At 46.6% G+C, this 127062-nt stretch overlaps 1 protein-coding gene across 10 annotated transcripts; it reads right to left on the reverse strand.

Moving 5' to 3' along the window:
* Window positions 1–4120: 4120 nt before the first annotated feature.
* ACTN1 (actinin alpha 1) lies at window positions 4121–93221 on the reverse strand (the record flags this gene model as incomplete). 10 transcript variants are annotated; one of them, XM_084263384.1, is made up of 22 exons in its annotated part: window positions 4121–4900; window positions 6678–6836; window positions 8291–8356; window positions 8893–8973; window positions 10870–11016; window positions 11891–12070; window positions 12851–12985; window positions 13686–13868; window positions 15814–15954; window positions 16411–16519; window positions 18522–18672; window positions 19270–19417; window positions 19954–20184; window positions 21250–21342; window positions 27820–27905; window positions 29562–29643; window positions 37698–37776; window positions 38410–38497; window positions 39605–39691; window positions 47597–47716; window positions 52825–52939; window positions 93117–93221. In XM_084263384.1, the coding sequence occupies 22 exons, from the start codon at window positions 93219–93221 to the stop codon at window positions 4742–4744; spliced, it is 2745 nt and encodes a 914-aa protein (XP_084119510.1). In that variant the 3' UTR covers window positions 4121–4741. The 10 variants fall into 10 exon arrangements, with proteins under 10 accessions (XP_084119510.1, XP_084119514.1, XP_084119511.1 ...); XM_084263388.1 differs by lacking the exon at window positions 13686–13868; XM_084263385.1 differs by lacking the exon at window positions 8291–8356.
* Window positions 93222–127062: the final 33841 nt, after the last annotated feature.

The raw sequence follows: 127062 nt of genomic DNA on the forward strand, positions 1-127062 counted from the left end.
GCTGGTCTTGCTGGTTTGTACTGCTCTTCGTACATGGGGTGAGGTTCGCAGGCCCCAGGGATGCCTGGTATTTGAGGGGAATGCTCAGGCCCTGATGGGGTGTGTCACAGGGGACCAGGTGTCCACTTGTTTCAGTGGCCTGTTACAAGCCTGCCCCGAAGCAGAAACGTAGGTGTGTTGAGAAGGCTTAGGTGCACCAGGGAAAAGTTGGCTGAGCAGTTCCTCCAGATTTGGGCAGCAGCTGTACAGAGACTGTTTGGATTACAACTGTGAATACAGGCTTCAGGCTTTTGCCTTCTAGTGAGATCTAGTCCTTTTTTCCTTGTGTGCCTTCTTCATCTGTGCAGTGGGAATAAGACCTGATGTTTCCCACTGCAGTAGTGACATCGTTTGTTTTTTCAGATAGCAGGAGGGTTGGGGTCACTGCAGTACTGCCATAGCTAGAGGTCCTCCTTGAGGCTTTGCTCAAATGCTTGCTAGGTCACTAGGGTGGGAGCTACTGACAAAGAGCAAAACCAGACTTGCTGAGAAGAGTAAGACAGGGATGGGATGCAGTGCAGTTTCTACCAGCTTATTTTCATGCCACCAAAGGAGGCAACAAAACTGAGAAACTATTTCCTGACCATTGTGTGGTATCCAAAGATGGGGCAGGAATCCTTTTTATCATTTTATTGGTGAGATGTAAGTCCTCAGAATATAGAAAAAATTGATGTCCTCCTTGCATTTTTCAGTGGGTTTAAATTGCTGAGATTTAAATCTACCTCAAATAGCCTTACAGAGTGTCCTTCCTTGTCTGAGAGCATCCTACTTTTATCCCTCACAGTGCCTGACTTTTCTCCTGACTGCAGCCCTCAACAACATGTTTCTCAGGGCACACTGGGCAACGTTCCAATTACCTGTTTCTCTCACAATATGTCCTATACTTGCTAATCTCGGTTTACTATGCTAAGACTCTCCCAGCAGCTTACAGCTAATGCAATGGATATTAAGGGTTTACACAGTAGCAACTCTCTCAGTGGCCAGAGTGACCACAGAAGTTTGATTAATTCAACAGGATTAAGCTTTCTTGGTACTTGGCTACTACAGGGGCAGGGCGGGGGGAGGAGGAGAGAGACCTATCCCAGCAACTGATGTTGTACAAAGACATGTCTTGAACTTTTTTTCATTGTGAGGGTGACAGAGCACTGGAACAGGCTGCCCAGAGAGGCTGTGGAGTCTCTTTCTCTGGAGACATTCAAAACCCGCCTGGACATGTTCTTGTGTGACCTATCCTAAGTGATCCTGCTCTGGTGGGTGGTTGGACTGGATGATCTTTCGAGGCCCCTTCCAACCTGTAACATTCTGTGAAATATTTTTCTTGTTATGGTCTGAAAATCACACCTGCGTTCTGGTTCTTTAATAAAGCAATTTTTGGTTTGAGCTGTTCCTTTCCCAACATCTGTTTCTAGCAAGGACACTCTCTTTATTCCTTGCTCTCTCCATTATTTCCCTGATAAAGCCATTCAGTCTGATTCGGCTGGACGGATCCTCAGAGGATGTACAAATACTTCTCTGAAACCAAGTTCATTCAAGGTTACAGACCAATTTCCTTTCATTGTTTTCTGATGTTCCTGGCTCTGCTCCTCTGCTCCAACCCCAGATGTTGGCAGCACTGAAGACATGCAACAGTCACAAGACAGACTGGAAAAGCCTTTGGAGGCGTAGTTGACGTTGTGGCAGGCAAGACCGCCCCATGTTGTCTGCTTTTGCCCACATACCATCAGTCATGCCAGAGGTATGGAGATCTCAGCAGCCAAAGACATCAACAGCCATGGAAAGAAAACAGTTAATTTCCTGGGAAAGCATTATTTCCATTTCTGTGCCTGAAAATTTTGAGTGTGGCAGACAGAGAAAAAAAGCAGTTCATCCCTGAACAGAGGATGTGAGCTTGAACCAATTGTCTGCTGCTGCTGTTCTTGGCAGGGGAAGGGGCAGTCACTGAGCTGCAAACAGCTGCTTAGAGAGGAATTTCATCGAGGCTGATGTCAGGACTTGGCTAAAGAACGTTAGCAGCAAAGCCATGGGCCTAATACAAAAGGTTGTTTTCAAATTTCAGCGTACCAACCACCAGAGACTGTTAGGGCACACGGCTGCAAGATACAGTGTGTGCTGCCTGTGAGAAAGGGGACCCTGGTACAGCATCCTAGTGCTCCTCCTTGGGCAGGGTGGGAATGGGGAGGCTGTTATTTACAGCCTAGAGGGAAAGCCCAGGTCACATAAACTGTAGCCCGCTCGTCAAAGGCCATGCCACCTAATCAGAAGAAATGCCAGTACATGTGCCTACAACTTCAGATACATCAACTATCAGTATTTTGAACTCTACTCAACTACTGAGAAGCAGAGGTGAGGCCTTTCTGGTGCTGTTAACACCTCAGCTTCATCAGAGGACGCAGTGCCATGGTGCCAGCAGACCAGCGTTCCCAAGGCTGGAGCCTGCACGCTTTGCATGTGTGGGTAGGGATGAACCACCTGTTTTCTTTCCATCTCATAAAACCACTACTTACACCCTAGGGGCTGGGGTTTTGTGTGAAACCTGGTCACAGAGTACAACCCTGCCACACTGCAGTAAGGGTTTTTTGAAGACTTCTGGAATCTCTGAGTATGGACTTGCAGGGGACTGCTACTGGAATGAGTCCAAGTAATGTGGCTGCATTCTCAGTGGCAGCAGACCTGGCGATGGCCCACGGTGACAGCCCAAGGTGCATCTCTGCTTTTTCCAGCTTTATTTCAAAACATGGATCTTTTCTCTAGCCAGTGGTCATTCCATTCCCCAACAGATACTCCTCCCACTCCTGTGTTACTGTTCAATTAAAAAAGCCCCAACCATCTAAGGTGTGTATCATTACATTTGCTTGGGACAGGCACAAGCCACAGAGAGCCTCAATTTACTTGACAGTGCAAATGTCCTCTTCCAGGTGCAGCAAACCAAGCTACTTGGAAGAGGAAAGAGGGTTATCGAAGCAAGGGCAATGGGGGCTCAGAGGCAAACTTTGGTAGAGATTATCTGCTTACACCTGAAGTCATCCTCTTCACTGCTTTATCTTCAAACAGGTAACCTACATCACGTGCCTTGAAACATGGTAATGGAATCTCTGTCTCTTTGAAGAGGACAGTCTGATTTGTAGCAACTTAGGAGTGATGTAGCTGAAAACGGGCCTATAGAGTAGCTGGATTAAATACTGCTGTGGCTGCAAGTCCTGTGTTACCGACAATTCCTATCTCTGCTCCTGCAGCTGCCACTTAAAGGTAAAAGCTGCCTTTGGGACTGGGGACTATGTGGTTATACCTAAAGAACACTCACACAAAACACATCATGAAGCACTAAGGAATATTTTTGCTTCTAACTAACTCTGTGCTTCCTAAAAAAGTTGGGGAAGAGCGGGAAATGCACCTGCAATTAGAGATGGCCAGGAAGGAATTAGCCGCTTCCCTGCGCTGATTTGTGTTTCCATGACCTTACGAATCATTAAAGGTTCCAAAGGAGTTGTCCTGCAGGCTGCTTTCTTCTGACTATCCAATACAAAGGTGATTTTGATGTCTCTGGAAGAACATGCGATGTCAAAAGATGTGGTATCAAAAGCAGTACGATACTTGATGCAGGGGAACAGTGGATGAACCTTTCATAGGTGGTTCAAAATACAGTGGTTGGGTGTTTGTTTGCACAGCTCTAGTGATTAGCATTGTGATGCTTTTTTAAGGAGTAAGAATCTTGCACCTAGAGATGTGGGTGTATCAGGGGTGGTTAAAAATTAGAGAAGTCATTACAGTGGTCAGAAAGCCATCAAAATTCCAACATGGTTCAACAAGAATGGAAAGGTTAAGGGGGAGGGAAGTTTACCTTTAAAGCACTGTAATTTCAATTAAAAAAGCCCTCTAATTTTGGATTCACTTTGTCGTGTTTGTTGTTGTAACTACACAGGATTAAAGCTTAACTATACAAATGAATAAAGTCTAGAGTTGTTATCACAAGAAATTTTTAATATGGTTTGTGACAAGCAATATCAAAGTTATCAACTCTCAAGCTTCATGTCCTGAAACCAAACAACTCTCAGCAACAAAAAAAGTTGTGCACTGATAAACATAGGAGGCATATTGTATTTTTAATTAAATATGAAAACAAGAGCTGTGTACATTATTTTTTTCCCTAGAAAACACAGCAATTTCAAAAGTTTATCATAAAATATTTTCATGAAATGAGTGAACCAGCAAACACATGCACTTGTGTGCCTTCCCCCCTCCCAAGATAAACGTGATAAAAGAGACATACGCAAATGTAAAAGTCAACAGAACAAGTGGCATTTTGTTGTTGTTTGGTTCTTTTTGGAAAGGATGGAATGTAACATTGTGCTCGACTTTCTATGTCACAACAAAAAATATTTGGTGCAATATTTTAACATTGTCTTCTTAAGTTTCAATCTGGTGGAGAAAAATACCTTTTTCTATAATAAAATATGTCTGTTCTTTTTAAAACGTAACTTTTTGCACAAAATAACTTTGTAAACTGTCATTTCAAGGGCAAGGCAGGCGGTGCCATGTCAATATCCTCCCCACCCCCACCCCCCCCACTTAAAAATGTGATCTGTTATCTGAAGCAAAACAGGGAAACACAAAAAAGAGCGGAGCAGAGGCTGCTTTGCAAAGAGAAAGAAGGGCGTGTGGGATGGGGGAGAGGGGAGGGAGCGTGTGGTGGGACAGAAAAAAGTTAAAGGTCACTTTCGCCATAGAGTGCCGTGGAGAAGGACATGTAGTCCAGGGCACCGGGGACAGCGTCGCGGCCGTTGTAGGGTGCCATCCGAGCAATGCAGTACTCGGCCTGATCAGGAGGCAGCTCCCGCCGTAGTTCGTCCACAGTGATGTAGTTCTGCAAGGAGGACAAACGATAAGGTGGTGTTACCTTCAGAAGACTGACTTTCCTCAGAGGGACAACCATCCCCTCCCCTCCCCGGGCAACAGACAACAGTCAGGGACAGGACCCCACAGCTAGATTAGGACTGTGCACCCACACAGAGCTCTCAGCACATACACCCTGGGAGGAAATGCAGTCGCTTTCCCTACCATTTGTCCAAGAAAATGTTTTTTTGTTTTAATACAGAGAGAAAGTTTGGTTTTGCAGGAGAGGTGCTGGCACACCTAAAGAAAAGGCCTGGAGGTAGGGCAGGCAAGTTCTCAGTGTAAGACTGTGCCTTCCTGTTGGCAGCAGAGGTCCTGCTGAAAGCAAATGGGAGGAAGAGGAAATTTCATTTGGATCCTGCCCCTCTCTGGCCTGTGCTGCCTGGGAGCTGCCGTTCCCTCTCTTCAGAGCAAGGACAGGAGCCATCCCATTAGCTCTGGTCGGTGGCACCCATGCAGACAGTAGACAAGCAAACATTCTGTGCTGCTTCCACACTTTGCCCAACAATCCTTGCCTTTTGCAGCAGACATTTTTAATAAGCAGGCAAAACTTCTTAAGCTGGCTTCCGGAGACTCACTGAGCTGAGGGGAGGTAGCTTGGCTTCCCTCCATGCGGTGGGTAACAGTAGCTGCCTGTTTGCTACCCAGTATGTTGCCTTTAGCTAACTGACTCATGGGCGGTTGCAGTTGTCTGAGTAAGGGTTCAGGTTTCACCACGCCATCTCTCTCTCTCCTGTGACTTTTTGTTTTCTGACTTCCAGTTTAACCATTGGAGTAAGAGGTATTTTTCTTCATAATGAAACACGGTCTGATTCACGTTACAGCCACCAGAGCATATTAAACACTGACAAGTAAATTTAATACACTGTACAGAATAAGCCAGTTAGTGAGTAATACTGTATCCAAAAGTCCCTATTTATTCAGTCATTAGCTTATCTGAATAACCTGGAATTTTCAGGCCTTGAAAGACAACAGGGCTGGCTTCAGACAGAAAGGTATCATGGGTCTCCTCATTCCAGGTCATGAAAAGAGTATTAGTGAAACATGGAAACCAGCGCTAGACTTATGGGTAACTCACTATCACCTGAGAAGTGGTATCCCACGTTTCAAGTAGGATGAATAAAATCATTAGCAAAGATGAATATGTTAATATTGCACATACGTATTATTTGTTCTGTTACCTAAAAGATTAGTGGGGATTGTTATATCAGAAAAATAAGATTACATAGATTTTTATCAGCTGATAATTTTTTCCACTGATGATGCAATTTTAGAAAATACTTCTAGTATCATCCTGTGCATTTTACTTTTGACCAAATTCCATGATTAAAGATGCTCCTCGTGCCAATACAGCACATCCGCAGTGAAAATCTACAATCGATTGTGTAACAACTGTGTATCTGAGAAAGATTATCTCAAGTTTACAGCTGTCAGTAATTAATGGTTTTTCAAGGCTAATCAAGAACCATCTGTTGAATTTGTCTGTACATTCTAAAATAAGGAGTCACATACACGCTCTTAATGAAATTTCAAAGCGCGAGTGGGCAGCGTAGTTCTGCCTGACAGCTGAACAGGACTCCCAAGCCCCTTGGCAGGCTGCTCGTTAACCCACGCTTTAGCCTCGCACTCCTCCAGCACGGCACAATGTTCCTGTGAAAACACCTCCCTGCCTCAGAGCGCTCCCCTCCACACTTCAGCTCGGAGGCAAGAGAGATGCAGATGCGGGAAAGGAGGGTGTGGAGCCTGACCTTATCTCCAGCCAGGATCTTGAAGGAAGCCATAACCTGGTCAGCAGTATCCGTGTCTGCTGTCTCCCGGGACATGAAGTCGATGAAGGCCTGGAACGTCACTACGCCCATACGGTTAGGGTCGACGATGCTCATGATGCGGGCAAACTCTGCCTCTCCCTAGAGAACAAGAGAGCCACGTAAGCCTGGACATTGGCACAGCAGTGTTATGGAAGTAGGAAGAAACTGTTCAGCTGCACATCTCACAGCTAGAAAAACAAAGACAAATTCCATGTCTGTTTTTTTACCAGTATATTCTTTTTTAGCTTGCTGTTCTGTAGTTACGTGCAAGTGCTTCCCACTCATCTGTCCTTTGGAATAACATCCTCTCACTATGCCCTAGGATAACATCCAGCCCTAAGAAAATGCCCCTATCAGTGAACAATATCACACAGACTTCATGGGAAGATGCAAATTTCTCTGTAATACATGTTGTGCTAGATGTCTCCAGCAATATTTGAAGAGCCACATTCCTCACATGCTTTTTCTTTCATTTACTAAACAAGATCTTTTACAGTGCTCTTCAGCTGCCATAACAAAGACCACCAGAAGAAACGTCTCTGGGGTCTTAAGTAGTATCTGGTTCATCTTAACTAGACAGCCTCTGGAAAGAAGGACTTACAACTCTGGAGTTGCCCAAGGAAAAGGCCCTACAGAGAAGTGTGCTACAGAAGCCAAAACCTTGTAGTGCAGTTTTCTGCCTTTTTTTTTTTTTTTGGCATATAAATAAAAGATAATCTATTCTCATCTCTGGGACTCCCTTCTCCCCAGGTAAGGAGGAGGGGAGAGCAGAGCTGAGCCTTCTCCTGGGAACAGGCTCTTCTAACACACCTAGAAGAGTATACCTTCCGGAGTGATTAAGGCACGCTCCACTAAAGAGTCTGTACACCAGGATGATGAGTAAGATGAATATAGACTGCTGTCCTGACATCAGGAGCAAAGATACTGAGAACACAACTGAGTGTTTTTGCACTGCACTCTTTCCCTGCTCTTTGATGAGCATCAGTCTTTGCAAAGCTCTTCCCATTAGTTACGGTGCCTCTCGAGGTGCCACGTGTTACTGTTCTGGATAAGCAGGCACTCTGGTGAGGAAAAAGCTATGAACTGACCTCATGTACTTTGAGCTGACTTCATGTACAGGAAGAGTGATGTGAAATGAAAGGCAGGAACGAGAGGAACAGTGTTTGAGTGCATTCAGAAAACAGGTTGTACATACTTCCAGATGAGTTCAACTGATACTGAGGGCTGGGGAGGCTGGGTGTCCTGCGCAGAGTGCAGGTCCTGATATAAGGAAGTTTACTTTTTTCCTTCCACTTGTAGCTACACAGTTTGATAAATACAATTCGTATTTGAAATACACAGGAATTAGATGATTTCAGGGTCTTTTACCTTCAGCTACTGCTGCGAGACAGGACTTCTACATGTACAACTAATGCCACATTTAACATCCACTACTGATAATACTGGGAAGTAAGGCTGTATATTTACCTTGATTTACTACACACTCTCCCTGTATTTTTGCAGGTGCCTACAAGACTCACTTTGATCAGGAGTGACAGAGGGCTCTACATTACCATATTGTAACCCATGGAGATAAGGCAGGCTCGGAAATCTTCACAATCCATCATACCAGTCTTCTTCTACAGGGAGTGATGCAAAGATGGAAAAAGCCAAGAGAGAAAAGGGAGACCAGTCCAGGTAGAAATGAACCCACAGGAGACGTGGAATGAGTTTCATGGGGGAGGAGACGGAAGGAAGAGTTTTCAGAACAATGAAAAACAATAGAGGAAAGGTAGTTTGTGAAACCATGGAGAAGCATGGTTTTGGACAGGGAATAGTTCACACACAAGGAACATATTGATGATGAAAGAAAGGAATGAAGATACCAAGCCAGACAGATTGAGGGAAGGTCAAGAAAAGCAGTGTTAAATGACACCGAAGTAAAAAGAATAGTTTGAAGACATAGAAGGAATTATCCCAAACAAACAATTAGAGAATTAAGAAGAAATAAATAGCAAAGTACATTGAGAGAGGAAGGAGTGCAGAAAAGTGATGTATTTATAGTCACACATGAGAAACAGCAATGACGGATTAAGACAAACAAGAAAAGAAGGGAAAAAAATGTTATTTCTTCACAGTTTAACATCTGGCTTTGTTCACCACTAGCATCCAGTACCTGTGCATCGTTTCCAATATCGTAACCCAAGCTGATGAGACAGGCTTTGAATTCCTCAGGGCCAAGTGTGCCGGAGTGGTCCTGGTTATGCGGTGTGCCAGGCAGCAGGACATGCAGTGCCAGTGGGGTGACGGTGTGGGGCAGAAGGACGGGAGACACAATGGAGATCAAAGGGAGGTGGAAGGACAATGAACAGGTGCACCATGCAGTGGGTGAGGAGAGAGGGAGAGGAAGAATGACATGCAGATAGAAAGACAGAGAAGAAAAATAAAAAGTGCACAACATTAGATACAACAATGACATTTCAGGATGTGCTAAAAATGCTCTTGGAACAGTTCCTTCTCAGAGAGCTCATCACATCTTGGGAGCATTTGCATGATAAAAACAGTTGATGCTCAGAAGCCTCAAGATCTCCACCTCCCAAGTGAATTACTTGCATCACTCCTTGTTATCCACAGTGCCAGAAGCCCTGTGTTTCACTAGTAATCCGGGGTGCAGGTAAGCAGGCAGAGGCAGTGGGAAGCATTGCCTTAATCTTCTAGTCAAAAGTCCCACACTAAAGGAGTAGGTGAGGGCAGGTAACGTTTGGCAACACACCCAAGGAAGCTTAGCTGTCAGGGCATCCCAGGAACAGACAAGGAAAACCAGCTGAAGCTCAGGGGAGCAGTGTTATGGGTGCATATTTACGAGACCTGGTGGAGCTTTGACTGGTAAAGCTATTTCAAGTGCTCAGCTCTGCAAACAGCACTGCTGTACAGCGCAGCACAACATGGCTTGGCAGCTGCACTTCCCTCTGCTCATTCCCCGCTCCCCCAGTGCTTGGATGTACCCATCAGACTATACACAAGCGACCACAGGAACCGAGAATCCCCATCCACCCCACAGAATTTTAGGACAGCCCCCAAGCACTCAAGAGCCCCTGCCTGCCACCACCGCCCCTGGCCAGATCAAGGAACCTTACAGACAGGATGGTGGGGCCAATTCCAAGCAACTTTCCTCAGAAAATCAGCTTTTAAAGTCAGTGTTAAGCCTTCATAACTCAAATACGCAGCTGAAGATCCCTTGCTCTCTCTGAATTATCACTCACACTATTGTGGGCAGGTCAAAAAAATAAAACCCACAGGGCTCTATGAGTCCCCTCTGCTAGGAAAAGAAGCCATGGCTTTTGTTTGTCTTAGGCAGCCAGAGAAGGGGTGAAACAGCCAGTCTGGTACAGGCTGCAGTCCTGTTCTCCACAGACCTTTCAATCAGTCTGGCTTGCCACAACAAGGCGTGGGGAGCAACCTCTATTTGCACCACTGACTTGGTATCTCTGCAGGCTGCTCTCAATTTCCAGACAACATTGAAGGGGTTGATAATGGAGCTGGTTTCAGGCTGGGGCTGCTGTCTCTGCTTCCCTGCATGACACCTTTGTGATTTGGGTTGTGGAAGGAAGAGCTGCAGACAGGCTGGCAAACTGAGGGGAGGAGAATTTCCTTCAACAAATTCTTTTCTGATTGCAGCCATTAATGCCTTGGCGTGGATGTTCCCAGCAAGGCAAGGCAGATTTTTCACCAGGGTTTATCTATGTCAGGCAATGCCCTGATGGGTACAGATCCTCCCTTTTGCTCCATACAAAAGCAATATGGGTTTCTTCAGTACAGGTTTACATGATGGTATGTCAGAGCGGAGGACAGCTGCTCTGAAGAACTTAATAAATTGAGATAATAACCTGCTCTCTGTAAGAAATGGAGTGAAAGTCTAATTTCCTAAATAAACCTTAAAACTTCTCCATACTTCAGCTTTGTCAGGAAACATAGTGGTTTCCTGAAAATATACTTTTCCCAGCCTAAAGATCACTTAGGAACGACTGCTCCACAGGAGTGGCATTTTGAAGACATCTACTGATCTAGTTCTACCGCAGTGACTGTTTTTTTACTACACTGTGCAGTCTACACAAGCTTGTAGCTTACCAAGCTGCAGTCAGCACTGACTTACCCTGTCGAAATGGTTGAAAGAAGCCCGGAATTCGTTCATTTGTTCCTGGCTGATTCCTTTGGCATCACGGGTCAGAATCTGGTTTTCCACTTCGTTGATGGTTCTGGCAATTGTTGTTAGTAACTGCTCCCAGCCTACTCGGATATGCTGGAAGAAGAGGACAGGACAATTTTAAAATGCAAAAGTAGCTCTTCTGCCTCTGAGGCCTGTGGGCTGAATGTGTTACTTGCTGCCAATTAAACGATCCTGGGGGCCACGGTGGGAAAAGTTTCCTTCTCATCTGCAGTGTGACCCAACCAGATGTTTCAGATCTGAATTTTGACTGAAAGAAAAATATTGAAGAGGCCAATTCCTGATCTTAAGAGAGTCTTAGTCCTATTGCAAAGTTTCTTTGCTTTGTCAGAGAAATGTATCAGGAGCCTTTAACACAAATGAGAATCAAACCCAGTGCTTCTAAGACTTAGTTGTGCAGAAAACTCTCCTTACCAAGAAAATAAATAAACCACAGTCCCTGGAAGACAGTGATGCTCTACTGCCTCTGCCTAATGGAGAGCTGGCCAGAAATCAGAAGAGAAGTTTCAAAACCTGTCTGTGTTCTTCCAGACTCACGTTGAATTCAGATTGCTTCCAAGAAACCTCACACTGTCAACAGAATAGCTTCTGATTTTAAAAAGCTTTTGTTGGACTTTTTTCTTCTGCCAGGCTGTGGCACTCCCCTGGTCTTTCTAATCCCAGCTAATAGGCAGCCACAATCAGGTGGCAGGAGAAACGAGACCAGCTTATTTTTCAAGCAATACTCTTGATCTCATTCAGGTTATTTCTATTGTCTATATTTAGAAGTACATTGGAATGGGTTGGCATCAGGTACAGCAAGGCAAAACAAATAAAACCAGTGACATGTTGTTGCACCCTTCACCACACTGTCAAGCTCTCCATTCTCCCGCGAACTGCACCACGTTACCAGAGCTAGATGTCACTGATGCTAAGAGGCTGCAGCAGAAGAGGCTGTCAAAACTTTTACCTCCATAGTGTAGTTGGTGTGCTTGTTGTCAAAGATAAGCGCTTCCTGGATCTGTTGGTGGTCTCCTTCCAACTGGTCAATCTTTGGTTTGTAATTGACAATGCTCTTCTCATACTGCCGCAGGTGGTTGAGCTGGTCCTCCAGGGTCCCATGCATCTCTATTGAAATGCGGCCAATCTCCTGCATTAGCAAAGCCCAGGAGTTAGAGCCCAATGAGAGGGCAAGCCTCAACATGCTCCCCATTGAACTCCCGCTCCTCCACCTCACACAGGATGATGATTCAAAAAAGAAAAAAATTCTCATGGAGAAGTTACTTTAAATAAGCTGAGACAGTGTCAGCAAAAATTTTAGCAGAGCCCTGAACATTTTCCAAGGGGTGAATCACACGAGACATGTCTAATACAAGGCTAAAAAAAAGACACTGCAGTCTGTAGGCTGGTAACATACCGAGCCAGATCCTTTTCTGATGTACTACCTGCCAGTTAGTCCCTTCATACAGACCTGTATCTGTACTTGTGCTCTTCTTTACAGCTCCTGCCAGCAACAACAGCTTTGTGTTTTCCCATTTCGTCCATCTGAAGTCCTTTAACTCAAATCTTAACTAAGGAGAGATCTCCCCTTATAAATGTCTCCTTTGCTGATGTCGAACATAATTATTTTGTCATGTATATCAAAGACCACTGCTGTGAAAGTGGTTATACAAAATATGCTTCTGCTGCAGTCTCTAACTTACAGCATATAAACACAAATCTGTTAGAATACCAGCGTTCCCCATTTTAAGTCATGTTTCTTCTCTCTGTACTAAAGTCCAAGAACTTCAGTAACCAATATAAATTTTCCTATTTTCTATGGAACCTGAAGGAAGAATGACTCTGAACATGGTCAAGAAAGACCAAGGATAAGAATATCAGTGAAGGTCACAGGAGAAAACAGACCGTTTCAAAATGAGCAAAGCACTACCTCCATCTTGGTCTGGATCCAGGGTCCAATGACATTGGCCTGTGCACCAAACTGTTTACGAAGTCGTTCGTTTTGCTGCTGTCGAGCATGTTCCTCCATCAGGGCTTGATCCCTTCTGGGAACCAGCTGCCGCACCTACAAGAGTAACAACGTGTGCAGTTCACCCCTGTACACTAAGGGTAGCAACTACCGCAGGGAAGGGAGGAGTGGGTGTCTGCACTGAAAACCACCAGTCACACAGTTTAGGACATGGTGGGAAGGCTCACAGAACGGGCATCCTGTCTTCTGTAGGACGCATGCTGCAAACTTATCTCAAGCCATGGAAGCCCAGAAGCAGCTTCCATTCACTGCCTGGGGTTTCTGGCAGCTCACGTGAACTGAACTGCAGATCTCACTTTGGGAGAAAGAGCCATCTGCACAGCTGGTGTGGAAAGCAGCTGCTCTTCTAGGATTACAGCACGAGAATGCTACATGGTTGTGGAGATAAAACATCTGAAGGGCTGAGCAGTGAAAAAGGGTACTGATTCACATGTCCACATGCCATACTTGCTTATCAGGTCAACTGAGGACTGAAAACCTCAAAGCTTTTGATTTACTATCTTTCATTGTAAGAACAGCTACTAAAAGGGATCGGACACCCCTCGGGCATTTGTATGAAAGATCTCTTCCACTTTCTAAGCACATGACAATTGAGCCAAAAAAAAAAGACAATAAACCTCAGTTCAGCAGTAAGCATAAAAGAGTAACTGAAAAGTAAATAATCCACTTCCTGGGGTCCCAGTGACTGAGCAGTGGCATCCTCCCACACAAACTTGCAAGGCTGGAAAGAACTCACGTGTTCCCATTTGCCATTGATCTCATGTGGGGTGATTGTAGTGTAAGGATTCGTTCCTGCCATGTTGACATGGTATGTCTGGACAATCTTTGAGACTTCATTGTGGATTCCCAGGATGGCCTGTCTCTCCTTGTCAGCATCTGGCAAGGTGGCTTTGAACTGTTCGTGGGCTGTGGTCAATCCCTGCAAAAGGAAGGCAGCAGCAAAGGGAGGATACGAGCATTAGTCACTCAACATCCTCTTCAGCAAATGTATCCCTGCAGAAGTGACTGCAAAAGCTTACACCATCTCAGGATACAAAGCAGGCTACTCTAATACACTTTGAGGTTCTCTCAGCATTACTAGACAGGCTGTTTTAAGTAGTTAAATGATGTGAAGTCTTGCTTTCCCTCTGTTTCTGTCCCATGTTGACCAGTGAGAGAAATCACATTCCAAGAGTAATTCTAACTCGTAATTTAGGGGAAACTACTTCTCCAGCACTGCTCAGTGACTGCCTGTCAGCCCCTTTGGGAAGATGATCTGACTACAAGCATTACTTTAAAGCAGTCGCTCTCACTAGTGTAAAACATGCCATGTTTTTCTTCTCCCACTAGGTATGCACTAGCTCTACACCTCAGATAACACCAGATGAATAATGATGAGTTAGATTCAGCCTGTTCAGTCAGTTGGAACTAGGGGAAGGTCTTCCAGCCAACAGCAAACTTGCACAGGCAACATATGCTCCTGCTGCTGAAAAACAGCTCCTTCTCCCTGAACACAACAGGCCCTTTCTGTTCCCCGTCTTGCCGTGGTGCCCAGACTGTGCTCCAAGGGCTGATGGCAGGGGTACACTTGCTGGTGGTTTGTGGACAGCTGACAAGCCAGTTGGTCCTGGCTCATCTCCCACTGCTTCTACAGGCCTTTAAGGTTCTTCATCCCAGAAGCCTGGAAGATCAAGAGTGGGGAGGAAAACACACTGAGGGAAAGAGGCCGCAGAACGACAGAGAGGTACGTGCAGGGACAGTCAAGGGAACAGTGTGGACAGAAGAGGGAATGAAAGTAAACCGTGTGACTGACCACTCTACCACACAGGCACTGTAACTACACTCTGTAAAACTGCTTCCTTACACTGTGACTCATTACTTTGCAGCTGCTGCAGTGGCCAGGGAGATGTAATGCAAGTGTGGGAAAGACACTGGAAGCCTCACAAAGAGATGATGGAAGCGTTTAAAGGCCATTCAAAATTGTTCTGCATTGTGAAAGACTTAATGAACCCCTTTGTTTGGGAAGGAAGGGTGGAAGAAACTACTCACAGCTCAGTTACAGAGCTCACACTAGGCTAGAGCTATTTCTCTACCCCTCCATCCCTCTGGTTGCGTAGTGTCCCATTTGCTGCGTCACTGATGGCCACGTTGCTGTCAACCATTTCAGCAAAGAGCTGACTTGTATTCTTTTCAGGAGCCCATCAAGCAGGACAAACATAAGTCCCCTCTGCAACCCAGGAAGGAGTAATCCCTGCTCTCAAAAGTCTGAAAATTATCTGTAGATACCTCAAGTTGCTTTCCTAACACTCTGTCAGAAAGGGGAAAACTGAGACACTGTCCTGTTAACAGTCTCACAGGAGGAAAAAAGACTTTTGCTTCAAATGGTAATACACCACCCAGACAGCTTTGATTTTTCTGGTGCTCAGCACCAAAACTCCACTGTCAGCTCAGAAACTGCCCTTATGGCATATCCTATCACATAGGACCAAATGACATGGACATGACATGACAGGGGACAACTGACCTGCAGAACCTGTGAGCAGCACTAATCTTTGCTCATGTGGGATAAATAAACTCCACAAGATCCCAAAAGATTCTCTCAACTTTCAGACTCATTAATAAGACTCTGGAGTTACACTGAGAAATCCAATTTCAACTCTTTTGTGTCCAGCTAGGATGATGTGAGCATGTTTCGTATTCATTCAGACCCAGATTTTTAGAGGAAATCAAGGAAAAACACATTCCTTTTTGCTTCTCTTACTAAAGCTCACTCACAGCAGCAGAAGCACCAAAACACAATCTACAAATCTGGCACCACTAGGAATCCAGGAGACCCCCAACTTCTCCCTGTTCCAGCCTGACTGGTGCAAACAACTGCTCTGTACCTGGATCTCCTCGATGGTGTGAACAATGAATGTGTCCTGCAGGTCCTCCATGGCCCCTTCCATCCAGTTATTGAAAGGGGCAGCTCGTTTGGCATATTCCAGGTACAACTGGTCAATTGTTTCCAACAGCTTCTCTGTCCTCTGAAGAAAGAAAATCAGGCAAGGTAATTAGAGAAGAATAATCACAGATATGTAGGTTGTCTGAGCCACTCCTTCCAGGATGGCACTACAGTAAAAGTCTCTGCTGTTAAGTGATTACACACAGGATGGATTTCCTTTCCTCTGAGGCAAAATCTGAGGTCCTTTGAAACAGAACAAAACAAGGAGAGTCTTTTCAAGCAGAACAAAATTACAAACCACAGGAAAGTGGAAATCAATCAATAGCCTGAGCAAATGAATGGCACAGCAATAGGGCTGGAAGGGGAAAAGCAAGCTAAATATAACAAAATATAACAAAATGTAGCCATTCTATACAGCCCAGCATGTTCTAGGAGTGCATAAAAGAGCTGAAATTGATTGCTGATGCCCGCTGCAGCCTGCTTCCCACAAATGACTTATCCATGTTCTCCCAAAGGTTCAACTTGTAACATGTCTCACCTCCAAGGCTTCTCTACGTTTCTGGGTTAAGGCACCCAGATTATCCCACTGATCACAGATCTTCTGGCACCTGGCATTGACACTGGGAGAGTCGTAATAGTCCAGCTCACTGTAAGGTGTGAGGGAAAAAAGGACAAGAAGTCAAATAAAGACCTTTAAGGGAAGAAAGAGAAACCCATTAGAAATCTTTTATCAGCCTCAAAGACAGATTCAGACAAAGAGCTCACAGTTTCTGCAAGTAAAGGGAGCCAGGGAGACAGCAGTATCTTGTTTTGGGGACACTGTAAGCTACAGATTAAAAAGCCACCACCACCCAAGGCCTCAGCAAACACTCATGCTGGCTGTGTGATGGGAATAACTTGGCACTGGGGGAAGGGAGTATAGACTTTTGCTCAAACTTGGAATAAGCAGATTATGAGCACAGCAATATGCACCTTCTACATCAGAATGGGCAGCAAAAGTTATTTTATGAATGTAGAAACTGCTCAAGACTGTTCCAAGAGCTGCACAGTATGGGTAGCAAGGACTAGCTAAATTACACAATCCATTCACTTTGGCCAATCCCAGCATTACAGTATAGGCTTTTCTCCTGTGTGCCCCACAGGGAGTGCTTTGCTGAGAAGTCTATAGGCTGGCACTCATGGAAGATGAGCTGTTAAAGAGTATGGTTGGGGAAAGGAGAGCTAGCCTGAAGCTTGTGTTCCTGTATTGTGTTGTGCTCTTGGTTCTACAGGTGGTCAAGGGAGGGGAGAAACCTGCAGGGAGAGGGAGACCAGCCAAGCTGGGAAGTGTAAGCCTCCAAGGAGAGAGCAGAATAACTCACTGGGCTACTGAGTGACCCTGGGCCATCTGACGAGCATTTCTACTCGGTGGTAACGCAGGTTTAGTTTCCTCTTGCCTCCCCTATCCTTGTTCCTTCCCTGCACTGTACTGCTGTCCTGAGGTATGTGGGCACAACTGATGGTGGAGTTGAAGTAAACTAGTCAGGAAACTGATTTGGGCTAAAATAACTTCTTTGCTGGGTTTTTAATCCAGATCAGTTCCTTGATCTACTTTGCTACAGAGCCAGCATTGCAGATGAAAACTGCTTCTGAAAGCCTGGCTTGTCTGCCACTTTTGCTGGACCACTGCTTTTTGGGAGCAGAACGTGCCTGCCCCCAGAAGTGTCTGGCATGGACAGCTGCCGTGGCTTCCCACAGACCCTTCTCCATCTCCCTGGCAGTGTACCTCTTGGGGAGAAAAGAGCTCAGCCATGTTTTTTCAGGGCATGGCCTCTTCGCTAAGATGGAATCTGGCTTTTGGAATGATGGCAGGGCCCGCTGTTCTGACACTTTGGAAGAAGTCACCTCTCCCTCAGCTTAGGGCCCAGCTTTCCCTGTTGCTCTGAGAGCTGCAGCTGCTTTGGCTGGCATGTAGCATGTGTTTTCTAAGTTGCAGGTCAGCTAGTGCTTGCTGACTAGTCAGCCGCAGTCTTAATCTTACTGACATGGAGGATTGCCTTGAACCCTCCTCTTGTTCCAAGGTCAATCCCCCAGTGGACAAGGGAGCAATTATTTAAATCTGTGTTGTTAAAGAAGATAACGATCTTGATCCAATAATCCTGATTTTTTAGAGAAAAACAGTCCTTCAGCCCAAGAATACTGATCTGAGCCCAGACACTAACTTGGGAGAGGCCAGTGGGATATGTAAATATTTCTGAAATAGGAAACAAGGTTAAAGCCCAGTTGTTCAGACTTTTTTTTGGATAAAAGAGAACAAACCAACAGCCTGCTATCCTCTGCCATTTCCTTCTGTTCCTAGAAAAGTATGATGGTGTTACAACTCTGAAACCCCACAGGTGCCACTGGCAGGTCAGACTGTTTAGGAAATGGTTCACAGCAACATAATGAACTGGAAGAGGATGGAAACTTGGTTTGGGAATATTACTCTGCCGCCCTCTCAGCACCCACAACTCATCCGTTTTCTGGCCTGCTCCTCTGGTGCATTCAGATACTGGAAAGCAGTATCCTGGATACTGTTTGGAAACACTGGGACTTCCCGACATTTTTGTATGGGCAGAGCTGATTAAGCCCCTCTGGCCCCAGGGATGGGACATGTGCTGGGTGCCGTACTTCAGCTCTTGTGCAATAGCAGCAATCTGTTCCACGCGGTCCTGGTGTGCAGCCAGGTCGCTCTCAAAGGCCTCGTGTTTCTTCAGCAGGGCCTTTATCTCGGAGAGGGTAGCAGTTTCGTAATCCTTCTGCTGCAGCATTGCTTCCTTACCTGGGGAGGGAGCCAGAGGACAGGAGAATGAAGGACAGACCCCCAATGCCCCTAAAACCAGCTCTCACACATCGAGGCAGCCCCAGGCACCTTCAAAAAGGACATCTGCCCCAGTTCAGGCACCCTGCCCGAGGCTTGTCCTCATGCGTGCTGGCCTAGAGATGCAGAATTCTCACTCTCAAACCATGGAGTGTGAGTTTGCCATTGGCAACAGAGAAGGGCACACTGTGCAGCTCAAGCCAGTGTCGTCACAGTTTACGCTGGACTCATCTCAGTACGTGCAGCAAACTGGGCCACACTGGTCTTGTAAATGTCAACTGTAGCATTTACTGCACAGTAACTTTTCCTCTGTTCTCTGTAGCTCTTTTCCAGCCAAAATTCTCACTGTGTGACAGTTAAGAATACCAATGAGGCTGCAGGATGTAGCAGAACAGAGATCAAGCTGATTGTCAAGCATTATTTTCTAATAAAAAAAGAAATAAACCTAGCATTCTTGAGAGAAAACTCTCATGGAAAGACCTATGCCTGATCCATCTCTTCATCCCTACGTAACAGACAGCTATGTCAGGCAAAAGGAAGCAGGGAGGTTGGCATTACCATCTGTCCAGGACTCATGAATGGATGCCTTCTGCCGGAACTTCTCTGCCAGGTGATCCAGCCTCTCTAGCCTCCGGATCTCATTCAACAACCACTCCTCATAGCCCTTCTCAGCCTGTTCTAGACCACCCCAGGCATTGTTTATATCCTAGAGACAGGAGCACGAGAAGAAAAGGCAGGTTAGAAGATGGGGGATGAGGTGACTAAGATCCATGTCAGCATTAGTCTCCATGAGCTACATTGCTCCAATTGGTTGGAGAGAGTAGATGTGGGCTTTTAATCTCACAGGGTTGTGCAGACAGGTCAGGGAGACAAAGTGCCACACTTAAGCAGATAAGCAGTGTCAGGATATACCTGCCTGCACAAGAATCCCTCTCAAAATACTTCCCTACCTGCAACTTCAACAAAACCCAACCATTTTTCAGTTAGAAAAAACGAGAGGCACCCAGACATCTCATAAAGACACGCAACTTGTGAAGAGCAGAGTCTGGTTTAGATACAAGGGAAGCAGTGATTACCCAATTCTCTTTTCTTATGGCATCACTGAACTATATATTCCCTGGGGCTGCTCCCACAGAGCAGCTCACTCTGAAGGCAGGCATGCTCTGCTCACCCATGGTCAGAAAAGGAGTCCCATTTTTTAGGCTCAGTTGGAGTACAGACAAGCAGTTACCCCCCACTCACCGAGACCATTTTCCCTTCTGAAGGCATGAAGGCTGGCCTGTTGCTGAGCCGCAGCTTGGTCTGCAAGGTGTTGAAATTGATCTCAAGTTGGCACTTCTCTTGGACCTTGGGAGGCTTGTGCAAGCGGCGGTAGTCTCGGAAGTCCTCCAGTTTCTGCTGCATGGCTTGCATGGTGTTCTCTGGGGCCCGGTTCTCCAGCCACGGGATGGTGCGGCGGATCCACTCCAGCAGCTGGAAAGATCAATGACAAGAAAACTCTGTTAAAACTACAGCTGTTGCTCTAATCTCATGAGAGACCATTTGCTGTCAGAAAGATTCTGCCACCAGCAGGGCTTGCAAAGAAAAGGTTGCTAGCCCACTCCCTACCACACTAAGCAGCAGTACCACTTAACTGGAGCTCTGCCAAGGCAACACACTTAAGGCACAGCTTTTACACAGTCAGAACCAAACTACATCCTCAGATTATGCTAAAGCCTTGAGAGTTTGCTGGACTGTTGCATAACTAAAGGATGCTCCAAGTCTTTCTCTGAAGGGTCTGACAGGAGTAATCAAGTTCTTGCCTCCAGCTACACTTTTCCTGCTCTAGCTTCCTTGGTGTCAGTGTTGCTCTCTGAATAGCTCTCCTGAGCAAACTTACTCAGAGGGCTGGCAAAATGCTAATGCAATGGCCGGTCGACAGTGAGTGGAGCTTTTCAGACCAGGCTGAAACCAGGCTCATGGGCTGTTTGCCCTTCCGTTCTCCATCTTCCCTACTTATCTTCCACAAACATATTTCAGTCCACATTTGGTAACTTGTGTAGTTTCACAGCTGTCAGTCTGTCAGCCTTCTCAGTTAACCAGAGCAGCCTTCAGCTGGTATCTTACACAGATTCTTTCCAACTACCAGCAAATACATACTTCTTTCCTCAATTATCTTCAACTTCCAGTCTCTGATCCAGCTCTCAACTTCTGCAGTATTATCCACGCACAATTTGTATGAAAGATGTTAAAAAGTTGTATAATTCAAAGGAACACACGTTAAACCAGCCTGATTTTCCCCTTAATGTTAACATTTTTGTGGCTGCTCTTAATAAGTTGAGAAACTCAAAGCTAGTCTGTGGAGGCTTTCTGTTTTAAAGTGGATTGCTCTTGCCTTTAAGGTAAGCTTGATCTTTAATTTTTCTTAAGCTAGAAGGAAAGAAGAATTTTCCTGGGAAATGTGGGCCAATAGTATTCCCCAAGATTAGCTACCAGCGTTACATTCAATTCCTTTCCACATACCACCACCCAGAAACCAACAGCACCATGGACACCTACATCACTGGCCAGTTTTTCATAGTCTTCCATGAGCTGTTCGTTTTCTTGGTTGACTGCCAGCACCTTGCAGATACGATTTGCTGCTGTCTCCGCCTGACGAAGAGAAGAAAAACAGAAGGGAAACAGTGTGAAAAAATCCATATAAACCAAAGCTTGCAGCTTAGCTTCCTGCTACATACCTGTGGGTAAAGTCTCCTACCCTTGCTTCTAGCAAAATGTCTGTGCTTTGAAACGTCTGTCCTGACCTCTCTGCTTTCCATCTGACATTCTATAATAATTTATTTTTCCCTTCTCAGATAAATACATTCCTTCAGAGATTCTCAGCTCTACTGAACCCACCCTTATGAGCTGTGACACAATCACATTTCTATGCCTTTTCTGAAACTACTCCTACAAGGGGGCCCTGTTGCTCGCTTCCTAACAGAAGGACCCTGGGTTCTGCCACCACCTCTATTCCCCTCACCATCACTCAGAGCTGTGCATAATGTGAAGCTGATGAAACTCTACATGCTTTTACCCCAAGAAAGAACAATCTAAACAGAGTTAACCCATAGAGCGAACTTTGTTTAGAAGACAAAGTGGTAGATACTGCTCTTAACCCTAAATTCTGTCCAGAAGAACTGTCTTCCAGCTTTCCCTGTATTTCTGGCACTCATTACAGGGCTACCGCCTCCAGCGTCTTGCCACATGACACCTACCATGTATTCAGGGTCTTATGATCCAGCTGAAAAATGGGTAATCTTTCTGTTTACTCTCCAAAACAAGTTTCACTACAAAAAAACGTGCCTGCTGTTACTATTTAGTTCTGGGGTTTTTTCCCCCATCGTAGGACCAAAACCAACCAGTGGTTGTGTCTCTGCAGGGAGCTGAACACGTTAAAACATGAATTTGGAACAAAGTGAGGATCAAAAAAATCACAGCTATGAACTCAGGAGTAGTCAGTCTGGCCTGCAGTGCCAGGCATGTGTTTGGCATGGACAACATACAGCAGGCTGATCCTTGCTCAGCACGTATCTCTGGATACCAGCTCCCTTTGCCATTATCATGGTGGGTGCCACGCCACAAAGCCTTGGAGGATGTGCCCATGTGATGGGCGTCCTCCCTACAGAGGCTATGTGGAGATGAAGAGCACAGGGCACGTGCCAACACTACAACAGACCAACTGGGAATGCTAAGTCCTGCCTTAAAACTGTGTGGGACTGACACAAGGTTTTGCTGAGCTTATAGAAAAAGGTTGAAACTTGCCAGCTATTTTTAAAAGGCCTTTTATTATCTGTTTATTCAATCTCCAAGGCCATTTGAGAAAAATCCTCTAATTTTTGCTGCTGATGTGAGGCAGCAAGAATAGCAGTAAGGTCACAGGCTATACAGTGATGTATGGATTGTTAAGGTCCCAGGGGATCTGGGAATCTTAGTCATTTGTAAGAAGACGTACAAACATATATTCAATCATCTGTCCCTTCATTAAAGTGGACCAGCTAGCAGATACACAGATACTAATTTAAACAGATATCAAAGGGACCTGTACAGGAGAAAGAGCAATTTCACTAAAAATAAAAAAAAAATCCTGTAAAAAGTGCAAACATTGGTTACATTTAAGAAAGCTTGTACTTTAATCTGTTTTTAACTGAAGTCTGTATTTTAATGGAGTGCTTTTTGAGATCCAGAGGAAACTGGCAATGTCAAAAAGACATTGCCAGAGCCCCACCATGATGTGCCTAGTGACTGCAGGGAACTGATGGTGCAAATGTTTATCTCAATCATCCCAGGAAAGGAGCACCCTGCACCAGCAGCCAGCTGTGCAGGAGGGACCCCATTTTACATAGGCATATTTACATATATCTGATGATAGATTTCCCCCAGCTGCCCAAGTCTTTAAATATATGTATGTGTGCGTGTATATGTGTGTTGAACATCTGTCCAAACAGAAAAGCCCTCTGAAGGTCAGCAATTACAGAATTGTTTATATTATCCTAACAGCTGAAGTGTAGAGGCTTTCCCTCCCCAGGCAGTATTGGCTTCCCTGTGGCCCTTGTCCACTCCAGACGTGCTCTGTGCAACAGCGTGCTGCCGGAGCGGTAGGGAAAGCTGCGCGGCCGCTCTCGCTATCGGCGTAAGGAGCAATGCACTGTACTGCCTGGCTCTGAGCAGGGTAGGACTAGAGGATCCCAGCGCTTTCAGGTAACCTCCATAAAGAGCTCCCATGCTGCTGCTAATGAGCTAATCTGTGGTGTGATGGCAAACTCAGTGAAACATTTTCAGGCAAGAGTGGCACACTAAGATGTTTACATGAGGACAAGGCAGCTCCCCCTGAAAATTCATTAGTGGGGTGGGAAAAGACATTTTAGCTTCCCACACTGCCAAAAGCAATGATGCATTTAGGATGCTCTTGCTGGCTCCAAACAAGCCAGGATGTTTACAGTGCATGGAGCAGAACTAAGAAGCTGCACCATCCTGGAGTCTGTGTTCTCAGACCCTGTGTGAGCTGTTCAGCTTCAGCGCAGCATCAGGCTGACAGATTATATACTACTTGCACTAGGAAACTCCGGGGAGGGCTTGATACTGCGCTGCTGTGTGATATGCATGTGCTGTTTGGTGGACTCCAAATGGAAATATGAATAGCCAAAGCAGCAGTAACTTCTCTCCCTTCTGTCTATTCTGTACTTCTCAATGCTGACTTGATCTGACTAGGATGGAAGAGACGTTATCTCTCTAGCTCATGGATCCAGGTCTCTTTGCTGAGAAGGATCATAAATGAAGGCATTCCTGCATTGCAATACATAGGGAAGATGCCTGCCTGTTGCTGTCCTCTGACTTCAGAGGACCACTCCAGAATACATACACCAAACACAATCTATTAATAAAATGGTAAAATGTTAGTTAGAAATTTTCACCCCAGAAATCAAATTTACAAAATATTAAGCCAACCAATAGTTGCATGCATTTAGTGTGAAAGTCAGAAGCAGTTAGAAAACAAGCAAACCAACAAAAGCAAGTATACCTACAAATATATATATATATATAAAATGGCATAAAGAAAAAGCAGCCATCTACACACACATGTCAGGCTGGGGACCCTGTACCTTCAAAGGCTCAGTATAAGAGAGTGAAAGAAGCAGAAAGCGGCTCATGAGACTTCCCCTTCAGGACTGGTGGCAGTAATGAAAAATCTGAATGAAAAATGGAGCGATATCACAGTAAGTCACCTAACTGTACATGAGGTGGCAACACATCACAGTCTGGGGCTTGTATTCAGTAATCCCTTTGCATTTCCCTGGGGGTTTGAATCTGTGTCACTCAGCAGATGGCTACTGTATAGCTTGGGCAGCTCCAAAAAGGAGTCGTGCCCCCCCTGTCTCGGCGCAGTTGAGTTACTGGCCCATCAGGACTGCTAAAATATTAATAACTTACTCAATCTTTAACATGGCCTACAAGCCAATTTCACTACATGGGACTGAAGCTTTAAACTACGAAGTTCCACCTCTGGTTCTTGCCCCAGCTACTTGTTTTAGGTCCTGAGGCAGTAAAAGGTTGTCGTCAGTTATCCCAGCAGACCTAGCATCCACCTAAATTACTGATGAGAGCATGGGACCTGCTGAGCAGGTTTCCAAATCCTGGGATGGGCACAGAGAGAAGAAGAAGGGATTAGCAAGGGGCATGGCTGATCCTGTAGCAGGCTATGACCCCCCTTATACTGTGGCTTGCTATTTCCTCAATCATGGAGCAGTCCCTCAGGGAGACCTGGCAAACAGCGGGCCTTATCATCAGGCTGGCATGAGTTCTGAGACTACAGGCTTGCTGGGCAAGCAACAGCTGGCCAGAGCTTGCAGCTGGTTTTACAGGTTTCTAACTATTCACAAAGCAGGATCCTAGTGGAAACGACTACACAGATTATGCCAGATGGGCAAGTCTACTACACTGCTGTGGGATATATTCCCAGTTCCTTGGAAACAAGATGGTATCATGCCATTTATATGAAACAGGGCAGAGAACAAAAAGCTTAAAGAGCTGCTCCTTGGAACCTACATTGGCCCTTTGAAAGCCAGCATCAGCACAGTATCTGCATCAACACTACTTTGTACAAAGGAGATGTACTCTTCCTGGGTAAAGTCAGCCCTCAAGCTGGGCAGTTCATGGACTGTCACATAGAAAAGGCCTAGGGAGAGAAAGAAGTTGTGGCTGAGGGAGACATGGAGATCTTACATCTGTTTGTAATATGAAGAATGCAGCCTTGAACTTTGCATTTTATTGTTCCAAAGCATACAATCTGAAATTAGCAGTGATTTTGTGGAGGGGCTGCAGCCCAGTCAGGCTCTGGCATGGTAGGAAAGGATGGACCTTTTTCTTCTATTCAAAGGACCGCAGGGAAATTGCTGTTTTGGAGGAAGTTTGCCCAAAGGCAAACTGACTATTTGGTTCCTCTGAGGACAAACGTCCTGATGCCAGGCAAAGAGACTTTGGAGCAAAGAGGAAGCAGAGAAAGAAGGACTGAAGTTATGGAAATGGGCAGAGGAAAGAGAAATAAAACATATAGGTGGTTTGGGAAACAGAGGAGAATGACTAGGGAGAAGCGAGGAATGGAGAAGCATGTGAGTCTGGGAAATCTAAAGGCCTGGTAGGAATGGACTTCATGGCTGGAGCACAAAAGTGCTATGTAACCAGCTCACAGATAATTCATCTTAGGAAAAGACCACTGACCTAGCGGGGGCTGAGTGTGGAAGGCAGGATGGCAGCTCAAGGGGGACAGGCTGTCATTTCCTGGAGGAGGTTGATTTGACTGTGGTACTTCTGGACGCGCACTGCCGGGCCAGGATGATTCCCGCTAGTCACTGAAAGGGTACCGACTGTGTCAGAACAGACATTCTTTCATCTTTTGATGCCAGCTTTACCAAATGCTTTCTCCACCACTGGGGTGTGAAACTGGAGGGAAGGAGCAGCTCATGTCTGTTTCAAAGGACATTTACATCACTTCTTCAGCAAGGCTGCAGATGGCACGTCCAAGTGCATTGCTGGATGCACTGGGCTTCCCTGCAAATGCCCTGGGGTGGACAAAGGCCTGGGGCAGACAGGGTCTGGCTCATTCCTCGGTGGAGAGGAGCGGTGGGCCAGGGCGGGGAGTGGGGAGGGGGTTGTTAGTGGTAAAGTCTCACCTTCTGCGCCCCTGAGAAGGCGTGGTAGTAACATGAGACATAGGTCATTATGGCCTTCTCATCCGGCCTTAGCGTGCCTATAATATCTGTGCAGAGAAGGAAAAGAGGTTGAAAGGATAAAGTAAGAAGCAGCACATAGAATAAAACAAAACAGTCATGGGTGGCGTGAGAGAGGGGGAGAAAACTTCCCATCATGCATTGCAGGACAGGCCAAACAGATTTCCATGCGGAGAGCTGGGAATTCGGATCAGAAGGTGGCTAGCAGCGTTGGCTTGTGGCTCAAAGAGGCACCCCTCCCACCCCCCCAATCCAGGGGAACCCCAAGCTGAGGATCCGGGCTCTGCACCTTCACAGCTGCGGTCCAGGGGCCTGGCCCAAGGATGAAAAGGGGCTGTTGGGAGGGTTTCTGCACACCGAGGAGCTGGAGATCAGAGCCTTCCTACACAGAGAGCTTCCTACACAGTATCTGCTCTGCTGCAACATGCACTGCCTGTTCCTATGGCACTGAAGTACAGGCAGCTGCTTGGTTTGGCCGAGAGATGTTTAGAATGTTTCACCCACAAAATGGTTTCCCTGAAGTGACTCTATTACCAACAGGAAAACAACTGAGCCAGACACAGCAAGGACTCAACTGCCTCGTTACCAGCATGGCTGGTGAGAAAATAGGAAAAGGAAACAAATGAACAAAACCAGGCATCTCAGTCATGATAAGCAATGCTCTGTTTGCAAAATCACCATGGGCATATTCGTTAGACATGCTTTGTAAGCCCCAGAGGAACTGGGACTGAATTTGTGGCACAATTCAAGAAAGCAGCAGGTTCAGACCTTGAAGCAAGGGTGCAAGCAACCTGCAGCACATCTAAGGTAAAAGAGAAAGCTTTGGGTATCCATTGAACCCTCCTTAAAACTACTAAAGTCAGATCTGTCCCTCCACCTTTGAAAAAGAAAAATAAGTGAACAGCTATCAGAATCATCTCCAGTGGGGACAGGGGCTGCAGTGTCCTACTAAGCAGAGCATCTTTGCAGTGCTCTCCACCTCTGTGAGATCGAGCAGCTCTGCTCTGCTCAGATCTCCCTGGAAGAGAGGGTGCAGGTCCTTGACTGCCAGGGTAACAGTTTGGAAGGCAAACAGAGAAGGCAGAGCAGAGCTCCCCACTCCCTTGGATCCATGTGGTTCCAAGGTGCTGGCATACACAAGTGCCACTGGAAGTACTACTGACCACAGGGAAACAGGACTCCTGGCTCCCTTGTCCCAAGTATTATGTCTGGGGCACCACTTTGAACCAACAGCCAACTCTACCAAGAACATAATAATAAAGATGCCCGTAGCTAGAGAGGAAAGAGAGAAAGAAAAAAAGGTTTGGACATTAGCAACGGCACCAGGTGTGCTCTGTGGAGGGAGCTTGGGATCCTGTGATACCTTCTGGGCTCCTGAGAAGGCGTGGTAGAAGCTAGAAACATAGGTCATGATGGCTTTCTCGTCAGGACGGGCAGTTCCAACAATGTCTGTCAAAAAAAACCTCACGTTAAGAGCATAATCAATTGATGAGAGGAAAGCAAAGGAGAAGGAAAACCACAACTGTCCAGGAGGTGTGCTGGGCTATATGCTTGTCATAGCAACTTGACAGGGCTTCCCAGCATTCCCTGGAAGATGTGTGTCTCAGAAACCAGGATCACCCTCCTGGTTCCCCTCCCTCATGATAAATTTGCTTCCAGGGTCTGGACAGGATAATGCAGCCGTATGTCAGCATCTCGTGTCACAGGATTTCCCCGTCCTGCGAACATTACTATAAATGGGAGGGTGGAGTCAATCCAAACTGGCAGCAAGTTGACAGGGCTTTTAAAGATGTATTATACTGCAATTCCTCCACTCAGTTCTTCAGGAAAGATCCTTTCTCCCCTTCCTTTCCATGCCCCCATCCTCCATTTCAACACAACGATGGCTTGAATTTCAAAAAGCCCTTTCATTAGTTTCAGGGAAACTCAACACCTCCAGAGATCAGAATTAATGGTGTGGAGGAATGCACATTAGCTCCACTCCATGAGGGAGGAGAGTGATCAGCAAAGAGCAATGGAAACTCCTGCAAAAGGGGCCCTCCTCCATCACTGCTAGCTTTGCTGAGATCTGAAGCTAGATCCACTTATTTTGCTGCTGGCTTTATTTCCTACAGAATGTCAGGAAGCACTTGAATCTACTCCAGAAACCTCATGATCTGTTTTGACCTCAGCATGATGAATGCAGGGAAAGCAACACTCATCCCTGGGGATGGGAAATACTGCCTAAGAATACGAACGTCGTAGTTACCCAAATACAGGTTCAGTGGCTTCAGCTGCCCTATCCCCACATTTTCCCTCCTTGTTCCTCTCACTCCTTTATTTAGCAAAAGCCTTTAACTGCTTCTTCTGTCCAAACCAAGCCTGAAATACAGCTTCTACCATTGAAACCAGCTGGCTTCAGGCACACAGCCAACAAACAGTGAACTATTTCAGGCTGTTGTTTGCACTCCAGAGTTACAGTCTTCAAAGTCTATTGCCAAGCTGGTCTTGACAAGGCTTTGAAAAGAAACCCTTGCTGTCTCAGTGGCCTCAGGGAAGCAGTCACAGTCAGTAGCAAAAGCACCTCCGAACAACACAGATCTCTGTCTTGGTCTCCAGACCTGGTCAGTGAGGGATCTTCAGGCCCAACACTTCTAAGTAGTCAAGAAGCAGCAGTATATCACACTGTCCTGGTTCTGGCCAGATCATGCCCCACAAGGAAGATCACCAGCAATGTCAGAAAGAGCTCAGAAAAAAAAATATAATTCTGGAGCAAAAGGAACACAGTCCTGCACCATACATTAACTCAGTATTAATCCTGATTATTGAAAGGGAACACTTCAGTCTGCAGTGGACATAACCAGGTTCCTTGTCTCTGTCTTGTGTGTCAACCCGAGGTTAAGATCTCCACATCATACTCAGAAGACCAAGGGGCATGGGAGGAAAAGGAAGCAGAACATGTGATTCATTATTCCACTGTAACTGTTTCCCTGTATGTTTAGTATGTGGTGACAGAGGGAGCATTCAGAGGTTACTGAATTCTTGCACAATGCAAGTCCACCTAGAAGTGCCAAATTTCTTGAGAAAAAAAGGAAGTTAAAAGTTACTGAGTTCTTTCTACTTTACCTTCTGCATCCAGCATCTTGGGAATATCCAGGTATTTCTCAGCCACATCAAAAGCTGTATTTAGATTAGTGAGAGGATCATCCTGAGAAAGAAACAGAACCAGAGCATAAGCATTGACTTGTAGCAAGGTACACAGCATATCTCTCAAAACAGAGCCATTGTGCTTGGCTTGACTCAGGTAATTGTGCTGTCCAGACAAAATTATGTCTGAATCCTCACATAGCAGGATGACATAATTAGCTTCCTTTCAAAAGCAGAGCCTGGAGACTCATGATATGTTAATTAACATATAATCTATGCACTTGCAACAAGAAAGAATAATACATTTTGCCTTGAACCTAGTTTAAAATAAAATTAGCTTCACATCACACTAGCAGTAAGCAGCCAAATCTCACATTTACGTCTCATGCTTATATTAGGTTTGCAACTTCCATTTTAAAGAGCTGCAGAGCAGTGTTATCTGTTAGAACATCTAAGTGACACTAAAATAGTAACAACATCTGCAACAGGTGCTGTCCTTAGCTAGTGTAGTTTGTTAAACATCAGTTGAGTGGGAGGAAGAGAAATGTTTTAACAAATCTCTACAAAATATATATATATATTTTTTAAATGTACCCATTTTTTCTGAGTATTGCTTTTCCTTCTAAGCACACAGGACTCATTTCCTTAGCACATTTCTATTCCTCTCTATATAAACTTTCTGCTGTGGCAGGATGCACTTCAGATACAGACATCAATACACAGTAATCAAATCCTAAACAAAGTTAAATGTGACTTATTGCATCATGAGTCATATAACAAAGATAACCAGATTTTAAAGGGCCACACAAGAGACTATGAAACACAGATGTCACTGGAAATGAAAGATCTCTGCAAATTGTTTCCAGTATTAAAATATAATGATCAGCAACAAGATACCTACCAACCTGTGTGAGACCCTCACAGAAGCCCGATTCATATATTCCTGTATATCCATGATACTTGTTCTGAAAGGTCAATCCACTTAGTGGATGACAAATGACATTTGCACTATCAGTTCCTACTGCCAGGACAGGTGGCTTCTGCTGGAGGAAAGATGGTGCAGAAACTGCTAGTGTTTAGTTACCATGTTTGCTATGTGTCTTTTGGAGAGAGGTAGGATGGGGGGGTACTCTTGATCCTTTTTGTCATTTGTGCCACTCACACCAAGGCCCCACCTTAAACGTTAGGAAATAGGGAGTATAATTACCTCACCTTCTTTTTAGAGTGGCATCCACGTTATGTTCCTTTTCTAGTTGAGATACTGCATCTTTGCTTACTGTTTTGACTTGGAAGATTAAGCTGCTACTAAACTCTAACCAAGAGGCAGTTTTCTTTGAACCCATCCAGCACCGAATGAAGTTACACAGGTTGGGGCAGACAGAGCACAGGTATGCAGAGAAGTTCTTTTGTGGCACTGGTCATTATGTAGCCCTCAGGTTACAGAAGTTTGCTGCATTTCCCTAGGAACTATGTGTATTAGGTTGGCATCCCGTATCAGTATCATCTTCCTTTGGGTGAACATCTCCAGTTTCCCAAAGTAAATCACACAGAGAGGCCATCAAAATAGACATGGACCAGTGATCTGTATTTAGCCCACTGGGACTGGTCACTATTAAGCAAGGAAAACACTGCATGAGCATACTGTGATGAAAGCAGCAGCTGTCACACATGGTAACAGGCCTCCAGCTCCGTGTCCAATAGCATTTTATCCCTACATAATACACTTTCAATGGTGACTACATCATCCTGTGCCATGGAATTAGAAGCTGGTACTGTTTCAACTTCATCCTACTTGTCTCTTGTGCCTGTTGTGGAGAAATTTGAATGAACCTGATGTGTAACCAAAAACCTTATCTGAGCTGGGGAGAATAGCTTGTAGATAACACACCTTACTCATTATGTGTAGACAGGGCCCTAGCTCCAGTTAGGAAGGAAAAGCAATGCCCTTTCACTCAAGGACAGGAGCATCCAGAAATACCAAGTGGCAGCTCCCTTGTCACATTTCCCCTAGTCCACATGCCATCTTCTTCTTCTGTAGAAATGCCATTGCTATGAACCAAGTGTCATCCTATGCTGACCACGACCACCACGACGTTACTAACACCCTGACAAGTGTGTTTAGCATTAAGACTGACCCTTCCTTAGCACTGACCACCTGGATGAGCTGTCTGAAGATCTGTCAGCCTCTCCCAGAGGAAAGAGAGTTAAGCAAACTCCCTGCAGATAGCTTCCCTATCAGTTTGAAAGTAACAAAACCAGGAGTAATGTTCCCAAAGGTTAAAAAGAAATTTTAATCTGGAAGTTGGGAGAGGTTTCCTGATAGGAAAACTTACTGGGCTTGGGCACTCCCAAAGGAAGAGCTGGAAGTCTTAACATGCAGGAAACTGGAAACTCAGCTAGATGAAGCCAATAGACTTCTACTTCATATGTATGAAGATGTGTGATCACATAAGTCTCTTGGGGAATGAAACTGAAGACAGTACTAGGGAAAGCAAGCTACTTATATCTAAGACTGGCTCAAAGATGATCAGAGAGCTAAATCTAAACAAGACCCTGTTCCCTGGAGGAAAATCTTCACCCCTCATGGACAGTGGAGCATGACAAAGGTGATGCTTCTCTGTGTAAGAGACAGGGTTTCCCTGGGGACTTGTCCAGGACTAAAGCATGGCCCTATGAAAGTCCTCTAACTCCACTGCCTTCAGTTCCACCCCACTGTACACCAGCTAATTTTTATTTCAAATCACCTATTTCAGTCAACCCCCACAAAAAGTAGTAAAGACTGGCTCTGGCAGGTCCAAGCCTTGGAGTGCAGTACAATAGCTGCAGGCACACTTCAGGGACCCAAAGGCATCAAAGCAAGTAAAAGCCAAATCACCTGTCCCCTGATTCCTTCCACAACTGAAACACACATTCAGAAGAACACTGACCCTGGTGAGACGCAGAGATGCATCAATTCCTACTCTGCTTATGTGAACATAGAAATGGCAGAAAAATGAAGAGCAGTAACTTGCTGGGCCAACCATGAGGAAAACTATAGTTTTATCCCAGAGGAATTATGTTGTTAAAACAGTGGCAGATACCAAACCTGTCCTAAACAAATGCCCACCTGGCACATTCTTTGCTTTTGCTGATTAAAGACTATCGTGGCTCCTCCTTTTTCACCACCACCCTAGTTCACACAGGGAATCTTTTCTCCTCTTCCAGCTACTTCCACATCCTTGGAGCACACAAGGTTGCCATGGCAATTATTGCAGTGTGACATTAAAAAAGTAATCTTCTATTAATTAGTGATCAGGAAAGGAGATGGAGGGGGAGGAAAATTGAGAGAGAGCAAGCGCTGTAGTAATGTAGTAATATCTGCCAGTGTTGAAGACACCAGGAAAGAAATCCAATTGGTACAACTCATGTTTTCAGAAACATCTGTAATAAATGCACCCAACACAGCAGCACAGGGAACACGCTTCTAAATGGACTGCAGTATATGATGGGGTGTCTGAGCCATCAATTATTGCACTTGATAAAAAGATCTTGGATGTGGCTCAGAGTTGAGCTAGAGTCAGGGATAAAAAGAAGACAAGAAACCCTATCTTCTGCATATCCATCATATGTAGACCATGAGCTGAATGTGAGCTGAACAAGCACAGACAGACCTAAACTGAATAGAAACCATCTAACCAAATGAGTAGCTGTGGTGTCAAGGAATCACCAACACAAAGCTGGGTGGACTTGCACGTTTTATTCTGGGGCCTGGACTATATAAGCAACTTCAGCTAGGCAATGCATATAGACAGAAAAGAATTGTGCTTGCTCCACTAGTATAGTTAAGACTTGGAAAAATAGCTAAGAACATAAACTCAGTACAGAACTGCTGACAGAAGAACTTGCTAACTTTTGGAAATGTGACATGCAGCTTTTTTTGCTAGCACACACTGCCAACACAGGATCTGTAGCACAGACAGAGCCTCTGTGAAGGAGCAGAAAGCACTAAACCTGTACAAGAATGCTGCCCAAGCAGGAGGCACAAGGGACACCTCTTGGCAGCTGGGCCTGATGTTTACCTCTCTCTCTTACACGTGCATGTGTACCCAGTAACACACACAACACCGCCAAAGGCGCACACAGCTGAGACACCAAGAATCACTCCCTAGTGTTAGAAGAGACCTGGGGATGGACCTCTCATCTACTGTTTACTGTGATGGCTACTTCTAAGCTGCCTTTCTTGTGTAATTCTCTGCAAGGTAAGTCTTGTGCAGAGCCAGGGATGATTCAAAGAGTTGGAGTTGGTTGGTTTATTTACTTGGTTGTTTTTGAGGGAAGGAGAGAGAGGAAGGTAGCACTCAAGGAGAAGGGCAACCATCAGCTGAACTGAGCCAAGGGGAAGAGAAAGAAGCCGTAAAGGAGGAAGCAAGTGACAGAAATAGTCCATGCAAATACTGATTAGGAAGGTGCCATATTTAGACATTCTACAAATGGGTTTCAAAGATCTAGCATAAAAAAAGACTACTTCTCTTCAGCACACATGAACTGCCAGAGCTGCAGGCTAGGCTCTGAGCTAAGTTCTTTCCATCTATTTGCTTAAGATTTTGGCCATCGATTTTTTTTGTTGTGGTAGAGTTCTCAAACATGCACTTAATCTCATACCTTCAGAGTAAGTGAGGCAGAACAATAATAAAAATGATACAGAAAGAGTCAGAAGACTGCAGAGGGAACCTGATGAAGGATGGGAACAAAGAAGAGGGGAGAACAAAGCATGCTGGTTCCCTTTAACCTTACTCCAAGGAGAACAATCCCTTCCAATCTACACTGATTTTTGGCTTGGAACTCCATCCTCTCCTTCACCATAGAAAGCCTGCAGGCAACATGACCAAAGAACTTTCCCCTACTGTTGTTGGATTTGGCTTTGGGTTTTGTTGGTAACAGAGAATGTTGTAGTATTTGCTGTGTTTGTCAGACACACTATGTAGCTCTGATAATTCTTGGTTTTTATTGCTGCTGTTTACATAAACAGGTACAGTCTCTCCCCACTGTTTATTCATCATGTGCTGACTCCAGACACTAAAACTGATCAGGTGATACAACTTACTGCTCTGCAAAACAGTAAAGATCTAAAAGGTAACTGAAGAGCAGATCAGGGATTGTGCAATTCATTGCCTCAAGGATGCAGCTAATTTATCTCATTTACATACTGTCTATCTGCACAGTGATCCAAGAGCCCAGGTCTATCAGTGATGGTCTTCTATGTTTATTTCCCTAGCTAATTTTGAGCATGGACACAGTTTATAAACACAGTTTATAAACACACAGCCTAAGAGTTCAGATGGTCAAACCTTTTGTGTATTAGCTCCAGTAACAACACATGAATTATGCTCTTGGTGACATTTCACTCCACATGGGCAGAGATACAGTGAAACCAGATCTCAGCAGACTGCAGGAAAGCTAGTAGGATGAGAACTGGCTTTGGTCTTCCATCACCCTGCTGGGTCAACACACCACAGGCAGCACAGAACACTGAATGCTTATTCTCATCATCCACTCAGCAGTCTCATCCCCAAGACACACAGGAAGCAAACTTAGGAGCAGCTAAATATCGTGTTACCAGTGTCAATTTATAAAGTAAGATTGAGAGTTTATAGCAAATGCTTTTCTGGCACCTGATACCTACATGCCAGGATGTAGGCTCTAGTGGACACGAGTGCCCAGTTTACCCCACTGCCATGAAGGCTGGAACACATCTGTATTTCTGGAGTGATGGGGGATCTTAACAGGTGACTGTACTGGAGGCTGAAGTGAGCCTACCTGGTACTGACTGGGAAAAACACCCCATTGTCACTGGCCTAGAGGCTCCATGCCTGGCTGGAGAAGCTGGTTGTTAAAGTACCTGGTTAAAGTACATCATGTAGATGCCCACATACCCAAGAGTCGAGCCACTAAAGAATATCAGAACAACTAGCAGGTGGATCAGGCTGCTAAGGTTGAAGTGGCACAAATAGATCTGGATTGGCAATGTAAGAGGGAATTATTTATAACTTGCTGGGCCCATGACACCTCAGGCCATCAAAGAAGAGATGCAACGAACAGATGGGCTTGTGATTGAGGGGTGGACTTGACCATGAATGTTATCTCAGAGGTCATCCATGAACGTGAAACGTGCTGCAATCAAGCAAGCCAAGTGGTTAAAGCCTCTGTGGTAGAGAGGATGATGGCTGAAATAGAAATATGGGGAGGCCTGGCAGATCAATGACATAACTCTCCCACAAACCTGCTGAGGCAAGCACCATGTGCTTACAATGGTGGAAGCAACCATGGGATGGCTGGAAACATATCCCATGTCTCATGCCACTGCCTGGAACAGGACCCTAGGCCTTGAAAAGCAGGTCCTCTGGTGATAGGCACCCCAGAAAGAATTAAGTCAGATAATGGAACTCATTTCTGAAACACCCTCATAGACACCTGAGCCAAAGAGCATAGCATTGAGTGGGTGCATCACATCCCTGTCATGCACCAGCCTCTGGGAAAACTGAATGGTACAATGAGTTGCTAAAGACTACACTGAGACCAACGGCTGATGGGACCTTCAAACACTGAGATACACATTTAGCAAAGGCCACCTAGTTAGTTAACTCCAAGGGATCTACCAGTTGAGCTGGCCCTCCTCAATCAAGACTTCCACTGTAGAAAGAAATAGAGTCCCCATAGTGTGCACAAAGAATACGCTGGGGAAGACAGCTTGGGTTATCCCTGCTTCATGCAAAGGCAAGCCCATTTGCAGAATAGTTTTTGCTCAAGGACCTGGGTGTACTTGGTGAGTGATGCAGAAGGATGGGGAAGTCCAATGTGTACCCCAAGGGGACCTGATTTTGGGTGAGACTAGTCAATATAGCAAATAAATTAGAAACTCTGTGATGTTACTTGCTAAATAACCCTGCCATTGTATATTACCCTAGCTACAATTGCTGTATGCTGTATCAATGGTATCACAGTAAGGATGAATGAAGGATGAGTGCCATGATGATGGAATTGTAACTGGCCTCAGCAACAAGAGCCCAGCAACAACTTTGTGGAAAATGGTGATGCTTAGTGGAACTGCTGGATCTGGGCATGACATAGATGGTATTGAATAAGGGGTGCATTATATCTTGGGTTAATTTTCATTGTAGCAGCTGGTGTGATGCTATGTTTGGGAGTTAGGATGAGAGCAATGTTGATAACATACTGATGTTTTAGTTGTTGCCAAGCAGTGAAGAACTTTTCAGCTTTACATGCTGCCCTGCTAACAAGAAGGAAAGGGGCACCCAGGAAGCTGTGAGGGGACACAGCCAGGACAGGTGGCACTAATTAATCAAAGAGGGTATTCTGTACCAATGACATCATGCTCAGCATAAAGGGAGGGTGGTGGAGGAGGAGTGCCTGGCTCCAGAATGTGTGGCTTGGGGACGGTCCAGCCTCGGAACTACTCTGAGCTGTATGGTCCGAGTTGTGTGGCTCAGTGAGAAACCGCATTTGTGTATCGTGAGTTTTGTATATTTTGCCATAAAGTCCTGTTACTGTTATTTCTCCCTTCCTATCCTTTTAACCCAACCCACGAGGTTTCCCTTTGCCTTCCCATTCCCCCTGTGTGGTACTTAGCTCCCAGCTGGGGCTAAATCACAACACAGGAGAAGGCTGGTACTGCAGATGGCTCAGTACTAAGCTGGAAGCATGTGGCAAGTGTCCAGTGAGGGTACACAGATCCCTCAATGACCACCAGGCAATCCGTTTCTATCCAACTCTCCACAGAAATGTTAAGTCTGATGTGACTCACTAGACTGTGACATTAGCACAGAACTACTCTCACATTTGGTGCTAATGAATTTGCCAGCTTTTGCTCATCAGCTGAGACAGGGGCATGTGTGTCTCATGTACCGCAGCCTGAAAGCAGGGAAAGTCAAGTAGGAAGCTCATTAAGTTCACACTTCAGTAAGAAGCCTGAATGTACTGATTCATCCCTCCCTCCAGTCCTGCAACTGCCTGCCAGCTTGCGCTGAAGTTCTCCAATTATGTCTATCAAGCTAATTCTTCTCCCTCTTTACTTCCAAGGAACCAAGCATCTGCTTTGATGAACAAATTGAGCTGTACCTTTCGTAGCTTCCCATAGTCGATGAGCTCTGGACGGTGCCTGTGAATTAACGCGCAGAAACCAAGGCCGTCCTTCCAACTGCAAGAGAGAGAGAAGAGAGCTCAGTCAGGGAGACAGACACAGTCACAGGCATGAGCACAGGGGAAGGAACCAAGACAGCAGGATTACTAATTCTGGTTTGGTTTCTAGCTAACAATGCTTCTGTAAGCGCTGGGAAGGAAGCGTCTTGTACCTGCATGAAACTGCAAGAAAGATCTCTTAAAACCCCTACAAAAGCCCACTGTGGTTAGGACTTGACCTCTGCATCACCAACTCCTTTCTGCCAGTCCTCTATGCTGAACTCTGTACCTGTCCTGTGGAGCATGCAAGGACAGGTGTAGAGCTCAGAGTTGAGAAGAGGTGTGTAGATAGAAGCCCTGAAGGAGAAATAAGTGCACTCCTCAGGGAAAAGGCAGATGCCCATAGCTAGCTCCATGGTTGGCATGGATAGCACTTAAGCTCTCAAAGTGCTTTACATACAGCTCTCCACAACATGCTGGAAAAAGCACTATCATGAAGAATCTTCACTGGAAGATCTGATAGTTTGGTAACAGTAAGAGCAGAGCTAGAAAACCTCTCACCCCTTCCCAACTCAGCCATACTACGAAGTTTCTGGTGTTATTTCATGGATCCTATACATATTGTAAAGCTAACTTCTTGCCTGTAACTCACCTGATATGGAAGTTCTGGATGTTTACATTTTTGTAGGGGGCTGTCTTCCTCTGACACCATAACAAAAGACCTTCTTTAGCAGATGTCTCTAGAGAAAGAAAGCACACCAGTTAACTCATTTTCTTCAAAAGCAGGAGTCTCTGGAGCATATGCTGGAAAAACATGATGCAGTCCTCTTGTAAATTCCTTGTTTGGAAGAGTCTACTGGGATAGATTTGCTGTTATTATTTTCTTAATTAGGTTCTGTAATATGCTTTTCTGGATTAGAGAATAGAGTTGGCTTAGCCATCCTTTTGAGCTGCTTGTAAATTCTTTTACAAGAAGAAGATATTTGAAAGCAGCCCTGAGGAGAAGAACTTGGGGGTGTTTGTTGATGAAAAGCTCACCATGAAGCTATCTATCTTTGAGGTCCCTTCCAACTCAACCTGTTCTATGATGTGTGAAACTCTTCTTGATATATCTGAACCTGGACAGAAACGTCAGTGAGATGGCAGGGCAGCTTGGGAAGGATAGCTCCCTAGGATCTTCCAGTGACTCGCTCTAAGAGCACATTCTGGGTCTTTTAAGCGGCAATGCCATTTAGTTACCTCAGCTGTTCATTGTTGAACAGTGGCTGGAACAAATTTAAGATTTTGTCATGGTTCAATCCAGCAGACAGCTCAAGCTACCACACAAACATTTGCTTGCTCCCTCTTTCCCCAGTTGGATGGGGGAGAGAATCAAAACGGTAAAAAAAAAAGGTAAAATTTGTGGGTTGAGATAAAGACAGTTTAATAGGACAGAAAAAGATCATGAAAATTACAATGACAATGATAACATCAATGAATATACAAGAAAAGCTAACAAAGTGATGCCCAACACAACTTCTCATCACCTGAAGCTGATACCCAACTAGTTCTTGAGTGGGACTGCCTCCTGCCCCCTCCTTCCCCCACTCAAACCCCCAGTTATATATGAATCATGGTATCATATGGTATGGAATATCCCTTTGGCCTGTTTGGATCAGCTATGCTGTGTCCCCTCCCAGCTTCTTGGGCACCAGCCCCTTTCTCGTTGTCAGTCCAGTGTGAGAAGCTGAAAAGCCCTTCACTGCTTGGTAACTAAAATAAGCAGCACGTTATCAACATTAAACTCATTCTCAGTTCAAAACACAGCACTACACCAGCTGCTAGGAAGAAAACCAGGACAGGTTTACCTTCAACTGAGATATCCTGAATGGCAAAACGAAGGATGATGGTCCAGATCATTCCAAGAGTCATTTTAACATTGCCATCCACGATTTCTAGGGAAAAAAGAAAAGGTAGAAAGATAAGATATAGAAAGTATCGAGTGGCAAGTGCAAATAGTGGTAAAACAGGAGCATTAGAGAGCATTCCCTTTTGCAGAAGGGAGAATTGGAATTCCAGCTGAATACTGTTCTTTCCCACCTCCTCAGATGCTCTGCTGGTACAGAAAAGTCTTACCCAGTAGTACTCAATAATTAGACTGGTTCTCTTGCAGTATAATACTGAGTGTAAAGCAGACAGCCGTGATCCAATGAAAAAGGGCCTATTTAGATTAGTGTAATTCCCCACAGGGGCCTAAACATACCTCGTTCCTGTTTAATTTCTATCAATTAGTTGCCATATAAACCAAACTGGGGAAAAGAAAAGCCTTCCTCTCTCACTCTGATATGTCTGCTCCAAGTCACTAACATAACTGCCATAGTGTAATTATACCAGAACCACCAGTCTGACTTCCCAGTGCAGATGAGCTCAGACAGCTGGTTTTGTCATGTGGACAAAATAACCCAAGAAAACAAATATCAGCATTTTAATTTCAAACATGCCTAAACACTTGTTTCAAACAAGCCTGAATACACCAGACTGCCTGCACAGAACTTTTCAGTCATGTAATCGCCAAAAGACACAATACAGCATTCCTCAAAGTACATGCATCCGGCTTGAAGAGGCACCAAAGACTCATGCTGACCAGCCTGAGCACACTGTAAGATAAACTAAAATGTTATGCATGTGCTTTACTGCTCACTGGATTCCACAAAATAAATCAGCAAGGGTCAACAACTCAGGTTTTAGGAAGTGACTGCTTGCGTGTATGAAGTATGATCTGTTTAGGATGGGGGATCAAGCTTCTGGGGGGGATGCTGGCCCAGAAAAGGGACTTCTGCCATGTATAAATTAGTACTAAACAGTCCAAATGGTGAGCAGCTGGGTCTCAAGAGCTGATCCTCAGCAGCTACAAAAATTCTCCACAGACTATATATACATGCTATAAAATTTACAGCATTCACTTTTTTGGATGGTGAAACTCGCTGAGCTGCTTTCTCCTACTCATTCTCTGGCAGGATCTTGCACGGCAGAAGGATCTTTCACAAACAAATGACAAGTTACAAGCATGTTTTCAGTAAGAAAAATGTTAAAATTAACCTACTGTTTGGAGGTAAAATAATTCAAGTCTTAACAAGGCTGCAGGAAACCGTTTTTGTACTAGTGCAGCCACCTTTGTGTCACTGCTTCCATAAAGCTGCCCAGCAGGAACACGTGCTCTGGGGCAAGGAGAAATTTGGAGTTTGGGCAAGTACCACCTGTCTGGATCCTGTCACAAAAGTAACAATATTCGAAATTTTCCTTTTAAGCTGTTAATACAAAAAGTTTTACTTCTTACCAAAAGTTTTCCAAAAATAAACCTCGGTGTATTCCAAACCAATAGACAAGTAACACACACACCCCAAACACATTGTTCCAGAAACCATGCCCATCTGGTCAAAAATCCTGAAAGCTTGAGATTTAGCAATACATGTGGTGCAACTTCCAGAGTAAATCAGAAGGATAATCTCCACCGTGCTTTGACATGCATCTGCGTTAGGGATTTACAGATTTAAAAGACAGAAAACAAGGCACGCCACCTTGCTCTGCTGCAGTGAAGCCCCGTGTCTGCTGCTCACTCCTTTCTGCATTATGTTTGCCTGCTGACATTTTTCTCAAAAATGAATATTTTACAGGTGTTTTGGGGTCAGGGGGTTACTCTGCTAGGCTGGTGTAAGGAAACATTATGTGATGGCAAGTATATTCAATTCTGCATTTTTTGTATTCTCCACTCCTCCAATAAAGCACCCCGATCAACTTAAGGAAAAATCCTTACTAGTGCCACAAATACCTGAGGTACTACAGCTAAAATATAAAAGGCAGCATCCACGTTTTCAGCTTGTTTTGTTCATGTGATGTATCTGCGGGGATTTTCAAAAAGCAAAAACCTCCAATGTTTACGAAACCCACATCAGTTGGCAGGAGGACCCCAGGGTATATTTAAGATCTGAAACAAATTGAGCTCTTTATTCTAATGGACTAGATTAAAATCTGATGGCAACACTTGAATGTTGAAAATGCTTTTTGAACACTAATAAATCAATCAGTGAGCTGAAACAGGTAATTAATATTACTGTTCCATGGATTTTAATTGGAAATAAAGGTCAAGATACATAAAACCAGATGGTGTTAAGTTGCTAACGTGGCATTAGAACTCAGTGCTGTGCTCTGGTCATGTTCTCAAGTTCCAGTTTTATAAAGTTTGCTGGTGGAGTTAAGGTGGAAAGCATCTCTTCCTCCCACCCTTCTTTACCACATTACTCATTTAAAAAGGAAGATGTGTGCTTCCTGCTCCCATGTCTGATTCTTCCTTAGCAGTGCCCCAAAACAAAGCTGCTCCGGAAGAAGTCCAGAATATTTCCACCACTTCATCCCTACAGATCATTTTACTTTTTCTTGACATAGAGAAAACCCACCACCCATCAGACAGCTACTGATGCCTAAGATTAGTGAGTGATCTATCCCAGGATTCAGATTTACCACCTGCACTACACCCAGTTCTTTTCTTCCTTTCTTAATTGTGAATGAAGTTGACAAAAGCAGACAAGCATTTTCCATTTCTACAGCTAATGAAAGAGCTGGTTACAAAGTCAGTCAGCCTGATCAGAGAGGCCATACGCTCTTTGGCCCTCACACTGTTTTCCACTCCTGCATCCCTCTTTTTCCTTTAGGATCCCTTCAGCTCCTGCCAGGTCTCTTTCAAATATAATGGAACATGGCCAAGACACAAAAGTGAAAAACGTGGCTGCAAAACAGGTTTGCATGAAGCCTTCTGTGTCCTGCTGATGAAGAGAAAGAAACTCCACAGGAATTGTTAAGAATTTCAGCGTAAGACTACAAAGACAGAACATTCTAATACTTAATTACAGGTACTGTGTTTGCTCCCCACTGATATAAGTAAGGCTCAGCAAAGTGAGAGCAGTTCACATAGGCTAAACACCAGACAGTATCTTTCGCCTGACTGTGCTTTCCAAGTGCTCCTTCTAGGCAGGACCTCTGCAAGCACTGTCTGCACTTCCAACACCACCACCACAGGCAGCTGTTACCTGAACAGCAGCAGCAAGTACATGCTATTAATGTGATTTACATTCAGCTTGTGGGCAGATCAGTTGCTGGCTAACGCTGATGAGGCATCTGCATCCACTGGAAGGCAATTTTTTGCACCAATGAATACACTTCCACTCATCTCCCATTATTATACCAGATACCATGAACAAAATATGCAAAAAGTACAGTACTCACATCCATTTGTTTGACAGCCAATTAAGGGCCTGACAAATATTCAGTCCTTAGGAGCAAGACTAGCTGGCTACACAGATGTGGCCTTTAAAATGCCACTGCCATTTTTAAATGCATGAACTCATTTTGAAAAATGCAGAAATGTTTAAGCTTACTTTTCTACCCTGGCCTGGGTGGTCAGAAGCAGAATCAATGCTACAGGAACTGTTATACGCCTTCTATCCACTTTACAAGTTGCTCATGAGGGCACAGCCTCTGGTCACCCCAGGGAGAGGAGTTGCAGGGGACAAGCAACTGGCAGGGTAGCTTTGTGATCTTGGGAAGTGAAGACATACAGTAACAATGGTGACATAAAAAAAAGGCTATTCTGCATTTTCTTTATCCTAACAAAAGCCAAATAAAGCAGGACAAACATTCACACCAATGTCTTCAGAGAGCATGTTTTTCATGACGGTCCAGCCATGGATGTACATGGGTACAACAATGGGTTGTACATCTCAGCTCCCTAATTGTGAGCAGGCAGGAGACAGGAGCAAATATAATGCTCTGTTTCACTCACTGACATGAAGAAACCTTATTTTCGCCTCTCTTCCACCTTCAAATGTACGCTTGCTCTGCCCGATGCTTCAGGAAGTGTTTTGCTCACACATCAGTGACTCCTACAATTGTTCAAATCTCTAAGCTTTATTTCTAAAATCTCTAAGCTTTATTATATCTTTATTTTTTATTAATGTGAGAATAAGGATCAGTTCAGCCAAAGCTGTCTTTATGCTGAACTGAGCCACATATGTCTAAGAAAGTAGAAGCTTTCTATGCAGATTAGAGGTGCAAATAAAACAGTCTTAGGGTCATATACTTGACCTATTCAATCTGTGGGAGCTAGTAGTAATAGGTGAATGGTTGGACTGGATGATCTTTTAGGTCTTTTCCAACCTTGATAATTCTGTGATTCTGTGATTCTGTCACATCCCAGGAACATTTGACACTAGTATGGAATCTATTACAGCAAAGTAAGGCTCCTGAGGTAACAGATATTTAAAAGCACATGAAAAACCATTTGGAAGCTGTACCAGGCTAGAGCAATACTTGTTTGAGATTTACACAGATTTGCTGTATGCCACAACTGCTTTGATCCTATGGACTTGAGCTAAACAAAAATGTTTAGAAGCATCTTGAATTGTTAACAAAGACGGTTGTAAAAAGCATCTCTTAATCCTCACTGCTTATTCTGTTTGCTTAGTTCACCCTCCACTTAACATGGACATGGAATATGTCCTGCACTCAAGCTGTGTGTAGAAGTCCTCTTCAACTCTGTTTCTCATTCACTGGGACACAGCTGCAGAGCTGCCTTGCAAACAGCAGAGAGGGATCTTTATGAGATGCACTGTGAGATAAATGTCATGAAAACATTGTTTGCTGGCTTTATACTCTGATCAATCACAAGGTTTCACGAGGCTGACCTAAGTCCCTCCTTGGGATTCCTTCTGAAGCTTATTTTTTAACCACCAACTAAAAATTAATAAATTAAGCCAGTACACTGATGTCCAGTAAATTAAACTGTTTGTTTAACCCATACAGAGAACTGCAGGTGAACAGAAGACCCTTCACACAGGACCCCATTGCCCTGCAGACACCCAGAGATGGAGCAGGCTGCCTTGAGGTGAGGAGTGCGCTGCCCTAGCCAGTACCACCACACTGCTGCTGGATGGTGGTTTTCTCCTCTGGGAGAAAAACCACCAGGAAAACTTCCTAGATTGGTCCAACCTAAGGCATTTACAGCTCACTTCTTGGTGCAGTGTCATGGCTACCTTATTGGCTTTTATCTTCTACTTTGCTGCTGCATGACGACTTCTTAAAATCTGAAAGTAACCCCCTAAAATTTATGTTCCAGGAAAGTTTATAATCCCTTCTGTGGACAGAGTTATAACTGTGCTGTTCAAAGAAAAGGTCTGCTTTTATGCCTGATGTGTAATTTACTGTACACCAAGCACCTGGATTGACTGAGCAGAAGCCCCTGCAGCAGCTTACCCTTCCTGGGAAAACCAGAGTCACCTGGATTTGGTTTGGGGGCACAGGCAGTTGCTGGGGTGGTGGAGCTCATCCTGTGATTGCACTTGCATGGCTTGAGCTGGCATCACAGCAAAGGCCCAAGTGCTGTGTATAAAAATCAAAGCTAAGCTTCAGTGCCATGCTACGTTTGGCAGTGTAAGGAAACCCATATGGATAAACAATGTAGCTGCATGGGCACCAGGACAAAGGAAAGCCTGGAACACTTGGCAGGGAAGATCAGGATCACTGTTCAGACAGATAAAAATCATGGCTTCTGTCACAAAATGGCACCTCACACCTCATTCCTGTTGTGCATCCATACTGAATAACTGGGCCCTGGAGATCTTTGGTCATAGACCACTTTACTTGCAAATGATTTCTAAGGGCATGAAATGACCTTAGATGTGCATCTGTGCTGCATAAACAGTACTTGGGGCCAGCAACTCCCTCAGGTTGCTCCTGGGGGGAAAGCTAAGAAAACTGAAGAAAAGTTTTGCATGCAAAACATCAGTATCATTGAGCCTTTCACCTCTTGTGTTTTGCTCTTAAATTCCAAACGCAGTAAACAAGTGTCTGTGATGTCCCTGGACACTGGTTCCAAACTGTTTGAAGTCTCCATAAAGCAGTATATAGAGATCAAGGTCCTGGTAAGGCAAACATAAGCACCTGCAGTGTCTGAGGTATTCTGCCTAGTCTGATGCAGAACAAGTGGCTGGGGGTTCAACACAGGATGGGGACATGTCTTAGAGCTAAGAACTGGCAGGGTGCAGCCCCACAGCTCTCCTGGGGGAGGAATGTTCATCCAGAACTGTATGACAGGCTCATTTCCTGCCTCTTTTGCGAGGTTCCCTGGAGAAACCACGTATTTCCATCTGTAAGATGGAGATAACAAACCTCCCTTCATTTTCTGTGGTCACTGTAAAGACAAACCTAGAAATACCACAGAAGCAGAGTGTCTCCAGAGCAACAGTGACAACATGAGTCTATAGGCAGGACTCACATGGGTCCGGAGCAGAGGAAAATAAGTGTCATTATAAAACACAACCCGGGTAAGATGACAAGTTGTTAAAGGTTTATAAACCAGCAAAAACTCTCTTAGTAACTTGCAAGCTCTTCTGGTTCTCAGGTAACACCCACCCTCTTTGCCCAAAAGACAAAAATCCTACGCAACTCCCTGCATGATCTGCAAGATCATCTTGAGGTGATGCCAATGATGGCCTCTCCATGATACACAGGGTTCTAGCCAGAGCACCCAGCTTTCTGGTGTGCACAACAAGAAGCCTGGAAGGCCTGAAAATTGAGGCCTCTGGGGTCCTTGACCTGTGCTGGGAACTGCACTTGGCCTTTTCCCATGGAATGTCCTACAGCAACAGACCTTTCCCAGCAGCTTTGCAACAAGCTAAATACAAGCAGCTGTGATTGCTTCAATTGACACTTCTCTTAATTTCAGAAAAAAACATCCCAATTAATTTGTTTCTGCTCAATATTTTCCCTAACTCATGAAAAGCAGGAGGGGACCTTCACAGGCTTGAGAAATGGGTCCATGTGAACCACATGAAGTTCATTCAACAAGGCCACATGCAAGGTCCTGCATGTGGGTTGGCACAATCCCAAGCACAACTAGAGGCTGGGCAGAGAATGGATTGATAAGAGTCCCCAGGAGAAAGACTTGGGGGTGTTGATGGATGAAAAGCTCAACATGAGACAGCAATACACGCTTGCATCCTAGAAATCCAACCATGGCCTGGGCTACAGCAAAGCAGCGTAACCAGCAGGTCATGGGAGGTGATTCTGCCCCTCTACTCCACTAGCATGAGACACTATTTGGAGTACTACATCCAGTTCTGGGGTCCTCAGCAGAGGAGAGACATGGAGCTGTTGGAGAGAGTCCAGAGGTGGGCCACGAAGATGACCGGAGGGCTGGAGCACCTCTCCTATGCAGACAGGCTGACAGAGTTGAGCTTGTTCAGCCTGGAGAAGAGAAGGCTTTGAGGAGACCTTACAGCAGCCTTCCAGTACCTTAGAAGGGCCTAACAGGAAAGCTGGGGAGGGGATGTTTAAAAGGGAGTGTAGTGACAGGACATGGGTTAACGACTTTAAGAGAAGGGAGATTTGGATTAGATATTAGGAAGAAGTTCTTCACGGTGAGGGTGGTGAGGCCCTGGCACAGGTTGTCCACTGAATCTGTGGCTGCCCTCTCCCTGGCCATGTTCAAGGCCAGGCTGGATGGGGCTTTGGGCAACCTGGGCTAGTGGAGAGTGTTCCTACTCGTGGCAGGGGATTGGAACAAGATGGTCTGTGAGGTCCCTTCCAACCCAAACCAGTCTGTGATTCTATGAATTAGTTTTGGCCACCTGGTGTGAAGGTGGGATTTCAAACCAGAGCAAAGGCATAATATACCCCTTTTTCCTCCATGGTTATTTTACAAGGACATAGCAGGGCAAGAGAGGCACAAAGGCAGATGATATGCAGCTATGACAGAAAGGAAACAGCTAAGCACAGCTTAGCCCAGACAAAGCAGCTGAGTTCTTTACCTTCTGCTCCAATAGATACTAGTTTGACTCCTTTGCTGGCAATGAAATCCAAGGCCTTGTTCACGTTGGATATTTTGTGCACTCGCATTTTGCCTCTTTCAGGCTTGGCCAAACGTTCGCCTAGTAAGAGGAAAAAAAAGGTATTAGAAAACAATTTTGAACCTATTCTTCCCTGGTGGGTGTTTCCTTATGCTGGTGGCTCCCACTGCTCAGGCAGGCAGAGGGTAGACCTCCCTGCATCCTTTCTCCACAGTGAATGCAGGACAGCCACTCACTGTTAAGCACGCCCAGAGAGAAAAGTAGCTTTTTGTTGCACCCCAGATAATTTAGTGACAGAGGAACTGTCAGCACTGCATCCTTTCCACAGCATATTTGTACCAGAGGTGCAAAGGTCCTTTAAAACTGCACTGAGCCAGGCAGTACCAGTAACTATAGACAATAGAAAATGGAAATGGCACGAGCTTCCCTCCCCCACAGACAGGTGAGGAGTTTTCCCCTGGCATTTGCAACACTGGATTTACAAAGCAAATCTCTCCTTCTTGAAACTCTCTAGAGTCATATAGGAGGGTGATCATTTGGCTGGCATTTCTCTTCCCCAGCCAGGATACAAACATCTTACCTCTCCAGTCCTACCACTCTATCAGTACATAAAATCCCTTCTTTGGCAAGTGGGTTTATCAGTAAAGACTGTCATCCCAACCCCTTCCCATTACATGCTTAATTTAATGTAACTCCGTGCAATAGTCTTACACAGTGGTATGTATATCACATGTTTATAGGGAGGCAGAAAGAGGAAAGCAGCCAAGCTCCAAGGTAAGAGCAGGTAAACCTTTGAGAGAAAGCAGTCTTCAGGTAAACACCAGCTCCTGACTGGAACAAAGCTGGAAGATTAGGAACAGCACTTTCCTGACCTTACTTATTTGAGAGAGGTGCATTAAGTGCAGTCCTGCCCTTCCTGATAGGCTGCCTGTAACTAGGTGTTCAGCCTACTTTTACTAACAGTAAACCAACACACAGACTAAGCAAATTCGAGCTTAGACAGACAAGCGGACTTTTCAAAGCAACCCATACTAGAAATATAATTAGATGGGACATCAGGAACCACCTGTGACACACCACAAAAACATAAGCCCAACAGCTGCTTTCAGATCACAGGCTGCAGAATACAAAAAAAGATTTAAACAAAACGTAAGCAGGTTTTGCACTTTGGGAAAAAAACACTAACCCAAGTTATGGGATGATTAAAAAGAGATCAAATGGGCAAGCCTAGGCAAGTAATCACTCACTTGACGTAACCAGTTCCAAGTCTCCTACTGTATCCTGAACCTGAATATTTAAGTCAATGTGAGCTGACTTAAAGCCTTTATTTAAGGCTTAAGGGTGAGAAAGAAACGTACTTTTAAAAGAACTTTTCATAGTAAAACTGGAATGTTTGTTTTCTAACAAAGGACTGGAAAAAAGCTGAGGGAGAAAAACACATCATTTCTATAGCCATGCCCTACCAAAAAGAAAAAAGAAAAGTCTGGAAATGAAAATCCTTTAAAAGTGTTTCAGTGATTACTGTAGGCTGGTGTCATTAGCTCTCAAGCATAAGGACAAAACCAGCTTTGCTTTTGAAATGAAACACTGGTGTGTGACAATTTAAGTAAAAAGATGGATTTATGGTACTACAGCTCCATGCTAGGATTCAAAAAAATCTTTGATTTGATAGAGCCTCAAGTACACATCATGGTATGTTGCTGTCTTTTTCCATCTGAATAATGCTAGCCATTCTAAATAAAAGTGGAAGCATTTTTTGTGACAATTTCACAATGACATTTTTATACATAGTTTCACAATAGACTTACGCTGCCAAATGACAACAAATGGGTTGAGCCAGCTAAAAACCAACCATTTTTTCAGCTAATGTGACTGTAAACTAGTCTTGCACAAAGAAAAATAAAGACAAGAGATTAGGTTTTAGCTGGAACTGCAAGCCAATCCAATTCACCTTGTGGCTGTGTGATGTGAGGGAGAAGGGGCTGGAGGGAGGAAGGAGGATTGCTTCCTGACAGCAACGCGATCCTTGAGCAGTTGAAGGTGGTTGCAAAGCTGCAGTCTCCCTCTCTCAAACAGGATATTTGTCTTAGAGTAGTTTTTTTGAAGGGAACTTAAGTCCCAAAACCTAATGGCTATTTCCTTCAGACTTGGACTTTATTACAAATTTAGATTTCCTGAGAAAAGCTTCATCTGGTTCCATGCCATACATTATTAATGATGCAGACTGGTAAAAGGGAAGCCTGCTAGAAATATATTCCACTTTCAGCTATCTGCATCATTGCTTTATTTCTCAGTGCTTCTCCCAGCTAGGACAATGACAATAGCCTACTTGCTTCCATTCTCTCATTCTCATGTACTAGCCCAAGGCTGTACTTTAAAAGCCAAACAATGCAAGGAAGTGTTGGCATAGAAATTGTTTACAGCAAATTTGTTTAGGAAAAATTTCACTTAGTCATTTCTTCGGGGGGGGGGGGGGGGGGGGAGGGGGGAGAAGAGAGGAGTGTGGGGGTGAGCAGAAAGCCTTCTAACTTTATTTGAAAGTACTAAACATGAGTTTAGCCTTTTTCAATCTTGTAGCACTATTTTTAAAACAGTTTTGTCAGGGGAAGGAAATGTGGTGAAAAATGAAAGTGTATCTCTTGAAGAAATTTCATGGGGGGGCCCAACTGTTACTTCCCACCATGGAGGCCGGTGGAAGAGGAGTCACAGTGAAGTCCCAGGACTGCCTGTGGAGCTTTCCCTACAGCACAGTGGCTGGTGCACTTAGGGGCTCTGCCTGGGCTGGAAGGGGACTCCATCAGCAGCACAGCTTAACAGCAGAAGGTACCAGGCTGAATAAAACTGAGGTGCTCTTCTTGCACATCATCACTGTTTCCGTATTTGGGCAAGTCACATTGGATGGGAAATCTGCTTCCAACCTGCCAGAAAGCAATGTGTCCCCAAGGACACACAGAGTCTACCCTGAAGCAGGTCTCCCACAGACCCAGCAGCACAGTCTCTCTCCCACCCTATAGTTTCCAGCAGCTTCCCTGATGCAAACTCCATCCTTCCTCCCACAGGAGCACAGTGGCAGCCACCACTGCAGCAAGGGTGGAGGGAGACAGCACTCCCTCCCACATATCCCAGCCAGGGGGGGGAGGCTCTTGGTTCTGATGGTTCTTATGGCCATCAGCCTCTGGATTAGAGGAAAAGATCAGCTTGCCACAGAGCAACCCTGCCCACGCCAAATTCCCGTCAGCAGCTCTGCAGTCCCCCAGAATACAGGAAGAGGAAGGTGTGGAGTGAGCCAAGAGCTGAAAGGGAAGGCCAGAAGCTGCAACTGGAGGGCTAAGAGCCATCCGGTGACACCCTTTTGGCAGGTGATCAGTGGGAACCACGGCAGGACAGGAACGTATAGGCAAGCCCTTGCCAACCAGCAGGAGACTCCTTACCCCCACACTGCTGGCTGGGCTGCTTCCACAACCATGGGCCAGCAGCTGGAAGGAAGCTCCATCAGAGCACCAGGGCTCACAAGTGGAAATGGAGCTGCCAGTGACAGAAATGAAATGGGAAAGAACTCTGCTAAATCTCTCCTTTGCTGCTGCACCTAAGAGAACTGTGCTTCTCACTTCTGCGGGCTGTAAGGAAAGGATGCTTGGTTCTTAGAGTGTGAAGGACCATGGTGTGTGGTGGGATGCAGCCCATAGCTGTTCCCCATACCTTTGCCTGCTGGGCATCTATTTTCAGGCTGCATGCACAGACATGCTCTGCAGTGGCTGGGGAAACACTGTGCCCACACCACCAGAGCACTTGCACGCTGTTAGCTTCTCCCCCAAACTAAAGGGGTCTGACAGGCCCTGCTGGTGAGCTCCCAAAGGGCCAGCGGGTGGGACAAGGAAGTTAGGCAGTGTGAAACATGAGACCCCTTACTTTAGCACCAAGCCTCACCCGACCTCCCCTGTTCACGCTTTTCTCCCCTACCTTCCAGTTCAGCAATTAGAAAATAAGCCATCAAGGCCCAGCTACCCCAGCTTCCAGGCCAAAGCCTCTCCTCTGCAAGGCAACATAAACACAGAATCTAAACAGGACTCTGCTGCCTCCTTTCTGATAGGCACTGCAGAGGCAGCGTGCACGCTACAGGGTTCTCAGAGTATTTTAAGCTCTGACCCCTCCAAACCACCAACATGGGCAAAACCCCTGGGATTTCATCCTATATTCTAAATATCTGAAAAGCAGATATACTGAGAGCATCAAGGTGGCAAATGGGAAGGGAAGGAAGGGAAAAGAGGGGCAGAGAGAAGGCAGTCTGAGTGCTTCTATCATAGAAATTTTATTTTTAAATTCTATCAAGGTCAGGAGTGCAAGTCACTAGGTTGCTCTCACTGGCTCAAAAGCCATCAAAAGAAAGTGTGTGAGTATGTAACTCCAGTATCCCACATAGAGTCTTATCCCCCCTTCATGCCTCCCACAACACTTTACTAAGGTATTTATTTAATCAGCACATCAATAGGGATTACTGTTTATATGAAATAATCCCTGCGAGATATCTGTCAGGTAGTGGGACAGTTGTGATAGGGAGTGAAAACAAGTCTGACCTAACTTGTCCATGCCACTGTTTTCATTTCAGACTGGGTTTTTTGGGGGTTTTTTTGCTTTTCTTTGGGATTTTCTTTCCCCTGAAGGCTTGAACACTGAGATCAGATTTAAAATAGAATGGGAAAAATTTCAGCCACAGCTGAAACTGAACAACATAAGATTTACTGGTTTGACTTCTCTCTTCCAATAACTTCTATCCTATTCCTGCTGTCATGTGGCTTTGGTATGATTTGCCAGTGCAGCATTCCAACACTCTTCCCAGAGCTGCTTCATCAGCCCTGCCAAGCAGCAAGGGCCATTGCCTGAGTCTTCGCAGTAGGCTGTGCATTCCTGCCGGGAGAGGAAAACAGAGAGGCAGGACAGGAATGCAATGGGCAGCCTGTGCAGGTCATGAAGCTTGGAGTACATTCCAAAAGCATGTTAATGGTCACTGCTGGAGACAAGATACTTGTTAGGAAGAAATTTGTTCTGAATCAGAAAGCAGCTGTTCTGATATTCCAGCAAAATCTGCACATTACAGCCCTTGCCGCCCCTATTACATGAGAAAGAGGAAAGAAAGATTTCAGAACAGAGATGCTCAGGACACTGAGAGCACCACACAAAACCTCTCTCACCTGAAATGACTTCCAGAAGTAACATGAGTTTAAGACCATCCCTGAAATCTTCCTCTATGTTCTCAATCTGTGTCCCAGCCTTGCGGAGGTGAGAATTACACCATGCTGTGAATGTCTAAAACACAGGAAAGAAAAAAAAAAGCCGTCAGTAATCTTCCCAGAAGCCAAACAACAGTTCAGAACCAAAGCAGTGCTGCTAAATACAGTGACACAGGTTAAAATGCTGGTTAGGTTATCATGTTTCAATTTGCTGTCCTTTAGGAGCACAAGTGTTAGTACCCAAATATCCAAAGAAGTTACATGGTGACTTCCTGTGACAGGGAGCCTAAGAGAGACAGTCACTTCTAAAGCTCCAGCATCTCTGATTTTCTGGAGCTGACCCTACGTTTTTGTTTGGTTTAGAACAACTGGAAACTGATTTCAAGGCATCCAAAGTGCTCAGATTGCTAGGGAGTCACACAGTGTTAGATGATACACCTTATCACAATATGAAGGAGAACAAAAGACAGCATTCCAGATTTTCTTGTCTCTAGACAGATGCTTGAGAAAAAAGGGCTGTTCTTCACTGGCCAACTGTCTCTGGTCTACTCAATCCTCAGCAAACGATGCAGCCCGTAGACACTGAGGGAGGGCATTCAGAGCTCCTAAGCCACATAAACCACATCACAGTAGTGTTGGTCCTTGCTGCTAAGCAGACCTACCTTCCCTGTGTGACTGTCTCACCTTCCCTCCACCACCGTGTGGAGGAATAAATGCTTTTTGAATAAAGACACTATCACCTGTATCAGTAGAAGTGCAGCTCCTGGAAAGGATAAAAGCATTACTTAGCAACATTGCACAGGCCAAAACTCCCACTATTTGAGAGCCTCTGCCAGAAGCATCATTGCAGCCACCTCAATGACAGAAATCACAGCCATCTGCAATTAGTGATATTATGCACTGCCACTGGAGTAGTAATACAACTTTGGGTCTCAGTTCTTCCAAACTTGAAAGTACAACACAGCTAGTGGCATTCAGGCTAAACAAAACTTTTTGGAAATGTCTTCTGACCTCAAGTACTTTGGATAAGAGGATCTCTCACATGAGAGAAATGAATTTCACCACAACTGATGACAAGACACATTTTCTGTGGTCACAAGCTCATGTTCTGAACAATGGGCATGCGGGGCACTGACGTGGAAGAGACCATCTCATCCAAGGGGTGTGATTGTAGGGATTATCTAAAGAGCACCACGTGAACGGGTCTGAAAGGGAAAAGTAAGCGCCACTATACAACGGTCAAAACACAAGAAGCAAATATAAAACACCTCAGACACCTCAGTGTGCCATGGTGTTAAACAGGTGGGTCAAACAGCCCACCCTGGAGGTACAGAAACTGCTTGACATGAAAAGTAGTGTTTGGAGAGTAAATGGCAACAACTAGTTCTTAAGGGGGACGAGTTTGTCCAAGCTCTAATGAATATGTTTCAGTGTTTGAACAGGACACCAAGTAAACTTTCCTTTGTGCAAACTGATAGCCCCATAACCACTCTTTAAATAGAAGTGTGAGTTTACTCAAAAAATGAGTGGGTCTAGAAGCTCAGTGCTCAAGGAAAGTAGGTCTTTCTTCCCTCTCTCTTCCAGATGTGCTTCCAGAGCCAACTCAGCTCACTGGCCCAGCAAAGAACTGTTTACTTTCTCTGGTAAGGCCACTCTTCTGCTCAGCCAGTGCACGGAGGCAGTTCAAGCAGAGTCTCACATGCCTCTGCAAGAGAAAATTTGGCACACATTGGTCAAGCAGGAGGTTGGAGTGGACCCACAGCAGTCATACCATCTTAGGCTGTTGGGGACACAAACCAGGAAAGACTTGTCCGATACTGAGGCATGACATAGCAGAAGTTTGGTCACCACCACTTCTACCATGCACAGGATTTCCAAAGAAAGATTACACCTAACAGCAAAGAGCATCAGGGCTTGTTCTCACGTATCTGGAAGCTGGGCTTCCTCTACTAACCTGCTCACATTCGTGCTTACACGACTACAAATAGCGCAGCAGAATCTTTTCTTGGAAAAAGCATTGCTCAACAGCTGCCGAGCTTCCTGCCACTGTGCTCTGGCCTTGCTCTCTGCCGAGGCTGAGGGACAGAGCAGGACAACAGTTCAGCTGCAAATACTTTCATGGTAATAGCCCTTTGGACAGATGCATGTATTGTGAAAGTCTGGGATCTCTTTTTTTCCCCAAGATGGCCTGATTTCCTTCCAGCTTTGGAAGCTTTAAAGAGAAAGTCATTAAGCACATTTTATTACTTCTTATTGTTATTCCCCTGAGAAATAAAAGTGCTTTGGCGGTTTTTGTGGGGGTTTTGGTGTTTGTTGTTTGGGTTTTTTCTTCAAATAAGACTGTTTTTATCTGAAATGGGCCCTGCATTCTGAAGTACATCCTTTGGGCACTATGTGCTGCATTCCACTGCCTGGGCTATTATTATGTGAGAAGAGGTTTATTTATTTGGCTTCCTTTTGCAGCCAGGCTCCTTCCACTCCTCTAGAACAGCAAATAAGAGCAGAGATACTTTGAAATGCTACATGACCATTGCATATGAAACTAGGAGAGCAAGTTACATCAGGAAGGCTGTGGATGCCCACAAACCTCCTCATATTTGGAAAGCAAACAAAGCAAGATATGTAGACGTACTAAACAGCCCTGGGTCACATTACAAAATCTGTCTTAATTGAGGAGGATGCCTGAGATCTAACTCACAGTCCACTAGGCTGAACTTTTACTTCTTGTGTGACTTCTCTGAAGCTGTTTCAGTTTACCCAGAGTAGATCAGAAAGATCTATTCTCATTTATAGATAACCCTGGTATAGTTCAACTGGGCATCTCTTTGCATGTTTTAAGGATGGAAGAGGGCAACTGGGTCTACATTTCTAAGAAACACAAATTAAAAGCAAACCACAAATCTTCTAAACTCTACATTATTATAGAGCCTGGCAGGAGAGCCAGATCAGTGAAAGTATTTGTATTGCTGCAAGTCACCTAGGTTTGGTGGAGAAGTAAGTCCCATGGCCACCATCCAACTTCTCTGCTGGAGCCACCTCCACCACATCACAGCCTCAGACATGCTGAAGTGAGACAACCCTGCAAAAGGTTGCCATTAGCCATCAGTGGCAAATCTTGACTCCTCAGCTCCTCAGGGACACAGACTGCAAAGGTTTAATAGAGCCCACACAGCTCCCACTAGACAGCTCTCAGATGTGCAGACACTTTCTCTAGGTACCCTTCAGGTCCTCCAATAAGCATAATTCCATAAGCAGCTCAACAGGAAACAGCAACAATGAACAGCCCAGTGTGGATGATGGGGTTATTTTACAAGAAAGCAGGTTTATGAATGCTTTTAATAATTGCAGTGGGATTCACAAACTATGTTCTTCGCAGACCAACCCAGAGCAACATCCATCAAAGCATAATAATCAGAAAATGGTTTTATGATGCATTTGCTGCATATTCTGCACAGGAGTAAAAGAGAACTTCTTGTTCAGGTATTAAGGGAGCCGATGAGGAAAGGTGCCCTCCTAGATCTGTTGCTCGTGAATAGAGAAGGGCTTGTGGGGGAAGTGGTGGTAGGTGGCCATCTTGGCCATAGTGACCATGAAGTAAAAGAATTTAAAATCTTTGGTGAGAGGAGGAAAACTGCCTCCAAAACTGTGACACTAGATATGGGGAGAGCAGATTTTGGGCTGCTCAGGGAACTACTTAGTAAGGTCCCCTGGGAAATGGCTTTAAAGGCATCGGGGTCCACCAATATTGATCACTTTTTATGAGCCACCTTCTAAAAGCACAGCAACAGGAAACTCCAAAACTGTTGTAAGTCAAGCAGGTGGGGCAGAAGGATGGTCTGGCTGAACTCTGTAAGAGTTTAGGTGGAAAAAGAAAGTGTACAGCTGCTGGAAGCAAGGTCAGGCAATGTGGGAGGATTACTGTTTGCCTTTGTACGGAGAAAACGTGTGCAGCCAAAGCTCAAAGTTGAGGCTGACCATTACTGTAGCAGACAAAAAGGTTTTTTTTAAAATACATTAACAAGAGGAGAACCAGAGAGAACTTGATGATAACTGTCACCTTACTAACAGGGACATAGACAAAGCAGAGGCATTTAATACTTCTTTGCCTCTGTCTTCAACACAGTTGATGGGCTCTGGGAGCTGAAGTTTTTGCTGACCGCTGGGTCTTGCAATCCTGGCAGTCTTGTTTGGAGCCATTTTACTGACTTGGCTTCACAGACCTGCACAGAAACCTTTTTGTTATTTTAGGAGGCCTACTGAAACCATGTGCTTGCCCCATCTACCTTCTGGGTAATGCAGCTTCTCTTCCCTGTGCCCTAAATCACAGGTAGCAGTGGCAATTGGCTTGGCGTTGCCCCTAAGCCCTGCTCTACTGCTTTCCAACAGCAAACAAGCTGGGTGCAAGCAGGAAGTACCATCTCCTCAGTCATGAGCTCAAGCCATTGCTCTGAGGCAGCAGATGTCATTTCTCACTGCCTGCAGACACAGAAGTCTAGAAATTATTCTCCCGCTTACCCCTAACTTCCTATCCCAAGGATGAGGGAACAAATACTCTGTTAATCTTGAGACTTAGAGAAATTTCACAGAGCTGGAAAACTACTTACTGTTAAGTAAGAGCACAAAACCATACCATCAACTGGATTTTCTTCATACAAATCTCACACCACAGATTTTCCATGGTAACTGCACAGGAGGTGCAAACAGAGCTGTGTATCTTGGCCCACGGATCTTTCCATGTATTGTACTCTTAATTTCATTCTTAGGCACAACAGATCACCAGGATCTCCCTGTAGGTCTGTCTTGTTCAGCATCCACAGTGGAGGATGCCCAGTGAAGGAGGACGTGTGTACGCTTACATGTATGTGCTCAAGTGCATGGATTTCTCATCACTGCTCTCTGCCCTCCCCAGCTTCCACATAGCTATGGTCTACACTCGGAGTTATTTTGGTTGGTTGTTGTCGTTTTTTTCTTAAACACACCCCAGCTTCATCAGCTGTACCCCTGAGACTGGGATCACGTCTCGCTATTTGAGACACAGAAATGGACAACGGCACCGTCGTATTCTACCACAGTATAACCTGTCACACAATAAAAAAAAATAACAAATGTCACTAAAAGGAAGGAAATTATCTGTAGCCTCATCTTAGGAGGCAGGTTTACCAATGGGGTGACCTCTACAAGTATTCTCTAGTACTCTGCACTCCCCAAATTTTTGCCTTTGTTTCTGCAAGCCAATAAGCGACCTTTCTTTTTCACACTGTCCCTTCCAAATTCAGTATCTTTCTCATACCAAAGTGGCTCAGGCAGCATTCCTGAAACCTGGGGAAGCAGAACAGTGAAGGTCAACATTTTTAAGTTCATGCAATGCTTCTGCTTGGAAAGCAATAGTGTTGTGACACCACTGAGAGCAGATCTAGAGAGTTCTTTGCTACAAGGACACAGCCATAAGGCACTTCAGCCACTGAGCAATTTTAGCAACGTAAGTGTCAAAGCTACCACAACCACACAAATGACATATTAAAGAAATGGTCAGTTTTATCTCTCTGTGGCTGTGACAGTGACATTCCAGCTTTATCTGACCTTTCCAGATGCTCTTTACTTCTTTCCTTGTTAAATCACTCTTCCATACAGCCCTGCTTTCCATGGGTGAGCACAAACTCTGACACACCCAAGAGATTGCCATCTTTGTGTAATAGCCCTGGACAAGCTGTAATTGAGCCAGAGCAGTGCTGCTTGCCTCCCCCTCTGACAGGAGAAAGGTCTGGCTTAAGCAACCAAAGAAAGCATTCTCTGGAGCACAGCCTCGCCAGACCACCACCGTGCTCAAAGAGAGGCAGTGTTCATGGCCACCAAGGCACCCTCCTTCCTTGTGTTTATACTGGGGGATGAATTTTAAGCAAGTATTTCAACACAGCTCTGCTGTTGAGATGTGCCCTCAAAGGTTTGGCTCCTGTTAAGAAGGGGGTGGAGCTGCTAGCACACAGATCTCAGCCTAGTAGCACAGTTTAATGCTGCGAGCACATGGACTCCGCAAGGTTAGGTCCTGACCAGGTTGAAAGCTATGGGTGCTAGCCCAGGCTTTCTTCTAGCGTTGTAGGGGAAATGACAGGAAAACTCCCTTTCCAGCCACCAGAAAAGAAAGCAGGATATTCAAACAATACATCATGCACAGCTGGAAAACAAAAACCAATTTACCCAGCTGCAAGTGGTGCTCTTCTGCTAGCCCTGTGTTCGGAGGACTGCACCTGGCCTTCCGACTGCACAGCCCACAGCCAGGCCGCACTCCCTGCCTGGCCTGAAAGCAGACGTTCTGCAGTGCCTGCTTAGTGCAACCCCATCCACACAGGGCTGCTGAGACATCTGCTAATTCTTGTAGCAAATACTGCAGTCAAGTCCATGCTGCAAGGATTTTTATTTAAATAAAATTATCTGGAACACACTCAGTTAATAATGACTAATAGTTTATTAAGAGCAAACCGAAAACTGCTGCACACACAGCTTTTTTAAGCAACAGAATTATTAATAAAGCAGTTCCAGCTGCCCCAAAGTGGGATCCTTTCCACCTTAGTAGTCTGGGAGCTGAATATACTGAATCAAGTAAGGAGGATGCTAACCCACAGTCACCACAAATCTCTCGTTCTCTCTTGCTCCTTGACCAGACAGCCTAGGCCATCATTAGCTTATTAGTTTCTGGACTAAAAGACTGGGCAGGCCATGAAACAGCAAATCTCAACCTCCCAGTCCAAGTTTCCCTGCACTCAGCATTAGTCCATTAGCAGCATTAACCCCCAGGATCTCATATGATTTTCCCCTTCCTGGCGCTATTGCTCTCCAACAGTTGCTGTGGCACTCCCTTTTCCAACTCCTCCTTTCACACCTTAAAGCAATTAGAAAAATTGTGGGACCTCATGGGTGGCTGCTTGTCACCCTCCCCAAACTTAACACAGGCTCAGAAGACAGGCTTGGCTGCAGCTTCTTTTCCTGCTCAATGCTGTAGTATAAGCTGTCAAGAAGGTGCTCAGTTAGTTAGGAAGCGATTACAAAGTAATCCTGGATCCTGTTGACATCTCAGCATAAGAAAGGCTATGGCTAGACAAGATAGATCACACCAACAAATCTAGTGAAGAAAGCTTGGAGTTGAAAGGGCCCTCTGTGAAGTACAACTGTGACCAGATAAGGCAAAACACAGTCTCCTGGCCCATCAGTTTCATGCCAGTGACAGACAGCAGCTTTATATACCTATCTACTGCTGGTTTTCAGCTGCAGTGAATGAAGAGCAGCCCTACAGCCCCAGTCTCTCTGGTGCATCTCCTGGTTTACTCTGTGGTGTACTTGGATTCTGCTAGCATGCCCCCAAATATTAACAAACGGCTATCCTCTCCCCACAGAGGAGCTCTAGGGATTGGAGATCCTCTATGCAAATCTCATTGTCAAGTCCAGGGAGGCACCAAAAAGCACCTTTTGTCTGAATTTGAATGAAGAGATTAGCCACCATTCCCCATACCCTCCAATTTAATCTTCTAACCTCAACCACCTCCACTGTGTGCTGCTTTGCATTTAAGCCACCTAACAATTTTAAAAAGAAGAAAGGCATCTGATAAACCCTTTCAGCATTTACTCTCCAAGCTGATTTTCCAGGATGCAGAGGTGGTTCAAAGAGCATGGTTTGCATTCAAGAGTTACATTATCAGCAGCTGACCTCCAAAGAATTACAGGTATGATGGTCAGCGAGACCAATGCTGCACAAGGAAGAGCTTTGCCTTCCAACAGTCAGCCAATTCTCTTAGGCCAAAGGAGTTAAGTGGATATTCAGAAGGGATCATTACAGACAATCACAGCACTATTTCACCACCTCCACAAAAGGAGCTTAGTACCACTGGCATCAGTGGCAATGTCCTGTTCTGGTTTAATTGCAGCTGCTGAGTTCCAAGCATGGCTGAAAGACAAAATATAGCCCATGCTTCTTCTGAAGTACCATGTCCTGAAAACAGGAGGTATCATTACACTGTTCTGTGGGTTACCAGCCTCCACCTAAAGAGCCATTTGGTGGCTGCGTAAGGAATGTTAGGGTGAAAAAAAATTTTCTAAGTTTACTTGCACTTCCCAACTCCGGAGCACAGTCCCTGCAAGTTGGAACCACAGAGGTCTGTCACTGCTTCTTAGGCACTTCCCAAATCCCATCTCTGCAGCTCAGGATGAGAACAACGCTACACCAGTAGCTAACTGTAATGGTGTAAGCCAAGCTGGATCCCAGTGAGAATGTGAAGTCCATCACCAAAGCCTCTCCTTGTCCAGAGGAGCTAGGAACCATTGCATAGGGAAAATAAACCCTCCTTACAAACAATTCATCCTTTTAGATGATGGCAATGAATCAGCACATCACTTACAGGCAGCGCAAGTAAATTCAGTGTAGGAGTTTTCATTTTTTGCTCAGTGGAATACAGTTTTTAGTGTCTTGCACAATTTTTAATTCTCCGCTCTTGAAAGACAGGACCAAAAAAAGCAAACCAGGAGGAGTACCTTCCACACCCGTTTTCCACTAGCACAGTATCAACTGCTTTGCAGCCAGAACAATCACTTATTAGCTAACAACAGGCTAAAGCAGCAAGGGCAGAAATCTCCATCCTGTGTGCTTCCTGTCCAACACAAGGTAAATATTTGCTCTGCTCTGTATTTGCGCCTCTGGAGCCCTTAACTCCGTTTCTGCTGCACCATTTCAGGAGAAGTCTGCTTCTGGCATTTGAAAGCTAATGACCATTAAATCAATGAGTCAGCTGGCATTTAACATTGGTAAAGTCCAAGCTCTCTTTATCCCAGAATTGCTAGGCAGCACTAATAGCTAGGAACTTAGAAGTAGTCTTTCAACATGCAAAAAACATGAAAAAAAACCCCTGTACAAGGAGATCAGCTGGCTAGTACAGTCTTCTAGAGTTTATTGTGAAGCTCAGACTAGCAAAACTCTTCATTACGCTCTTCTCTCCCCTATGAAATCAGCTCATAAATGTCAACTTGCTTCAGGCTCTCTCATAACAAAAATTAAACAGAGCATGTCTCTGCACTTTATATGCTGAGCTTTCCAAATGCTTTATAGCATTTGAAGATATACTGGAAGACATAATTTCACTGAACACTATTTATGGACTGAAAAGCAGCAACGAACTACTGAAAGCACAAGGCTGTTTGATTCATGAAGGCTGAAATCCAACTGTCCGGCACGGGATTGGGCCAGAACACCAGGACAAAAAGCTTCACAAGCAGCCTTATGTCCCTGATGGTACAGCTGTACTTTACATCTCACCACCCAAACTCTCTCTGAGGGTTTGTTCTGACCCAGTACTGATTTTACAGTGAAGTATCACCCACTCAGCCCCAGAGAAACCCTGGGAGGGCCAGACAGAGAAAACCTGGCACTGCAACACAAATCAGGACATGCAGATCCACTCCAGCCATGGAACATCTGAAAGCATGGGACAAGGGAATGGGACTAGTTTTAACAGGAAGAATGGGAAATTGCCCTCTTGGTGGGTTCATGTTGCTCCATAGGCAGATGTAAATGCAATTGCTCTGCTAAAAATCTGTCTTGTGCTTCTGCTCTCATGGGGCAAGGTAGGCTCTCTATTTATGCTAAGCCCACAAAGCCAGCAGTGCAGGAGCTGATGTGCCTGAAAGCCCTCACACAGTGTAGGTTCAAATACACTCGGGACTCCCCAGAGCGCTTGTGTCAATCTCCCATGCTGCTGTCCTAAGGGGCTGCTGTTCCCTTCAGCTTCCTGGGAGGATTTACAGGTGTTGCTTTTTTTTTTTGTGGCTCTTCAGCTGTTTACTTTGCCAATGAAGCAGAAGGGAGGAAGAGGAAGTTACAGCTTCATTTACCCTAGGCTTTCTAAATACAGACCTAAGCAAACAGGTTGAATAATTGAAAAAACTTAATGTATTTGCCCACTGCTCTGTATGGATGCTGCAAATTAGCACAAAGCATTGCTACTGGAGGGGTGCTACTGGATTGCATCAGAGGTCAGAAAAAAAAAAGGATGTTGCAGTTACTCAGACAGATAATTGAGAGCCTATGTAGGAGCTGTATAGGAGATCCATCCGTCATTCCAGATGGAAATGAGATATCCAGTCAGTATAGGGAATGTCACATATATTGTAGGATGAAATCACAGAATGACTAGGTTGGAAAAGACCTTTAAGATAATCATGTCCAACCGTTCCTGTCCTCTACTAAACCATATTTTTAAGTACCTCATCTACACATCTTTTAAACACATCCAGGGATGGTGACTCAACCACCTCCCTGGGCAGCCTGTTCCACATCCTGACGACTCTTTCAGTGAAGAATTTTTTCCTAACATCTAATCTGAACCTGCCTTGGCACAGCTTAAAATGATTTAACTGCTCTGGGTGTAGGCAAGATATTGAATGTTTACACAAAGGCACTGTGAAAGACGTCCCACCACTAACTCCCATGAGCAGTAAATGTCTTCTAAAAGGCAAAATACAGAACTGACCCTCAGGAACTATGAACATGGACCACCCCAGCAACCACTCTCCTGCTGTAACCTCTGTGAAGCCAGCACAGCTATTTGGGATGGTGCCAACACCTGCACCTTCTCCTGCATGAAGAGATAGCCCTTACTGTGGCACAAGCTTGCTGATGTGTCCAGTGAGTGTGCCATTGAACATGTAGGCCTTTCAACAGCACACAGACAAGCAGCATCAGAAATCACCAAATCCTTGGTGAATTACAGGGAGTCAACCACAGGCATCTCTCCTCCCATCCTCCTAGGTGGATGCACATATTTGCACAGCTGTAGTTTCTACAGTGTCTTCACTTAGTTTTAAATACCCAGCACATAAACCAGCTAGGAAGAAACCAAATTCCTCTCTGTCAGTGTCTGTGTGTCCTGTGGTTGTGGGGAAGGGTATTTATTAATATATTTAAAATTGAATTACATCGTGACTTGTTTTTAATTGGATACTGAAAGTGCTAAAGCTACTGTGGGTGGTGAGATTATGAAGATGGTCTGTTCTGGGATCTTAAGACACATTCCTTGCTGAGGCATGAATGTGTCATTTAAGAGCTAGGATAAAACACAATTTTAAGTGTCTACACTAGAGCTGAGTAGCAAGCTATTTCTCAGTGTGCATCACAGACCAAGGAGTGGTCTAATTAGTGAGCATCCTCATGGGCCCTAGGGCATCTGCATGCTGCTGCAAGTTTCTAACACTACCTTACCACCACATGCACTGAAAGTGATGGGATCTCCTATCTTCACATACAGCCCTGACTGGTATGGAGGTGTGCTTTGAGAGATGTGCCAAGTCTGTGGGCACACCTGGACAGCACAGTAGAAACCAGTGTAGAGGTGTCTGAGGCAAGGTACCAGAATTAGCAGCGGCAGGAGGACACAGCTTGGCAAGGGCTACCCAGTGTAGAAGCTGTACTGGGGTGCAGGGCATAGCCCCTCAGCACGGTACTTGGCAAGTACAGGAACCAAAGCCCAGTACTGCAGTGGAGCAGAGAAGCAGAGGTCTGGTCTGGTCTTCCCAGAAAGTGTGTTCAGACCAGGATGGAGATCTTACAGCAAAACAAGAGAGAGACAGTGGAAGATTAAAAATTATGATAGATAATTACAGCAGGAGCTTTGTTTTAGACTACTGTGGTTCAATGTTTCAGCCACTTCAAGAAAGCAACTGCATTAAGAGATGGAGATAATGCTGGATCATCCAAGCTGAGAACAGCACAGCCCTTCTCTGCTTCTCCTGATTTGCTGTCTTTGCTCCAAATTGCCCTCCCAATGGCTACTGAGAGACTCCAGACTGGGGATCTAAGCAGAATATGACTTAACTTTAAGGCAATGTACTCTTTAAAGTCTTTCTCGATCTCATGACCAAAAGCTCCTATTTATCTATTTTGACCTTAATTATTTTGTATTGAACTATTTATGCAGTTCAAAGCAAGAAACTTTCTCTAAAAATCAGATGTGGGACTGATATCAAGGACTCAAAGGGAAGGAAAAACATTCAAGAATTTCTTCTTTGATGTTTTATTCAAGCTGAACTATTAGCAAAAGCAGTTTCACTTTAGGTATCACAGTAGCTCTGAGCTAGTATCTATTGGTATTTTTTATTCTTTAAAAAGCTTGTGCTATGTTTCTATAGCCTAATTTTCCAAAGCTTTTATGAAAGAGAAAAGAAGGAAGTGAGGCTTAAAGATAGATACACACACCAGGGATCTGTTTCCTTTGGGAGGGTGTTGAGACTGTTCGAATAGCCATCCTAGGTAAAGCTTGGGAAACATGATGAAACTGCCTAGACTTGAGCTGAAGGCTACCAAGGAGGGTGTTTCCACTGACTGCAGGGGTTGGGATCAGGCCTTGCTCTGCAAGGGACCGTGGCAGAACGACAAAGAACCTGGCAACTCCAAGTCCAAATGAGCTGTAGGAGCTGCTGCTGCATTATTTAGAAGCAGTCATGAAAGCATTCTGCCAGAGACCAGCAGGAAAAATTTTATGTCTCTTTAAACCTAGCAACAAGATTTTCACCATCCTGATGACAGGAAAACCTATGGGAACACAGGGGGGAAATGCACTGCAGAAAGAACAGGGAAGAGAACACTGCTACCAGCCAGATAAACCCAACAGAAAACATTTGCTGTTTCTGCTTTTCCACCCCAAAGAGCTAGAGGCTTCACACACTGTTCTCTGAGCAACTGAGCACAAGGGCACTGCAGGGAGGAGAGTGCCAGCTTTGATACCCTGGGTGGACAGACATCCCTGTTGTCTGGTGAGGTCCTGGGGTGTCCTCAGCCCAGGACCATTCTGCAGAATTCATGTTCTGCTCCATAGCTGCCCTTGGAAAGACACAAGCAGCTCAAACAGAACAGATTAGTGACATGGCATTACTGGATCTGGCTGGGGAATTTAACTTGCCACAAAGGAGTCAGGAAAGTGTATGAATAGTCTGAAGGCAGGAGCTGGAGCTCTAGCAACTCCAATGGCCGAGGACAGAGTGTGATTTAAATCTTAGCCACAGACACATTGACATTCTTGCATTTGCTCATTTCTAGGAGATGAGGTCAAAGTGCTCACCACAAGAGAGGACAGATGATGTAAACTGGAGGCTGAGAGCCAGCACTAGCTTTCTTTTCACTGTACTCTGCACATACCCAGAGATTTCCATTTATAGGAAAGGCCATTGGCATAAAAGGTACATTCTTCAGTGGGCCAGAGGAGAAGGCATCATACTGGGTATAAAAATGTTAGCACCGTTTCTAAAACTCAGCACTAATTTTCTTCAAGGTGAAAAATTAGGTATTTTCATCAAGGAAAATTAATAAGCCTCAGAGTTAATGGTTCCTTAGTTCTTTCCAATAAAAAGAGCTAGTTATCTTTTTTTTTTGGACCAGCTTCAGGCTAGAAGATAGATGACTGGGACAATTCTTACCTGCCATGCCAAATGTCCCAAGATGCTGTGCATTAATGCAAATGCTACCTTGGGAAAGAGGATGGGAAGAATAAAAATCACCAGAAACAAAGGGTTGGTTTTAGGCTTTTGGTTTTTTGTTTGGTTTTTTAGTATTTCTATATTAAATCTCTCATATTTTCCATTCCTTCCTGTACCTCTATTTCAACACTAACCATATTCCTGGCTCTATTCTTATTAAATAATGAGTACTCCCCATCAACAACTGCAATTTCGCCCTTTTTAGAAAAGTGAATGAGTTTCAGTGAGATAACTGGCTAGAGTGAATCAAGAGACATCGTTTTCCTGCTCTACAGAAAAGGACCTGGTTTCAGCAAGGATGCATACATGAAATATGTCACAAACCACAGGACTTTTCTCTGGCAGCGGAGTTGTAATGTCTCTCAGGAGCTGCAGTTCACATGCCTCATGCTCCTGTTTTCTTCCACTGTGCAGGAACTCCTTTAAAGGCATCTTCTACAATAAGCTAGAAGCCAAGTAGGATGGTACTTTACAGGAGTCGGATGGGTGCAAATCACCTTTGGAAAACACTCCACCCATACAACTGAACTATTAGCTGCATATCCAAATTTATTTTGCAGAAGGGAAAAGAAACTGGCCAAAATCTTAAGATCTCTAATATGTGGGGCTTTTTGTGCCCCCCCCCCCAGCCAACAAAACCCAAAACCACCCAAAAATTGCTTCCCCCCCCATTGGAAAACTCACACCTTCCACTAAAAAAAAACCCCAACAACCTGTAATACTACAGTTAAGATACACATTTTTGGTCAAAGAACATTTCTAACCGTTTGAGATGGACAGAGTCTTTGCAGACAAGGGTGGTGTTGAAGGGAACTGATTTGAATGGGGTCAGGCAATGATTATTTTTCTTTGCTGCTGTATAAAGAGAAGGAATGATGAAAACTGCAAGATGAGAACTGCTTCTGTCTCATCCTGGGATGAGAGGAAAAAGGAGAGGTGGGAGTTGGTTTTGTGCTTTCTTGGATGAGGGAAGTTGCAAAAATAGCTGAGGGAAGAGTTTGTGTTACAAGCTTTAATCTCACTTTGGCAGTAATGGCAACAGGCTTTCATCCAGCAGCAGCTGGAGAGAATGACCATATGAAAAGTCTGTATTATCCATGAACATAAATCCAGAATTTTCCATTCTTCCTCCTTCTGCCTGGAAGCATATGACATCTATTCCCCAAAGTTTCAAACAGCAGACACTGAAATGATCACTAGCATTGTGGGCTAGGAATTATTTCTTCACAGTTCTAGGTTTAAAAAATTTGTATTTTATCCTTGAACATGATGAAAGTTTGCAACACAATTAAGTGCCTGGGCTCTGGAAAATTTTTAGCCTCCCTGCCAGCTACACAAGAGTGCAAGAGCTCACTACTGAGAACTGTACTTTAACAGTATACATGACTGGAGGGTCAGTCAGCCCTCAGGGAGATACATGACAGGATGCACAAGGTACTGGTGGAAGGGAGCATTTGCATGGGTTGCTACAGACCTGTGCAAAGCTTTACTACTTTCTGGTGAGTAGCTTGCTCCAATAATGCTACTATGTTCAAGTTTCCTTTTGGCACTTTGCTCTGCTGAAACTGCTCTGAGACCACAAACCACACTTTAATAAAGAAAACACACACAGAGAAGAGAAATTCCACCATAACTAAAACCCAGCCATCCTTCTGCTCTTTCCACCTCCCATGCCGAGCTTTAACCTCACATTTAGAGCAAGTCAGAAGTGTCTGCTTTAATGCTTTGAATAGAGCATCAGCAGACACTGATGCATCAGCAGTTCTGTTGTCTTTGTAGGTAGCCCTCAGACATACAGTCACTTAATCAGGGGACTATTTTTATCCATTTCTAGGCTGAGTAAAATAGGAAGGACGTGGGGCAGTGAGTGTTTTTGGAGAGCCCTGGAAGATGGAGTGCTGTGCTCAGACACCCTTGGATACCCAGCGTGGCACCACTCTGCTCATTGACCAAAATGGGATTAGTTAAGGAGGCCAAAGGGAAGACACAGGGACAGCTGCAAGGCATACCCTGAGCTCAGAGTCCCCTAGAAATAAGCAGCTTGAGCAGTCCCTTTGCTACACACTGGAGAACTTCACTGTAAACACACCCTCTACTGAAGCAGAGAGCAGTAATATAAACCAGATGCTGTAGGGAATTTTTTTCCCCTCTTTGTCTGCACTAAATTTAAATACTGAGCTCTTCTTTTGCCAATTCATTCTTAAAGGGCCTGCGTGCCACTCCATCTCTATCCCACTCGTCTGATCTTAAAAGAGACCTCACCAGCCCTCAACACGCTGCAGCCACCCCAGGAAGCACGTGCTCTTCATGAAGTCTTGAAGGCTGAGACCTGGCTTTCCAGCTACTGCACCAGGAGTCCTTAACAGTTCCTATGCCCATTCCTTTGGGAACAAATAGAATCTCACAGGTGAAACCATGGCACAAAAGCAGTATTTGTTGCTGTGGCCTCCTACATGCTAATGGATTAGTGCAGTGCCATCCCTTCGCTGTGGCTCTTCCAAGCTAAAGAGGAAGGAAGGGAGATGTGCCATGCGAGATACACTTCAGAAGTTTGGCATCACAGTATAGCACACGCTGCCTACTTAATCAACAGGACACACCACCACATTTCAGCATTGTGCTGCAGCTACATCTAAATTTAGGCAAGGATTTCTGGGCTCGAGACTTACAAAGCTGTAAGAGCAAGAGTTAAAGCCAGCCTCACATGCAATGGGCTGTGAAACATTGCAGTGTGCAGGGCTAATCGCACACCATCCAGGCAGCAGAAGCACACAAGCAGCAGTGTAACTGCACACTGGGTAGCAATGTTTCCCAAAAGCTGTTTTTCCAGCTTTAAGGAGAGCATAGACTCAAAAATCCACCTCAGCCATAGTTACCAGCAAAACTCTACCTTGCCCTACTGTTGAACATTGCTATTTCACTAAAAGGTGCAGCAAGAAAGAGTGTGTGCTTGAACTGCAGCTGCTCCACCTTGAGGTCCAAAGTCTTCCTCACCACCAGGGCAGAGCAATGGAAATCCATTACTGGATGACACACGTATCTGATTGCAAATAGCAGCAAAGGAGGACACTCTACCAGTGCTGCCCTGCCAGACAACGAGCTCCACCTGCATTACCACCATCACACTCAGGTGGGTCGGCTACCATAGTGCAGCTGAACTGACTGCACCTGCCACAGGCATTAAGTCAACACCATCTTCATAGTCACAGCTTTAAGTGCTCATCTGCCCCTCATCATGGCTAACCATTAACACAGCATTAGATTTAAACATCCTTGAGGGCCTTGTCCTCATCTTCCCTCCCTATTTTTGAACAAACAAAACTCATAACTGCTTCTGTTATCAGTAGGGCTTTTTCCCCCCCAAGAAGGTGCCTTAGCCTCCTAGTACCACAGAGCATCAGCTGTCCCGGGTAACTCAAATAGCCAACAACGTAACATGCAAGGTGCGGGCCCCCAAATACAAAATCCTGCTAGTGCACCCTTTCCTGTGTACTACTGCATTAAATTCCTAATTGGTTTTGGCTCTTCTTGAAAATTAATGCCTCACCCCTGAAGCCAAATAGTAACCTATTTATTCTTCGATAATAAGCCATTCAGTAATCAGCGGAACTAACGAAGTCTGGCTTCCTACACTGCCTCAGTGTGTTTGCTGGTATGGAAGGAACAAATGTATGTGACTTGTCCCATCCAGCCACAGCTCCAGAAACAAGCATGCCATTTGCACTTTTCTTCTTTGTTGCCCAAATTCTGACTTATTTTCATTAAGTCTGCTGTTATAACATCACTGACCCTTCAAAGACAGAGTCACAGGGCAAGAGATAACTTATCTCCTGGACTATAAACTAGCTAACAGAAAACGAAAGCATAGAGCTGCCGGTCTCTGTCATGGAGAGAACTAAGTGGGGAGTTACACAGTGTTTCATGTGAGCCCAAATACCTGATGCAGTTATAAGTGATAAGGAAAAATAAGGCAATCAGTAAGGTGAAGACATTTTGGTTTATAAAGCCAAGCTATGAAGAACGAGATTTAATCAAAGGCAGGTAAGTAACATAATGACAAATAGAAGTCACTGGTGATAAATCCTCAAGTGTTCACCACTTGTATTGGCACTACCCAAACACCTTACTGGATCTTAAATTAATTCAAAGTAAACTGGAGAAAAAACCCAACAGGGAAGAGTCCTAACAGCTCACCAACTCATCTGCTTAATGCACAGCAATACCCTAGAATTGAGACCGCAAGTGTTAAAAGGGATGGGATGAACAATTATGGACATTACAGTAACAGCATGCCACTCCCTGCTGCGCCTGCATGCAAAGCACAGTGGGGTGCTCAACCTGCACAGGAGAATAGGAACAAAACATTTCTGTAAGCACACTCCTTAAATCACCAGAGATGTTCAATTTACTTCTGCTTTACAGTGCAGTAGAAGAGAGCAGAATATAATTACGCAGCAATTGTTCCATACATCCATGGCAGATTTAATGTAGTTTGACTTGGGTGAAGGTCAGATCAATACCTCACAGCTTACAGATGATTTGTTTAGCTTTTTTAAGGCTCAATTCCTTAATAATTCTCCCTTTTCCTGCCCCTCCCTTGCCACTCTCGAAAAAGACTTTATCAAGGTACAGAAATAATTGTTGAAATCTAGACTTTCTGTGGACATTGTGGCTGTACATTAACTACCAGTGAGAGCTGGCACTGACAAGAGCTCTGAAGGTAGCCTGGGGAGTTGCCCTTCTCATATGCAGAAGCAAAACCATTCAAAGGATGGAGTACTTTTTACCTGTGTACTCCAAGTTTGCAAAGTGTTCTTACAAATTTACAGTCATTTCAGCTGGGTAACAGAACCAGCACCCTCTATGTAACAGGACATTAAAAACACTGTGAACCATCACAATGTGTTATTTGCCTATACTGGGTATTCATGCAATCCTATTCCTAACCCATATCCTTATTTAGGTTTCTTTTCCCTTTCTAGTAAGCTCTGATCTCATCTAAAATGCATGTTATTTTAGTTACGAGGTTCTCAACTTGCATGCCTTGTTCTTGAAACTCTCAGATGTGGCTCCTGACCACAGGAAATGATCTGAGGTCTAGCCTGTCAGTAAGAACACAGTACAAGGATGCCCACTACACTTCATACTTGCATGCAGATAGCAGGAACCGCTAATTTTACCTAGAAACTCACCCGAACACAGCCTCATCCTGTTTTCTGTGATGCATGAAACACTGCTCACAAATTATCACCCACCAAACCTGTGCATTTAATGGTTTTCAAAATAGGAAACACCCATTAAAGAGTGCAGAGGTGCTCTACAGCAGTGGTCCCAAGCTACCACAGAATTTTGTCACCCTCAGGCCCTGGCACAGCACAACAGGTTGTTCCCCCCCTCCCCGGACAAGAAAAGCCTCTAATCCCATATGAATCTTCAATGGCATTTGAAAACAGAAATTAAAAAATTTGATTCTTTGGAGCATGGCATGGGATTTATTCAATGCAGAAGCATAATGAAAATCCAGTTTGGAACTTTCTATTGCAGTTTTGGAAAAGCCTATGAACCTAAGCAACTTGCTAGCAGGAGACTGAAGATGAACTCATTGAGATGCCCTCCATGAGCACCCATCAGAAAGGAATTCCCACAGGACATGCTGGGTTTCATCACATCCTTTTGAAGTCCTTTACCAGTGCCTTGATTTAGGCTATATGGCTTTTTTTTTTTTCTTAGATCTCAGAAAATGACTTTGGAAACCCATAGTGTAATTTGGTGGTGTGGTATGGTGTGCAAGCACCATGAAACTGTGCTTCCCACACCCATACTCTTGGCCACTGTCTCTGAGCAGACTTTCAGCTGTGCCCATTCAGTATGCCACTGAAGCATGTATAGATGGATTCCTGCTCAGCAGCCTTGGTCTCAGCTCCTAGCCCTGCTTCCTGACACAAATCAGCTACTGCCTTGCAGTAGCAGATACACCTGTCAAGTTCCCTACTTGGTGAAGGGAGACAAAGCTACGCTGAGGAAGCACAGAAGCTCTCACAGGGGGCAGGCACAGCTGGCTTGCTCACAGGGCTCTTGCTGATGGGGAAGGCAGCAGAGCGGCAATCCCCTTGGCATCTGGGCAGACCAGCACCACCCCACCACAGAGGAAGGACCAAGAGGGACAGATAACAGATGCCACCCTAAAGAGGCTGGCAGGGATGAACCACTGCTGTGGTTGGACATGGGGAGCAGCAGAGCCACCAGTACAGAGGGGGAAACCCTCATTTAGGGACAGGTCACTAAACCATGCATGGTAAAAGGGGTACCCTGCACTGGGGTGATTGGCTGCTCTGCTCAGCACACTGGCCAGAGCTGGAAGATAGGACATTGCTGCTGAAGAGGCACAAGCCACAGGGAGAAGCCAGCACAGCACCACTGGTATCCAGTGGACAGAGATATCCCAGGTCTCACACACTGTGAAGGCCCTGGCAGCCATGCAGCACTGGGCATGGGTCTGGCAGCAGGCCTGTGACATTCTCCCATCTACTTCATGGGACACCATTTACTTTCCACCAACTGAACACCATTTGAAATAAAGTGCTCCTTGGATGCACCTGTGTTAAAATAAAAGGGTTCTTTATTAAATGCAAGGAAGAGCAAGTCAGTAACAACAGCACAGGTTTGCCCAGTATCGGCTGGTAGCACCCACCTCCTCCAGCAGCCATGGAGGATCCCTGGGGCCCATTTCATACTTTGCTTAAGAGTATGGCCATGGAGACGCAGCTTGAATTCACCAGCTACAGCACTACATCTGTAACAGAGCAACACATGCTCTTTGCCACCATATCTGAAACCTCAGAGATTCAATGGGGAAATGACACTGGAGAAACTCCCACTCCTGATGTGAAGGAGCACAGGGAAAGGCAAATGATTTACTTACAACTTTTCACTTAAAGGTAGGATGAGGTAGTCAGGACCCTACCTTTATTTGAGAGCTACTTGTGGCTTGCAACAAAGAGGATTCCTGCTAAAAGAGGACAAAAAACCCATACAGGACAGCCAGATTAACAGAACTGTAAGTTCAAAGTATAACAAGTGGCACCAATGCTCATACTAGAGCTGCTACAACCCATCACAGCAAGGGATACCCTCTCCAGCACCTTTCCGCTGCAAGGGACAGGACTTGCAGAAATCTCAGTGTCAGGTGGGAAGAGAATCTCAAAAAAGTTTAAGACTTCACTGAAGATACTTTCCTGCCAGGCCCTTCTGGTTCCAGCTTTCATCCTGGGGAGCTTCCATGAGCTATGTTGTCACCCTAGCAAAACAGTGATTCCCTCATTACATGACATACATTTGGGACAGGAAAGGAAGAAAAGGGCAGGTACTTTGGAGATGGTGCCCTGATTCCACCTGAGCCCTGGCCTGGAAGGGCAGCAAAAGCACTTTAAAGCCTCACTGCAATGCCAAGTACTGGGGAAAAAACAAAGCCTTCAAGACTGTGCAAGTAGCCTGCACAGGCCACTACTAAGCTGTACTCTGACCCTTACATAACTTTTCAATCTATATTTGCTCACAATTTAACAACTAAAACAGAGTCCATAAGACATCTGTCAAGCACTGTCTCACAGATAACCCAGTAAGAAAGTCTCCTGCACACTGAGGCACATCTCACATGCCTGCTCTAGGTAGGCTTCTTTTGCCTTTAATCACTTCTGCCATGAATAAGTAACACCTAATGAAAGTGCTTTACCTGACAGCATTTGTAGCCTGATACCCACCTGCTACTCACACGCCTAAGACAGGCCCTTGTTAAGATTACAGTCGCAAGGGCAGGAGGCATGGGGAAGCACACACTGCTTTGCCTAAATGCTTAAGGCAGTCATTTAGCTTAGTATCAGTTTCTTATTTCAGACTTTAGGCCCCACTCACACAGCCTTTTAGTGTTCTCTAACATGTGCATACTTAATACATGACAAAATTAAAGCCTTCTTCACTGTAGAATCATCCTCCATTCAGGCAGCTCCACAGCTGATACTGCTTGAGCAAGCACTCCCACAAACAGCATATGGTGTGTCACTCACCGCTGCTGAAGGACTGGCTGTAGAATCTGCCACCACAAAGCTCTTCAACTCTGCTGCCTTGGTGGGGAAGCTGCCTAGAGTATCTACTACACACAGAAAGGCAGCAAGAGCATTTATGAAGCTAGGGGATTTGATTGAACTTGCTTTGATGCATATTCATAAATGCTCATATACTTACATGTTTGTGTAAGAAAATGCCAAATCAGTTAGTCACAGATAATAGAGTACAGCTCATCTCTTTAGTGCCTTCTGTACTCACCATTCCCAATTTTGCTGTTGCCTGACAATTTTCCTTTGCAACAGTTGCTAAGCAAAACATTTGCCATTCAGCTTGCTATCACAACTGATACTTAGCAATTGTTCCTAATGGTTACAAGATAAAATGCACAGCTGTTGAATCGTGTTCCATTTTTGATCCACCTTGGGTTTTTCAGATCTGTGACACTCAAGATATTTTATTCTTCACCTAGGGAATTCCTAAACTCTGCAATATATGCACGCACAACATATAACCCATACAATATACGCATACTTGTTATCTGTCTTCTCAACTACGTAATCACCTGAGCAAGGCAAGGTGCATGCAGATGGCAGATACCATGAAAGTCAGATCACCCCAGAACAAACAGCTGAGGAACACTTATTGTCATTTGTTTCAGAAGATAACCTCATTACAGCAATATCCATAGATGGTCTGTCAGTATCTACTGAAAACAGGTATCTTGCTAGCACCCTAAAGCATCTACCGTAACTCTTCTAGAGAGAGGAATTTGGGATTACTTCTGGAAGTTCCAAGTAGCTTTGTTTCTCCTACAGTAAACCAGTTCGGTGTAAGACCAATACAGAAGAATTAATTCAAGACAGACTCAAGCTCCTATATTTAATATTTGTGGCTAAGACACTATGCCATAGGTTAGCAGCCACACCTAGCACTCAACAGAAGAGGAAGCTGGAACTCATCTCCTTTCCTGCTCAAGTACAGAAAAGCAAACAAAAGCCAACTTCATAATAACATCAGAAGGAACCGCCTTTCTTTACCCTCAACAGACACATGGACAGGTTTATTTCAATCCCCTCCTACGACTGGAAAACCTTTCCTATTCACCTTCAGCCCATGAGCTTCCTAAGCCAGTAGGCCCCAATAACAAACAGGATAGTAAAGTTACTTTGCCATTAGCCTTAGCATCACCACAGAGGAAAAAGCACACCCAACAATCCTTCCTCTTCCACGTCTAATTCATATAAACTTCATCCATGGATGATCAGACTTTCCAGACAGGACAGGTGGTGATGGAAAAAGACCTCTGGACACATGGGGTAAAGCAAACTTTTGCAATTCCTAAGGGATAACAGGAGTCTTCAGAAACAACTTTGGAAAGTAACAGCAGTACATGTTGTCCCATGCACTGAAGCTCCAAGGAGGACAAAGCAGGTGTTCACAAGTGAACAGTACTACATGGGAGGAGGAAAAAGCCCCATACTGTGTGTATGTACAGGTAGAGATGAGTTTGTTAGGAGAGAAAGAAACAGAGGGATCTGCCTTCTGCAGGAAGAACAGAAGGAAGGTAAACCACACCCTGCCTAGGGCCCCATTGAAGTTTGCTACAGTTATGCCCCTGCTGATAGCACAGGTAAGCTATAGACTGTGCTGCAAAATTACACCTTCCTTCTTGTCCAAAACCACACCTCAGTAACTGATTTGAATTTTACTCTTTTTTTTCCACCACCACAACTGCTTGTATTCAGTAGTGGCCAAGTCACTCAGTGACTCCCATCCAACCCTTTATGCCAAGGGGCACAGTCCGATTTCCCAGACTGACGAGCCTGGATAGCTTCATGTATTAACCTCAGACCAAGGGCCCGGCCGAACCCCCTTTGGTAGAGATCAAGTTATTATGGAACAAGTTAATTCCTGGAAAATCTCCTCAGCTTCAAGCTTACATCGATGATAAATGCAGTTCAGTCCAATCCAATCTTTGTTCCTGAAACCATCTGTTTTCTTCTCTCCCCATAGCTCCCAGGGCTGCAGGGATGAGCAGGCCTCTCTGCATGAGAGCTAATGGCAGACTACATAGCCTCACAGGAATACCAACATAAAACACATTGTTTCAGGGTCTCTGGTTAAGCACTAATCTTCTTCCGGATTTGGATGCCAGCCCCGATTATGAGAAGTATGCAGTAAACAGAACTGTGCCATGTGATATGTGCACTTAACCCTCTTCTTGCTGGCAGCTGCACTTCAGCACAACATTGCAGGAGGAACAGCAAAACAGCATCTCCAGAGGCTGATTGGCCTTTTGTCCTCTGCTTGGTGCTTGCTGCTGACTCCTGTGGAAAACCACATCCGCACAATGGAAGGTTGCAGAAGGATGAACTCTATTTCCACCATAACCAGTCCCCTGGAAATCTACTTTCATTGATCTGACCCAACTGCATGGCTAGGAACCAGCCACAGCCACATCCAACAAAACTGGTCTACGTGCAGCTTCACAGGGAAAAGGATATGGGTAATTAAGATCCTGAAGTGGGAGGCTCAGGCTGATCTTGTGGGCCAGGAAGAAATAATCCCAGTACAAACACAGTTAATAACCAGTGGGTGGCCTTGAAGAGCAAGAGCACAGTTGTCCCAACCCTTTCCTCAGCAAGCAATCACACAATTGTTACTCACCACAGTAGGTACTGGCTGTTGCCCAGGGGCACCAGGGCTGCTGCACAAGCATCCAGTGCAGCGCATCGCACACTGTGCACCCACTCCAACTGCTGCCACACATTGTGCAGTTACGGCCAACACAATCCTACACCAGCACCCACCACAGTTTGGGAAGAGAAAGTGGCCTGAACCAGCAGTCTGGAGACAGGTTAGGTAATGAATTTTAGCTGCCCCCCAGCCCCTCTTCCCTCACACAGGATTACATATCCTAACATCAAGGCACATAGGATCTAACCTTTGCAGCACTCTTCCTCTTATGTAGTCAAATGGCTACAAAGCATTGTGCCTGTAAGAGAAACATTTTCTTCCTGTACAGATCAGGCAATCCAACTCAAAGTTGAGCTTTCACAGCTTTAAGCTTGTGAGCCTAGCTACACTTAGTAGTAGGCCCAGGACCTCCTCACATCCTACCTCCTACAGGCTGCACTGACATCTGCCAGAGGAAATTAGTCATTTCCATATCAGACTGTCTCCCATGCCATGAGCCAGCCAGCCCATTTCTGCATACAGGTAAGGTATTGTTAAGCAAAACAGAATTTATTTCTTCCCTTCTCAGCTGCCAAAACAGCTAAGCCTCTTTTGCATTGCTTAGCAGGCCACTTTCTAACAGGCTTTTTTCCCCTGACTTCCTGACGCTTAAGAACCCAATCCTGGTAATTTAGAGCCTGTCTCCAGCTCTGTGGTTTCTCTGTATTTAGGACTGCTGTAGGCTGCGCTCTACCCAGGAAGACTCAGCACAGAGCCCTGACAAGCTCACGCTGCAGGCTCTGAACTACATTCAAAGCCAGAGTTGGCTGAGCAAAAGCAGATCAGACCAGAGCACTATGCATTTGCTAAGGAATCAAGAACCAGGCACCCATCAGCAGAAACAGGGCAGCAGCACATCTCCCTACTGACAGGGAAATCAAGCTCAGCTCATAGCAGCAGCCAGCTGCATTACCCCAACAAGAAAGCACCAGCTTCTAGGTATGATGAGCCAACCCACAACACAGCCCTTGCTCCCCAAACTCTCTACAGCAGCCTGGTCACTCTTTGAAGTTGGTGATCAGACTACCAGTACCTGTTCATGGATGAAGCCTGGTATTCTGCAAAGCAGCATGGCAAAGTCTTCAGGTTTAGAGCTTTCAGACTTGGAAGACTACAGACTGCACTTGCTGAGCAGCTTTGTTTCCTCAAAGCTTCAGCAAATGGGTTCGTGGGAACTGCTCTGAGCTCTGGCAATCTCTGCAGGGCCTAAGAGGAGGCGACTAATGCTCGTGCATAGGCAACAGAAGCAGCTTCTTTCCCAGTTCAGCAGCTGCTGCACAGCAGTTCTTTGACCAGCTATTAAGCATTCACTTCCAGAAGGCAGGAGAGACTGCATTGGACTCAAAAAATGAGACAGATGCCAAATCCCAGTACAGGGCCAGTGCTTGGGGAACTAAGGCAATGTGATGTTCAGAACACAGACAGACCATCCTTATACTCCCCCCAGATCTTTCCCATCCTCCTTCTGCTCCCTCTCTATCTAGGTTTAAGTCTTCTCCCTCTTACTGCTTTGGCTAAATTAATTTTAGCACCAATTAAGTTCTTTCATCTGGCTCACAGTTCAGATCCACAAACAGTTATGTTAGATCAATGCAGAGGCGGTGCCTTGCAAAGAAGGGAAGTTGTCTGCCTTGCTGACAACACTCATTTCTCAAGCAGCCCCTTTACTCCATCAAGTTTATGCTTCCAACATTACTTGGTGAGGAAGATTTCCATTCCCCCCTTCTTAAACCCCTCCCTCAATCTCAGATATCTTTCATGGCTAGAGGTGTTTTTTTAAACTGCATTCCTACCTATGGAGAGCTGGCAGACACTATTCTTTTCACATGCAGACTAGAATTATCACCTGGTCCAAGCTGCAAAAATTCAAGGAATTTGGGCAGGGCTTAAAGAAAGAGAAAGCTGTTCCTTTGCTTTCCAAACTAGTAAAAGGTATTCAGAAGCCTGGAACAGAGCACAAACCTCAAGCTCCTGTGGCTCTTGGAGCCAGGTCCCCTCTAAGTTTGCTGCAGCTCCAAATACCATAATGCTGAAGGACAAAGTTTCATGTCTGGCCTTGACTACTTTATTGACAAGCTGCCATTAAAACGGGTAGTCCAGCTCTGTACTCACCCTTTACTTCCCCCACCCCATCACCTCCTCCTTCTCTTAACCTTAGGCTCAGCAGGATCAAACTTACCTGTTTGAAAACTCACTTTTCCACAGCATGCACGGGTACTGATCATGGGTGCATCCAGCTGAGAACCAGCGATAAATAAGCAGTCAGACTGGACTGAAAATTGTGAAACCGCATCTGGAGGAGTCTTGCCCCAAGTAAATGGATTAAAAGAGAACACTAAACATTTGCATATGCAAAAGGTAAATAAACTAGGCGCAAAAAAGAAGATGTTGGCAGGTTTTTAATCAACAGGGACTAGCAATTTGAGTATACCTTATGTCACCCTCTGGCAAACTGTCTAGAATACACTTCACAGACAGCAATTAAACACCACATTATTTAACCCTTTTGTAAGGCTGCAGAACTACTAGAGTTCTCTACTCAAAAAGCAGATAAGTGCTACATAAGCTACAATAAGAGCTCTGTAGTATGTTACCCCCAACATACACGTGAAAAATGTTTTGTAGGTAGCAAACAAGGGGGTGTAAATTAAGCCCCAGTTAACGGGCATATCTAGTTAATATTTCTACTCTCTCTCCTACTAATCTTGTAAGGATGATGATGATGTTCTGGTGCATCACAATTTCATGACAAATAAGCACCCTTATGAAACCTTGTTAGGGGTTCACATGATAAGTAGTCACAGGAAAATGTGACCTACCAACCCATCACACAAGAAAGTCAGAGGGGAACAAGCACAACTGAGTTTTGCCAACACCTCGCTCTTTGCTATAGCATCAAGACAGCACTCAAAGCCAGAGTCACACTTACCCAAAGGATACCCCAGCACTGATGAAGAGCTTTACTCTTTGCTGAGAAAGCTCTTCCATCAGACAGGCTGTGCAAACCAAACTCACACATTTGATTCCCACAGCCAGCCCCAGTGCAAGTACTCCCCTAGCTCAAGCCTGCCTGCTGCTGCCCCACTCAGTAAAGCAAGGCTTACTGGGAGGCTGCAGAGGCCATCACCCACAGTAGACTTCCAAATAAGTTCAGAATGAAAGCAACACCACCAAAATAATCTCTGGGAAAGAGATAATTATTAAAAGTTTATTACAAAGTTTCAAAAGCTCCTTCCAGCACCACATCACTGTTAAGATATGCAGACCATGAGAGCCAGCATGCCACCTAAGCAGAACGGCAATCTTCAAACCAAATCATGAGATCAGTGAACACAATTGGCAGAGTAAAACAGGAATATGGGTTACTCTTCCCAGCTCTTGTTAATGAGGGTGGGGCAAGGGAGGGAAGGGAGAAGAGGAGGAAAGAATTTGGGATAGGGAAATACAGGTAGAAAAACAGATAAAAAGGAGTACCATCATAAGCTTTAAACTCAAAGCAAAATTTAACCAAAAATAGCACGATGACAGTTTGCTTGCTTTGGCAATGTCCACAGCAGAAACTTGCTACAAAAATCCTGCTGTACTTCACTAGCAGATTCAGAAGGTTGTGAAGAAAAGGACATCTACATTCCCAGTTTAGTAGTGGGACACAGAGCAGACAACTGAATCTAAAGATGACAGAAATACAGAAGCACTACTCTAAAGTGGTCTTTACTAGACTTGATCCTTAAGAGAGACTGTGAAGCACTCAAGCAGAGTGTGCTGATTGTGGCTGCACCAGCACCTAAACCCAGCAGCAACTCAAATGCATGGTGCTAGTGCAGAAGAGCATGGAATTGAAAATATTTGCTTTGAGTCAAGTGGATTGCAAGTACTACAAACAGGGAAGCAACTTTTATGTGCTGTAATAAGCACAAGTGGTCTTAAGATAACACGTAGAAGTAAAAAAAGAGGGTCCATTTAAAATCAGTTACCATCACTACAGTCCTCATGGTCTCGCAGCATCTGGGAACCACACACAGATGAGAGTTCTGCTGCACAAGGTACTGCACAAATGCAGGGCAGAAACACTGCCCCTCCCTCAAGTTACCCTGCAGGCTACAAACGTGGCAGGAGACTGCAGGAAGATGCAAAGGTGAGACAACAGGCAGAGACTGCTCAGGCCACCAGGAAGCCTTCTTGACATATCATAGGGCCCACTACAGGGACAGATATCTGGCCACTGGCACTCTAGGACTTCCTCCTCACCTTACTGACCATTCTGACCTACATGGCAACAAGTACATTTTCAATCTTTCATTGAAAGATTGTGATGGTTTGGTTTTGTTTTTTAAAAACAGTCAACCATTAGGCAAAAGAGACTTCATTTTTCCTACCTTATCACAGACCAAACACTGCAAATAAATACTACTCAGCTGCTGCATACAGCACACCTCCCAGCTGCTGGCTAGCAGCTGGGCAGCTAGGTATTTTACCACTGCAGGGCCTTTACTTACTGCAGTTGCATGTTCTCACTCACCTTCAACACCTTCTCATCCAGCAGAGCTTGCCATTTAAAAAGCTGCCCACACTTGTTCCTCACCACAGTCCTCCCAAAGAAGGAAAAGCCTGAGTTATAAAAGCAGCTTCATCTCAGGAGGTCAAAGTGAGGAAGCAGAACAAAGGCTGGAGCCAAGCATGCTGGTACTACCCTCGTGCCAAGGTATGAACAGGAGGGCAGAAGCTGCCTTCAGGAAAGTGGCTCATTGCTCCCAAAAGGAGAAGTGGCTGAAGAATGCGGGTGAGGGATATGTCTGCTGGGAAACCCCAAGCCCTGCAGAACAAATAGGGCCAGGAGCTGAAGTCTCTTGGCTTTGCCTACAAAGCAATTTGGTGGGTAGAAGAGAGCACAGACACTGTGCATAGGGACAACAGGGAGCTCTGACAGCAAGCAGCATTGAGCCTGCTGCGATGTAAGGAGTTTCTACCATGTAATAAAACAAGCATTAAGTACTATTGCATCGCCACCTGAAAGTCTCACCCAACACCAGGGGGTCCTCCAGCACAGCTTTCACAGCAAAGGCTCTTTTCTGGCAAAGGGGCAGCAGGAGATCATCACCACCTGGCACACCAGCTCCATGGGGCTCCTGAGCTTCCCTCTGCTGTGGGAACCCCACATGGTACCACCTGACTTGGAGGAAAGGCAGCATGGCCTGTGCCAGGCTTGCCATGCCACCTGCACCCGCTCCTGGGCCATCAGCAGTAATTAACCTCTCACTGGACTGCAGGCAAAAGGTGTTCCAAAATCTGTAAACACAGAGGATATTATGCTTCAAGTGTTTTAGTTACTGTAAGCAGTTCGCTAATTACAGTAGTAATAATTGGATTATGGCCAGTTAACAGCTTTGAAGAAAAGAGCCCTTACAGAAGGGGGAGGGAAATACTCCTTTTGGTCTAGGATGGAAAGGACTTTCAGCCTTCCTCCTTGCAGGAGGCTGTCAGTCACTGGCTAGGTCAGACCATGTGCAACAGGCTGCAACAGCAAGGAGCAGTGTAATGTATCACTAAATGATACACTGGCATGTGAAAATTATTAGTCTTGGAGGCGGTGTGCTTGCAGGAACAGAAGGTCTCCTGTTCATATGCTGGCCACATCAACTCCAACACCTCTGCAGGACTGGACCCAGAAGACATAATGCAGACAGGCACTTGCACACTGTTACAGACACAGTATCAAGCCCACAGTGCTTTGTTTCAGCATGCGAGGAGTTGTGACTACAGGTATTTCAGAAACTTTGACACCTGCTCGCTCCAAACAGCTGAATGCAAGCACCCACATTAACAGGAGCAAAACACACTCATCAGAAAGAACAGCTAGAAATTTCCTTTCATCAGCAACTGTTGCCAGTAGAGCAAGGACCACACTATCAGGCTTTAATCCCTTAGTTGCTCCAGCTACTAAAAATCCATACAATGCATGCAGGGGTGCTGCTCCCAGCACACCTGACACTCATACCTCTTCTTCTGAAGCATCTGACTACAGAGCTGTCTCTGCAGAAAAATGGCTGGATCCACCAATGGATCCTGGCAAGTTCTACCCCAATGTAGAGAGCCTGCAACAAAGCAGACTGCCAGCTCTGGAAGATTAAGATTTTTGTGGCCATGCCTTTTCTGGGAATTACAGGAGGCCCCAGATGCACATCCTCCCCCTTGAAGGGCACCTTTCAGCACCCTCCACAAAAGGGGAAAGGAACCACTTAATACTTGGTTTATTTTACCCATTTTACACAAGTCCCAAGTGTGTTGAAACCACGATGAAGGAACAATTCTCATTCCCAGATGACTACTCTCATGGTTCTGTCAAGAGTATGTCTTGCAAGCTGGGTAGCTCTTCCTAACCAAGGAAGAACCTCACACTCTCACCACCCACTTTTTCCTCTCCAGCTGCCCTAGGTAAAGCAGGTCCCTACACTCCTTGCTAACCCTCACCTACAACTGCCACACCTCAGTGGTGTCCCTTGCTCAAGGTCTTCAGTTCCTCCCTACACCCCCTTCCTCAGCAGTATCTTACTCTGTTTGGTTTTCTTGTTCTCCTCCCCTTTCAGAGGTCTTCAGCTGAGGACTGGCAGAAACTGAGCCTGGTATCGCTGGCTGGAGGGTGGGGACTTCTGGCAGGAGAAAACTAGTGGAGCTGGGCACCTTGCCCAGAGTGAGTTCACACTTGGCTCACCACAGCTGGAAACACTCTCATCCCTGTTCCCCAACAGCCCAACAAAACCCTCAGGAAACAGCAAGTTTCCACGTGTTAGCCATTTTGAAACAGACTGGTTCACATTCATGCGTGTGCTCCACTGCTGCCCGCACCCAGCCCTCGGTGCACAGCGCAGCCACCTGCCAGCACCACTGCCAAGAGGCACTCGATGAGCCAGCTCTGACGGAGCACAAGGGCTGGCTTTGTGTGTGGAGCCAGGTATGGCCAAGCCCGATGCCTCATCTGGAGAGGGTTCTCCTGCACAGCAACACCGCCAGCAGAGCTAAAGGGAAGACAGAGGCTTGAACAAACATACCCTCCCACTTCTCTTCACACCACATCCTCACACCTGAGTTACCGCTCCCCCTGCCCCCCACCACCAGTAGGAGATCTCTGCATCTCCCAAACCAGATACAACATGTAGGAAACTCACCTGGAAGCATAAACACACTTAAATGACTGGCACTGCTTTTGGCTGCAATCAAAGTTTTCCTTAGGAAATTAAGTATTTTCCACTGTGATTAGACCATGTCTGCACCAGGTTTAACAGCTTTAAACAAAGTATCCTTTCTTTGGCATTGTTTAGGAGTTAAGAAATTAACTTGCTTTTTTTTCACCCATGGAGCCAAATGTTGGAAGTTTTCTTGTGGATAATACATTTAAATAGCAGAATTAACTACTGAATCTACTGAAGGGTAGATTTAAATCAACAGAGGGGGGAATCACAGGTAAGTATACTGGGTAGCAAGAGAAACTCAGCTGCAGGAATCTGGCCAGGAAACAGGGCTCTGGGATGTATGCATCACTTTCCATGATGAAAAGAGCACTCAGCTAGGATGCAGAGACCATACATGGTTGTCTCACTCTCCCTCGTCTCTGAGGCCTTTACAGGCTAGCTCCTGGAACGAAGATGTAGCAGCACAAATTCCATTTACAGCAGCGGTGAAGTTCAAGTGCTTAGTATCATCTGCTGCAGCAAGTAGCAGCAAGTGCCCTGGCTGCCTGATCTAAAGTCATGGAAAGCAGAACTCCCTCCTCTGCTGTCAACTGGCCTTACTTCAGCACCTCTGTAGGATGGGAGAGCTGTCCTTAGCATTGTGAAAGGAAACATGAGTATTCTGCAGGACACTTCTCTGGTCGTACAGCACTCTGCTCACAAAAGGAGCAGCGTGAACAGGCTGCCCACCCACACTGTGCTGTGGGGCACAGAGATACAACAGGGTTCCTCTGAAAAGCGAGGCCCACCTGTGCCATCCTGACAGGGAAGCCCTACGCTGCAGTAACGCACTGTCCCTGCAAAGCCAAACAGGCTGCCAACGCAGCAGCCAGCTGATACTTCAAGTCATCCCTGCCTTCCCACTGACCAAATAAGCCATCTATGAGGATGTGAAACGAGCTGCTGCTTAAGAAGTTTGCCCTGCAGCCTCATCTGCCTATCAGCTATCCACACTGGTGTGTTTCTGTAAGATTGCCCAGAAGCCCAGGATTGCTGGTATTGAGATTTATTTGAAACCACTCCAGTGTGAGCAACAGACAGGTGATATGTGGAGACTCCTATCAGTGGCATCCACTGTAGTGATTGTTAATGGCCAAGACACAGCCTTTTCACCTGCCAGCACTTCCATCTTGGCTCCAATATAATGGAAAGACCAGTTTTGTTGTTATTCCCACACCACAGGGATGAACACATTTTCAGGAGGCTTTCAGTCTATGTAGATAGAATGACAAGTCAAAGACTCATCTGGATGAGAGACCAAAATCCCCTCTGTTTATTCAGTCATACCACAGCCCTGCCACTGGGAGCTGTTTTAGCGCACTGAGGGTGGAGAAGGTCTCTGCAGAGCCTTGCTCACATTGTAGTGCTTCGAAGCAGCAACAGATACAGAAGGAGAGGACAACTGCAGGTAAAAACTTGATGTTAGACAATTGCATTGCTGGTACAAGGGTTGGCTTGCAAAGGCCTGATCCAGCTTTTACCAACAGCATACAGACATTGCCAGTTGAGCAGGAAAGACAGAACAACAGGAAACCAACGTGGGGAGAAAATGCTTTTGCTTTACTGCCTAATAGGGAGCCAAGAGGTTAAACTGGCACCAGGTCACACCACAAACATCCTACAACCACGTTCTGTTCTCATGCAGTAGGAACAAGAGAAAGGAAGGCAATGGTGGGAGGAGAATAGGAAGTGAGCTTTTTCTGCTCATCATGTTCATGCTAGTGGCTTTGCTCACTTCAGCATCTTGGGCCAACCCTAAAGAAGTCCCCAGTTCCATCTCAGGGACACAAGTGACCATTTAGAACCTATCTGCTATGTCAAACTGGCATGTCAAAATAAAGCAGCAGGTGGATTCACAAACTTCAAAAGAGACTTTTCTGGCATGAGTAGCACCAGACAGAAGGTCCTGATGATGATGAGGCTATCTTACTGCTCCACACCAGCTCATCCCAACAGACCCAAGCTCTGTGTAACATTCTTCAGCCCCAAAAACCACAGTAAGAGCAAATCTTATGCCTCTATAAAAAGATGACACTGCCTTTCTAGCTAAAGGCATGTTTTTTCCCATGCAGCAGCTGCCAAGCAAACTACACTTCCCCTACGCCCCCCTTCACCTATGGCTCTGAGGAGAGATGAGACACTTTTCCATTGCTACACGAGATCTGTAGAAGTCATGCTAGGCACATTCCTTACAGTAACCATCTTGTTTCCAATAGCCATACACAGCAAGAAATCAGCTTTATGTTCTTATATAGAAGAACAGTAAACTCAGTTGCACACTGTGCCCCCCCACTTCTCCAAAAACACCACTGCTTAGACTGTACAAAATGCCTGAAAAATCACAGCAAATATACCCAGCAAGCCCCTGGGGTAGATGCAACACATTACAGTGAGAGCAGTCCACTGTATTAGAGCAGCTTCCCAACATTTCCCCAAACAGCTCTCCAGTCTCTTTTCTATAGTAACTGTTTTCCGCACCTCATCGTCAGAAAGAGCACAGCCATCCTCTGCTAGTTTAAGTGCACCCCAGAGAACAGCCTATGTGTCAGGCACAACAGTGATAATCCACAGGCAGCTGCAAAATGCTCTCAGCCCTTCCCCAGCACAGCCGTGCAAGTTTTCACCATCCCTGTCACTGCTGCCTGTGCCAACCTTAAGAACTTCAGGCCAAAGTCTTAAGTGGATCCCAGTGGGCAGCAGACAAGCACATAGGCTTATAACCTGGCTGGGGAGGTCAGCTGAACCCTGCTTCTCCTCCAGTTAAAATCAAAAAATGCACAAGATGTTAAGATTGTAGAACCAAACCTCCACAGCACACATGAGAAAAGCAAGGAGTCTACAGCAGGGGCAGCAGGGGAGCATATTACTACTGGTGGTCACCTCAGTGCTGGTAAGAGCAGGTACCACTCACTGGGTCTCCACCTGTAATACACGCAGCTTCTAAAAACGTGATCCTGGTGTTTACTGGCCCACATTCCCACAGCTACCATCCAGTTACACTTGGATTTCACAGCCAGACAACAGCACCTCATACAAAAGCACCTGCTTCCTTTTAAGGGGGCAAGTTCTCACAAGACAGCTGAGAAAACAGAAGTTTCTAAACAGCTTCCACTTTAAAGATGTCCTACGTGGCATGCCAGGCATCCCAAGCTATACCAGCAAGCACTGCAAGCTGTCAGGGAGGAATACAGTGACCCTCTCCAGGTTTTGCACTTACGCACGCAAAAGCTTCGTTACCAAATCACACACACAAGAATTAAAACTGGTTGCCTGAAGCAATCAGCAAGAAGTTCCCCAGACAGACACTTTACATTGCTGGGCTGGTAGCTGGATACCTTTGAGGTGTTTCACCCTTCCCTAGAGAATTAGGAGAAAGAAACAGTTCAACACAGTTTGGCAAGCATCATGTTCTCATGAGATGATCCTTGGGATCTGTCAGAGGCCCCCAAAAGAACACTCAGTCTCCTTTTTATCCCATGCCTGCGTTCTCCTTAGCTTCCTCCTTAGATAAGACACTGAATAAGCAGGTAAGTCACTGCAAGAAAGCACACACAACTCATTCATCACGCACCAAGATGTTACAATGAATAATAACACTCTTGTTAAAAACCCACAAGCGCACATCCTGACAACGCCTGATCACAGGAAGTACGAGGCAGCTCCCACACTCAAGGACAAATAGCTGATCTAGAAAGTCAGGTATTTCCAGAGCCCCCTATAGCAACTTGTGAGTCAAATGTTTTGAAGAACAAGTATCTAGCAATAAGCTTAAATACGTTAAACAACAGCTTTATCCAAAAGGTAAGAGCTGCTCTCTTACAGTCCAACAGGCAGGCGAGCCAGCAGCCTTACAGGTTTCACCATTCCACTTCCATGTTGATACTGGTCAGTGCAAAATAAGGCACCAGGACCCTCAGATGCACCAAGGTTGCCTTTCCTACAGCACACCCGTACTGCTAAGACCATGCAAGGACTACACCTTGCTAAGGCACATCAGGTACTGCACATGCAGTGTCACTCACAGCAGAGCTAAGGGACCCAGTGCTGTACATTCACTACAACGCACATTTATTTACCTCTCCACTGAATCTGTGATGGTTCTGAAAATTTAACAGACTACAGATCAGGTGTAGGTCCACAACAGCTACCACTGCTGCAGCTTTCTGGAAATCCAGATAATCTTCTCAAACTAGACCCCTGTCTAGATAAAAGGACACTCAATCCAAGGTAAAGAGAGAGCTGCGACTGCGACACATTTTGTCAGAGATACCAGTCACTCTCATACCACCTGATCTGAGCCTGCTACCAGCAGGCTTGGAGGTAGAATGTTTCCATGAGGGACCTGGGCTCTGTTTAACAGGTATTTCCTAGCATTGACAACCCCAGCTCAAACAGAGAGATGATTAGGACAGCAAAATTCAAAGCAGAACAAAAGCAGTAAGGCCTGTTGGTCACAGACACAATAGGGTCATGAGACCCATGGGTTCTTCAGTTATAGAATCACCCTTGTATCTTTACATGCTGTGCATGGCACAGTGTCAAGAGAGGTTCTGGGAGACTGACATTTCTAACAGGGCATGTCTGTTAGTTCATTAATAATTGTACTAAGGGAGTACTTCTTCAAGGTAGAAAAGGTGCTTCCAAAGTCTGTGCTATCACTGCTTCATCAACACTGTAACTGAACAGTGCAGAGCTCTCATTTACTGCCACAGAAACGCCAACCTAGTGAGGCAGAGCAGCACCAAGTAAAGGCATCTTTATTTCCTTGATCCAATTTTATTTTTTAAAAAGAACAAAAGCATCACTAGTGTTCCTTACAGCATTTAAGTTGTATATGGCAAACAAACACAGCTTCCTACTCATATTGTCAAGGTAGCAGTTGTCAGGTCAGAACAGCAGGAGGTTGTCCTCCTCACTACCACCGTTCACCTGCCAAGAAGCACCAAGCACCCATCCAGTCCCTCAAGACCAAATCCAGCTCCTTCACCAAACCCCCCCAAATGACTCAGGAAAAGTCTCAACACTGCAGCTGGCCATCTGTCAGTAAACACCCATATACATACTTTTGGCAGGACGAGCTTCTCTGCCTCGACAGCTAGGTGAGACCATGGCAGGGGCTTTCAGCAAGTTTTGCTTTGTAACACTGGGAAGCAGCAGAAGCAGCCTTGTTAAACCTTGGCTAGTACAACTTTGAGACCCAAGTCCAGACAGGAGAGGGGAGAATAATGAAAAGGCTATTAGAAGAAACTACTGGATGAGTTCAACAGTGCAAAGTATTGCAATCCCTAGAAGAGACCCCCTGCTCCTGCACAAAAAGCTTACATCAAGTGAGACATAGCTGAATTTGTTCTGCACATTATACTTTTTTGACACTTGCGAATAGCAAGGCTGCATCAAGCTCTTTAAAACCTCTTAGAGTCTCTGCTGATAGACATGAAAAATAAGCTTTGCATAGAAAGCTGCTTTCCTCCTAGGAACTGTCACTTCATCCCTACACTGTAAAACAGTAACTTCTCAGGAAGGGGCAGGTGGGAAGAGGTGCGAGACCAGTGTCTCAGTCTCTTCTCTGTATAGTGTTCCACAGGCCAAACTTCACCCTCCAAATACAAAATTCACTCTACAGATTGTCTATTTACCAAACTCAAAGCAACTCTTGAGATGGTATCTCAAGCAGCAGCCCTGACAGCCAATAATGTCTCAGTGCAGGCAGGAAACCTGCAAACAAGCTCCTGAAGACTCAGCAAACTTGTCCTTACAGTACAGCCTGCCTGTCGAGGCCGTTATGTTCAAAAAACCAAAAATCAGCAGTTCTTCCCACTTCCGATGCCCACCATGAGCTCTGCTGAGCCTGTGCAGTTGGGAGAAGGGGAGCTGGATTCAATTCATCTGTGAGCAACATCTCTAGACTGTTTGCTTCCCAAGTCTCAATTAGTCCCAGCTGCACAAAGCCACAGAGGACAGCACTGTGGTACAGCTATTCACAGCCCACAGGGCCTTACTGAGCCAGGATGCAAGGGGCTGGCCTGGAAGCAGCCGGCAAGACATGGTCACTTCTCACACAGAAGTTTACTCACTGGATTCCTGGCCATGCCACCACTTCAGACATGCTGTCTCTCCTCCCAGAGAGGGCCCAAGCAGGAAAATTTCAAGTCTGCCTTACTGCCTGGCTTCAGTGGTACAAGTAACAACTCAGCAGTACTTAAATCAGATTTTGTACTGTCTGATTTAAGTACTTAGATGAGACAGATATTCTCTGTCAAAAACTCTCCAGCTATCCCTCAGGTGAATAAAGTAACCTAAACCATGTGCATCAACCAGGAAAGACTGAGCCTGAAGACAGCCTAGAGGAATATTTGGGAGGCATGAATCTCTCCTCTTGACCTCAGTATGCTATTAATTAACATGTACAGTAATGAACAATTATTACATTTTGACAGGTAGGAAGGGTTGACAGTTTTACTACACAGATCCCAGGCTTATGCTTGGTGAATACTGTTACCTCTCCACCTCCAAAGGAAGCGAGCCCAAGGGCCCCAACGGGGCTTTCAGTCACATTCAGGCCCTGGGCAAGGGTACACGACCATCTCTCAAAATCCACACAGCTTGTTCAGGGTGGGGTCTGGTCATCAATCCCTTTGAGAGGAGATTAACCTCATGCGCTGCGACTAGGAAGAGCCATCACTCCCAGACCTGATCCTCCTACCTACAGACTCCAGTAGGGTGGATGACAATAAAGCTATGAGCTTCCACCCACTGCAGGAGGGAGCAGCTTCAGGTATCCATGGCAGGAAGAGAAACCACCAAGTCATTCCACCACCAGAAAAGGACACCTAAGTATATAGAGCCCACCCATTCACCAAGGTGGAGAGTAACACCCAGCACACCAAATCCAGCCAGCAGCAGTTAACCAAAAGAAATTGGCTTGCATTGTTTTGAAGCAGATGTGTTAATTCCTTAAAGCTTCCTCTTGGCTTCTTCCCCCCTCTGCACAAGCAACCCAAGTGTTTGGAGTGGCTCTCTGTCCCCCTCTTGTGATAGGCGTAACGGGACTTAAAAACTCTTGGAAGGAGGCAATATTTAAAAGAGCATGTCCTTCAGAGCACATGCCACAGCTGAGGTTCTGGAGCTTCTCGTTAAACCAAAGGTTCAACCCCTGCTTCCAACAACTAAATCGGTATCCTCCTACATATGAACTACTTCCCCCTCACTGTGAAAGGCAAAACCCCCCCTCCACTATGACAATTATTTCCCCTTACAGCCTGTGAGCAATACTGCCCGTCTCGCTCTGGGGCCCACTGACCACTCCTAGGTGTATGAGGAAGATACGGGTGTACAACTGGAGATGCAGGTCACAGCCAGGCAGATCTTCTGAAAAGGAAGAAACTTTCCTTCTCAGAGTAAAGCCTAGTCTTTGGATACACCATCCAGCACTCACATCCCAAACCAAGATCATATTCCTCTCTTTCTCCTGTATTTAAATGTAAGCTCACACTCCATCAACTATTTCTCCATCAAACGCCCTTGTTTGTGTGCTTTAATTTCATGTTGTCTACCCCAGACACCAAAGTCCCTCTAAGTGAGGAAACAGAGGAAACCGCTGACAACAATCCTACAGCTCACTTAACTCATCAGACTCCAGGGGAAAGACTTCTCAGTGACACCATTTCAGACAGCTACGAACAGAACCATCTGAAAACCTCCCATCTGGAAGGAGGACTAACGAGGGAGAAGAGTCTTCTCACTGGCCTGCCCTCCTTTCCCAGTTGCTCTTTACAGCCCCACACCTCGGGATACATTATATATATATATATTAATATTCTGTCTATGCATAAACAAGCAATATTCTCCCCCCCCAGTACAAAAGGTTTTGGGATTCCCTGACTGTTCGCAGCTCAGCACAGCGAGGCACGACCCGAAACGCCAGCCCCAAGCGAACAAGTGAGAGCCCGGGAAGAGCGGTGGGAGGCTGCAGCACCCCGAGGTGCCCCCCCTGCCATGTTCGCATGCGTGTCGTTTCACGCTCTGCTTTATTGTTGCCTGATGAAGTGACTAAAACGGAAATGTTTTGGGGATTAGTATTCCGGAGTGATCTAATACAGGATGCTTTTGGTTTAAAGCAGGAGGGGGAAGAAAAAAAAAAAAAACCCCAACCAACAAAAAAAAAAGCCCTGAAGAGCGGCAAGGCTGGAGCTCCTCCTGAGCTCCCCTCCCCACCGACACCCCTTCGGGGTAGAGGAAAAAAAAAAGGGCTGAATGTTACCATTTTTGGACATGAGCTCCGCGCAGGCCCTGCCCCAAACCACACCATTCAAACCAGGAGCCAGTCACCGTCCCGCCGCCGGCCGCGGGGTACGCGCAGCGGGCCGGCCGGCGGGGGGACGAGGGGAGGCCCGCCCCCGCTCCCGGGGGGTCCCGCTCCGCCCGGGTGTGCCCGCGGGCCGTGCCCGCCGTAGTCAACCGGGTGTCGGTGACAGGTCGGGCATCTGTTGCCGACCCGCCGCGATACCGCCCTCCCCGGCCCACCATCACCTGCCCGCTCCGCCCGCCCCCGCCGGCTCGCCTCGCTACGCCGCGTCAGCCCCCGGCCAGGTGCACGCCGGCCCCGGCTGCGGACGGCGGAGTCGGCAGCGCCGGATCCCGGCGGCGGCGGGTCCCGGCGGCCCCGCAGCCTGTGTGTGGGGAAGGGGAGGAGGGAGGGGTCGGGGAGCGTGCGCCCACCTTCCTCTGCTGCTTCTCCCAGGCCGGGTCGAGGAGCAGGTCCCGGTCCCAGTCCTCCTCCGGCTGCATGTAGTCGTTGGTCTGCTGCGGGTCGTAGTGATCCATGGCGGCGGCGGCTGCTGCAGCCCGTCCCGGTGGACTGCCCACTGTACCCGGCCCCGCGGCCGCTCAGCCCGAGCAGGCGGCGGCGGCGCCTACTCCCACCTCTCCCCCTCCGCCGCGCGCAGCACCGCGGGGGCAGGACGCGGCGCCCCGCCCCCGCGCCTCTTATTGGCCTGGAGGTGCGACCGAACCTGCAGTGGTAGCTACGCCGCCTCGCTCATTGCGCCCTCTGCTTGCCCGTCACCAACTGGGCCGTCGCGATAGGCGAGATGCCGCCGATCCGCTGAGGTTGAGGGCGGGGCCAGGGCCAGCGCCAGGGCGAGGGCGGGGGGAGGCCGGCCGGCCGGCGGGCAGACAGGCGGGCAGGCTGGCCGGCGGGGGCGCGGCGCGGTACGGTGCGGTACAGTACGGTACGGTACGGTACGGTACGGTACGGTGCGGTGAAGCCCGGTGTTGCGTTCGGGGCGGTTTTTTCTCAGCGGCTGCGCGGCGAGGAGCGGCGCGGGCGCCTGTAGCGGGAGCGGGCGGCTCGCAGCTCCGCCCTGGCGGGGGGTGGCGCGGGGCAGGGCAGCGTTTGGTCCCCGGAGAGGATGTTTTCGCCGTCGGAGCGGGCGGCACATCCTCCCGACAGCTCTGCGGTCCTGCCGCCACCCCACGCGCGATGCGGCCTCCCCGCGGGGCCGCGCAGGCGAGCCCGCAGCCAGGACGCCGCTCGCTTTGCACTGGCAGCCGCTGGTCAGGGCGGGGGTTGCCGGCGCTGGCGGCCGAGGCTCGGCACCCGCAGCACCCGGCTGCCGTGGCAGGGTGCCACAGCCACCCAGCGTGACCCTCCCAGGCCCGTCTGCTGCTTTTTGCCCGCAGATACCCCGTCTAACGAGAAAACGCTGAATTTAAGCGCGTTTGGCTCATCTAGCAGCTTTGCAGGAGAGAAACGCGAGCCATTAGGGCATGTACCCGTACGCAGACGCCTCACGTGGGTTTCCGTCAGCTAAACCAGCAGGGCTGGGCGGGGGGGTGGTGGGGATGGCATTATTGCTTTCCCCTGGTAGTCTCAGATAACACTGTGAAGCTGGATTGCATCTCTTGCAGATGTGAGAGGAAGCCCAAAGAAACCCTGCTGCCCAACACCATCCTGGGCAGAGCAACCCACGTTCCAGTACACCAGATTCAGATGAAAGAGTTCGTGGCCAAAAATAGGGGAGAGAGGGGTATAGAGAATGAACTGAAAGGATGCTGCAAAGCATCGGGATGAACTGAGCGGCAATGCTCAACACCAGGTGGGATCTGGCCCTGAATTACACCAGTGAGCTCCTCTTCCAAGAGATGGGAATTTGTTTTCTGCTTCTTAGAAACACTGGAGATGAAATTGGATGTCTTCTTTCACCTCTTGGCATAAATAACTGCACAGAACATAATGGACAGATGTTCTGTATGGTCTCTGTCTTCATGTGTCATATGATGCTCCTTCTGTACGCTTACAGATTTCACAAGCACAAAAATAATAATCAAGGCTGTTCTGGGCCTCTTGTATTTACCTTGCCACGAGTTACTCAGGCTAGAAAGATCACGTGAATATATAGGAACAGTAATACCCATGAATTTCAAAAGCAATGCAAGTGGTTTCCATTTTGAGACCATTTGGAAACCAATGCCTCTCGGGGCATCCCAGCTCAGGGGAGCCAGGTCTGGGGAATCCAGGTCTACTACGCATTTCAGAAATCTTCCCGGATGCACTTAATGATGGAAAATCTTGGGAAATGTAAGAACAGGTCTATCGCTCTGGAGAGATGGTAACAGACTTGAAGGAAACCTCACTGTTATGCCCTGCAGAGAGATGCAGATGATGATGATGGCTTTCTTTTTTTTTTTCTGACAAAGTGAAGGAATTCACTTTGAAGAAATATGTAAAACACCAGGCTTTGAAGAGGAAAGGAGCATTTTTATTTCTTATAACAATCAAACACCCAGCAACAGAAGTTATGAACCAACAGCCTCATCACGTGGCTGCTTAGAGACAACAAATACATCCAAATTTTTTCCTGCCTTCTAGTTTTTCTTATTTACCAGGACACTTCCAACCTGAGGAATCTGGAAGAATATGGGAATTGGCAAGATCTGGGGAAAGAAAGGGAGGAGGGAAGCAAACACATTCCTTGACAGAAGTCTTGAGCTTTGCATTTTAAGGCAGAGTCCTATTGTATTGCACCCCCAGCCTTGTGGTTTAAAAGCCCTTTTCCAAAAGCCACTTTTCACACCTTCCCAAAAGCTCTCAGCTGCCATTCAGTGAGGGAGGATTTTCAGCGTTTTCTGGGAGATGCTCAGCACCACGGAGATCCAAGCCCTAAGACATGTTATGGGTTTCCATGAGGATCAATCTTCCAAATGCTGCTTCTTTGGTTCCTTGGAGTTGAGTTACAAAGCAACTATCCCCATAATCAAAGGTTGTTATTCTTACTTGTATGAAATATACCCAGTGATCCCTCTTACAGAGGTTGGTGGTACTATAAGTAGAAAAATGTTATTAACTCCCACTATCAACAATCCCATTCATTTACCTATCTGTTCTTGCACAGGGCAGAGAATAGATTAGATGATTTAATGTACGACATCAGTGCAGGAGAATGTAATGAAATCAAGAACAACTGGGAGGTTTCTAGTGTATTACAGCTGCTCTCTTAATTGTCCCTCCCATTTGTATTTATAAATTCATGATCCCCACTTCTCAAAATTCTTGCCTAGATTTCTGGGAAATACCTTAATTTTTCACTCCTAACCCCATACCAATTCTTGGCTGGTCATGGATTCCTCAACAAAAGCAAGAGAATGTTCTTGGCCAGAGTTTCATGAACTTACAGGCAATGGGGGCAGGGGGGAGGAGGAAGATTGTTTCTAAACTTGGGATAGTTCCCGGATCCACTTGACTCTTGCCCTTGCAAATAATTGTACCAGCACCACGAAGGGGAAAGACACAAGCTTGCACTGGGAGAGGGAGACAACGGCAGCAACAGAAGCTACAGAAGCTGGTGTGCCTGATGAGAGAGGTGCTTGTAATTACAGCACAACTCTGGTTTTCCTTATTTAGGCTCCTGGAATTCTGTTCTCCTCTGTACAAGATTGCTGCTGCTTTCCTTGGGCATCATGTAAACCTTGCCAGACCAAGCAGGTCTCCGAAAAGGTCTTTCCAATCCAATGAAAGGAGAGGGTTTGTCTATTTTGTAGGGCAGTGGGCAGAGCCACCGTGGGAACGGTTGGACGTACATCCTATTTCTTCAGCCTGCAACAGATGAAAAGAAGAAGGAGCCCAAGGACATTGGGGCATTTCTGGTTACTGTTTGCTGCTCTTTCTTTGTGCTTAGTTATTAGCTACAGGTCACGAGCTTCCCTGGGGAGGTGTCTGTTTTCTTGCCAAGAACATCCATAAGCTTCTGTAATGAGGCCCGGCAGGTGAGCTTGGTCACTGTACAACAATGAACAAGGCTGTGTTGAAATGGCCCTTGACTTTTGTTTTGGGAAGTCTCGCAGCCAAGTTTCACTGCTTATATTCTGTAGATACACAAAAACTTTGTAGCTCTAGGATTTAGCACTTATATTTGAATTCCATGTTGGGCTCTTACAGTAAAGAATTGAACAAATTACTTCTGTTTTCATCATTTCCACTTTCCCAGACCAGAAGCTTCCCCAGTAAAAACTCAGCATCTCTGAAATACAGGTGGAGTTTGGTGGGGTACATGGCCATGCTTCATGGGAGACTAGGGTCAGCCATGCTTGTTCAGAGCATGAGCTTTAGGGCCAAAGTGACTTACAGAGCTGTTTTCACACAGCAAGCATTTAGTAGTTTGTTTTCTTTTTAAGTGTGTCATTTTGTGTAAAGGATTTCTTCTTTCCCACCCACAAAGACATTGATTTCACTTTCCTGCTGATCACCAGACTTCGCCCTTTGCTTTCACAGTGTCACTTGATTTGAGTCAAGAATTATACATCCAGTCTGGTATCTGTGTTATCACATACCCTCTGTATCTACTTTCATCCTGCAAGGCAAATTGAATACTTGACCAACACTGCCCATAGACTTCCCTTTTCTTCCTCCCTTCACCCCTGAAGAGGAAGGCGTTTGCTGCTCCGAAGTGCACAGGAGCATCATGTGCAATTGCAGCAGGCTTAACTCGGGCAGCTGCTGAGCTGGTTCTGCAGAGGGATGTAGCAGGTAAAATCACCTACAGTCACATTAGATGAGCCTAAAATACACTGTGCAGTGAAACGACCACCTTTGTGGGCTTAGCATCCTTAGTCTATGGTGTGAGCACAGAGCCCTCTGGTCACTCATGGTTAGGACTTCTCGGTTTTGTGTTTTACCTGTTGGTTGCTTGTACTGAGGGGCAGGTCTTTGCAGGGTTGCTTACTTAGGTCTTTTGGTTTTCTGTATCAGTCTTTAAAGGCCACCCCCTTTCACAGCCCTGGCACAACACCTCTGTCAGACCCAAACAATAAGGGTGGTCAGGGACCAGAGATGCTAAAGACAGCAGTGCTTTCCACCTCCACAAGCAGAGCTCTGAAAGCCAGATTCAACCTGGGCCTTTCACATGGCTGAGGTAGTGACAAAGCAGGAGAGCCTGCTTACTTCTGGAGACTGCAGATGAAATCCAGGCTTGCTGTTTCCTGGTGCTGCCAAGGGTGACACTCAAATTTGAGTCTTTTAGTCTTTGGCTGAGCAGAACTTGCTAGATGACGTGCCGGTAGCATGCAGAAGCAAGAGACAGAATTTGTTGCTTCTCTCAATTCCCAGGCACCAAAACTGGCCATGGAGCAAGAGCGACAGGCTTTGGAGGCTGGTGTTGTGAAGTCTTTCTGGAAAGGGAACAGTGGCAAGATGGTAGTGGGAAGGCAAGCACAGGGATTAGTCTCTTTCCAGCTCCACCCTTGCCCTCACAGAAAATCTTTTCTTAAGAGAGAGTCACTGAACTCTCAGACCTGTCATTATTTAGCCCCAGCTTAAAAACTTCACTTAAAATCCCTTCTCTTCACTTTGATGTTCTCCATAATTGCAGGCCTGTGATTTTCTAGCACAAAGTTTGAAAAAAACAGCCCTCCCCCATCTCCAAGTATCACTTGCACAGTGGTATCCTCGGGCTGTTTTGAAGCAGAATCCCTTTCTGACCACAGCTTGGAATGGCTTTCCTGAGAGCGAGCAAACAAGTGTTTAGTTTCTTCTGAGGAGGGTAGTAGCTTCCTCCTTGTACTTCAGAGACAGCACCCTGCACCAGCTTCCTTCCTGCATGGCACTGCCGCCAACCTGCGACTCTTAACGATTACCAGAGCAGCAACAGTCATCGCTCTGCCACCTACCGCTGCTCTGGGGTGCCCTGGATCCATTACAGTTACAGCCAGGCATGCGACAGTAGGTTACAGTTGTTGCGTCAGCAATCCCTGCCTGACCAACACCACCACGACACTCAGGTATGCTTAGAGCAAAGCGCTTCAGGGATGCTTGCTTGAGCTCTTGCCCCAGGCTCCATCCACCTGTCTGTGGTACAGTTTTGCACAAGAGAAGAATCCCCAGGGTGGGGGGATGTCGTGGTTTTACCCTGGCTGAGAGCTGAGATCCACGCAGCTGCCTGCTCCTTAAAGGAAAAGAGGAGGGGGAGAATGGGGGTGGGGTGGGGGGGGTGGGGGTGGTGGTGTGAGGCAAGGGAAGGGAAAAGGAAGTGGCAAATAACCCCAAAACCAAGAAACCAAGAGCCTGTGGGTTGGGATAAGGATAGTTTACTAAAATAGCAGAAAGATAAAATATAACAATGCTAACAGGACTTTAGAGCAAAAAATCTATGAAGCTGTTGATACACAATGCAGTTTCTCACCAAACCCACAGCTCAGGCCGTGCCACCCAGAGCCGTCCTGGAACCCGACCGTCCCCCAAGAACCACATGTCCCGGAGCCGCCCCTGCTCCTCCTCCCATCAGCCCCCCTTTATACTGAGCAGGACGTAATTGGCATGGAATACTCTCTTTGGCCAGTTTGGGTCATCTGTCTTGGCTTCGCCCCTCCTTTCTCATGAATAGAGAAATAGGAAGAACTGAAAAAGTCCTTGACTGCTTGACACAACTAAAAACATCAGGGTGTTATCAGCACTGCTCCTATTTTAACTCTCAAACACAGCATTCCATCCGCTGCTACTAAAGAAGTTACCTCCATCCTGACCGAAACCAGGACAGGGGCTCTGCAGAGTTTGTGAAGCAGCCATGGTTCTGCTCCAACACAGCCTGGGCCTGCCAAGGGTAACACCTCAGGAACGGATTACCAGAGAGCTCGGTGCTCTGGTAAACGTGGCCACTCCATCCCTGACAGGCTGCTTATGCAGTGGCTGCAGAGAGCTGATGTAAGGCCTGACCACCCGAAGCTCATTTGCTCACAGTTTTTGTCCCCTGCATGATGCTGGCCCAGGATGGTCTCACAGGAGCGACCACAGAGGGTGAGGGATGGTAGAAATCTGACCCAACGCAGATACAGGCAGGCCAGGTGGCTGCTGCAGCTTTTAATTCTAGGTGCAGTTCATGGTGTGAGATGGTGTAACTCTGCACTGTGTTGCTTTCGAGGCTACGTTAGTTACACACGCAGAGCAAACACAGAAGAACAGGTATCAACAGATCTGGAGCTGAGTACACTGCAAGTGGCCAGGGAGCACAGTGCAATTGCAGCAGCATGGCAAGGTATGTGCGCTATGTGGGCCGATGTAATGCCAGAGCTGCAGCACTCCCAGGCCTTCCCCAAGAAATCTGTGCCCAGATGTACACACACACACAGCAGTGTCATTTGGAGGACATGAGAGTGAAATCTCCTGTTCCCTTTGGCATTTGTAAGGCTGTGGATGGAGTGCTGGGTCTGGGTGCCAGTTCTTAGGAAAGATACGTATCAGCTGGAGAGAGTCCAAGGGAGAACTAAGGAGAAGGGTCAGAGGTCTAGAAAACCTGACCTTTGAGGGGAGACTGAAAGAAGCAGTCTTGTTTAGTCTAGGGAAGAAAAAAACTGAAGTGAGACACAGTAACAGACCTCAAATACGTCAAAGTTGACTGCAAAGTGGAAAAAGTACACCATTTGCTGTAGGAGCTGTAGCTGCCAGAGAATCCGTGAAAAATCAGAATAGCAAAGCACTTGTGTAGGCCACTAAAGGAAGCTGCTGGATCTCCACTGCTGGAGCATTTAAAGAACAAAGCTATAAGAAAGGCTAAACTTCAAGGAAAATTGATCCCACCATGAATCTGGAGGATGAACTCTCTGTCATCTTTCAGCATCCCTTCCAGCCACAGCTTCTCTGGGCAACCTCTTTCAGTGCCTCACCACGCTCATAGAGAAAAATCTAACCTAAATCTAAGCTCCTTCAGCTTAAAGCCATTACCTCTTGTCCTATCACTCCATGCCTCTGTAAACAGGCCCTCTCCAACTTTCCTTGTAGGCACCTCTAGGTATTGGAAGGCTGCTGTAAGGTCTCCCTGGAGCCTTTCTCCAGTCTGAACAAGCCCAACTCTCTCTCAGCCTGTCTGCATAGGAGAGGAGCTTCAACCCTCTGATCATCTTTGTGGTCTCCTCTGGACTTGCTCCATGGCTTTCTTGTACTGGGGATCCCAGAGGTGTATATAATAAACATATAAAAGACAAGTGATGCTCAGCTAGTTTCTGAACCACATGACTCCTTGCTCAGCTATATGCATGACATCACATGGTATGGAATATCCCTTCAGCCAGTTTGGGTCACCTGTCCTGGCTGTGTCCCCTCCCAGCTTCTTGGGCTCCCCCTGCCATCTCACTGGCGGGTCAATATGAGAAGCTAAAAGGTCCTTAATTACATTCGCAGTCCATGCTTGGGTCCAATGATGAATAGTTCATAAAGGACTCAGAAAATGCAGATCCATGTGACTGAAGGTAGGCTCACCCTCATCATTAGTGCACTACCAGGACATAAGTGTTCTTAAAATTAGGGGGAAGGGAGTGGGCTAATTCTTACCTATAAGCTGTCGTCTTCATGACACTAATCAGGGCTCCTATAAATATCATCTGGTGCTCCAAAGGGGGATCAGGAAAATGCAGATGAGTTGAAGGTTTTGGTGTCTTACTGTCCCATTCCAATCCACCCACCCCCACCAGCAGCAGAGGTGGCACAGCTCAGCACAGTGTGGTGTGGAGGAAGAGCTTGCTCCTTCCAGAATAGTATTTGGTACAGCTAAAACCCACACCAACAGCCTTCTGGGCATGCCAGCTTTTTTCTCAGCACACAGTGGCTCAGCATCGAGTAGGGAACACAGTGCTGAGTCGGTGAGGCTGGGATCCAAATTCAGACTTGTCTTAGAAGTGGAACAGGACCCACGTGCTGAGCTGAAAACCATGGCTCCATTAACTTGCCTTCCCAAAGTACACTTGATGGAGCCTAAAGCCATCCATCATGCAAGGAAGGATGGCTAAGGGCTTTGCTTGAAGAAGCCCCTTCCTTGCACTTCTCTGGCTTGTGCAGGGAGCACCTGGGTGGTCAGCACCCTGCCTGCCTCCACAGAGCAGGCTACACTTCTGTGCCCCACAAGCAAAAACTGCAGCATAGCAGCAGCTACGGGTTATGTGTGCTTTTGCACAGAAAACTGCCTTGTGTTCTTTATGTTTTATCTCCTAGCTGGCTCATTCTCCTTGCTGTTTCTTCTCTGTACAGTGGGAACAACTGTGCACAGCTCCCTCAAATGAAACTGCACAGTGCAAAGTTCCTCCTACATCAGAAAGCTGCTTCTTTGAGAAGCAGCAGCAAACATCATATCCTTATATTTGTAGTAGCTCCACTGTCAGGAAGGTGACATTTGTGGAACAGTATGTCCAGTGCTGTAAAACAGAGTTTGGAGAAGATACACGACAAGCAAGGAAGCACTGGTGGGCTGCAGCAGGGGCAGTCACTCAGCAAGCAAACTAGGTAACCTGCTCTCCCCAGCTTCCTTTAACTTCTCTAGTAGGATTTCCCTCTCCACAGCATCCTCTCGCTCTCACATAACACACACCTGTGATGTTGCTCATAATAAGAGGCTCCAAACCAGCAATATAATCCTGGGCTTCCCTGGAGTGCTTTGCCTCAGTTGTTTTTTCTGAGCCATGACTACCTGCTCGTGCCTTCCCTCCAGGCCAACTGTAAAACTAGCTTTGCAACACAGCAAAGAAACAGGGATATGAGAAAGGCAGGGAGTGGTGCTTCCAGACTAAGGGAAGGAGGCTCTCCAGGCAGCCCTGACACCACCACGTTCAGCCTGGGCTGCTGACTGTGTGCACACCCCACCAGTGCTCTCAGTAGCTATAGCCCAACCACCACAGCCAGGGCTCAGAAGTCATGTTCACTGCTTAGCGTTTGTCCCATAAGCAGATCCTTTCCCCATCCCTAAGGGCTCCTCCTCCCAGGGCATCCTGCTCTGCATTTATATATTCTGCTTTTTAATGCTGGGTTTTCCCTGAGAAAGCCTCAGCTAGTTCCTCAGTAGAAGAGAGGGAGATGAAGCGGTTGAGGAATAATAAATGGCATGTCTTTTCTTGGACTAACCAATTCACCCCTGTGGGTACATGCTTCTTCTCTGACTTTTAAGACTGGGCAAAAAATCTAGAAAATGCTGCTTTGGCTTTTTTTTCTTTTTTTGGTAGGGCTGGCATCAGGCAGGGCCATTCCCTGCAGTTGTGCTCCTGTCATGGAAAGGTCAGATGCACTCCTCTGAGGGATGCGTGGGAATCAAACTGCAGGCTTTTACAGGGCATCACTCAAAGCTTCAAACAGGGCTTTAGTGCAATTACTGTCCAGCCCAGCAGTCAGTCACCTGAGCAGTCACCCTGGATAAGTGACGCACACAAGCCAGCTCACCACAGCGCTTGGGGACTGGATCACTGTAATCCCAGTCCGTCTCTCCTTGGCTCCAGTGGCGGCTGGCACTTGGTATAGGGAGAAAAGCCGAGTGCCCCTGGTCATCCTGGTGGTCCATGTTACCTCCCTCCCCTAGGGTACCACCACCCTGGCCTGTGCCTGGACCCAGGGTGCCTGGCCAGGAGCCTTCAGGTTGTTGCAACCATCTATTGGTTAAGGCTGTGAGCCATCTCCCCAACCCCTCCACCCCCCACCCCACAGCATAGCTGCCAGGAAGGAAAGGTGGAAACCTTCCAGCCTTGGATGAAATGTGTTGGTGGCCAAACAGCAGCGGCTAAGTGGCAGCAGGGGTGATGCCATCCCCACTGGCTGGGGGCTGCCAGGCCTGCACTGACTGCTTGGCACTCGTTCCCCAGAGCAGCTCCTCTCACCCTCCCTCCCACAGTGCCTGGCTTGTCTGTGACCCCATCAGGCTTTCTCCCGAGCCAGAGTGGGAAGCTGTTAGGACTGAAGCTGAGAAACAGAGAGCCAAACTCAAGCTGGTGGCAAGACGAAGAAATACTGAGTGGGGAGTTTGAGGGTGGTCTGACTGCTCCAGACTGTCTAGGTAAAGATGTGCTGCTTTATATTGCCCTCCAGCACACAGCCAGCGGTGCTTTCCTTGCTGGAAAGTGAAAGCTGCACTTATAGCTCCCCTGGGTCTTCTCCTGCTGAAAAAGGAGAGGCACTTGTTAATATAAAGGAAGTTGTGGTTTTCTCTTGTGTAATGGCCAACACCAAACTCACCATCACTATTCCTGGCCAAAAATACACTGAACATCCCTGCCCACAGGGCAGAAGTGGACAGGGCTTCAGCACTTGCACTTAACTGGTGGGGAGGCAGCCTGTGGGGGCAGCAGGCTCTGGGAAACAGGGCACATGAGTGTTGGAGGGGGAGAACAGTTCTGCCACGGCCATCAACAAACTCACAGCCATTCATGCTGCTGTAGATAGGAAATGGAGGCTTTTAAGCACCAGAACTGCTGCACCTCAGGTTTCTGTCCCCCATGTGCTGGAGGCCAGGGCATCAGGTCTCTAACCCCATATATTTAGTGAGAGCAGTGCTGTAGGAGGGCTTGGTGGCTTTCAGGGTGCTGTGGGAGCCCCATTGCACACAGAATGAGTCTGGCCTTGGGGGCCACACAGTGGGACCCACTCTCCTTGCTCCAGGTTAGAATCTTGGGAAGAGGTTGTGTCCTGGCTTGTGCCTAGCACAGATTCTCTGTCACTAAATCACCATCTCGTCTGTCATACACGAGCCTTGGTACAAAACACTCTGGGTGGCAAACATCTGCTTTTCTTCCATTTGCAGGGACAAGTTCAAATCCATTTCCACGTCTGGGAAAGGCTACAGGTATGAATCCCAGGCTCTCCCAAAGCATATCCCTGGTGTCATGTTCCCATCCCCAAAGAGCAACCTGCTACTTCATGGGAGTCCAATCTTCCACATGAACAAACTTGACGGAGACAGAGAGCAGAGCCAAAGGCCTTGTTTTCCTTCACTCTCGTGGTGGCAGCTGCTGCCCATCCTTTGGAAGAAGAGTGCCAGCCTCACCTGCAGAGGTGGCCATCTGGCCATTGTGTTTCCTGGTGCCTCACCACAGTATTTTTCCTCTCAGCTGAGGTTAGTTGTCCATCCATGGTGCTTGTTACCATGGTCCCCTCCTCCACCTTAGCATTTTGGTGATATGCAGCATGGTATGTCTTGCTTGCAACCCACAGCTCTGAGAAGCTGACCTCAACCAGGTACCACTGCCTCAAAGTCACTGGACAGTTGAGGACGTGCCCATTTGGGGAAGGGAGAGCTTATGAAAATGAGCCACTAGGTCAGTGTGCTGGCCTCTTTCACCTAATCACTCATCTCAATCTTTAAAAAGAAAAAATGACCTCATCTCACAGGGAATTTTTACTGCAGTAATTCCCGTGATAACTGAGCTTGCAGGTATTTGGAAATAGAGTTAAGAAGGGTCCCACAGAAAGTCTCCCATGGTTCACAGCAGTGCAGAAGTACAGAAAAACTGTACTTTCTGGAGCAGAAAAAGGCATCAAGGATTTTTCTCTCACAGTAATCATTGCACAGGTTGTGTACATTGTACCTGAATTGTTACGGCTAGAGAAGCTGAACCAATAAAGCACGGGCCTTGGAAAGGTTTCTTGTACTGCTGTGGTAAAGAGCCACAGGCACTCTCTGCCCTCCCTTGTAAGGGTGAGCTAAAAAGAGCATCTTTCAGGTACTGCATTGGTTGGGGTTTTGGATAATAGGATGAAAAGTGAGTCCTGGGAAGAAAAAGTGACCCGGTCTTACTGTAAGAATCAGCAGCTCTGGGGCAGACGTGCATTTGTGGCATTATCTGGTTCTTCTGAAGGGGGCTTGTGGCATTATTCCGTTCTTCTGAATGCTCCTCTGGCATCTGATGTCTCTGGGACACACTGTTCACAGTGCTGCAGTCTGGCAGAGAGGAATTGGAGATGCCAAGATACTGAGGTTTTGTGAAATAGCCATATTATTCCTTCTGAGGTCCTGTTCCAGGTCCTTTGCTGTAAGATCAGTTTAGATGGTTCTTGAGTTGCCCCATGGGCTGCAGCCCTAGATTATAATCTGTCTTTCTCTATAGCAACACCCAGATAAAAGAAGAACCCTCATGTCATTGTCTGCCTGTCTGTTTACAAAGGCAGTTCGTTCCTTTTTGAACAGCAAGTAGTTTCTGAAGGGGAAAATGTGAAAAAGTTGAGGGCTGCCACTTGTGTAAAATGACTTGGCAATATTTGTTTGCAAAATACAGTGAAATATACAATTTTCTACTCAAATCATGACAACTACTGACAGGCACAGTTCTGTACTTCCCTGCTCCGGGCCGTCTCGGCTGCAGAGCCAGAAATAGGCTCTCAGAGAAACAGTTCTAGATCTCTGCTGCTAGACCTCTACGCACAGCTAATGGAAGTGTATTTTAACCCCTCTCTCTCTTTCTTTCAGATTCAAGTGTACCTAAGTGCACCTAAAGCCCCTCAAGTAGCTGGCAGTCTGAAGAGTAAACGTGTGAATATCTGTCTAAGAACCTAAGGGAACTTTGATGCAAATTATCCATCAGGAAACTGCTGCCAAGGCAGTGCCAAATTCAGCCCCAGCACTACACAAATACGAACTTGGTTGATGAAGGGGTTTTGCTGGGAAGTTCTAGTTAAATTCTGCCCTGACAGCACCTTTTTGGGGCACCCTGTGATTCTTAGCAGGCAAAATTGCAAAACAATTTCCATCATATGCCTGTGGATAGACTCTGTTCCACATACTCATAATTCCCAAAACATTCAGTTTTGGGGTTAATCATGTTTCCAGGCTCTTTATTCAAGAATCATTTTCTAGGGCGAAAAAGGCAATCAAACATCCCCCTCTATGCCCCGGATTCCTAAATGGCCATTCTTTGATTGACAGGCAAAGCTAAAAGTGCACAACTGACGTGGTAGAAAATGAATATACCTTTCCATCACCTGCCTCAAGCAAGGCTGCCCTGTGGGTTTTGAAAGGCAGCCAGGTCTCCCTTGTGCTGAGTTCAGTTTAGTGCCGTTGCCTGACTCGAGCGAGAGGAAAGGGGACAATGTATGAGCTTAATGTTACTGGAATATCACTCTGTAACACGCTCAAAGAGTTTGTGCTAACAGTAGAGCTGAGCGCAGTGCCCAGTGTGGTGGCATCTACATGCACACCCCTCCACCCAGGGGCTGAGGCTGGGGTTATAGAGCTGCTGGAACAGGCTGAATCACACAAATAACCCCACTCTTCTCTGATTCTGTTTCCTCAAACCAGCAAATTAGCCACAAGTTACATTGCTTTGGCTAAATACAAAATGTAAACATCACGGGGCTGTCTGCAGACCTCCGGTCTCTTTGTGCATGACACCTGAGATCCCCACTAGTGAAAAACAAAGCAGAGGGCACAAGGCTTCCCATTTTCTCCATGCTTTTGTGGTTTGTTGCCTCTGGACTTAAGTCAGCAGCGTGCAATTCCCGAGTTTCCTTTCCAGGCAGTTTCCTTGTTTGCCCAGACCTTTCAAAGAGCTCCTGGGAGGACAAAACCCAAACCCTTCTGTATGACGACCACGGGAGAGAAGTGAGTCCCAGGCCAGCTACACGAGTTCTTCTGGGGCACAACCAATACTAATGGCACTTGCAACTTCTTTTGCAGCACAGCAGTGGCCCAACATCTTCACCGATGCCAGGGGCTCTGGAACAGGTCCGCTGACCCTTCTTACTTTGCAGCATGACCGGTCTCGGCACAGTTGCACCCCAGCCCTTGGGCACTCTCTGGGAGTGACTCCCATTTGCATCATAGCTTTTGCACTCAAGTAATGAAAACTTTCACAAGGGAAAAAAACCCTAAACCTGCACACAACAATAGCAGTAATTACGGAAACAGCAATTAAAGAAAGAGAGAGGGAGAAAAAGGGTCTGGGCCCAGTCCAAACTGCATGTGCCCAATGGCAAAACTACCATTACCTTGAACAACACTGAGCAGCAGTGTCTTCCTGGTTCCCAAATACAGCTACAGAAGGTGCACACCTTGTACTTACAGTAGCATTTTCTCTTGGACCTGCTTATATGCTTTGTTCATTTATCTGTGACTTAGCATTTACATCTACAAAATTCAGCCCAGCAAACAGGTTTCTGGGAGCACAGTCACAGCATACTGCACACATCTAGAATACCCTGAGAGAAGATAACAGCTCCAAGAGCTTCTTAAACATTAATAGACTTCAGCTCTGCCAGAGTGTTGGTGGGAGAAGTTTGAGATGTGTGTGAATGGCTTGAAAATTCCTGCCACTATTCTCCAACCTGCTTCAGCAGGTCTTTTTCCCCTGGTCTCTGCCCAGGCAAGCTGCCCAGGGAACACCGGCCCTCCATGACCACGGCCACTGTTGACATGGCTGTTTCAAAAGAAGGATTGTGGTGTCCCATGAGCACTGCCCTATGCTGTGTGTGTAGTGGCACTCCCCTCACATTTGCACCACACCCTTTTATTAGGCACACGGTGACATTCAGAGCAGCCTGGTCCCAGCATAGATTTCAGATTAGCCTGGGATGAATGCCCTAAAGAAGAAGCAGGGCTGGTATCTGCTTCCCACTTCCCCAAGAAGAGCAGAGGCAGCGTTCACTCTACTGTCTGTCCCACTGAGAAAAATTCAGGCCTTGCACTTTAATCTCTAGCTATAGACACATCTCTCAGTCCTTCCAGCTCCAGTGGGGAGGCTTGGAGAGAGCTACTTCTGCAGGGGTTTGCCCTCAAGGAGGACACATGGGCTGCCGGGTAGGAGGAACTGGCTGAGCTGCAAAGGACTGCTGGTGGGGAGCTCTGCACCAGCAGAGGCCCTGGGTGCCTCCACAGAGTTTGCTTAGAAACAAAACCAGAAAGCCACATCAAGTCATGGGCTGATAATGTGTTGCAGTTTTGTGAGGCTGTGCTGCTGAGACGGGTTTTTTAAGCAGCAGTTACAGTTTTCTGCCAGCCTAAACTATAAACAACGAGCAATTCAAGGCCAAAGTCGCGGCCTGAGAGATAGTCACAGCACCTCTGAGAATCACATATAGGAGAAAACAACCTGGAAGCAGCTGCATTTTGCCACTGGAGAAGGGAGTGAGAAGATGTGACGAGCTGTGCAGACACCAAGGCCGGAGGAGGGCGGGGGAGGAGGCACCCCAGGTGCCGGAGAGAAAGATGCCCCTGCAGCCCCTGGAGAAACCCATGGAAAAGGCCAAGACCCCACCTGCAGCCCATGGAGGGGCTCCATGCTGGATGGAGCAGGTGGAGAACATAGAGACATAGAGAAGACGCGGTGACCCTACGTTGGAACAGACCCCTGCCAGCACTTGCATCCATGAGGAGAATCAGAGACACAGAGATGAGAGAGAAATATTTGCGTCCGAACAGGTTTGCTGGGGGGAAGGGTTGGAATCCCATGGAGGACTGGGATTGAGAGACACTGTGATAAAGAGATAAAGTCCTGTGGGAAGGGACTCACGTTGGAGAAGTTCGTGGAGGACTGTCTCCTGTGGGTGAGACCCCACGGTGCAGCAGGGGGAGGGTGTGGAATGAATGCCCCCTCCCCACCCCGGCTGAGAAGGAAACCAACTTGCAAGGGACTGACCGAAGCCCCTGTCTCCCAGTCCCTGTCCCCCATGCTGCAGTCTGGGGGATGAAGGGAGTGAAATCATGACTAGAGTGAAGTCTGCTAAGAAGGGAGGGCGGGGGCGGGGCGGGGGGAGGTAGAGGTGTTTTAAGATCTGAAAGAGGAAAAACAGCTCATGAAGAAGTAACTGAGAACCCCATTTCTTCCTAGTCCCTGCCCCCCATGCTGCGAGCAGGGGGAAGAAAGGAGCAAGATCATGGCTAAAGGGAGGTCTGCTTAGAACAGAGGGGTGGGGGGAAGGTGCTACCGAGAACCCCATTTCCCCAGTCCCTGCCCCCCCTGTACTGCGAACAGGGGGGAAGAAGGGAGCAAAATCCTGACTAAAGTCTGCTAAGAAGGAAGTGGTGGGGGGAAAGTGTTTTAAGATCTGGTTCCGTTTGTTTTAAGATCTGGTTGTGCTCCCAACTCCGGTTTTCTCACTGTTCTTTGTAGTGTAGTGTAATAAATTAGGTAGTTTCTCTCTTCACTTTGTGTTGAGTCTGTTTTGCCCATGTCATTGCTGACAGAATGATCTCTCCCCGTCCTTATTTTGTCTCCTGAGCCTCTTAATATATATTTTCTCCCCTGTCCAACTAAGAAGGAGAGTAATAGACTGACTTTGGTGGGCGTCTGGCCTCCAGTCAGGGCTAAACCACCACATAATATAAAAAGGCACTAGGAGCTTGAATCTCATTCTGGTTTAATGCCTGTGAGAGTTCAGGACACATTTTTCAGTAGGACTTGGTCAGTTTGAGTACTATTGGATAATTCAGTTTTGTTCAGGGAGCCTGCTTTGGCAGGGGGGTTGGACCCGATGATCTCTTGAGGTCCCTTCCAACCCCTACAATTCTATGATTCTATGATTCAGGTTACCCAGTCCAAAAAAATTCCACTAACAGTTTTTTATTCATCCTATCTGCTGGCTTGAGAGACTGGTTTGTGTTTTTACCACATTTTACTCACAGAAGCAATGCAGAAACCACTGCAGCTCTGCCCAGCTAAGGGGTCAGGTTCTATTCCCCCCCCAGCTTTATATAAAAATGGCAGTTGGTAAGAGCCCAAACTGTCCTCAGCTCCACCAGAACAATGGCCATTGTTCTGGAAAAAAACTAGTCACGCTGAGCCCCATTATGCTACTTCTAGGGGCCACATTGTCTTTGATAAAAATAACCCAGGGCTGTTCTTTAAAAAACAGGCTCTGAGGTCACGGTCTTTTGATAAAAACCCGTGCCTGAAAGACAGTATCTGCTATGGTATGGCTTGATAGCACCACAACTAAAATAGCCCTGCTGAGGTTCTTGTGGTACCTTGGGTTTGCCTTGAATACCTCCTGGCCAAGCAGAGAGTGTGCTGGGTCTGTGGACTGGCAGAGAGAAGATGTGCTGTCTGGCTTTTCATCATGCAGTGCTGGGTAGGGTGAGCAGCACTTTGGCCAAGCACCAAGAGCAGGCGAAAGGCAACATGTGGAGAAGGATGGGCTGTAAAGAACCAGAGAAGGGCAAGGAGGAAGGACACCCTGGGGCCATCAGGTCACATGCCCCCAGTGGGAAACTTAGTGGTATTTGGGTCTGTCTGGTTTTAGGAATCAAGTCCTGCCTCCTGCATGGAAATTTATGACTATGTAGAAAACATCTGCTCTCTTCAAAAGGAAGTTTCCTGCCCTCAGTGTCAGGAGAGCAAGCTAGGTGTCTCCCTGAATGCCCAAAAGGTGGACAAATCCCCTTTTGGTGCCAGACTGGTGGCAGATGTGGCACGGAAAGGGGCTGCTGGCAGATGGGGATGCTTGATCTCTGCGCCCCACACCATAGGAGGGGTAAAACAGGAGAGATGCATAAAGAGTGGTGTGAGGGGAAGATTAACCAGGCAACACGCAGAGAGACACTGTCTAAAGTGACGCACTGAGAGAAGCTGAGGACCACACAGGCTTCTTGCAACTGTGCAAGACACTTCTAGCCTGGCTTTGAAAAGGGTACAGAGGAAAGATCTGGAATTTAACACTTGAGGTGCCTACATTGCACACCAAGAAGTAACATTTTACACTTTGCTTGTAAAGGGAACAAGCCATCTTAAAACAAAGTTTTAAATGATTGAAAATCTCTTCTGGGCAAACTTTGTGTGTGTCTGGTAAGAGGGAAATGAGCCATTTTGATAGCACAGCGTCTTCTCCCACTGTAGTTTAAGAGGCGTAGAAGTTGCTACTTCCAGGGAAAATTGCCTGAGGGAAGACAAATAACTGATAGGTTGAAAGGCTTATGTCAAAATCCTTCCTTGCTTTCTCCCAATTCAATGTTAAAGAGAGGTCAAAAATAGGGCTGGCACACTCTGAGGGTCCCTAAAGACTGTGGATTTTGTCGCTTCGTCCTACAGTCAGCAGACTCAAGATTCCAGTCAAACATTTCTAAAGCTGACGTCGTATTGATGTCAATACAACCCTCCAAAGCACAAAATAGGACACACTCAAACAAGCAGGCAGGTTTCCAAACTCTCTGGCCCCTTTACATCATTTCCTCCTCATAAGTCATCCTGCGTGCTATACCTCTGACTTGCACATCCCCGGCTTCCTTTAGATAAGGGAGAAATTCTCCTCGTGTCACATGAACTTCTTCAGTTTCATGGCCAGCCTCTCAGATAAGGGGCTCACGAGAAGCAACCTTCGCCATGCTCACATTCCAGCCCTCTGGCAGCAGAACACGGAGCTTTCCCACCCTCTGGGTTTTAGCCAGAAGGTGCTGCAGCTGCTTTCAAAGCTTTCTGAGCCTGGGTGCTGCAGAAGGAGACGTACCTGGCACCTGCCCTCCTGGAGTAGCCGGGAGCCCGGCATTCTCAGGATGCTCTTTTCTGCACCTGAGCAAAAAAAGCATTTGGGAAGTCATATTCTATACTTTCCTCTGTAGCTGGATTGTTGTCCCTCTCCCAGCCCAAGCCAGTACTGGCTGCAGTTGATGCAGTGAGTCCAAAAATTTCAGCAGCGAATCAGGAGTTCTTTTCCTAGATGGGAATTGAGTTTCCCCAAACTCCGCTCCCCTCGCTGATGGTTGAACTCTGGGCTCTGAGCATGCCTGCTACTGCTGCCTGGAGAGCAGCCAAGCCAATGTGCTTCTGTCTAGAAGAACCCCAAAGCATTTTTTTTTTTACTACGTGTGAGGAAAATTGGAATGTTAACGTATTAACCAAAGAAGCATTGGCATTTGAAAGGCACCAGAGGAACCAGATGCTCTGTCTCTCTCTCTCTATGCAAAGTAAGAAATAAGTGTCTTAAGGAACACCGAATGGTCCCCATTGTACAGAGACCAGGCTGCCTGTTCAGACTTCTGTGCTACAAAACAGACACTTTAAAATACACCAAATAATGCTGTTTAGATGTGCAGCCTTCTGATTGATTCCTTTTTTGTTTGTTTCCAGTTTTCAGGATAGAAGTCCTTGCTCCATTCATTGAAAAAATATCTGGTTTGGAAACCAAGGACCTGAGAGGATGGGAAAGGCTCCCTCTTGGCAGCTCAGTTGAACATCCAGGCCGCAGTGATGAGTGATGCACTAGAGGCTGTTTCATCATGGGCCACGCTGTTCTCATGAGGCTTCCTATTTCTCACAAGCCTTCCCGCTCATGGAAAGGAGAGCTCAAGGGCTGAGATGCAAAGAGCATCAGGCTCCTCTTCCTCAGCTTGATGGACGTTGATGTCCTGTGAGAGATCAGGCGGCTCATCCTTTCCTCTTCTCTGTGTCTTCCTTCCAGAGAGCTGTGTGAGGTTTCTCAGAAGGACAGGCTAGGAAGAGCCAAGGACAGAACTTGGGGCTTACACCAAGTGGTGAGGAGGAATGTGGGTTGTGTCTGGGTGGGAGTGAGGGCAGATCGTAGAGGCCAGAGGCTAATGTCCACGTCCAAGAGCTTCAGCCAAGACCGACGCCAGGAGAAGAGTAGGTTATTTTTAATTAAACCAACAACAGAGAAGGATCCATGATATTGTTCTTGAATGAAAACTATTTAAATCATCACCATGGAAACAGGGAGTTTTGCCAGACCAAGGCAGGAAATGAAGCTTGGTGAGAGATACCCATGGAATTTTCAGCCATGATAACAGTAGCAACTGCTCAGGGTTCCACCTTCAGGCCAGGGGACCCTGAGTTGCCTTCCTGAGTCTACAGAGCACTGGGGAGTCAATGGACCCAGGCACTTGTGGTGGAACACAGCACCTCTGCAAGGTTACCCACCAGCATCACGTCCGCCTGAGGTGGGGTGTGAGGAAGAACAGAGCCTGTGGCTGAGCCTGCAAAAGGGCATCGGGAAGTAAAATTAACTGCCCAGGGATTACACCACAACAAATCTGGAGGACTTGAAAGCCTTGAAATACGTTATCAGCCTGGCTGCTTCCCAGAGTCCTGATTAGATCCCGAGGCCTGTTCTTTATCTTGAAGTCCTAAGAGGCAAGGACAAGACCTTAGCTGAAAAGCAACAAACCCTTCACTCCATTTAGGAGTTTCTTGCATCCACCACACTCATCCTACCACTTTAGGGAAGATATGGACACCCCATTCTTGGTTGTTGCAATCGCTCATTGAAAATAAGTCTCCTGATTGCACAGGGTGGCTTATACAGCCTCACAAACCTATTGACATCCAGCTTTCCTCCCTGTGCTCTCAGGGAGGCCGATTCCAGATAAGATCCTTTCACTTGATGTGTTTTTGCCCCTTTTTGAGCCATTTCCATGCTCAGGAGTCCAACCTGAATAGCTGTCATCTCCACTGCACTCGGAGCCAAGAAGGATATATATGGGCGGCTGCTCCATGCTGTTCTTTATTGGCTCCCTCTTCAATGCAATTCCAACCATGGTGAAGTGTGCCAGCAGAACCAAAGTTGAAGGTACAGAAAACCCACCAAAGAAAAATCCAGTTGCATGAAACAAGCTGGAGAAGTGACGGCAGATGTACTCCAGGCAATGACAGGGCGGCAGGAAGGCTTAGGGCTTAGGGCAGCCTGAAGGAGCAGCACCACCGACACGAGAGGAACCGTCAGCCCCCATCCTGACTTGAAAGCAAATGTTTTACTTACCTGGCCTCCTTAACACTTATCTTAGCATTTCATTTTGTGACAAGAAACTCCAACACTCCTGCAGGAAAGCCAGTCTGCAGCAAGGGCACTGGTGACCTTAGAAGTGACCTCTGTTTAAGTCGCAGTCATCCGCCTGTGAGTCAACCTGGAGGCTTGCTGTCACGAACACCCGTCTGTAGGCACTGGGAAATTCACCCTGAGCAGCAGTTCTTGGGTGTGATGGAAAGAAGTTCTCTGCATTCAGCGCTTCCATGGGAACTCATGCCAGTGGCAGACCCCAGGGTTAGTGCAGTCGGGCCATCCCCAGGTGGACTGAAGCAGAGATGGGGAACCTGCTGCACCTGAGAAGGAGCTATTTGGTTAGATGCCTAAATGCAGCAGGGACCTTGAGCTCAGCCATCTCACTGTGCATCTCCTCTCCTTTTTTGGGAGCAGCAGCCCCACAAACACCCCGGAGACACGCCCCACCGGAGTGCCTGCGCGGGCCCTCGGGGCAGCCGGGCTGCAGTCGCCAGGCCCAAGCCAAGAAGGCAGCAGACCAGACAGAGGCTAATATTACTCTTCCCAGAGGTTCAGTAGGTCACCACTTCATCCTGTGAGCAGCTCCAAATTTCAGGGCAGTGAGAGAATTGTTTATATTGGCTACTTGTACGAATGTTGGGGGGGGGGAAGAGAAAAGCGCATTATGGGACTTCTGTTCTTTAATTCCAAAAAGAAATCAAACATGTCTAGACTGTTGCACGCATGTGGCTTTCTTCCAGCCTTCTTCCACCTGGAGCAATAAGCAGGCTGGAAATTCTCCACAAAAGGGTTTTCAACACCCATTTAAAAGCGCTCTCACCCCATAGGCACTAGCCAGTACCGACCGGCTAAATCCTATTAGGGGGCAATGTCAGATAGGGAAAAAGGGTTCACAGAAAGCCCCTGTGGTTTCCTTGCTGCCTTTCCACAGGGGGAGACTGAGGAACTGTCTGGCAGCTCGCCCACAGGCAGGGCAGCACGCAGGGACACGGCTGCCTGCCCTCAGGGGAGGCTGTGGGAGCCGCAGCCACGCACCCACCCCGCAGGGACACGCGCTGCCCCTCCTCCAGCTGCGGGTCTGGCCCGGGGACTCGCCCCTGTATCAGACTGTATGAAACAGGGCTGCAGTTCAGGCGTGGTTTCGGGTTGTTTGGGGTTTTTTTGTTACCTGGTGAACTTGAAATTGCTGATAAAGAAAGATATCAGAGCTGGTTGTGGAGAAAGACACTTTTCCTTTAGCTTGGAAGCAGCCTGAGTTCTGAAATTCACATCGGTTCGCCAGAGGAGCCATGATGGCAGAGGTGGGGGGGGACCAGCTGGGGACCAGCAGCTCTGCCCTTGCAGCCATTCCAACCTGTCCTCTTTGATAAGGCTGACAGGCGAGGAGGAGGGAAGGTTGTGGGAAGCAGTTAGCAGAAGGGACAAGGGAATTGCCACACTGATTGAAGCCTGAGCTCTACCTTGTCCAGCAGCAGCCCCAGCAAGGTGGCTCAGAGGGAAGTGGAGAGCTGTGTGGTCAGGCAGACGTGAGACTGTCACGTATCTCAAGTCTTGGCCTTTCACAAGGTTTCTTGTACCTCGTAAACGCTGAAGCTCGAGCTACCATGACCTATGTTATGTTCAATCTTCTTCCAAGGTTACCAGCCCCAGACTTTTCATTCTTTGCCCCCCTCCCACAGAAAGAAGACCCTCCTTATCCCAGTACTGCAGCATTTTGTCAAGCCAAGGCTGGGGTAAGGCACCAAAGTACCTGCGTAGCCAGGCTGAGATGGGAAACAACCATAGGAGCTGGCTCCTGGAAGCCCCAGAGCCACATTTCCTTCCTTTTCTTAGCAGATGTATAGAGCCACCTGTAACTGGTTTCCCTGCTGCATGTTCTGACTCTCAAACCCTCAGCACATTGCCATCACCACCACCACCACCAAGCCTTTCTACCGCTGACAGGGACATGGGTTAAAGGCTTAGGCCCGTGTAGAGAAGGCAGTTAGGGAAATGGGCAGTGGCTTTCACACTTCTCTAGTCCAAAAAAGTCCAGATCATGTAAGTTTTTGGACATGATGCAAAAGATAAATATTTGAGTGAGGTTTTGAGAGATCTGCTCACACCACAGCGAAGGGATGCTGAACTCAGACACAGAGTTTGCTCCCTGTTTGAAATATTGCTTAGCACTGGTGGAATTTTACTACACCACAGTGGGGTGTAAGTAGGTCTAGATCATCAGATAAGAATCTTTCTGAAGCTATAAACCTTGAAATAAACAGAGAGCTGGGGTCAGACTGGGTGATTTCCCTGTGGTTGAGGGCTACAAAAGAAAAGGCCCCTGCTCTTCTGCTGGGAGCGTGCCCTGCCTGGCCCTGTGTGGAGCTGGGCTTGGACTGTGTAGCCGAGGGCACTGGCCCCACAGATAGGTTGGGCAGCCCTAGTCCTGTGTGTGCGCTTTACAGACCTGCCAGCAGCTTTTCACAGGGAATGAAGGCAGAGATCTGGTGGGTTTTGGATCTCTATTCTTGACTGCACCTGCATCAGACAGGTGAGGACAGGGGCTTGGACTGTCCCTATGTTCTGTGTTCATGGTCCATGTCCATGAGCTGAGGGCCACCCCTACCTTGCCTCACATCAAAACCACTTTTAAAATCTCCAGGTTCAACCCTTGGCCAGTGATGTTTTATTTCCCAAGAGAGCCTCTGTGCTCCCCCCTGTGCCCCTCAGTTAGCTGTGATGGGTCGTGCCGTGAGGTGCGGGCTGCAGAGTGCTTGGGGTGAAAGGTTCTGCCTACACATGGGGCAGCACTTGCCCAAATGCCGATGCAGTTGTCAGGGGACAACAGCCTCCATTCCCTGCCCCCTGCCCAAGGGAAGGAGAGGACCGACACCATTCACCCAGCATTGTGTCTGGGCTGGTGTGGCACACGCTGGATCTACCCACCCTGCCAACAATCATCTGCCACACTGCTGGTCCGCATCTCCCTCCTTTAACTGGCACAAGCAGCTGCCTCTCAGCAGGCCCCAGCCAGGCCCCTGTGATGGAGAAAGCCAGGAGCCATCCTCCCCAGCTACCTGCAACCACAGTGGTCCAAGATCCACTGTGATACAGCTCCCTGCTGTTCTGGGGGTGCCATCTGCCCCCAGAGCCAGGGAGTTACTAAACACTGGGAGAGGCTGGCCAGGGAAGGAGGGATGAATGGACAGAAGTCCTTCTCTCCTGTGGGATGCTCATAGTTGGGCTTCTCATCATCCTCCTCCAGCAGGGTCAGCTCCTCTGCTGGGACCAAGGCCACCACAGTTTGGCAGCAAGTGGGATCTCTGACAGTGGAGGAAGACACAGATGGCAGATGAGCTGTGTGGGAGCAGATGTTTCCCATCTGGTGGAGCTGACAGCTTGAAGGTGAATGGAGAACACATACGTTAAGGCCAATCCGCTATGGAAGAATCCAAGATTCATATGGGACTACCAAGTCCTTACTTTGATGGGTTATCCTAGCTCACTGCCTCGATCACATCCTCTTGCTCAGCACCAGCCATACCCTCCCGTCCAGCATCGCTTCTCCACCACTGTGATTTTCCTTGGTGAGGAACAACCTGGACTGAACAAGGTGAGGAGCAGGTAATTATCGTCATCATGGTCTAAAGATGATTTCTTTAGGAAGCTGAGTAATTTGATGAGATGCTCTCATCTACACAGGACCAGGGCAAAGAACACTGCTGTCTTCACCAGCAGGACATTGTCTTGTTAATATTCCATGAGTTATAAAAGGATGAATGAGCAATACCTATAATTTGATTCCATTTCCTGCACAGAAAAAAAAAAATTAGATTTATTTAAGAAAAGGAGAACAACTGAGATACTCATCACACAGCGCTCCACTGGGAAACGTTACGGAGCAAAGAAGACAAAGTGAAGCCCGAGAGTCAGCTCTTTGAGTTAAAGTAATAAAATTTCTCCAGGAACATTTATAGATCTCACTAACGCTAATTCGGCCTCTTCCTGTGTTTATGCAACGATGAATTCTCTGGCTGATTAAATCAGTTCCCCATCCTACTTGTTACGAGAAGGGAACTTAAATCAGTGCGGTTTGTTGGCCGCAGTCAAGTACCACCTCAAGCAAATTACAAGTGTTTGGAGAAAAATCCTCAGGCTGCTACGTTTTTAGAGGTGAACCGATAATGGAGCGTGTAACAAACCTAGGAAGCATCACCATGTTTATTTAGTGAATTACTGCTTCTCAGAGAGTTTGAACACTACTGTGGAAGCGTGGCACAACCAGCCTCTGCAGTCAGGGTATCTCTACATCCCGTCCCCCCTCAGCCAGTTGGTGTACAGAACCGGCTGCACCCACGGGTTATCCTCTGGAGAGCTGTCTGTGTTCACAGATTTGAAAAGATTGGACTAACAAGAAATGGCGTGGTCTTGGTGCAGTGCCCTGAGCAGCCCCTCAGAGACAGGATTTAATGATTTTACAATGAAATTTGCACTATTACTGGGCCCTTTCTTATCTCCTCACCCGTTCATCATTTAGCACCAGCGAAAACTCCTGTTGCCAGCATGGCTGGCTCCAGCTGACCACTCTGCAGAGCACGGGCTGAGTGGCACAAGGGTTGGGGGAACAGCTGAAAGAAAAAGAGGAGAACCACAACCCACCTTAGTAAAAAAAAAAAAACCCCAAACAAAAAAAGGCCTGAAAGGGGCTTTTGTCTTTGTGTGTAAGGCAAACACAGCTTTCCCACTGATCTAAAGAGCAGGCGATGGGGCCAGCCACCCGCAGTACTTTAGGAACGGCAAGTCTGGGCTTAACGTGGCTTCTGACGGACGCACGCGGCCTCGTTTCCTGAAATGACATTTGAAATGCTTTTTGAGGAGGAGTGCTCTCTGCTTGCCTCTCCAGTACATCAGGCAGGTGCAGGTCCACGTCTGCAGAGCATTGTGTGTTGCACCATTAACTTCCAGCAGGGAAGCAGACTGTCTAACGCAGGATTTACAGGGACAAACGTCTGTACTGCCGGCGTCTCTGGTGCGGCGGCAGCAGAGTCAGCATCACGCAGCCACCCCGCCGCTGCGCTGCGGGCAGGCTCCTCTTTGAGCGAACCCCCAGGTTTGACGTTTGCCAAGGTGATTGCCAGGGCAATTAAATGCATCAACTGTTGAAACTGCATGGAGTCTCGTTCCATTTAGTTATCCTAAAAGACGTTTGAAAAGGCAACATTGAGCCTCCTGGTTTATAACCCTCAAGCACACAAATTCCCACTTTCCTGGCTGTTTCCTTCTCATATCTAAGTCCCTCAAGTCTATTTCCCCTTCCCATGCTTACTCCAGCCATGACAAGAGATCCATTCTTTATGTCCCCTGTTACTCCACTGGCTCAGTCCCAGCCCCATGCTGCCTGCACCTCTCTGCACCGCTTCACTAAGGGGAGATAGATCCCTGTGGCCCATCGGCATGGTGAGGCAGGCAGCCCTTACTCCCCAAAGTGGGCTGAAGTGAGGTGTAGCACTCTCATAACCTGCTCCCAGCAGCCAGGGCCACCTCAGGGTTCATCCAACCTGCTGAGAGGCTGCTCCCATCTCTGCTGCCTCAGGAGTCACTGCTGCGCTGTCCAAACTGGCTACTGAATCTCTGACAGGCCAAAGGCATCAAAATAGCATCTTTTAACCACACCTTGGATGTAACAGACAGGGGTTCCTGCACCTTGCCAGGCAGTCTGTGAGTCCAGCGGTAAGGCTTTTCGATGCACTCCTGGTTGGGGTGTGAGGGGAGCTTTGCTTTTGTCCCCCTTTGCAGGCAGTGGCTTTGGAGTTTAACTGATGCTGCCACAGCAACTGCCTTTAAACAGAGCAGCACGTGTGTGCACAAACGTATAGTGATACCTTTTCAGAGAACAGAAACACATACAGGCAAATGAAAACAACCTGCCTCAGCTGAATACACAAAACACTTTTCCCTGTGTTTTGACTGCTCCCTGAAGGGCTGAAGCCTGTGCCATGTTCAGTTCCCGCATGGATTCAGTTCCCCCACGGAATCACGGAACAGGAGGGGTTACACCACAGATCTTCAAAGGAGGGGATGTGGCCCAGCTCCTCCTACAACAAGGTGCAGCCTGTTCCAGCCCAGCGACATCAAACCCTACTCTGTGCTCCCCGTGTCCTCAGATGTACCTTTCTTTTCTGGCTCTGGGCCCTGAGCGCGCAGCCTGGCTCAGCGCACGCGGCAGCGCAGCATTGTGCCTCCCGCGTGATGCGCTGCCAGCCTGTCTCACAGGAGAGGGGAAGGAAGAGCTATGGGGTGGTGTCCATGCCTCCCCCAGCTCCATGGGATAGTGTGGGCCATTACTACAGGAGGCAGGCAGCAGCTGAAGGAGGCTGCTGGGATGATAGGGTTATTTTAACACCCCCGCTTTCTGTGACTGACACAAACACTGCCACACGTGTACAGGGGCAAGACACCCCCTTTTTTTTTTTTTCCCTAATAAACTCAGATAGCTGAAGTGAGGAAGGACAACATCCACTGCTCTCCCCTCATCCACCCAGCCAGTCATGCCATCATAGCAGGCTATCAGATTGGTCAGGTGTGATTTCCCTTCCGTGAGTCCACGTTGACAGCTCCCACTAACCTTTTTCCTGGCATGCTTAGAGATGACGTCCAGAATGAGCCGTTCCATCGCCTTTCCAGGGATGGAGGTGGGGCTGACTGTCCTGTAGTTTCCTTGGTCCTCTTTCTTGCCCTTTTCGAAGACTGGAGTAACATTAACCTTCCTCCAGTCCTCAGGCACCTCTCCTGTTCTCCATGACCTTTCAAAGATGATGGAGATCAGCTCAGAAATAACATCTGGCAAGTCCCTCAGCACTCATGTGTGCATCCCACTGGGGCCAAACTAGGCACGGTCCCAGGGGGCCTCAGCAAGGATGTGACCCACGGTTTAGCGCTTAATGCCAGACAGTCCTTCCACCCTGCTCCCAGCCCCACACCCTGGCAGTGACCTGAAACTCAGCCTGGCCAGGAAGGTGATGCCTGGAGGGGCCACCCATATTTTGTGGGATCTACGTGTGGTGGGGCATGCCTAAACTTATCAGCTAAAGTCTCATAACATACATTTAGCTCAACAGAGTCTATTTTCTATGCCATCCCCTACCAGTTTGCACTATTAATTACCCACAACGTTATTTTCTTCCTTCTTTTCTAGCTCTTGTCCCATGTCAAACCTTCCATCATTCTGTCAGGAATGAATTAGGTCATTCCATTTCCACAGCTGCTTTCCAATCCCCTAGAGCTGCCCTAAACTCCCAGGTTCTGTTATTAACACACACGTACCCGCCGCCCCCACACACTATATAAGTGGTTCAGAGACCTCTCTGTGTGGCTAGTTGAAAACTCATGAGTGAGTGCAAATTATCCGCTCCTGGGGGTTTGGAGATACCCAGCAAGAGCAGCAGCTGCTTGACAGCTTTCCTGGAGCAGGGGCATCACACCCTGGGATCCTACCCACCCTGGTACAGCAGACTTTTAGTTAATTTAGCTCTTTCAGCTAATCCTGGGCAAACAACAGGTTCCCTCTGACCTGGATTTAATTAGACATGCCTTCTTGTTCTTTATTTATGCATTTTTTTTCTTCTCCTTAAGACCTTTGTTTCCCTCATTACTTGCCCACATTTCCCCATTTCTAACAATGTTCACTTGGCAAGAGTAAGACTAAAGTAGACTTGCCCTTGGGCTGGAAGCAAACACTGACTTTGGGAACTACAGACTAAAACCATACAAACATCACAGGGTTTTCAGGCCTGGCAGCAGCAGACGTGTCACGCAGGCCGAAGCCTTCCGAATTTTGTGCTGATTTTCATCTGAAGACCACAGCAAAGTGATTCCCGAGCCATCACTCTTGCTGTCAGCTGCAGGTTGTGTGTCTCTAGCAAGGTGATGGACTGTCCCAACATGTTCATCACCTGCTGGGAAGCTGGGCCACAGCAGGTCTGTATCTTTTATCTCTACAGCTTTAGTGGAGGGAATGAGAAAATCCAAGCGTCCTGGCCAAACACACCAGAGAAGAAAGGTGAAGAACCCCTGTGTTGGGTGACAAACCACAAAAGTTTTGACTTTAAAAGTACGTAGAAGTAAAAAATAATCTCCATCTAAGGCTGTAAATAGCATCCAGTGTTGCTCAGACAGATTATCCTAGTTGGTCAGCCATTTAGGAATTCAAAACATCGCTGCAGACTTTCCCAGCTTAAAAATAAGCCTTCCCCATCAGCAGAAGCATGTACGAGCTAAAAAAAGCCTCTGTGCAGAAAGACCAGCGATCTGCCCCAGAGGACACGCCGAATCGATCCTCTGTTCTCACGCTGTGTTCAAAGGAAACACGGGGCTGCTGGGGCTGTCACCCCTGCGTGCAGGTAAGCGCATCGCACCGCACAGCCGGCCTGCGCGAAAGGCAAGGCCTGGGGACAGCCAGAGGTTAGAGGGGGCTTGTAAACAGCTTGAAGCACATACTTCCTTTCATTCCAAGCCTCTTAAAGCCAAGATCAGCTTTCCTTTCTCTTCCTCTGAAGTTTAGGTGGGTGGGAAGCAGACTTTGCTCATGCTTTGGAACGTTGCAATCCAAGCCAGGAAATGTCTGGCCTGGTTGTACAGTACTGGAGATGTTGCTGAAGCAAAGAGCACTGCAACCTCCTGAACTGGGGACAGTTTCGTTCTTGCTTTTGAGGCACCTGGCACTGCAAATCTCTCTAGATCCTAGAGGGAAAATAGAACGTACCAGGCTCCTCAAGGAGACATAGAAACCTCAGGAAGGGCAGGAGTGAGTTAGAGGAGGCTCTCACCTTGGAGTTCGCTGTTCCTCCTGCAAGGACACGTTAGTTTTCTTTCCTCATTATAACAGGCTGCAAGAAGATCACCCTGAAATGAAGCCCCAAAGCTTCCTTCCAAGGTACAAAGGCAAACATCAACTAAAAATTAAATGCTTTCCTCCAGGGATCCCCCTCCAGCAAGTCCCAGGCTAAACCAGGTGGCTGCATAACAAAAGAAACAGGATCAGACGGTCAGAATCAGGGAGAGCCTGGCTCCCAACAACCCTCTGTATGGTGCCTGGAGGATGCCAATAGGAGCAGCGATCCTGACAGGGCACAAGACCTGCTGCTGTGTGGGGAATGGATGTGGCTTCTCAGCTCCAAGCTCAGGTGTGAGAAGTCACTCTTGTTGACATACTGAAGCGACCAAAATGCAAACCTTCTAAGTCCCTAGGGGCTGGTCATTTCAACTGTTAATGCTGCTATAAGCAGCCGTGCTTTGTGAAGTAAAATGCTGCAGACCACCTTCTTGTAGTAACGTGGTCCCAGGGATAGATAATACCTTGGAACGAGCAACTGCTGTAGCATCTGATCACAGAAAGGCTATGCATAGAGCCAGAGGCATCCCCTGGCTGGGAAGGATCTGGTCCCCTATCCAAAGTTCAAATTCAGGCAGGTTTTTTGCTTATTGGTAGGAACATACAAAATATTGTTACCCATTCCCACCTCCTGCTTCCAAAAAGGCAGCGTGCGAAGGGCAGCTTCAGCAAAGGGGCAACTCTGGTCAGCTGTAAAAGCAGCAGGAAGGCCAAGCTGCACCTGTGCAGCAGCTCCAGCGCTGTGTAGTGTTGGCCGATACCTGAGGCTGGAGCTGAACAGAAAAATATTCCTGAGACAGAGAAGCTGATCCTGCCAGGCACATCCCAGGATGAACAGCTCGCTGGCTTGGGCGCTCATTTTGAGGGCTCGTATTACATGTCCATAGGAAAATAACGCAAAGCAGTACTCATTCTCTGTCCAATTGGGAAAGGAACGTTCTCCAGCGTTCAAGGCAAACGGGATGCATACAAGGCTGGGTCACCACCTCCCTCTTGCTCTCTGGACCAGCAACCACATGAGGTGGCGAAGGGAGAAAGAATCCTCTAGCATTTTCCCTGCTGACTATAAACCAACAGAGGTGGGCCCAAGGGTTTGTGACACTGCTTCCATTTCCTCACCCCTTTGCATTTCAGAGTGAAGAAGAACAAAGCCCAAGCCTGAATGATGCAATTGGCTGGTGCTTAGGACACCAAGCAAAAGGCAGGAGCCCCATGTTTGAGTCCTCGAATTGAATCAGGCAGAGAACAAACATCACATTCAGGTCACTCATTTCCTATGGCACCGCAAACGCCCCACTGGTTTGGGGTGCACAACCCACCGAAGACGACAGTGGCACACCTAGCACCAGCCCTGACCAGGGGTGGGGTGTGTCCATCAGGTGTGGGCTTTTTTCTCCCCCCCCCCCCCCCCCCCCCCCCAAAGTAGGTGTTTGAAACAGAGTTCTCGTTCGCATTAGTTATTAGCTGGGCTAATTAGTGCACCCTGACACAACTGATCAGCACGCTGATGCACCTTGTGAGTTATGTGCGTGAGAATTAGCTTATCCAGGAACTCCTGGACACCTGTGTGCACACACACCCCGTAAAGCAGCTGTTGCTGCTGCTCACACTGCTCTTGGGAACCCTGCAGCACCTGCTCTGAGCTTCCCAGGCTTGGCAAAAACACTGGGAGAATCCAAGGGGGTGGAAATGAGAGAAAGCATCAGATGTAAAGGGGGCCTCTCCCCCCGTAGCACTGCCTGTGCAATGGGATGAAAATTCACCAGCACAGAACATTTAAACTCAGTGAGTAACAATGTCTTGCTCTTGTCCACCACTGAGCTGCTCACCTTGGAGAGGACTTGCTGGCTTTGGGAAGAGGATCATCTGAGAACTGGAAAAGCCCCAGGAGAACTTCAGCTGGTAGATCCTCCTGGCATCTGCGGAAGTAGTTAACCCCCAGCTGAGAAATGCCTTGTGCTTGCCTGCTTGGGGGGGGAAGAGCCAGCTCTGACTCTCCCAAGAGCAGGGTGGTTTGACATTAAAGCTTGTAACAGAGAAAACTGGAATAAGCAAACACAGACCTCATGAGCTGGGAGAAAAATAAAGATCTTTTTAAAAGATCAATGTCTCTCCACTCAAGAGACAAAAGGGAGTTTTCCTTTCCCACTGATGAGACTGTCTGGAGATGAACTGTACAACCTGCCTAGCCAAGGTCCTGCCACGACACACTGCACTGTAAGCAAACAGTGGGTGACTTGCAGGGTAGTTCAGTATTTATCCAACCTTTTTGTCTCTAGGTTCACAGCACAGATTATTAGAGAACCCAAAATCTCTGCAGCTGAGCTTGTAAGATTTTTTTTCTGACGTTTACTCATTTTGCCCCCAAAATGGGGACTGACACTCACAAACATACAGCAGGGCTCAGATCTAGCAGCCCAGAAACCCACTGGCCCATGACAGAGTTCACAACCCACCGTAGAGGCGAGCGAGCAGAGGAACGGGATGGGTGACAAAGCAAATTCCAAAGAGCAGCTCTGTTCATTGCTGACTACCTGCAGCAAGCCTGCTGCTGCTCCCTTGCCTTTCTTTTTTGTCCTTTCCAGATAATGCAGCTGCCTGGTGCTGATAACATTTATTTGTGTGAGGTGAACCCACTGCTTAGGAAGCTACAGTTTTTGTGTGCAGGGAAGCTTCCTGTGAACAAAAGGTTAAGATCGCAGCCCACCTTCCTCCTCCTGCTTGACAGAAACTAGAAATAACAAGCACACAGCCAGCATGGGAGGCTCTTTGGGAAACCACAGCAAACCCATCTGCCCAGAGCCTGGGGAAGAGGTCAACACCAAACCCAGGAGCTTTCCTTCTGCTTTTGAAAGCAAACAAAAGAAGCAGAAAATGAGACTACAAGGCATTTGAGAAGACACCGAAATAAAATGACCATGTCAAAGAGGAGCGGAGATGCTCATTCACCAGCAATCTGGGTGTTCTTGGGAGCAGGGCAGAAGTGACAACTAATAAAGCATTTCCAACGTAGAGAACGTTAAAAGAAAAAGTAAAAAGTAGATTTGACTCAGAAACCTTGAGATTTTGGCTAAACCCCAGCATTTACAGTATGGTGTTTATGCAACCACGGAGAACGGCGATCTTGATGGCAGTGATCTCAAACATAATCAGTACAAACCAGGTTTTTTTCAGCAAGGTAACAATGTACCACTTTCATGTTTGAAAACATCCTTCTTCCTTTTAGCTGTCTTACACGTTGCTTAACAACTACACCGTATCTTGCTCCCGAGTTCTCACTTAGCAAGGCTGGTAAGGGGCAGGCAAACAGCCTATGGCACTGGGTATTTGTAAGAAAATGTTTCCACTGGTGTCTTCACTCTCCTTCCCATACGTGTCCCTCCAGGCATCCCTTCTGAAGCGCTCCTTTGCTCTCACCATGTTTAAAAGGGCACCTTGCTTCTTCCCCCCAGTGCCAGGTGGCTGCACACACAAAATGCTCTGCAGCAGCACACTGCTACCCACAGCAGAGTAAAAAAACTATTCCATGAAGTAATCTCGCCCTTCCTCAGCACCAGGCCTGTAAACCTGTGACAATTACTGGGGTCAAAAGGCACCTCTTTTTCTGTTGTCAGCACTGCAAGGCACAAACATATCCCTTTCATGTCCTTTATAGCTGGTTTCTTTTCCCTGACACCTCTTACCTTGTTGCTAGGGAAGCAAATGCAATTCTGCCAATTCCAGCACATCAGAACTGGGAGGACTCACTAGATACTCTGTTAAAAACAGAGCCCAAGCAAGAGAGGACTCCATCTACCTGCATGGTTCATGGCAGCTGGCAGCCAGACATTGCTCTTGTTCAA

The sequence above is a fragment of the Gallinula chloropus genome, assembly GCF_964237585.1.
Source record: "Gallinula chloropus genome assembly, chromosome: 4".
In the NCBI taxonomy this organism is placed as follows: Eukaryota; Metazoa; Chordata; class Aves; order Gruiformes; family Rallidae; genus Gallinula; species Gallinula chloropus.